General features: G+C 32.2%; 4 protein-coding genes and 3 long non-coding RNA genes across 13 annotated transcripts in view; 4 read left to right on the top strand and 3 right to left on the bottom strand.

Moving 5' to 3' along the window:
- Positions 1–5,188, bottom strand: part of LOC139500809 (TAR DNA-binding protein 43-like) — an 11,898-nt gene extending 6,710 nt beyond the window's left edge. The window contains exons 1-3 of the mRNA XM_071289676.1: positions 4,796–5,188; positions 2,442–2,638; positions 476–616 (exon numbers count right to left, since the gene is read on the bottom strand). Of these exons, the coding sequence (XP_071145777.1) occupies positions 476–616; positions 2,442–2,638; positions 4,796–5,033 (576 nt within the window). The 5' untranslated portion in view covers positions 5,034–5,188. The remainder of the gene's footprint in view (positions 1–475; positions 617–2,441; positions 2,639–4,795) is intronic.
- A 1,834-nt stretch (positions 5,189–7,022) lies between these two features.
- LOC139500369 (uncharacterized) lies at positions 7,023–7,430 on the bottom strand. Its single transcript, XM_071289112.1, has one exon. The coding sequence runs from the start codon at positions 7,428–7,430 to the stop codon at positions 7,023–7,025; it is 408 nt and encodes a 135-aa protein (XP_071145213.1).
- Positions 7,431–16,910: 9,480 nt separating this feature from the next.
- Positions 16,911–52,805, top strand: LOC139500792 (uncharacterized). Of its 6 annotated transcripts, none has more exons than XM_071289655.1 (3): positions 16,911–17,022; positions 50,609–50,950; positions 52,000–52,805. In XM_071289655.1, exons 2-3 carry the CDS (start codon positions 50,633–50,635, stop codon positions 52,699–52,701), a joined length of 1,020 nt encoding a protein of 339 aa, XP_071145756.1. In that variant the 5' UTR covers positions 16,911–17,022; positions 50,609–50,632; the 3' UTR covers positions 52,702–52,805. The 6 variants fall into 6 exon arrangements, with proteins under 6 accessions (XP_071145756.1, XP_071145751.1, XP_071145757.1 ...); XM_071289650.1 differs by lacking the exon at positions 16,911–17,022 and adding an exon at positions 34,585–34,686; XM_071289656.1 differs by lacking the exon at positions 16,911–17,022 and adding an exon at positions 43,089–43,149.
- A 21,805-nt stretch (positions 52,806–74,610) lies between these two features.
- Positions 74,611–103,314, top strand: LOC139500791 (lysophospholipid acyltransferase 5-like). Of its 2 annotated transcripts, XM_071289648.1 has the most exons (14): positions 74,613–74,762; positions 80,148–80,255; positions 82,215–82,321; positions 83,839–83,964; positions 85,780–85,887; positions 88,061–88,134; positions 92,900–93,008; positions 95,444–95,530; positions 95,983–96,149; positions 96,522–96,669; positions 97,646–97,804; positions 98,741–98,856; positions 99,463–100,386; positions 102,244–103,314. In XM_071289648.1, the coding sequence occupies exons 1-13, from the start codon at positions 74,645–74,647 to the stop codon at positions 99,491–99,493; spliced, it is 1,458 nt and encodes a 485-aa protein (XP_071145749.1). In that variant the 5' UTR covers positions 74,613–74,644; the 3' UTR covers positions 99,494–100,386; positions 102,244–103,314. The 2 variants fall into 2 exon arrangements, with proteins under 2 accessions (XP_071145750.1, XP_071145749.1); XM_071289649.1 differs by lacking the exon at positions 102,244–103,314 and having other exon boundaries at positions 74,611–74,762; positions 99,466–99,625.
- A 1,739-nt stretch (positions 103,315–105,053) lies between these two features.
- LOC139500794 (uncharacterized) lies at positions 105,054–105,783 on the top strand. Its single transcript, XR_011658363.1, has 2 exons — positions 105,054–105,186; positions 105,739–105,783. It is a non-coding gene; the product is annotated as an uncharacterized lncRNA (long non-coding RNA).
- Positions 105,784–125,658: 19,875 nt separating this feature from the next.
- LOC139500729 (uncharacterized) lies at positions 125,659–129,300 on the top strand. The gene is made up of 2 exons (XR_011658341.1): positions 125,659–125,861; positions 128,711–129,300. It is a non-coding gene; the product is annotated as an uncharacterized lncRNA (long non-coding RNA).
- Positions 129,301–139,027: 9,727 nt separating this feature from the next.
- On the bottom strand, positions 139,028–143,536 carry LOC139502057 (uncharacterized). Its single transcript, XR_011658721.1, has 3 exons — positions 143,173–143,536; positions 140,924–141,100; positions 139,028–139,204 (listed from the first exon to the last, which is right to left on the bottom strand). It is a non-coding gene; the product is annotated as an uncharacterized lncRNA (long non-coding RNA).
- Between the last annotated feature and the right edge of the window lie 643 nt (positions 143,537–144,179).

Here is a 144,179-nt window from a genome sequence, read left to right on the forward strand (position 1 = left end):
TTGAATTCTTAGTTTGGATTTTGTTACAGATGGTTACTTAGATATAGTTATCAAGTTATCAAACAAAACCAACTGAAATAGACGTGACCAATTTCAATAGAATTAATATTTGTTGATTAAATATATCTTGATTAAAACACCAGTATTTAGATATACATTTCCACATATTTAACTCACAGCATGCCATTATTAAACTTTATCATTCCTAGAAATAAGCACAGAACCATCACACCAGTGTAAGTGCATGTATGTGTTACCTTGGAGTTTGGTATTCTAACATCACACCAGTGTCAGTGCATGTATGTGTTACCTTACAGTTTGGTATTCTAACATCACACCAGTGTCAGTGCATGTATGTGTTACCTTAGAGTTTGGTATTCTACATGTAACATCACACCAGTGTCAGTGCATGTATGTGTTACCTTAGAGTTTGGTATTCTAACATCACACCAGTGTCAGTGCATGTATGTGTTACCTTAGAGTTTGGTATTCTAACATCACACCATCTTCCATCAATCATGTGCCTCTGTGTCATACATTTAACTTGGGATTCATAGTCGCCAAACCGAATGAAACCAAAACCTTTAGATAGTCCACTTTTAGGATCTTTCTTCACCTGAATTGAAAATAAAATATAGATAGATTAATACAATGAATTGTAAAATATATAATGAATTTTGATTTCTGTTTTAGGGGGAAGCTTACACATTATTTGCATCTGTTATGTTCCACATACACATAAATGTCTAAATATTTTGGAAATTTAAGTACCGTTATACAGTGTAAGTTTTTTGCTGTCTGCCGCCTGAAGAGGAATATATGACAGATTTCTAATGCTTTAAAAACACAGAAAGATCAAGAGTTATCTCCCTTGTTACAATAACTCTATTATCTCCCTTGTTCAAAGAAGCTTTATCATTGTGGAAATGAACTCAACTGCATCAAACTTTTTGACATAACCAAAAAGATGTTTTACTAGACAAGTCAATAATGGTATTCATGTGTACATACTATGATACATGTACTACAAAACTTAACTTTCACGGAATAACTTGTTCATGCTTTTTAATGTTTTGATATCATAAACACAAGTATAATCTCTCATTATGCTCATACCGGTAATAATATAATTAAATAATAAAATCTATACAGAACATGTTATTTATCAAATATAGTAAAGTTTGTCCTACTAGCATGTAAATATACAAGGAACGGAACGAAAAACAAAGCTCTCCAAGCGTTTCTGTTGTTTTATACAATGTAGCTAGTGTACAATTTTTAATATTTTCAGACAATAAACATACATGTACATGACATACAATGTATATATCTGTATATTATTTTATCCTGAATTAAGGTAGCACAATACAAAGATTTTTTTACTTCCAATCACTAACCTTTGAAATGCTGTAACTTTCTTATGAATGCATAGAAAATAATAAAAGAGGTATACATAGATAGATAAAAGATTAATCTTTTAAATGAATGCAATATTTTTATTATGCAATCATTATGTCATCAATTATTATGTAATTAGTGGCAAAATCTGGGTAAGTTCACTTGAATGAATTTAGCTCTATCATCTCTTTAACTATACAGAAAATTTTAACGAAATCTTAATCAACACATCATGGGCTTCAAAAGGGTGTCTCAGATTGTCTCTATGGTATTCCATTCTCTCATAAATCTCTAATTAGTGTAAACATCCTAACCACATAAATGAAGATAATGTTTAAGTAGGTGTAAAATTTGTTCTATACATTCTATCTGAAATCTGAGACACCCTTTTGTAGATAATGGCCATAGGAACAACATATAATAAAATCAACCCTCTAGGGATACCTATGCAGAAGCTAATTTCATTTGAAAGTGGAAATTTGGTGAAAAATATTTAAGACACAGTTAACATTATAATTGGTTACATAATTGTTGCATGATACTAACATTGCATTAATTTGAAAGAGTAATCTGTTAGCTATCCAAAACTACCACTTTTATAAATTTTCAAGCATTATTAAGAAAGTTACAGCATTTTGAAACTTGGGAGTTGGAGTTATAAAATCTTTGTATTGTGCTACCTTAAACTTTTACACTTGATTATTTTAGAAGATCTACAAATGTATACATTTGTTAGTATGCAAAGTGAAACCTGCAGATTGGTTTAATTTGTAATTTCATATTTGCGACATGTACATGTACAAATATAAGGATTAAATGCTTGAGATCAGCTGTGTTTGTTCTCGATGCTGTCATCAATTGGTCCTTTAATTTACGATTCATTTAACAAAAAATGTTCTCCATCACATCATTCATTCACTTGCTAGACACAAAAAGCTGCAATCATACATGTAATATACATTAAGATAATTGTTTATAATTGACAGGAAAACCTAACTAGTATTCTGTTCTGAATATAAGTTTTAAACACTTAATGTACAAACCTGGACCATTAACAGTTCCCCAAAATTTGAAAAATATTTTCTCAGGTCTTCTTCTGTACTTTTCCATGGTAATCCTAGGACAATAAGGTCACTGCATCTCTTTTTGTCATACATTTTCTTCCTGTTAATGACAGCATTGTCTGCATTGATTGGTTCCTGGTCCACAGCTGTTGCATGAGGTTTCTTTTTGTTTTCAGCTGAAAATACATGAAAATATTTACTTGCAATTTTACCTTGAAACATTACCCCTACAGATATCTATGAAAAGTGTTGCAGTTACTATTTGCATACATTGTACATAGAGCATAATAATCCCGGCCATGTCACAGAGAATTGACATGGCAGAAAAATACAGTAACCTCTGAGTCTCTGCATTGATCTCAGTCATGTCAAACACTTCAAAGTTCAATCTTTTTAAAACTTTATATCGGTTTAGTTGGCCTGTAGTCAGAGATCATTTTTAAAGACCCAAATGCAACTTAACAAGCCTAGGCTGCTGGGCCAGTGGTTAGGTGTAAAGACTGTGGAGACATCTTAGTTTTTCAGGAAAATGCAAAATTTGAACAGTGATTAGATTTTTACAAATAACAAGACTTTTGTATAATAATAAAATGAGGATCAATGCTTTTATCACCTTACACATGTTAAAATATGACAAAACTATAAGCTACATTGTTTTTGTAACATATTCGAAACATATACACTGAAATGTTGTTTATATAAATCATGTTAATATACATGTGTATCATATTCTTTAAATCTTTTTCTACTATAATCATATCTCTAATTATCTGGTAATAACATGTACATGTATATATGTACTTCGAGATTCCGCCAGTGTAGACGCACCCCTTGAATGACTACAAGGGTACAGCGGATCCATGTACACTCCCTAAGGATTAATGGAGATGTGTCCTTTTAGATTACATTATTAACCCACCACCAGAACAATCTCCACCCCAACACCACCCAAGGGAGCTTGTAGGTCACCTAAAAGTCTGTTATTATGGTGGAGGAAGCTGAAGTATTTGGAGAGAACCACAGGGCTTCTCTGCAGCAACAGACAACCTGAAGAGATTTCAGAAGATTGATCTCCAGGTCAAGCTGGGAACAACTTTGACCTACCGAGGCCCCCCCCCCCCAAGTATCCAATCTAGTTTAAACTCCGGTCTGGAATGGATACCAGAGATGTGTGTGGGAGGGTAAAAATCACCCTACTAATGTACTGAAAATTCAACATCTCGAACCCACAAAACAGTATTAAAATTTATTATACATTTGTTATGTACATTGTACATGTAGTATATAATAATAATTATAAAATATAATCTATAATAACTAGTGGCAGTCAACATGGTCAAGACACATTTCTGATATAATAATCTGCAGTCTAATGGGGGTCTCATTGGGGGGTTCCGATCCCGGATCCCGCTTACTGTTTTGTCAGATTCCCGTATCCCGCTTACACTATGTACATAAGCAATTCTCATTTTTTTGTCATTTCCCGTGTCCCGCAAGACCTAATTTCCCGTTTTCACGCCACAATTATTTGACTTTCACGTGTCACGCTTACAAAAAATCGGCAATCCCGGGTCACGCTTAGACCCCAATGAGACCCACTCTAATATCCACCTTCATACCTGAATATAAATTATTAAAATATAAATGTATACATGGTATGCACCAGTGACCTTGTGTGTATTGAAAGCAACTTTTGCAGTGTTTAAATAATGATGAATAAACTGTCAAGAAATTATGATGTAAAAGTGTACACTTCTAAGAAGCAGCTACATGTACATGTTAACACTAAATATCTGCCTTTAACCTAAATTAAATACAGATATTTCAACATTTACATGAGTGTGTAACTTTTTACTTCTTAAATTACTTTTTTAAGTGTCTTCAATATGTTCATGATGTTATGTTGTCATGTTATGATTTTAAAGCTTAACTAAAATAAGGGATTCTGGAGTCACCTTTATACTAAGTTAGCTCAGGAAGTATTCATATCAAAATATTGAATAAATAAATAGACCAGAAACAAAAATCCCACAGAGATATAGACTGAAATATTTAAAAGCAAAACGTCAACAATACGGTTATCTCCCTTAGCTGTCAAACACAAAGTTTTCAACGACCTTCAATATTTTATTAAAAGTAGCATATAAATTGATACTGTAGCCAAAAATACCTATGCAGTTATGTACAATAATGATTACTGCATCATACTGCATACTTAACTAATCAAAATTCTGTGAAAAATTCGAAAAATTAAATGATTTTGTCGAAGCGTCTGCTTGATGTTCGGAGGCCAACTGGGTTCCAGTTTGTAAACAATATTTGAAAACACTTACATTTAGGAAACACGGCAACATAAATCCGGTTTGCCCATTCCGTATCAGGTGGATATAATCTCCCGTCTGAAAGTCTTATGCCTCGCATAGCACCGGTATCGGGATTTCTGTATTTTAAACCACAGGCACCAGGAAACTGAGCTGACAGGGTAGACAGCAAGAGAGTTCCGTCGTCTTCGCTCGGGACTTCCATAGGCTCTTCGCCCTCCTCCTCTGCGACTTGAATATACTGACTCATTTCCCTTATAAATTAGACACACTTTCGGAGCATTGAGAATCAAAAATGTCTCTAATTTTGGGGTAACCCACTGTGGTCCCGAACTGAAGGTGCGCGGCGTACCAAGATGGCGTCTTCTGTTGACAATTTAAGCGATACTAGCGCCATCTTTTAGTGACCTAAAAAATTTAATTTTCATTTTAGAGTTGTCGTTCTTTTATCTTCAATCGGTTGTCGCTGGAATCTTTTAGAAATTTTTCTATAGTTCTATCTAAAGATTCCTTCTCAATCTGTGACTTTCAGATCTTTTAATGAATACTTGATTAGTGCAGATGTTGACAATTTGTGGTTAACATTTTTAATAACATAAAAGATATTGACAGTAATGCTTTGTTCTTGCAAATCAGTGAATAGGGGGAGGGTATGGCATAAACATGCGCATATCCAATACAAATTCTTTTGGTTTGCGTCCTGTTTTAATTTCTTATTGGACAGTCGATTTTAATTTTTCTTGCATATAAGTCTTTTCATTGAGATATAAGTTATTTGCTATTTAATTAGTACTTAATTGATTTTACAGAGTTTAAATGTAAAACCTCATTGAACTCTTTATGATACTAGATTACATTAGGGTACTCAAATTGCACCTTATTTTGACATTTTTGCACCTACATTTTTTTATTTAAAGTCCACAAAAAAGTTTCCAATCTGATTTTTTATTATTATTATTATTTGGTAGACATATCCTTATTTACTTTATATTACACCAGTCACCATTTTAATAACATGTTTAAATTTTGAATCTATATATATATATATATATACAACTCGTCTAAACATCAACCCAACAATGTTAGATCTGTAAATTTGCTTTCGCAAATTTTTGGTTCTTCCCTCGCCGGGATTCGAACCCATGCTACTGTGATATCGTGACACCAAATCGCCTGCACTGCAGCCGTCCCGCTAGACCACACGACCACCTGGGCTCTCAAAAAAAAGAGCTTTCGGTGGGCATGTGTTACCTTTCCACGTCAGTTTTAATCTAGCGGCGTACTACAGTACATGATATATATATATCAGTCTAAAGATTTGCACAACCGTACTGATATAAGATGTTATAATACGAAAATGTTGTTATTAAATCGTGCTGACAAATATTTCGGCTCAACAAATGGCCTTCTTCAAGTGTCACAAGTTTTAACAATACTGATACATAATGTATAAGGTGTAAAAATAATATATATATATGATCTGGGAACAGTATATCTATATGTTCCTGATATGATATATTGAACTCGAGATATTGAATCGTAGCAAAACTAGTTTGAATCGACCTACAACATAAGCGATCAATGATTCTGTGACGAAGATCTAGAGTACCTAAATTGCATCCATGCTTAAATTCACACCAATTAAAATCGAATAAAAGATGTTTTGTCATTTTTCTTCATATATTTAGAACAATTTGACATTAGTCCAGGCTTAATATTTATTTTTCTGGAAATAGATGCTTGGAAAATATTGTATTTGCTCATTCTTAAAAGATGACTTTGTGAACATCGCATTTTCCAGTAAATGCTTCATCTGTTGATACTGTAGTGTACATATATACTGTGAACATTTTGTGTATATTTACATATACATGTATGTAAAAATGTATGTACCTATGGTTAAAGACGTGTACATGCATAATGTCAAATCATAAAAAATACAAACTGTTTCTCTCAAAGAAAACTTGTTATGAAAACATTGAAACTCTGGCTAGAAATATGTGTTATGAGATGCACTTGCTGCGCACAAAAAGGATTAAAAAAAACTTGATCACAAGTACAGTATAAGTAAATTTTTTAAAATAAAATAGTTCCTTACTTATAGTATATCATCTTAATATTTTATGACTTCTGCTTCTGCTTCTGCTTCTGTCAGATAATGGCCACATTTAACGAACTGATTATACTGCCATGGTTTGGTGCGCATATTAGACCACCCCTCCCCCAAAAATTTTGAAATTTAATTCAGCTTTGTCATCGAGGCTTTAAAGGCCTCGACTGACGGAGCTGATACGACCCCAGGGGGAAGAGCGTTCCAATCCCGGATGGTTCTTCGGAAGAATGAGTGTTTCCTATAATCACATGATGCTGCTGGTACTTGGAAGGATTTGTCATGCATGTTTCGTGATAGTCTTTTCAGTGGTATTAGACGACCTTCCTTTGATATGGCCACTTTGTTGTTTTCTATTTTGAATAGCATTGTGAGTCTCGCTTCTTTCCTTCTTTGTTCAAGTGATGTCCATTTGAGATGTTGTAGCATCAGATTAACGCTGGAGTGGTTATGATGTTTGTTGGATACGTAGCGAGCTGCTCTTCTTTGTACCATCTCAAGTCTGTCAGTCTCTGTCTTGAGATATATGGATCCCATACCGGACTGGCATATTCTACAATTGGACGTACCAATGTTTTATATGCATTCTCCTTCACTGTAGTTGATCCTATATTTAAATTTCTTTTTAGGAAACCAATTGTTCGCGCCTCCGTTGAAATTCTGCAAACACCCCATAGAGCAAATTACATGGATGATTAATTTTGACCATTTGGTATATGGCCATGTTCTTAGCGACACGTACATGAAGGTTATACATTAATTTCTTGAATGAAATCAAATCTTTAGCTACTAATGACTGCCGTAGGGGGTCGACCGGAATTTTTAGCGAGGATTTCTTGGCATGATTTGCCTTGTTTCAAATGTTATTCACATGTTCATTCCATCTGAGATCGGATGTAAACATGGTAAATGTGCAGCCTAGGTATTTTGCACTACTGACTGACTCAATAATTTGACCATGTAGGCTGTATGAAGTTGCAATTGTGTTGTTTTTCCTGCTGATGGTAAGTACATTGCATTTGTCAGGGTGGAATGACATTTTCCATTTTGATTCCCATGTTCCAAGTTTGTCCAGATCTAGCTGTAAATCATGTGCATCTTTGTCTGATGATATCGTGAGGTATGCTATTGTGTTTTCTGCAAATAGTCGGACTGTAGATTTAATTCCATCTGCCATGTCGTTAATGTAGACCAGGAATAATGAAGGCCCAAGTACTGAGCCTTGGGGTACTCCTGACTCTACATCAATACGAGATGAACTTTCTCCATCCACAACTACTGTCTACTTGGGTTCTATTAGACAGGAAACTAGTGATCCACTTATTTACATTTCCTCGGATACCATAGTGTTCCAGCTAATGCATCAGGAGACTGTGACCAACCTTATCAAAGGCTTTCGAAAAGTCCATAATGAGAACATCCGTTTGCTTTCATGCGCTCATGTTTTTTGTGATGTCATCCACAAATTCAATCAGCTTGGTTTCGCATGATCTTTTGCTACGAAATCCGTGTTGTAATGGATAAAGAATGTTGTGGATATCTGCATGTTTCATAATATGACTAGTTATTATGTGTTCCATGAGTTTATAGCAGATGCATGTCAGAGATATTGGTCGATAATTCTCTGCCTTGTATCTCTCTCCTTTCTTGAAGACTGGACTTACGTTGGCGTTCTTCCAGTCAGATGGTACCTCCCCAGTATTAAAGTGATGTTGTAAAGATGATAGTTAGAATTTGGGCTATCTCGGTTGCAAGTTCTTTTAGTATTCTTGGTTTTAGATTGTCTGGTCCTGAAGCTTTATTTGGATAAATAAATTATGACTTATAAGTATTTAAAAATATATCTTCTCTTTTTAAAAATTGCAAGATATCAGTTATAATTTCAAAAATAATGATAAGATCTCCATATAGTAAATCAAACTGGGAAGAAAATTTATGTATATATTATAGCTTTAATTTTTTCCAAACCCCAACCATTTTACATAAATCTTATAAAATGACATTTTCATTATAGATCCTGATATATGTATAGCACTCTTAACTAATAATTATAAGTAAGTTTAATACGAGACCATTTTAATTCTTATTTGTAAATATATGCAGTTGTTACTTAACGTTTTCTTACACCCCAGCACATATGAATTTAATATATTTTTTTTAAACTTTATGATGACAACCCTATGAATTAATTATGATATTTATTATTTAGTGATTATTATAACCAAATTCAGTCATCTGTATATAATTAAATGTTTCCTTATGTTTTAAGGTGTACATAGTTGCTAAAACTATACCTTTTGGGTAGTGCTCCACAATTAATGAAGGAATATACAAGCAACTGAACTGAACTGAACTGTTAGACAAATGTAGGATTTCCGCAGCTATTTTTTGTTGACTAGGTGCAATAAGTGTACTCGATGCACTTGAGTACTTTGACGTTAGACCAGTAGTGTCATATAGATATAAATTTGTAAATATAAAAAAAGAAGATGTGGTATGATTGCCAATGAGAACCTAGCTTTAGCCACGATCGCACTACGATCTCTAAAAAATGCAAATTTTGACGATCGTAGTGCGATAATGTAGATCGCAGTAAGGTCGTGTTACGGTCATGGTGAGGTCTTTATCCTCTTTATGATCGTGATGATCGTGGCCAACTTTGAACATGTTCAAAACAATCGTGGTGAAATCGGGTTGTAGTAGAAGCGTAGCGAGAGCGCAGTAAGGTGGTAGTAAGATCGCAATGGTCGCTGTACCATCGTGATGGGAGCGTAGCGAAAGCGCGATTCTAATCAGAGAGATGATTGCGCTACGATCTCACAGCGATGTGACGACGACCTCAATACGACCATCAAGTTCTCCCCGCGACCCAACAACGCTTCTACTACTACGACTATACCACGCATATACTACTACTACGACTATACCACGTATATACTACGCTGTTCAAGACCATAGTACGGTTTTAGCACGCTCATGCCGTCCTCATCCGCAATGCTCGTCTTACGACCTGACTACGTTCATACTACGAACGTTTCCAGTTCTAGCCATGCTCATAGTCATTTTCACTTAAACTATATAACAGCTATCCATGTTTTGTTTGTCTGTTATGTAATTTGGACCTTATGTCTCTAATTTTCAACAGCTCATTCAATCATTCTTGACACATCTGTATCATTCCCACTAATGTTCAATACAATATCGTCATTTGATCTTGAATGATGGATCAGCAATACGTTGTGATTCAGGTCTCGATTGGTTGATCCGACATCTCTATTGGATCATGGTTCGTATGAGAGGCCCCTTTGACTCCACCACTACCCCTACCACCACGCCCACTACTCCTTGTAGATGTTGGTGGCATGCTCGTGTGGTTTTCAATAATTTTACGTATTAATGACAATTGGAAGGAATGGAACAGTATTTATATGGAACATATTGCTAATAGCGTAGTTGGATCGCGGTATGAACGTGGTAAGATCGTAGAATGATCGTGGTAAGAGCGTAATATAATCGCAGAAGAAGCGTGGTAAGATCATGTTATAATCGGATAAATCGTGGTATGGTCGCTGTGAGAACGTGATGAGCGTAGTAAGATCGTGATAATCGTAGTGAGGTCGCAGAATGAACATGGTTAGAACATGTAGAACGGGGTATAATCGTATCGGGCTCGTTGAAGAAGCGTAATGAGGACGAAGTAGCATCGTGAAAACAACGAAAATCTACATTTTCATGCCGCTCATACCGCGACCTCACTACGATCTGAATTTATTTTTGATCGCGGTGAACGTGGTGCGATCGTGGTTTAGTGTGACTGGGACATAATTAAGAGGAACAAAAAAGGAAAACAACGCGAATTGATACAAAATAATGGGCATGCAAGATTTAACATAGAAGTACATCTGTCTGCACGTTGAAAGATGAATAAAATTCATGGAGACATTTTTTTCTTCTTCATATTTTGTAAATAAAGCTAAAAAAAATAGTTAAAAGACAAAATTTGAAATAAATATCCTCGCTATTCCTGGGAAAACTTTGAAATACTGAATTTTTGCATTTTTTTTTTAAATTTGACCTTTTGGTGACCTTTCTGCACTTTAACTTTAAGTAAATTTGAGAGGTCAACAATAGCATAATCATAACAGAGTTGGGGTAATTGTAATTGTAATCATTAATCAGCTGTTATTGATTACAATTTTTCAAGTAATCATTGTAATCATTAATCAGCCCTAAATCTGATTACATGTAATTTAATTTAATCAATTACTTTTCAAAATACCCTGTAATCCTGATTACTTTTTGATTACATTCTGATTACAATGCAAAAAATCTAAAACTGTGTTTGATAAATTAACCTTGTAGGTATTCAAATTAAATGATTATTTAACATGTTGAAATAGTTTTGTCTTCTTTAAGCATGTTAATTGATTTGTATAATTCAGTAAAAACTAAGCTCTCGCAGTGTTGAAAAGTCATCATTAGCCTTAGCAGAAACATATATGTCTCTGACCCTAATACAAGATATTGTACATATATTCACAATTTAAAGATGTACATAAATACATTTGATAGTTATTGTTATATTCAAGTGATATTTTTCATTAACCCTGAATTATAATCTTTTGTAAATATTGTGATTTTTGTCAACTTTGAATTGACAGGTAGGAGATCAATTAAGGTTTGTTTTTATTGCAATTATCAACTCTATTGTGTATAGCTGTAGGGCAATATATATGATAAAAGATAATTATACATTTGGAAATTTATCTAATTAGCACAAACCAAATTAAAATGTTGTTTAAAATAAATAGAGTAAGTAAGTAAGTAAGTAAGTAAGTAAGTAAATTATTTATTATAGTGACATGTGTAAATATGTACAGATTATAAATATACAATATATGATAAATATTAATACACCCGGCCCAATGGACCTGTAAGTCACCTCAAATGAAATTAAGTAATTTTAAAACAATATATCACGTTCTTCAAAATAACAAATTATAATTCATGAAATTATCTTTTTGTTGACGAAAGTTAACCTTTAATTAATTTTAAAATAAAAATATATAGATATTAAGCTATTTGTAAACAAAATTTCGTCTATTAGAATATGCCTGTACAATGTATTTGGCTAGTTTTCGAGTATGGCTAATATTTAAAAAAATAAGTTTTTCATTAATGTTCATAGAAACAAAGGAAGTCGTTAACAAAAGTTCACCAAAAACATGTTCTCGTATATCAGAATAGAATGTACAGTCTAGTAAAAAATGAGTTTCAGTTTCTGACACGTCTGCAGTGCAAAATTTGCAAAGTCTTTCTTCTGGTCTTTCACCTATATATCTATACATCTATAATAGATGTTAGTATGTATTTGGACTGGACATGAAAAATGCAATGATTTTTAGTACTCATAATTTGTTTACAATTTGACTAAATAATCATATTAAAATTTTGACTTGGTAGCTTTATTTCATCTATATTTTAACTTCCATAAACTCATCTTGAAATACATATAAAGTCTGGAAGAGGAAAGTAAACAAACAGCTAACTCTTTATAAACCTTTATTTAATTTAAGTCGACATAATTCAGAGATCAATGATGATAAAGTGTAATTAGTCATAACCAATATGACCAGTGACACAATTTTCGTGTATATATGTCAGTGTATGTAGTGAACTTTTGAGATTTATTAAATAGATGAAATTTTAAGTTATAATTCATTAACCTCATTCAAAATGTTTTTTTAATTCATTGTAATCAGATGTAATCATGATTACTTTGCAAATGTAATCATTAATTTAATCGGATACTTACAGAAATGATGTAATCATTGATTTAATTTAATCGTACAAATGACAAAGTAATTGTAATTTAATCAATTACATTGAAAGTAATCGGACCCATCTCTGAATCATAAGTACCATATTGGTTCATAATTTTGATAAAATCGTACTAGAATGCCTACAAAATGTTCATTTAATGGATATAAGAGACCTATTTTATCAAACATAGCGTATTTTTAACCTTTTATCTATTTCTATTTTTAGTAACAGCCCTGCCTTCATAATGTAAATCCTTGAACTTTTTGTTTTTTTTTCCTTCTGAAATCATTACATGACTAAACATTCCTTGTAACAGAATATGAAGAAGATCGTGTAACCTTGGTTCTGGATGACTTTGCATGGATTTATCTATGACAGGCACTTCATAATCTATACTATTAAACGAGAAGACCTTATTTTGTGTATCGCTTCTCTTCCTTCCACAATAAATTAATCACCATAACTCTGTGTTCTATAGGTAACATGTATAGTCGCATTTGTCATTCATTCTTATGATTATTCAGATTGAGTTATTTTGGGAGAAAAACGACAAAATAGGTTTCCGGATATTGACGGTTTCCGTCATCAGACTGACTTTTAGTCATGGAAAAGACTTTAAGAACATACACAAAAACAACCAATCGTACATACAGATTACAAAAATGAAAAATAAATAAGCCAATCAGAGCGTTCTCCATATCATGGTTTTAAGGTCGCAAGAAACACAACTATTATACCTCTTTAGAGACAATTATTTTTCGCGTTTATCCACATGTAAACTGCGATTATACTACTATAGTATTTAGAGACTCTCTGTATTTTGTCTACTGTTTTCTTTTAGATATTTATTATCTAAGGGGTCATACCAGTTGCTTAATTATATATTGAATAAGGGGCAGCAACCATTTGATTTTCTGGGGGGGGGGGGGGGGGGGCGGGGGACAGCTATGGAATTTTTTTTTCGGACAAAACAATTTTTTTCTCAGGGTCAAAAACAGATTATTTTTTTCTCCAAAAACTAGAAACAAACGTTTTTTTCCAAAAAATATCCATACCCCCCCCCCCCCCCCCCCCGAAAATCAAATGGTTGCTGCCTAAGTTAAACATGTGTGACACAAGAATGTGTTCATAGTATACGGATGCAACATCGGCACTATCATTTTCTATGTTCAGTGGACCGTGAAAGATCATATCATAGGAAACATATTTACTAAGTTTCGAGTTGATTGGACTTCAACTTCATCAAAAACTACTTCGACAAAACTTTAACCTGAAAAGGGACAGCCGGACGGACGGACGAACGAACGAACGGACGCACAGACTAGAAAACATAATGCCCATAAATGGGGCATACAAAATTATTGTTGAAAGTGAAAGTAGTAATTTGGCCAAAATGAAAATAGGGTAGAGATTAGAGGGAGGCGGGACTTTTTCGGGACATCGGGATCGGGATTTCGGGATTGATCCTTACGGGATCCGGGAATATTTTTCCGAATTTCCGGATGCCGGGATATGAATTTCGTTAAAATACGCACCGCGGGGTTTCATGTTTTTAAGCCCGGGATCTTGGGATCAGGGCCCCTCCGACCACCCCTCAAATTAGCCTTAGTCATGTATGCAAGATTCAAATCCTACCATTGGCATGTTGATATGGCTCTCAAAAGGAGAAGCACTGATAAATTGTCCTAGAAGCATATTTTAATACAATAATAATGGTCTATAAGCAGTTTCATTTATTTCATGTTTGAAGCGGTGCAAATTTTTAATTTAATTTGACTTTTACCAAAAAATGCATTGTAGCAAAGGGGAGGAATAATTGTGGTATAAGGCCAGAAACACGAAAATAATTGAATTAAACAGAAAGGGAACAAATAACGGACTTTTGAAAAAAGGACGGAGGGCTTTTAATATCTTATATGAAATTCTCCAGACATCATATCGTTTACAAAAATTCATTCTACAACAGTTTACAAGCTATATATGCCCGCGATTTCGCGGGTGTGTTCTAGTATTATTTAAATTAATAAATAATTATAATCTACCTTATTTACCAGAGTTAACCTCTGAAAGAATGCGCGCAAATGTAATAAAAAGCTGTGCGCAAACATGCTAATTTTTTTTCTCGCAAAATGTAATGGTAATGTGCGCAAGTGCAATGCACCGGTTTCACTGTAAACGATAGAGAAAACGAAACTTTTATGGATGGTACAATTAAATTTTGACCGAAATTCTTTAATTAGCTCCCTTAATTACTCGTGGTCAAAATTGGAAATTACCAATATGTTCCTCTTGTGGTTATTTTGTTGCATTAATAGTCCGAGGAACTGTACCATCATAGTTTATCTAAGGTAGTTTCAATTTATGAAGACCGAAATTTGATTTGTAAACCACCCGCTGTTACACCTGTTGAATTTTAGAAAGAGTCATGGTTGTTATAAGGATTTCACTTCCATCAACTCTCATGGAGTGGTGTCGTTTACAACTGACAAAAGTATGATTAGAAAAGGTTGATACTTTTAGCTGTGTATAAATGTATAAATGTTTTGTGTTTTTTGTGAGTTTTTTTTATATTTTAACTAATTTATATTTGTTACGTTGAGGAAGTGCAAATGTCCGTTTGAAAAACCACAAATGTCCTTTTTTAAAAGTGCCAATGTCCTTTGCATTTAAGCGCAAATATCTATTTAAAAAGTATAGATGCCCTGTCAAAAAGCGCTAACGTCACGCGCCGGATCAGACTTAATAATCAGAAAACAATAATTATATTTCTTTTACAAATTGATATACCTGCAGCTAGTTGAAGCGTGCAGTTATTTTAATAAAAATGGGCATTAATGCTTAATTTTTTTCTCTCACTTTTTTGTTTAATTTAACACTTTTCCTTCAAAGGTATCAAATTAACTTAAACACGTGTATTGATAATCCAAGATAAAAGGACCTGCATGAGCTTTTTGCTTTTTTTGTGTAAGAGATGTTACCTCCAATAATAAGGAGTATCATAAAAATATACCAATATACCATTATTTATACTCGATTGCTTGATCAGTCTGTTCTCAATTATAGCTATATATACGTCATTGTACCAACTTAGTGGGGAAAATTACCAATCATCGTACCTCGCAATCGATTGTTGACGATGCCCAGCTTGAAGTGTAATTTAATTTAGACAAATCAGGTTCTATTCTCAATCCTAAATTTCTATAAGAAATAAAAAAAAAATGAAGGACTGAAAATAGGACTGATATTGCTATAAGGCTCCAACAAAAGAGAACCGGAATGAGTCATACAAATCCAATATTTGCTATTCCATTTAAAAATATAAATTACCATATGATTAGATGATAAGTTGAACGTTATCGTAGCATTTAATTTAGGTCTTTCACAATCCTTTTCACGATCTTCAAAAAGCGGTACACGATCTTTCACGATCAAAAAATCAGTTTTTGTAAATAATTCCATTTTTGTGCCAAATTTCTGATTATACTTACAAAAATAATTGTAAGATCCATTTGAATCACTGAAATGGAATGACATTTAACAAAGAAAAGTTGTTTCGTCATTCAAATTATGAAAAAAATCTTCCTGTTTTACATATTTTATGTCATTGAAATGTCGATGAGCAATCTGCCTTTTATAGTTTTGTAATAACGGTTTTATTTTTAAACCTTGATTTTTCTCAGATACTGATTATATTATGTTGAACCATTTTGACAGACAGTTTTATTTTTTTTTGTAAATTTGTCCGTATTATTCATTATATTAGATTATTAATTGACCTTGCGTCTTCTCGATAAGATTGAATTCACGATCAGATACAAGAGCTTTCACGATCCAATTGTAATACTGGACTACCGTTATGTATTCTTTCACGATCTTTTTTCTCGATAAACCGAACGTCATCTTATTGTTATGGTTTTGCCTGTATGATTTGTATGCTAATACATGTACCTAGTAATTAGTTTATATCAGATACGGTCGTCTCATTATGTTACATGTATTGGAGTTTTACCTGTATTTGCATGAAACGTGCTAATTATGAATTGACCAATACTTTTAGATAGATAAATAAATATGACGACACAATTTTGTCATGGAAACTGCAGTTGTGATTCCGAATTTTTATTTATTAATGAGGTGAGTGTTGAAGCAGATGTTACTTAACCAATGATAGTTGTGTGTTGTAAATGATTTAACTCTATGTAACCAATATCAGATTTGTTACTGATGTTACTATATCAACCAATGACCGTTCTAGGAAATAATTGATGTAACTATATCAACCACTGCTCGCTACATCACGTGTGAGGTAAGCATAGTATTTTTTATATTATTTGCGTTTTGCTTGTTGCCTCTAGTAGCTTTATTGTGTTCTTTAGTATCTTTTAACGTATCTCTATCCGGTGTTGTAAGATGTTACTTACCGTGAACATGTAAATACATTTTCATCACTCATTCGTAAATTTTACGGACGCCATCACGAGTTATTAGTTGACCGGAATATCCGTTTCACAGTTGATATCAGATATGTTCATAATGTCGTAAATACAATCCCATTTCCTTTTCACTGATATGGCCTACCGAATTAGACAATTTACCGGCTTTGTAATCACATGAACAACACGACGGATGCCACATGCGAAGTAGGATCTGTTTACCCTTCCGGAGCACCTGATATCAGTCATCCCCAGTTATAGGTGGGGTTCGTGTTGCTTAGTCTTTAAAATTTTTCTATGCTGTACGTGTCTTGTTTTTCTGTTTGTCATCATTCCGAGTGTTCAAAAGATACATATAGTATCTGTATTCTACATCATCGGCCTGCTTTGTGGTACATAAATGATAGTAAGCATTCAAAAATTCCACATGTGAATGTATTAGCCTGTTAAGCTACTTAAATTATAGTAATTTAGTCATTTATTTATTCCAAAATATTGTTTGTTCATAGTTCTAGCGTTACTGATATGTAATTGGGTTACCTTTCTTGTACTTTAGAACGTCATTCAGCTGTTCTTTCAGTATCCACTAAAACATGTTACATGTTAATAAATTCGTTTTACACTATTCTAGTAGATCGAAACGAAAAATATAATCACACAATCTGCAAGACTGTATTGTATATCCCCCCCCCCCCCCCCTTTCCGATATTATTTCACTCATATTAACATATACATCTATTGGTAAAGGATTAAAACAATTCTGATGTTGCATTACATACAGATTTCATAGGAATCGTCACAGCATTATAGCATATATCATTGCGATCTCAGTATTTATTACGCATATAATAGGAGAGATCTGACTCCTACTTACCGTTGTTCATATCACGTAGATCGATTAAGAGACAAAATCATTGCAATAATAAACAGAGACAAAAGCACATGATACACCCGTCGTCTTGTGTGTGAAGTTTTATGCAATAATCATAAATAGTTTCTGAGATACGGCGCGACATGTGACCCCCCCCTTTTTTTTTTAACAAAAAACTCAATAACTCTAACATTACATTTTGAACCATCACCAAAAAGTGTACAGATCTTTAGATTAATATAACTAAGAAGTGTGTAAAGTTTTTAGCAATAATCATAAACTGTTTGTCGGATACGGCGCAACGTGTGACCCCTCCTTTTTTTTAAACAAATTAAAAAACTCAATAATACTAAAATAAAAATTTGAATCATCATCAAAAAGTATACAGATCTTTTAATATAAATAAGAAGTGTGTAACGTTTTAAGCAATACTAATAAATCGTTTTTTATATATAGCGAGACATGCGAAAAAAACCATCATAAGAAACAACTATGTTAAGTTTCATGAAATTTGGATAAGTTGTTCTCAAGTCACGGTGCGACATGTTTCCACCGGACAGACGGACAGACAGACAGACGACAGCCGGACGCCAGACATTTGTGTATACCATATACGTCCCGGCTTAATTTTGACAGTTGTATACAAACTGAGGGAATGACATGACCGCTGAATGGAACGAGCCAATTGGGTAATCATATCCTGCTATATACACACTTTTGTGGTTGCCTTTTGTTGATGTGGTTCATAAGTGTTTCTCGTATCTTGTTTTTTTTTGCATAGATCAGACTGTTGTATTTCCTGTTTGAATTGGTCATTTTTGGGAACTTTTATAGCTTGCTGTTTGGTGTGAGCCAAGGCTTCATGTTGAACACCGTACTTTGACCTATAATGGTTTACTTTTACAAAATATATATAACTTGGATTCCATTGGAGAGTTGTCTTATTGGCACGCATACCTCATCGTCTTATATCGTGTACATAATTGTATTGAAATATGGATAATTATCTCTATACCTTTGTAATTTAGTTTGTGAGAATAAAGAAATATATAATGAAATTATCGTCCACTTATTAATAATTGAACAAGAAAAAAATCGAATAAAACCAACATCACGAGACAGATTGTGTACTGTGTCACCAAAACATGGTTAGAATAATGATATTGTGTACTGTGTCACCAAAACATGGTTAGAATAATGATATTGTGTATTGTGTCACCAAAACATGGTTAGAATAATGATATTGTGTACTGTATCACCAAAACATGGTCATACAACAACTCTGAAATAATAGAATTTGTGTGTGTGTTTTCTTCTAGCTATTATTAAGGGGGAAATTTATATAAAAATAAGGAGATGTGGTATTATTGCTACTAATGAGACAAGTATCCACCAAATAATATGAGGCAGGCATTACCTGTAAATGGGGACGAAGTCTGTATGAATTATTTTTTTGTAACTTAATTATTTGTCAAAAAAAAAAGAAACGGAAATACCGTAACGTTTCCGATTTTGGTTCTGTTGTTAGGGATTTTAGTTGTGACGTTATTTAAATTATGACGTCATATGCAATGTAAACAAAGAAACGCTATCATTAGGTAACGTTTTTTCATATCAAGGAATTATTAAAAATAAAATTGGTATTACACGTTCCTTCCTATTTTATACTAGACTGATAAATATATATTTTACTCAAAGTTCCATACAAACGAGACCGGAAAAAGGAAGTATATTGTACATTTCTGCGCAGGTCCGGGATTTCAAAACATGACATAAAAAAAATTGAACGATTTTGAGTTCATTAGTACAATGAAAAATTCGGGAAATTTTCCCGAATTTTTTTTTTTTATTGAATTTTCTACTGTTATTGGGGACTTCGTCCCCATAATATGAGGCAGGCATTACCTGTAAATGGTTCGAAGTCTGTATGAATTATATTTTTGCAACTTAAATATTTGTTTAAAAAAAAAGAAACGGAAATACCGTAACGTTTCCGATTTTAGTTCTGTCGTTAGGGATTTAGTTGTGACGTTATTTAAATTATGACATCATATGCAATGTAAACAAAGAAACGCTATCATCCGTTAACGTTTTTTCATATCAAGGAATTATTAAAAATGAAATTGGTATTGCGCGTTCCTTCCTATTTTATACTAGACTGATAAATATATATTTTACTCAAAGTTTCATACAAACGAGACCGGAAAAGGGAAGTACATTGTACATTTCTGCGCAGGTCCGGGATTTCAAAACACGACAAAAAAAATTTGAACGATTTTGAGTTCATTAGTACAATGAAAAATTCGGGAAATTTTCCCGTATTTTTTTTTTATTGAATTTTCTACTGTTATTGGGGACTCCGTCCCCATATAAATGAAGTGGATGTAAGCAATTAAAGGCAACCGTACGACATTCAAAAAAAAAAGAAAACATGATGAGAAAAATCCATAAAAAGCCCCGACATTCAAAAAATATGTTTGCAGATTGTTTAAGCCAGTCTGAAGATAACATTTTTATGTTTTTTAATTCTCCGTTTCATTAAAGTGTTAACAATTAAAAATGACCTTTTCTGGCTGTAATTTCAATGGTTTGTTAAGAACATTTAAAAATATAATAACTAAAAATTTTGGTTTTAACTCGTGTATGTTCTCAAGAAATTTTACCTTTAGATGGGTACAAATGTGATTTAAACTGTATCTGAATCAAAAAATTGCAAGGGTGTATTGGCAGTATTTGCTAGTAGAGAAATGTACGTCTTTTTGCAATAATTGTGACAAACAAATTTTTGAACAACTATATACACTTATGTCGCAATTATAGTACTTCAGGGGAGATAAATAAAATGATATGCTATGAGTTCGATTTTACGATCTTTTATGAGGCATGGTCTTTCATTTTTGTATGATTCTATAATAGTTTAGGTCATTCTTCTTTATATTCTTTTTATTTTTTGTTCATTGGTCTCTATTGCTAATATTATAGCACCCCATCTTTCTCTAGTCTTTATATTTTTTGGGGCTTATTGTTCTCTATTCTTAATAGGCGGTTCGGGGGGGGCTAGGTTTTCCCCCTTATGGAAAGTTCTGGATCCGCCACTGTTTTTTACCTTTTTGGTCCATTTATTTGCAGTATTGGTATTTAATTCTATTTTTAAAGTTGGTGTTACATAGGATGATGTATATCCATGAACTTGGTATTCATCCAATTAAAAAGTGCAGAAGTTCCGGAAATAAAGCACAAATTACGTACTAATATGATAAACATAATATTGAGATGTACATAGAATCAAAGTCACGAATAATTCTAAGAAATAAAGTCATTTAATCGTTTAAAATTGTGTCTGTTCTGTAGGTTTTTAGAAAACTTTTGAAAAAAACTATTCGACATGCAGATTTTTTATAACATAAACACGTTTCATAGCACTTAAGGTGTTAAATGTATTGGGCTATAATATAAAAATTATAGAATTTGTTCATACTTTGCCAAAACGTAATATATTTTGTGTATGTTCATAAATATAAATAAAAATAATGGGTCATCGAGCATTTTCTCAAGCTACAGGTTGTGACAAAATGACAAATTTTGTATGGGACTAAACATCATTTTATGTGATTAGAAGCTAAACTAAATGATAGAATTAAAAAAAAAAAAGAAAACATGATGAGAAAAATCCATAAAAAGCCCCGAGATTCAAAAAAATATGTTTGCAGATTGTTTAAGCCAGTCTGAAGATAACATTTTTATGTTTTTTAATTCTCCGTTTCATCTGTATTAAAGTGTTAACAATTAAAAATGACCTTTTCTGGCTGTAATTTCAATGGTTTGTTAAGAACATTTAAAAATATAATAACTAAAAATTTTGGTTTTAACTCGTGTATGTTCTCAAGAAATTTTACCTTTAGATGGGTACAAATGTGATTTAAACTGTATCTGAATCAAATAATAGCAAGGGTGTATTGGCAGTATTTGCTAGTAGAGAAATGTACGTCTTTTTGCAATAATTGTGACAAACAAATTTTTGAACAACTATATACACTTATGTCGTAATTATAGTACTTCAGGGGAGATAAATAAAATGATATGCTATGAGTTCGATTTTACGATCTTTTATGAGGCTCTGAAAGGTGCATGGTCTTTCATTTTTGTATGATTCTATAATAGTTTAGGTCATTCTTCTTTATATTCTTTTGATTTTTTGTCCATTGGTCTCTATTGCTAATATTATAGCACCCCATCTTTCTCTAGTCTTTATATTTTTTGGGGCTTATTGTTCTCTATTCTTAATAGGCGGTTCGGGGGGGGGGGGGGCCTAGGTTTCCCGCCCCCCTTTTCGTTGGAAAAATTTGGTTGATAGGGAATCACTGGCGCGCCCCCCTCAGGTCAGTCAGCGGGTCCCCCCTTATGGAAAGTTCTGGATCCGCCACTGTTTTTTACCTTTTTGGTCCATTTATTTGCAGTATTGGTAATTAATTCTATTTTTAAAGTTGGTGATACATAAGATGATGTATATCCATGAACTTGGTATTCATCCAATTAAAAAGTGCAGAAGTTCCGGAAATAAAGCACAAATTACGTACTAATATGATAAACATAATATTTAGCTGTACATAGAATCAAAGTCACGAATAATTCTAAAAAATAAAGTCATTTAATCGTTTAAAATTGTGTCTGTTCTGTAGGTTTTTAGAAAACTTTTGAAAAAACTATTCGACATGCAGATTTTTTATAACATAAACACGTTTCATAGCACTTAAGGTGTTAAATGTATTGGGCTATAATATAAAACTTTTAGAATTTGTTCATATTTTGCCAAAACGTAATATATTTTGTGTATGTTCATAAATATAATTAAAAATAATGGGTCATCGAGCATTTTCTTAAGCTACAGGTTGTGACCAAATGACACATTTTGTATGGGACAAAACATCATTTTATGTGATAAGAAGCTAAACTAAATGATAGAATTGTTAAAGAAAACACACGAGAAGATAGCTTTTAGAATATACTGTGAGAACATATAGGGTCATTGTACGTTTTTTCTGTCTTCAATATACAATTGATGTGTTTGAGCTTTTGATATTGCCATTTGATTAGTGACTTTCCTTTTTAAATTTTAGGTATTTTTGTGAATTTACTCTGTACCAAGTCAAGAAAGAATATGGCAGTTATTATCAAATAGTTCGTTTCTATGTATGTTATTTTTTTTGTTGCACTTCAGTTTTTCCTGTTGTTCCTTTTGGTTTGGTTTGTGACTCGGATTTGAACACCGGTGTACTATACTGCTGCCTTTTTTTTTTTAACAAAATCCCTCTTGTTTGGGGAAAGCATGGATTCATTTTAAGCCATACGTTGTTCTCTCTGTATATGTTCATTTGGACCATACGCGTATGTTCATGGCAATATGCGTATGGTCATGGCCGTATGTGTATATTATAGACCACGCGCGTATGACAATGCACGTTAAAAAGGTGTCATTTAAGTTAAGAGCATCTAATAAGGAAATATTTGCCTTTTCAATCACATGGTTAGCATTATTTCATAATTGATGAAATACAACGAGTTTTCCTAACAAGTAAGTAAAATTGTAAGTAAATTATTTATTTTAGTGACATGTGTAAATATGTACAGTTTATAAACATATAGTATAAAAATGATAAATATTAATACACCCGGCCCAATGGACCTTTAAGTCACCCCAAATAAAATTAAATAATTATCATAAAACCATTATATCACGTTCTTGGAAAAACAAATTATTCAAGAAATTGATCCGTCTTCGCAGTAGTACGAAACCCAAGATGTCGACTTGTGAAAATAATAATATGTAAGGGATTATCATTCTCTTTCAAACATAGAATATTTTAAAGTGTTCATGGCTCAAATGGTCTCTTGATTGGTTCAAGTTGTATTCAAAAATAAGATTCATTGGCAGTGTAAAAGAGGGACGAAAGATACCAGAGTCAAACTCATAGATAGAAAATAATGACAACGCCATAGCTAAAAATGAAAAAAAAGACAAACAGGCAAATAATAGTACAGAAGACTATTCATAGAAAACTAAAGACTCTGCAACACGAACCCCACCAAAAACTGGGGGTGATCTCAGGTGCACCGGAGCTAAATGTTTATAATAAGTACATGACTTAATTTTCCAGCATTTCATTAATGGGTTGGTTTAAGTGACGTAAGGACTTTTTTTAAAATTTGGTAACTATTAAAAAAAAGTGTTTTATAGGTATAAGGTGACACAAAACTACAAAAAAAGCGTAGGAATTGTATGTTTTCTAATTTTTAGTATGAATATTAATGATGTAATATTGTAGCGAGGAATTATCCTTTTTTAGTTACAATTCAGATGAATAAATGCATTTGAGTTACTTATGATTTTATTTTACACGACAGCCAATATTTTGGTTCCTACTTCTGAAATCAAATACTCTTTCGTTATATCAGAGATTGATTATTATTAAATGTAAGTTTTAGATATATTGAAATCTTAAATCAAATTTCTGTTGCATAATTATAGTGTAGTAAAGATAAAGATTTAGATGATTTTCTTATTTCAAAACTTTAATTTTGTGGTAATTTGAAGTTATTAATATTTCCACAATTACCATTAAAGTTACAAATTTTACAGCACAAGTAAACTCCAAATTTAGATTTGTTGGTTTGTTACACAATTCAACATTCAGTCAGTTTCAATCACTGTGATAAATCTTTTCAATCACATAAATGTGCTTTGGGGCAGTTGTAACTCATTTATACAAACTCTTTTTTTTTTAACTGTAAATATTAAATAGACCCACATAATAGGATAATCCCTTACTAAGAACATGATTTATAATCATTCTTTATAATTAAGAGACATCAAATCCTACAATTTCATTGGTCGAGAGCACTTTGATATATTCTAACTTTAATTAGAATATAGCAAAGTGCTCTCGACCAATGACATTGTAGAATTTGGTGTCTCTTACTTGTGAAGAATGAATGTGCTCCACGAAACCTCTTTCTAAATTATTAACATCTATTTTATCAGCAATCAAAGACAGGCTTCAAAGTTATTGTGAAACTGCCTATTCTAGAGGTGGCGTGAATCAGATGTGGATACTTAAACATTCCAAAGATCTTTTAGAGTACATACAATATAACTCTCTTTCATCGTGTAATAGTATTAAAACATTTGACTTTTCTACAATTACACAAGTATTCCACATTCCAAACTAAAAGACAAAATTGAAAGAGTTGGTATTTCTTTGTTTCATAAAAAAGAATGGCTAGCGAAGATACAAGTATCTTGTCTTAGGGAGGGATAAATCCTACTTTGTAAAGGATCACTCTGATTAAAAAAAAAATTCTCTGAAACTGACATAATCAAGATGCTTGATTTCTTGATTGACAACATATTTGTTACGTTTGGAGGACTATCGGCATTCCAATGGAAACGAATTGTGCCCCTCTTCTTGCCGACTTGTTTCTTTATTATTATGATGGCTGACTTCACACAGGAACTTCTTAGGAATAAAGATAAGATGTTAGCAATATTCTTTAACTCTACTTTCCGCTATAAAGATGATGTTCTTTCACTAAATAATTCAAATTTTGGTGACTATGTTGAACTCATCTATCCCATCGAACTAGAGATAAATGATACTACAGATACAGTTAAGTCGGCCTCATATCTTGACTTACATCTAAAAATTGACAATGAGGGTCGGTTGAAAACACAACTTTACGACAAAAGAGATGATTTCAGCTTTCCAATTGTAAACTTTCCATTTCTAAGTAGCAACATTCAAGCAGCACCTGCATATGGCGTATATATCTCCCAATTGATACGATATTCCCCTGCTTGCATTTCCTATCATGATTTTCTTGATAGAGGGTTGCTGCTCACAAGGAAGCTATTAAATGGTGAAGTTGAAATCATCCCTTCATAAATTTTACGGACGCCATCACGAGATGGTTGACCGTTTCACAAATGATATCGGATATGTTCCTTACGTCGTAACTACAATCCCCTTCCCTTTCATGAATATGACCTACCGAATTAGACTATTTACCGGATTTGTTATCACATAAGCAACACGCAGGGTACCACATGTGGAGCAGGATCTGCTTACCCTTCCGGAGCACCTGAGATCACCCCTAGTTTTTTGTGGGGTTCGTATTGCTTATTCTTTAGTTTTCTATGTTGTGTCATGTGTGCTATTGTTTGTCTGTTTGTCTTTTTCATTTTTAGCCATTGCCTCGTATGTATGTATGTATGTACTGGTAAATGCTTCCGATATCCGAAGAACCCCTCGAAAGCTGCGTGGCATCCACGTACACTCCCTGCCGGGATTAATGGAGATGTGTCACTAACGTATAAATAAGGACAATTCAATCCCCACCCAACACAAAGGAAGTGCTAGGACACCGGGAAGTCTGTTATTATGGTGGAGGAAGCCGAAGTACTCGGAGAGAACCACCGGGCCACTGGGTGGAAAATGACAAACCAGAGAGATATCAGAAGATTGATCTCCAGTTGGCCCAGGGGACAACTTTAACCAATCGAGGACCCAAAGTACCCATTATAGTTTAAATTCCGGTCTTGGTACCAGAGATGTGTGTGAGAGGGTGAAAATTACCCTTCTGATGTACTGATAATTTTAACACCCCGAGTGAGAATCGAACTCGGGACCTTCAGCACTGTAGCCATCGGTCTTAACCACTTAACCACGAACTAAAACTAAATCGTTGTCAGTTTATTTTCTATTTATGAGTTTGACTGTCCCTCTGGTATCTTTCGTCCCTCTTTTACAATATTCTAAACTTGTTAGAGAATGATAATCCCTTTCTTCATGATAAGTACTCGCTATCGCTCGTACTTAACCACGAAGAAAGGGATTATCATTCTCTTACATATACGAAAAATTTGAATGAGCTTTAAAACAAAAGACTAATTGCTTTACTAAAATGAACTTTGGTCATTGAAACTCTCTTTTTTATGTGATCTTCTTCAATATAATGATCAAACTTCATTATGCCTATATATATTATATATAAGGCTGTTTTTGTATTGATAGAAGTAATTCTAGCTTGCTGTTTTGTGGTCATTTTTATAAATTTCATTTTAAAGTCATATGAAACGAGTGAGTGGTGAAAAATAATGTTTTTCCAATTCTTGAACCAATGCATGTATATATCACAAACTAAGTCCTCTGTGCACGATTTTATCATTATTTACGCAAATATATCGTATAATCGTCAATTTTTTTTCTCTGTCTGTTATGATTTAACAAATATGGCTGCTCATTAAATGCCGTGTTTTGAAGCCGAAGTTTACCGATTGTCACCTTATAGTAAATAAATAACAAAAAGCATGGGTATTGAGCACGTGCTTAACATGTACAATCAGATAATTGTTTATTTTAATGACATATTCATGCGTATTGCGATCACCGGATTTTTACGAGGAGGGTCACGCTCAGGTCACTATGCATACGGAAAATATGTCGGCGAATTGCTTCCTGGAAGCAAGCAATTAAAAATAAGTAAACTTCTTCTAAATGTGGACATTTAAAGAATTTTCCTCAGAAACAAGTATATGTACAAAAGTTTTATAATGAAAACTATCCATTTAGTTATAAAAAACAGATGCATATTTTTTTTTAATTTGAGGTTTCATATGACTTTAACAAAAATTTAAATTTTTCGAAAAAACTAATGTTTTCTTATCCAAGGCATAGATTATCTTACCTGTATTTGGCACAATTTTTTGGAATTTTGGATCCTCAATGCTCTTCAAACTTTGTACTTGTTTGTCTTATATAAATATTTTGATATGAGCGTCACTGATAAGTCTTATGTAGACGAAACGCGCATCTGGCGTACTAAATTATAATCCTGGTACCTTTGATAACTATTTTCACCACTGGGTCAATGCCACTGCTGGTCGACGTTTCGTACCCGATGGTATCACCAGCCCAGTATTCAGCACTTCGTTGTTGACATGAATATCATTATGTGGTCATTTTTATAAATTTCCTGTTAATAAAAATTTTAATTTTTCGAAAAACTAAGGATTTATTTATCCCAGGCATAGATTACCTTAGCTGTATTTGGCACAATTTTTAGAATTTTGGATCCTCAATGCTCTTCAAACTTTGTACTTGTTTTCCTTTTATAACTATTTTGATATGAGCGTCACTGACGAGTCTTATGTAGACGAACGCGCGTCTGGCGTACTAAATTATAATCCTGGTACCTTTGAAAACTATTCGATCCAAATTGCCCAAAATTCCTGAGGATGTAGCGAACAATTTGTAAATGCACACAGATAATAAACAGTGAATAGGGAGATAACTCTTACAAAGTAAATGGTTCGGCTTATCAGGGTGAAATTTAAAAGCACATAAACTATACGATACAATATGAGAAATATCTAAGCGACATATTGCGAAACAAACAATTTTTGGCGGAAGAAAAAAAATAAAAATATTAATAATAATTAAAAACCAATTGTTCAGAGAACAATTGAAAGTCTTTCCAAATCAAAGAAAGTTTGATAAGAAGATAGTTTCTTCATACTGATGCGATAAATAATGGACAGGTTTAATTATACTTTTGAGTGAAATAAGGGAGATAATAAGCTACTGGCGGTGAAATGAATGTCACTTCCTGGTCTCATATGATAGCTTCTTTCACACTGATTCCAAAAATATATAGTTTCTATATACTTTTGTATTTAGAATGGGAGATAATTGGCCACTTCCGGTTTGTTGGAAGTCACTTTTAGTCTAATCAGTTTATGTTTCTATATGATAAAATATATGGATTATGAGTACTTTTATAAGAGAAAATTGCAAAAAAGGCTACTTCCGGTTTTCTCAAGGTCACTTCCGGTAGTCATTTTTCAAGGTCATATGTCACCTAACCTTTGTACAAGTTCAAATAGCTTTATGATGAACTTAGTTGAAGTAATAATCAAATAACCTCATATCTAGACATTTCAGGGGCACTAACTCCTATAAGATGCCATTAAATTGTATCAGACTAAATGTAGCATATATTTATTACAATAAAGCAGACATTTTGCACCTGCTTTTTTATGTGTATCTTTCAAAGCGTCGGAGAAATGGAAAAACAAGCAAAAGTCACAATTGAGAACTTGACCTTGACCTTTGACCTTGCCCTCCTTTTCTAAGTTAGTACCTAGGGGCCTCAAATAAAAATATCCCAGGCTTATACGGTTAACAGTTGATGAGTTGAAAACACATACCGACAAATTTATTTTGTAAGGGTAGATAACTCCTATAAAATTTCATCGATTCGCTTCGATCCAAATTAACCAAAAATTCCTGAGGATGTAACGAACAATTTGTAAAAGAAATTTAGTTGATATCATTTTTTTTTACAAAGAAGATGCAATCACTTGATAAACAGTGAATAGGGAGATAACTCTTACAAAGAAAATGGTTAGGCTTAGCAGGGTGAAATTTAAAAGCGCATAAACTATACGATACAATACGAGAAATATCTAAGCGACATATTGCGAAACAAAAATTTCAGAAGTTGGTTGGAAAAAAAAATAATCAGAAGAAATACAATAAGTCTTTCCACAGAAAAATGGAAAGACTTAATAATAATAATCAGAACAAATACAATAATAATTTTTCAATAAATCAATAAATCAGTTAGGATTCTAAAAAGAATACAACTTTCAATTCTATGATGACTCAGTTGATTGGTGTGTTCACGTTTCCCCAATATTTGATATTTTTGTATGCAGATTATAATTTATTTCTTCTTGAAGAAATGTGATTTTTATGCAATACGATTTAGTGAAATTTAGTTGTAACTTTAATCATATTAACATCGAATCAAGCTTATATTAACTTATAATGAATTGACGGATTGAAAGTTGAGAAAAAAAGTCAAAGTTAGAAGAAGAAACAACCTTCATCAAGTAGCTATCATTTACAAACAACAGCGATTTAAAACGAAACAATTTTTGTATTATTTTAAAATTATAAAAAAGTCAGACTTGTTAGACAAAAACACTACATTATCTTGAAATAATGCACAGAAATAGGCTTTTGGGTCATTCACTAGTATCATGTTATAATAAATTCTGCATAGAGACTTTGAAGTGAAGTATAAATTATATAATACAAATAAACGAAAAGCATTGAACTGACCAAACAAATATGCACAGGACCTACAGAGAGACACTTTTATAGGATGATAAAACACATTCAGCACTTAACAATCTAAAAAAGCAAACACAACAATCATGATTCATAAAATGACATTTTATAAGAAAATTATTAAGAACAATACAAATACCCACTACAGTCGAATTTGCATTTGGGGGAGGAAGGTAGCTTTGGTCGGTAAGTTCACCTTAAAGTTATCATTCCTTCGATGTTGACTGTCTCTTGTTTATTTTTGGATGTTGATCGTTGAGTTCAACCGGCTGCTACTGGTATCCAGTTTATTTCTGTGATGGATTGAGTTGTTGAAAGATTTCTACAGGTCGTAGCTGTTTGGTTGCGCATGCATTGGTAACGTGATTCTTAAGTTTGCTGTGCCATCTCGCTCTCTACGTGATTGTCGATATGTTGCTCTAGATGGTCTTTTACTGACGGCTGTTTCCTTCTATCCAGTATTCGGTGATATTGTCGGCGAATTTCGAAGATGTCGTGTCGATGGTAAACTATATAGCGTCTTCAAGCGAATTAATATTACTAGGTCAGGTGTAGCAAGGGGAGGAAGAGTCCCAGTTTCTATTTATTTCTACAAATCATTTAGGTCATACTAGTACATAATCAGCCTCTCAATATGATATTGGTGAATGCTCGTTGGGCGGAATTGCTGGTTCAAAAGTTGGCGAGGGATATTTGCGGTGCTAGTTAAAGTTCATGTCATAGACAAATAGGAAATTGAATAAACGGTTTCAATTAATGATCTGTGATTTAATTAATTATTTAAATTTATAAATTTGTACTAAAATAGTATTGATCAAGTGACACATTTTTCCTAACTATTAATCACAATCTTCGTCCTCATTATATACTTTATTCTTCAAGTGGTAGATTGACAAAAGACAGCATGCATATATCATCGCTTTTCAATTATGTTAATCTTTCATAAATCAAAGGCTCTGTGTATGAAGTTCTGGGAAGACTTTATGCATGGTTCGGTGAATCTTGAACAAATTTTCAACTCAACTTGCAGTTTCCGCTAGTCGGGAAGTAGTCCAAAGTTTGGCTAAATGTTTTGGAATCTTGGAAATCTTTTTAAATCGTTGTCCTCACGCATTCACTCTTCTTTTTGAAGTTTTTCATTCATGTTAATATAGCACTATTCATACGGTTTTCCAATGACATTTGGTTGGGAATCTGCCCATCAACATGAGGTTATTCAAAAAATTCAAAAGTGAATATTTTGATAAAATGTTAATTATATGTGTTATGAATCAATATTGTTATCTACAGGTACATGTATCTCTAAAAAAACTGATAAATTGCATAAATGAGTTGTTTTCGGTTAGTAATTCGGCCATCATTTCGCAATTTTTTATAGGAACAAAATCCTTTGCGTTAGTTTAATGCCATCATGTTGTCGCCGTCGTCGGCCGTGTCGGTTCAGAAGACGTCCGCAGACACATTTGATTTCCGGACAATTACTTTAGTTTAAGAAAATGGATCTCTATAACATTTCACTAGGTTTATAACCTTACAAGGAATGTTGCGATTGATTTTGGAGGTTATGGTACCAATAGGTCAGGAATAAGGGGGTAAAAAACATGCATTTTTGTAGTTTCTGGACAATAACTTGTGAGTTAGTGTATAGATCTCTCTGAAATTGTACCACAAGGTTCAATATCACGAAGGATTTTTGAGTTTTGGGGTAATTACTCAAGAAGAGCAAGAAATCTTCAATTGAACAGTATTGTGCAATAGCACATTGTAGCGTAAAAGCACAGTATTGTGCAACAGCACAGTATTGCGCAATAGATAAAGGAATCAGATGTTCACCGGTGTTCAAATGGCATAAATCGATTGAGAGAAAACAAATCCGGAATACAAACCAAAAACCAAGGGAAACACATCAAACATTGTCAAATGCTCAATTTTATAAAACTAAAATCACACATATGTTTTTCAATAGCACAGTATTGCACATTAACAAGAAATATTCAATTGAAAATTGATACAAATCTTTTATCAATTTCAATCGGATTAATTTAAGTATTTAATTTTGGGGGTTCTTACTTTGTATTACTATTTTGGATATTGGGCCCCATTTTGAAATTGGTCTACAATGATGTCAAAAAGGTCCAAAATTATACTTTCTTAATTTGATTTCAACAAAAACTAAATAAATGCGACTTATGTTATTGTGCATTTAGATATTTTCATTTTGGTCCCGTTTCAAATTTTGTTGTTAGATGTTGTTAGATTTCGGATATCAGATCGTTCTAGGTAAATTAAATGTCTCATTACAAATTTCAAGGTCATTGAACACATTTATTTTGTGTAAAAAACCTGCTTTATGTCATAAATTTGACCCCAATCCAAATTCAGACAGTATCAAGCTTAAATATTGTGTCCAAACTTGTTCCCGACTGTTCAGTGTTCGACCTCTACGGTCGTATCGGGCTGCTCTCAGCGAAGCATTTTATTATTCCACTAGTAAGGATAGTCTCTCGAGATTGGTCATATATTCACACATATCTTACCGTGTCCGTTTAGGCATAGATATATTAGTCATTATATCTATGGTTTAGGGAAGCTTTTGATATTATTGACAATAAATTCTGAAAGTTTCAAGACACCTTATGTCTTTCGGTGTTATCCTAATCCAAAGCCCACATCTGTAAAGTACAATTAATCTTAGAATTTTCTATTGTCATTCTATATAAGAATCATATAAAACTTATATTATACATCATATGCATGTTCCATTATACAGCTTCCTAGTACATGCAACACGTACTATGTGAACATCTTTTGTTGAGAACTTGTTAAATAAACTAGATTTATTTAGATGTAGAAAAAACTTTGAATCAATTGATTTACATGTTTGGACATTGTTTCAGTATACGGGTATTTATTTACAAAGTTAATCATCTGCGTATAAAGGCAATATTTTACATTAGAAAACTTTTATTGACTGTCTGAGGAAATTGATATTGCAGTAAAATATGGGCGCTTTGTATGATAAGTCAGACAATTTCAGTGCTGAATTATATTGTTTTTTAATCACTACCGGTTAAGTTCAATATTAAATTACAAATCATCTTGTTTCTGTAAAAAAAAAGCTACAGATAACTCTCCAGTTTTAGTAGGAAAAGGAATGTTTCCTATTACTATTCATGCTTTAAAAGCTACAGTTGGATTTTGGTGGTATATGTAAAATTATTTTGTTTTTCTGTGTTTATATACATTTCAGATTATTTTTAAAAGTGATTGAGATTATAACGCAATACTGACTGCTGTTGTTTTATTCGTTTGATGTGTTTGAGCTAATGATTTTGCCATTTGATAAGGGTTTTCCGAGTTGAATTTTTCCTTGAAGTTTTGTTTACATTTTTCTTGTACTACAAAACCTATCATATTATCAATGATTATACAGCTGTACTTTCAGTATCCACTTTTGCAAGAATTGTTCAACAAATTTCTGGTGGATTCAAAAGTACACAAGAACATCTTTATGTATAATTGTTTGTTTAATATTCATAGATTATCGTTGATTATCTCAACGAGATTGATTTTCTCGCTTAAGCCGGTACGGCGAAAGCAAGAAAAGCAACCGAGTTGAGATGACCAACGATAATCTGTTTATCGCTATTTTACCTAAGATGACGTTGACAATTTCATGTCAATTTCATACGCAGCGCAACGTGCCTCCTTAGTTTCTAGCGATAATTTTCATCTCAAGTGAGTAGTATGATATGAAAAATTATCACAACAAAAAACAAAAGGTCAAAGGAAAAAATGCACAAAATAGCGATAATACACGTTATAAAAATATCCTATACTATTTTATGGTGTGCTCATAAGGCACCTGCTATTGAGAGGATACAATTAGATAAAATCATCACAGATACCAGTATTACCAGCGTTTTGTAAATACAAATTTTAATCCTGGTATCTGTGATGAGTTAATTTACAACCACTGGGTCGATGCCTCTGCTGGTGGAGTTTTAATTCTCCGAGGGTATCACCAGCCCAGTAGTCAGCACTTATGCACTGACATGAATTATCATTGATATGGCCATATTTATAAGTTAAATGTTTACAAAACTTTTTAATTTTTGAAATACCAAGGCTTTCTACTTAGGAATAGATTATCTTAGCCTATTTTGCAAAACTTTTCGTCTTGATATTTGTCTTATTTTATCATTGTGAAACATGTGCAATGTATATTATAACATTTGTATAAAAACCTGTAGACAAGTATGTGAAATTTTAATAAAATAAATTATTTTTATATTTAAGATAAAAATGATGATATACAAACTGATTTCCTTCCTTATATACGTACAATATGTATTCACCCACTTAATAAGTACAGAAAGTACACACGCATTAATATAATAGATTTCTTACTGCGATGTGTGCACAATTTAAGTCGACCAAAATAAAACGGGAGAACATTAGAAGATTCTATAAAGGTAAAATAACTTTTGATAATCATATTTTGAACTTGTGCATCTGTAGTGCACCATTTCTACCCACAAACTAATTTAACAGACTTTTTGAGTTTACAAAATGTTCAGGTGTATGAATAAATACTTTTAAATAAAGAGTTTAAAAATTCAGTAAAAATTTATAAAAAATCGTTATAAAACTAGTATATATGTTCCGGCCCATAAAAGAATTTGGACCATACGCGTATGGTCATGACCATATGAGTATATACTCAAATGGTCCTACCATACGCTTATGGTCCGACCGTACGCGTATGGTCGGGGTAATTAACACTCTGTTACAGTTTACTTTTAATACTTATAGTATGACCGTTCATTAAAAAGACGCTATCATATAGGTAATTTTATTATTATATTATAATAATTACAGTCTATCTCTATCTATAAGAGATTAATAAGGAAAAAAAGGGGTGTGTGTGTTCCAACTATATGTCCCAATTCAAATGCATTGATCATAAAAAAAAGAGGGGTTCCAACACCCAGAACCCTCCCCCTGGATCCGCCACTGGGTTAAGAGCACTGTCTGTCTGAAATTTTGAACTAAAATGACTACATTTAATTTTATACAATCAGAGTGTACTTATTTAAAAATAAATTGTACTGAAATCAACTTATTATGAAGACAAAATCTGGTACGAAGGGCAAATGACACCACAATAATATTATGATGTGATGATGTGAGTAGTGTCACTTGATGTATTATCATACAAATCTGAAAATATTTTCAAAATGATGTTCTACATAGTAATATTTTTTTTAGTACCTAAATAAAACAATGAGGAAAATTTACTCCAGCACAATCTAATGACAAATCACTTAATAAACCAATTAATGTTCAAGTACTATAATCTAAAAAACAAATCACTTATGCAAACAATTGAGATATCAAGTTAGTAGACAACCAGGCTCACAGCCTTTTGTGAAATTTTGCACACAAAATGGGCATGTATATATATATGTGCCTATGAATAAAATGTATATATATTTAACTTCTATACTTCCAATCATGAGGTACAGATAATTAAATAATGTATATAAATAAGTACAAATGTATAAACTGCAGGTCATTATTGCAAACAATATTGAATAAATCAATTTTAAAATGCCTTTTTTTGAAATATGTTTTTTTTGTTGCAGGAATATGAAATTAACAGCAGGTCATCAAATTCGTTTTTGTAGTATTATAATAAAAATATTAGCTAAATAAAAATTAGAAGTTTCACATACTAGTAGTTAATTTTACTTACTTGTCAAAACTATAATAAACACATTTTATACCGATTGTCATTACCAATTTGTTATTACGAGTGAATGGCAATATGTCGACTTAAAAAAATAAATTCCAAAAATTTCATACTGAATTGTTACACAAGAAGTCACTCGAAAGTAACATAGTTTATTCCAGGTGAATTTGGTGTATTGCAGTCATGTTACGATTTTTGAGATCTAGAGCTTCTTAAAAACACCGTTGACATATCGGAATGGCCCAAGACCTCGGTATCACTGTACACAGCTACAAAAAGGCTAGCTTTTCACTCGCAAACAAAAGGTGTAAATGAAAAGGATCGTGCACAACCAAGACTTGCAAATGCAAAAAGCTATGATACCGTGTAGAAGTAAATATCACCCCAAGGCTACATGTAAGAATGTAATTAGAAATGAAAACTAATATGGCATCAATATTCAATTTTTACGTAGTATTTGAAATATAACCAACATTTATTTTTAGATAAAGTTTTTGTATTATTGAAACTTTTATAATGTAATTTAAAAAAATACCTATATGGTCCAAATACTCATATGGTCCGGCACGTTAATAACCTAACGATTATTACGGTCTGACTATACGCGTATGGTCGGACCATATGAGTATACGCATATGGTCATGACCATACGCGTATCGTCCAAATACTCATATGGTCCGGAACATATATAAATATATAAAAAAAAGAGGATGGGAAATTATCGCAAATTAGACAACTCTCCAAAAGAGACTAAACGACACAGAAATTAACAACTGTACGCTTTTAACAATGACAAAACCCATAATGCATATTCAGCTATAAAAAGACACAAAAAACAGTTCAAACTAGAATACTTACGGCCTAAGAAATGTACATTAAAGGAACGAAAAACAAATATTGAACATAGCAACAAACGAAAACCACTGAATTACAGACTCCTGACTTGGGACAGGCACATACATACAGAATGTGGCGGGATTAAACATGTTAGCGGGACCCCACCCTCCCCAAACATAGGACAATGGTACTCATCCACTAAAAAGTAGTACCTTAACCTATTTATATTAACAAATTTCAAAAGAAATAAACAAAGTGGTATAACACTTCAATTATGATCATAATATTTTAAGTGATTGAAGACTTCGTGTTTTTGAAACTTCTCCTATGCTTTACAAAGAAGCTTTTATATTTTATTCCACGGACAAACTAAGTTTAAAGGAGGAAATTAAGAAACCATGATTGGAAATGTGAAAATAAGAACAGAAATCGAAACAGCTTAGTTTGATTAAAATGTTTTGTGCAACACCTTCGGATCAAACTGAGAGAAAATATAGCAGAAAACGAGTTTGATAATAAAGTTTTTTTAAAATCTATTTTACAGGGCAAAAAAAGTTAAATCATGAAGAATTAAAAAAAAAACATAAATGTATATACTTTAAAACCCAACAGATATATTGATCAAGAACTTTTCGAATAGTTTCAACACTATAAATTATTATTTATTAAATCTTTGACCAATCTAACTCTAATTAAGTTCATAATAACAAAACATCTGAGGATCTGTTAAGTACCAAAGGTGCTAATAGTGTTACAAATCTATGTTCATTTATAGCAATGCATTTAAACTTGTTTAACCAAAATGTATCGAAATACACTTTTTGTTCGCAAACTATGTTTTATAAAACAATTCACGGCTCATTTCATCACGTTCCAAAACGTATATGGAGGTCTCGTTTATGTGGAATTAAACAAAGGGCTAACAGAATCGTGTTGAAGTAAAACATGTTATGTCATTCCTTGTTATATCAGTATATACACAAGGCCGTTAGTTTTCTCGTTTCAATTGTTTTATTGTTTTACATTGTCATTCCGGGGCCTTGTATAGCTGACTATGCGGTATGGGCTTTGCTCATTGTTGAAGGCCGTAAGGTGACCTATAGTTGTTAATATCTGTGTCATTTTGGTCTCTTGTGAAGAGTTGTCTCATTGGCAATCATACTACATCTTCTTTTTTATATATTAGTAATCATATTAATTTTGGTAGCTAATGTGATGCATCTAACCTCAATGACAAACATATATCATATGCCAACTATATATTCAGATGGCTTATGATAATACATATATGGCTCAGTGTGTAAAATGAAATTTGACTTTTATTCTACACAAAAATACTGTAAGTCGGTAAGGATTTAAAAAATAAAAACATTAATTCAATAAATAGATTGTTAATTTGACGAAAGAAAATAAACATTTTGGAACTTAATTTAAGTCTCAGAGAATTTTTTTCTAACAGTTAATCATCTGTGTTGAAAGTATTAAAGTCGATGTTTTGCGTTAGAATATCTTTAATTATTCTGCGATAAACAGAAAGGGTATCCACATTTGGGACTGTTTAAAAGTTGTCAAACCTGGTACTTGCTATGATAAGGTTGAGAAACAATTCGAATCTTGTATATTGATTGCTAATGTCAAGTTCCAAATTTGAAATTGTGCCAATTGTCGTGTTATGTTATAAAAGCTACAGTTTACATTGCAGTTTTAGAAAATTTGAAACTGATATGTTTCCAATGGCTATATGTACTCAGTCGGATTTTTTTTTTATCTGTATTCTAATATTTAACATTTATACATAAAATATATACATACTACACATAATATATATACATACTACATATAATATATACATACTACACATAATATATATACATACTACACAAGAAAAATCATAAAACAATGGTAAAACAATGTATTATGTTATATATCGTCTACACAATATTTAAATATTGAATGCAATGACACGTTCTGCAGTTTCTTGCGCAAATAATTACATTTGATGTATGTTTCATTATAATACGTTATTCTGATTGGCTAACTGCACAGCACGTGCTATTCCTGAAACAATTGTATTAGACAATAACATTTATCATTCATGATGACACGAGGTCCCACAATAAAGTGCACAGGTAAATTAAATGAAAACTTGATAAAAATCGTGTTTTCATGATTCTAGCTAAAAAATGTAATTATAAGTATTGAATGCTTCTTTTTGTAACTTTATAGGGTTGTAAAAGCGTTGACAGTGCGCACATTTTTTGTATGAAGCGCTTCCGCGCTTCATACAAAATGTACTTCGGTCAACGCTTTTACACCCCAATAAATTTACAAAAATCAGCATTCAATTCTTAAGTAAATTGTCCTTTTAAATAGTGTTTTTTTTCAAAAACATTTCATATGTATCTAATACTACACATTAAATAGTTCTACAGGTAAGTTATATACTGTTTTAAAGAAATAAGTCTGATAATATAATCAATATTACTAACTGTTCATATGTTTTAGTTAATTACTTCTTCTGAAGTAACAATGTCTCGATTTAGTTCAAATAAAATTAATAAAACTAACATTTCCACCTTTGAATGGTCTAATTGAACCAAAAATAAATATCACTTCATTCATTTTATTAAAATCAACAATATCAAATAAAATCAATAACTTTTGTTGCACAGACGTATCAAATTGATTCAAATAAACTTTAAAATTCTTGATTTACTTATCTAATGATAATACTTCCGTAAGAAAATATAGCTTAATGGATTTACACAATATAAATATCAAATAGATAATATTTTATTTTATCATATGTTTAGTAGTAAATACAGTAGTTTTGCATATGTGATAAATAGCTTGCTGGTTAATCCATATCGCGCAACTTTGATGCGCACCCTTTATCGCATACCCTTTATCACACCCCTACCCTTTATCGCATACCCTTTATCACACCCCTACCCTTTATCACACCCCTACTTTTTTTTTTTTTTTTTTTTTTTTTTTACATAAAGTCAGTTTTGGTTTTTTTTTTTTTTTGGCTTAAGAAAAATTTTCCTCAAAATAGGTAAATTTTTTGAATGACGTCATTGTTTGGTATGTGACGTCACGAACGTCGAGTTTTCATATTGTATGTGACGTCACGAACGTCAAGTTTTCATATTTTTTGGCACACTAAATGCAACTATGAAAAATACAAAACACACAAATTAATACAATAATAAACAAAATATTTTTAAAACAACAGCACGCAAATTGTAAGGTAACTCAGGTGCTTCGGATAAGTAATTGAGCAGTTCTTTTGAGGCCTTTGAAACAAGACATAAGTAGAACTGAAGGTAACCCAGTGCTATGGATCAGAAAACAGTTCATATAATATTATACTCTTCTGTTGAAATATATGATAATAAAATATTATCTATTTGATATTTATATTGTGTAAATCCATTAAGCTATATTTTCTTACGGAAGTATTGTTTTCTGATCCATAGCACTGGGTTACCTTCAGTTCTACTTATGTCTTGTTTCAAAGGCCTCAAAAGAACTGCTCAATTACTTATCCGAAGCACCTGAGTTACCTTACAATTTGCGTGCTGTTGTTTTAAAAATATTTTGTTTATTATTGTATTAATTTGTGTGTTTTGTATTTTTCATAGTTGCATTTAGTGTGCCAAAAAATATGAAAACTTGACGTTCGTGACGTCACATACAATATGAAAACTCGACGTTCGTGACGTCACATACCAAACAATGACGTCATTCAAAAAATTTACCTATTTTGAGGAAAATTTTTCTTAAGCCAAAAAAAAAAACAACCAAAACTGACTTTATGTAAAAAAAAAAAAAAAAAAAAAAAAAAAGTAGGGGTGTGATAAAGGGTAGGGGTGTGATAAAGGGTATGCGATAAAGGGTGCGCATCAAAGTTGCGCGATATGGATTAACCAGCAAGCTATTTATCACATATGCAAAACTACTGTATTTACTACTAAACATATGATAAAAAGTGTATAATACATGGCAAAATCCGTATCACATGCCGTATCACCCTCGACCAATATCATCCCTCGGGCCTTAAGGCCCTTGGGCTGATATTGATGTCTCGGGATGATACGACATATGATACGGATTTTGCCATGTATTATTCTCTATTTATACACAAATTATACAAATCAATGAAAGGATTAAGCGGAGTATAAAATTGAGAAAGGAAATGATATAAACATAAAAAATAAAAACAAAAAGCATTTGAATAATTAACCATTACGTGCTTTTTCTGCTTAGCTCTTTGACATTTCTTACAGATAATAGTTGCACTCCTCTAATAGAAAACGTTAACTATTTCAAACTTATTTAACTTGAAAACGAGTTCATGGACCCCTCTCTTTTAAAATGCCATTTGGTTTGATTACGTAAGAAGAATAAGTGTGCCAATCCATAGGCGGATTTAGGGGGGGGGGCCAGGGGGCCCGGGCCCCCCCTTTTTGGGAAAAAATTTGGTTGCTTATATAGGAAATCACTGAAGCGTGACTGGAGCGGGCCCCCTCTTAGGTCAGTCAGTGGGCCCCCACTTATGAAAATTTCTGGATCCGCCACTGGCTCAGTCTATCTATAGTAATCAGCCGACACAATGTATTTTAAAAAAATCGGCATATTCAAGTAATATCGCAAATGCAGTATTTTTTTTAAGCGCAAATGAAATCAAACCTTTTGACGCAAATTTAATGAGAAATATGCGCAAACTCCATGTATGTGCGCATTTCCTGTTGTGTTATTGGAAATCAGGTCAATAGAATAATACTAGCTATAATAAATGATAATCCTATTCAGAAATCAATCGAAAAGATACATAGAGCTAATAGAACATCGGGGGTCACATTGTTATCCTGGGATTGGAAACCCCCTTTTTTAAATTTGCTGGATCTGCCCCTGGACAACAGACGCCCAAGTGGAAGACGCAGAACACAAGTCAACGCTTATTACGACGTATCACTGCAATACTTGATCACGTAGAATAATGCTATACAGTGTTTTCTTTGTATATATTTAATTTTCATTGTAAAAATTTTGAAAAGTTAAGCACAAGTGTCAAATTTAATTGGCTTTTTATTCAAGAAAACATAGAGGTATTGAAAAGTATTTCAATTTATATTAATACATGTTTTGAACTGAGAAAACTATCAATATAGTTTTATTTAAGACGTTTAGAATATTTGCCTGTTAATAATAGATATAATTGTCATGCATTTTTTTTTCTAATATGTGTGTGGCTCTGATCTGGCTGTGGTTTAACATCTAAGAATTGAGATGTTTATATTCATATCTATATATGATTTATATTAACATTATTGTGTCAATTATTAAAATCATTGTAATAAATTACTTTGCTCTTCTGGGGACGAAAAAATATCTTATCTTATTAAGAATATTGTACTTATTAAACTGTGAAAATGTATAACCTCCCCCGATATTTCATATAAACTTTTATTCAAACATAACATAAATAATTGTATTTTCGTATGTAGATATTAAATATCATCTTTGTTGAATCTTTTTTAGCTTACAATTTTTTCTTATAGTTGTTAGTATTGTCTTGTGTATATCTTTGTTACAATCCAATATTGGTTTCATTTGATTTAAAAATCGACGAATGTTAATATAAAGCTTGAACGACTGTTAGAAAATGGACCTTATTTGAAATGAATTAAATGGAAATTGGCAATACCTTTGTGTACAAGTAAGAAAAAAACACATTTAAAACGTATCACCTAGCTGCTATTTAACAAACTGTATGATGAACGAAAAGATAACTACATTTGGCCGTTTCAGAATCTAATGCATTCTGGGTTATATTTTCAAAAGCGTACACCAAAACGTTGTGATTGGTTAAAAACGTTCCAAACAATTAAAATTCAACCAATGTGGTAACGTTATTTTCATTTTGGTGTACGAACAATGAGATTACCCATAGTCCTTCAAATTCTGAAAAGGCGAATTAATCAGTTTTATTTTATAAGTATAACAAGCGACTAAATCAATATCAATTAATTTACTCGGCAAAGCTCCCTATATACTAACAATCATAACTTCAGTTATAACACTTGACTTTGACATAACTGGAAGATCAGATTTATTAAATTAAATGCAAGTGTCCTTAACTAATCACAATGCAATTATATACATAGATATGATAGTAAATGTAGTTTCCGTTATCATGGGTCAAACGATAAAGCTAAATATTAGCCAACGGTAATCATCTTAAACTAACACATTGACCTTTTATGTAGATAGGGCATTTTATTTTTTTTAGACTCGTGTTTAGGAGGTTACGAACCTACGGATACATGTAAACAATGAGGTTTGTGTTCGTTTAGCTCTTATATTGCATTACATGAATACAGTAGGGGCTATGTATGTGTATTTCCATTGTACAAGATGTATTTGGGTCGTTATAAAAAAAAACATGCAAAACTATGTTATTTTAGTCTTAAGGTGGTTCCTAACACTACAGGGAGATAACTGTGTATAGTCAGCTTAATGTTTTAATTACGTTGTGTTGTAAAAGGAATATTAAGCTTCTCAATGATCAAAATTGGTGTTTGTCAAATTGCTATATAACCAGTGTAATTTTTCTGACAAAACAGTTGGTTCAAAATTTTTGAAATTTTTTTATTTATGTTAAAGGTCTTTGACCAAATTTCATGAAAATTAAACGAGCCAAATTAATTTTAGTGAAAGTGTTGGGTACCACCTTAAACAAAAATCCCAGACATGAAAATATATCAATATAACACTTGTATATGTTAGATATGAATGTTTTGTGATACATTTATGTACAGTTTACAGTATGTAATTTTATAAAACATCCTTAAAATTTTCTCAACGCCTTGGATATAGCCAGAATTAACTGTTATTTTTTAATATAATACCTTTCAGACATGAAATTGGACTATTATTCATATAATTTGTTATAAGAATTTATCACTTTTTCTTGCATTTTGATACATACAAACAGTTTTTAATGACTCATTTTCTAAGTCACTGGTGTAACTTAAAGACAATTGGTTGGGTAAGTGTTATCTTTCTCAAGATTTCAGCATTTAACCCCTAGCAATATTACCTGTAAGCATGTTATGCAAATGAAAATAATAAATCTATGTTGAAAATTTAGTGCAAATTCTTAAAAGTAAGTACAAACTACATCGTAAATGGAAATAGTGTCTATGGTGTGCCCTTATAAAAATCATTTTCCGAAAGATTTCCTGAACTTTGATTTATGAAAAGATATTGATCACAGAAACATGCATCAGGAAGCACATATAAAATAGGGAAATTGAACACTTATTTTGTAACTAAATAACAAAAATACACATAAAAATCAATGGTGTTACTGTCAATGGCGAGACCACTTTAATAAAATAACACCACTGACCAGTTTAGTAACACCACTGAATATAATATGACAATCTGTATTTTTTATGTTTCTTTCACGTTTAACAAGCGAAACATGATATTAATTATGAAATATTATACTTATTAAACAATGTTTGAACAATATAATGTATTACATATACAATGTTTTCACAAATTGGTGTATGCTGGTAACACCAATGACACTATTTAGTAACACTATTGACAATTTTAGTTATTGATGTTATGTTATATAATTTGGGATTTTTTAGCATAAGAATCATTTTTTTCTTCTTTTTCTTTTGCTCAGTGTTCTTTGTTTTGTGTTCCTTACTTAAGAAAAGAAAGGAGTAGGTTCAGTAAGACCCCTTTTTGGCCCCAAAATATAGCAGTTTTACAAAATTGTTAAAATGTAAACCTTTAGTTATTTATTGGACAGTAGAATGCTTCTGCTACATAAATATGGGCTGTTTTTGACAATACAATGCACATATATCCGGTACTAGCATCATTAAGTCATGCTAAATTACTGAAATCCTCATAATTCTAGCATTTTAGTTAAATTTTAGACGGTTTTCGTGTAAAACAAAATTGGCCGCATTCGTGTTCATCCTTAATATTGAAATGTAAGTTGTATTTTATGATAATACATAACATATATAAAGGTTCAGGATGAACACGGATGCGGCCACTTTCATTTTTACCAAAAACCATCTGAAAAGTGACATTTTTCGGCATATTAGGTAGATTTTTCATATTTTAGCTTGAATCGGATCGTTTTTAATGACTAAATCTGTTAAAATCTTTCACATAAACTAATTAATTCAAATAAAATAGACACTTAAGTGTTTAAAAAGTGGTCAAAATCTTTCGTCAGATGAACCTGAAATTTGAGGCCAAAATCGGTCCTTACCGGACCTACTACTTTGAAATGTGTTGTCAATGGTGATACTTTTGTGTCATTGGAGTTCCTTAAGGGTCAGTGGTGTTACTATATAAAAATTCAATATTTTTTTTATTTTTTTTAAAGAAATGAAAGTGTGTTTTAGGTCGTATACGAAGGATTATACATTATCTAATCATTCAATCTTACACAATTTACATATATTCAATTTAGGTGTATTTTCAAATAATTACAACGGCCATAATTTTGACAGCCAACTTTTTACGACAACTTATTCTGAAATTTAAATAAAATATCTATAAAATAATGTCAATAAGTAGTAATTTCAATCGTAACAACAAATTGGAACAGTTGTTTGATATTCAACAATATTCATCATTAACTAAATTCATGATTAATATTGGTAACACCATTGACATGGTTCTATCAGAGGATGACCTTAATTTGTTAAAATTAAAGGAACTCTTCATTTTTACCATTGCATATTTCTGAAAATAGTTGCTACCATAATATAGAATAGGAGGACATATTTAAATTTTTTAAACAATGACATCATTTATCCTCATCAAAATTTGCATGTTTTTTTGTGTTTTTATAATAACCCATTTCTGAGTGATACTTATATAAATTAAAAACACAAATCAACAACTTGTTTAAACATTTGAGTATTGAACAATACAAATTCTGCATATATATGTGAACAGACATTTTCTTTGCAAAAATGTATAATAGTTTCAACGAACAAAATCATTCTTTCATTATATATTCAGTATTACTTTCAAACTTTTATACGTGATAATTATTTGATAACTGGTGTTGATTGATGAAAGGTTAGCATTACAGCGGTGCTTTGCTTTTGAGCCAATGCAGAGGCGGATATAGGGTGGTGGCCCTGGGCCCAGCCCCCCTTTTTTTGGGGAAAATTTGGTTGCTTATATAGGGAATCATTGAAGCGTGACTGGAGCGGGCCCCCTCTTAGGTCAGTCAGTGGGCCCACATTTATGTAAATTTCTGGATCCGCCATTGCAATGATCATTTCATTTGTGCCAACCACCATATTTCATTTCAGCTAAACTTTGACATGTTAATTACGTTAATAAAACAGATGTACATAATAAATGTATGCATAAAAGTAACTTTGAAACACCGTTTTTATTTGCAGAAGTAGACAAATTAATCCTAAATCCTTACAACATGAACATCCGGTCTCTTTATCAGTAAAGCAGGATAATCTTTGATTCGACTTCCGACTTGTCTACACCTTGGATGTGTTTATAATTTAATTTTATAATGGGTTTTCTGTCAATCTCAGTTTAGTGGCGGATTCAGAGGGAGGGTTCCAGGGGTTGGAACCCCCCTTTTTATCCTGAGTTGGGACCCCCCCCCCCCCCCCTTCTCTTCAAACTGGCTTGATCTGCCACTGCAGTTTGATATTGGCTTTGTAAGGTGGTTTTATGTTTGTACATCTATACTCAATTCCAAAGATCAATATTGCAAAAAAAAAAAGGAGCTTATTTTAAATTTTAAAAACTGTTCAAAGCAAAAAAAAAGCCATTTGCCAATGTAATAAAAAAAAATAACTAATCGCTGTATTTGAATATCAAAAATAAGACAACTTGTGACCGAACGCCGCTATGGATTAAACTCGTGCGCACGAGTTTAATCCATAGCGGCGTTCGGTCACGCGTTGTCTTATTTTTGATATTCAAATACGGCGATTAGTTATACTATAAAACTCTTTTTGTTGATCGCTGGAAGTATTTTAAATATAAAATTTGTCTACAAATTGAAAATAATGTAATACAATTAAGTTTTTAACTAATATTGAAAAAAAAATGTTTCATTATTTGATTTTTTATAACATTTTAATAGTTTAATATTGTATTAGTATTTTCGTCATTGAGTTTATGCGATATTTGTTGTTTTTACTTCGTTATAGGACATGGTAGCCTTTAGGACTATCCTAAGACACCTATTTATATATCCTAACTTTAGGACATGTCTTACTTTAGGAGACTTTTGTTAACCGAATTTAGGACTAAGACGTGTCCTAAGACCATCCTAAGACATGTCCTAGTCCTAGGACAGCTTCGTTGACACGGCCCCAGGATTTACAGGGTCTCCTTTACATTTATCTAAGAATTGAATGCTTCTTTTTGTAACTTCATTGGCGTGTAAAAGCGTTGAACGAAGTACATTTTGTATGATGCGCGGAAGCGCTTTATTCTAAAAATGTGCGCACGGTCAACGCTTTTACAACCCTATGCAGTTACAAAAAGAAGCATTCAATACTTATAACTTCTTAATGAAATTCTTATTATACAATCTTTATTGAGTACATAAAACTTTCGTGTACTCTTTACTGCACATTGTTAAATTCAGCAGTTTTAACTCTCCAGTTATAACTTTGTGCTCTATGATACAATTTACGTTTCTCAAAACATTTTCTATTGAACTATGGTTTCCTAATTTTTATTTTTTTAAAGAATTATCTCCCTTTCTAGTGACTTATTTCCCAATACCAAAGCACATTTTGAGGCAGCTTGTAAAATTAAAGAAGTATTGAATTAACAACAATATTATCTATCAGACCAGTATCCATTTTTCAAGTTTAACAACTGTTACAATTTAATAACTAACAGCTTCATCAATGCAATCATTAAATTTCTGATATTTGTCATTGTCCTATTGACATTTGAAACGTCAATATCAACATTTATATTTCAAAAAAAGGCATATCTTTACATGACATTTCAATATAAATTGCATTGTGCACATCACTAAGCATTGGATCATAAGGAATAATTTAAAAATCTAAAATATTTGTAAACAATTCAGGAGACATAATACAATAGTCAACAACAGTGGATTCTTTACAAGTAAGTAAGTGCCCCAATATTTTTATCATTGAACAATCTGCCATTTGCAATCAATAAATTTAAATCTTTGTATAAGAGACGACATCAAAAGTTCAATGATCGATAAAAAAAACCCACTTAATTCACATAGTTTTTTCACTGACCCCCTCCTCTTAATTCGGGGGAAAATGATTGACCAATAAGGAAATATGTAAAATCGATTTTGGATAAACAAAACTTGCAGCAATTTTAACACCCCACCCCACCCCAACCCCACTCCACCCAAACTATTTGAATTAAGTTTTTTTTTATCCATCATTGATCTTTTGATGTCGTCCCTAACAATAATAATATATTTCCATAATTATCTACAGTTTTACCCAGACTAAAACGTTTTATTGAAATACCTAGTGCATTTAACATGTTTAAGTCGATAAAGTCAAAATTTTCCTTGTCAAGTTGTACTGATTCACTATTAAACATAGTGATTCATTTCAACAAAGTCATCTTTCTTTCCGGGATGCGCTTTAAAGTCACCAAGTAGGCCGACCTTGCAGTTTTTGTCGAAAATGCATACTTTAAAAGTTCAGTTTCTATAACATCGAAAATGTCAATAGAGCTATATTCATTGTCTCAGGTGATATGTAACATGCACCAAATAAAACAGGTTCATATAAATTATTATTAACAATTAAACCACAATGTATTTTCACTAGAACATTCAAGAACTTCAATATTTGAATATAAAATCTCTTTAACAAATACCACTATACCACCAGATTTATGCTTTGCACCTTTTCTATTTAAAGATGGCAATTTAACAAAATTAAACAAACACTTTACAATGGTGCACCTGGTAAATAGTTATCATGACAAAGGTACCAGGCTTATAATTAAAATACGTCAGACGTATGTTTTGACTTCATAAGACTCATCAGTGACGCTCATATCAAAATAGTTGTTTGTCAAATAAGTACAAGTGACTCGGGTTTGTTAGAGGAATTGCTATGAACTCACTAAATTTCCCAGGGGAGGTGTTATTTCTTCTGCAAGTCTAGTAATCATGATGTATACAATGTTTATTTAACATTTTTCTTCATGTTTCCTGTAAAATGGCGCAAAGGTTTTTTTTTTGTTTTTTTTAGCGCAAATGAAAAATAAGCTTGTGGCGCAAATTAAATACTGTATTTAAATATTTTTTACCGCAAATGCAATGTATGTGCCTATTTCCTGTTATTGTTAATAAGAACAATAGGATAATAATAACTATAAGTAAAGGATTATCACATTAAGAAAGAAGCTTGTAAATTGCTTCTAGTCAATAAAGAAAGGGAATTTTATGAATTTTAAATGTTGTAATTATACTAAGTCCTCAAGGGTTAACTTATCTCCTTTTGATCAATAATTTATTTCCTGGTCAGTGTATGACTTCATTTCGACCATTATAGTGAAGACTAGCTAGTCTCATGGATGTGAGGAACAATTACTTCTTATATGACTGGAAAAATTCTAGTACAAATTGAAAACGTTCATAATTGTGAGTATGACTGAAAAATAAAAAAATAATTTAGTTTATTTATTTATTTATGAACCCAAATGATATACACCTTTATATAATTCAATTGTTAATACACATGCAAATGATGTTATCAACTAAAATTGAATTTTTCAAATAAGTAAAAAAATAGTATCTGCCTTATATAAATTTCTTATATATCAGTTAATGGTGCGGAATGCTTGAAAAAAGTATTCTTACTATTCTTCTTTTCATTGCCCGATGTGCCAAAAGCATATAACAAAGAGGAAAAAACTAACCAGAGTTGAGAAAACCTATAAGCTAAATCTTTATGATAGATATCAATCATCAGTTTCTGGAGTAAGGATCTTATCTATATTCTTAATCTTTAAGTCCTTTGTTATTCTTAAAGTTGCATGCCCATATATTGATTCATATAAATTATATAAAAGTCTGAAAATTGTACCCAACATTATTTTTGTCCCTCAACGGGATTCGAACTCGCACCTTTGATACACTACGTACAGCACACATATATTGTAGCACCCTATAAATAATTTATATTAATGTTATTATAATGTGTTTATAGATAACATACGTACACAACATTTATATGTTTGAATGTGCTTCAGGGCTGTGCTAACTTATTCATGTATAGAGAAATCCTTTGTTCAGAACAGGATAATCAATACTAAAAAATGTTTCATATTCTTTACAATTATGAAACCAATAATTTTATTATTCTAAACAAAACGAAATTAAAAAATATAAATTAATGTTGATAAGAAATTAATGAAGAAATTCAAATATGATGCAGAAAACGTCTTTTGATACGGTAGATTTTGAATTGATATATCATGTTATGGAGTGGTATTTGCCTTAAAAATACCAATGAAGGGACTGTGTTTCTAGAGTCGCAAGTCGAGGTAAATTTGGTTATAAATTGTTATGTCAGACATTTTTGATACGCAATACCCATCAGCCCTCATCTTGTCTATGCAACAAACAACCACCAATTGACTAATGAGAACTGAAATAGCATGAACAATCTCGGATGACGGGTTAGTATTTGAATACATAATTGTTTTATTTGATGCTGACCAAAATATGCTTGTTTTTCCTATTTCAGAAAGGTTTCTAAGCCCACTTCAACATGAGGAGGATAAACTTGACGATAGTGTCCATGCTAGTTACAATTGTGATCCTCTTAGTATATCTGTCTCTGTTTACCCAAAACTATATTACAACTGGAGATGACAACCTGATATTCAAATCAGAACACAATATTAAAAGTAGTAAATCATCATCAATTAATCTACCAAAGGACTACACAAACAAGTTTCCAGAGATCATAGATCTGATCAGAAAAATGAATGTATCTCCTCTACTGGTTACCCTTATAAACAGAGCTTACCTACCTTTTGCTTTCAGTTGGTTATGTAATACAGAGCAAATGGGTATTCATAAACAGGTATTATTATTATCTAGATTTAAACTCTAACAGAAAGATTATTAGCATGGTTAGTGTGGTCGTTTTAAAGAAGTAATTTTGAAAACTATTCGCGCGCTCTCTCTCTCTGTTTGTGAACTGTAAATATAAAAGTCAGAATATGTGGTATGATTGCCAATGAGACAACTCTCCAATAGTGATCAAATTACTCAGAAGTTAACAACTATATAGCTCACTTGACGGCTTTCAACAATACCGCATAGTCAGAATGAACGATAATCAAATATGATACATTATAACAAACGTACAATTCGAAAGCTAAACATTAAGCATTATGATTTATGAACCCGTTTTCCAAATTCAATAAAGGATCGTAAAGGACCTTTGAAACGCGTATGTAGATTTTAGTTTTCATAAAACTGATATTCAACAGAAAACATAAAAACTTTTCAATATGAAAATAAGAAGATGTGGTTTAATTGCCAATGAAACAACTCTCCACCAGAGACCAAATAACATAGAAGGTAATAACTATTATGTAGGTCCCCGTACGGCATAGACGGAAATAACTATTATGTAGGTCCCCGTACGGCATAGAAGGATGTACTTAGGTGAGGTTTTGGACTTCGTGTCAAATGTTCGGACTCCTTGGTGTTTTTCCATACAATACAATGTAAATTATTTTGCCCCATAACACCCATTTATGATTTTTATATAAGACTTAATAGCTCTTGAAAGGTCATTAACCAAAATTTTAGAAGATTCTTGATTTTTTTTCTTCTGTTTCCAATTATTACCAATGCAAATATAAGGTAAACGTCCGAGTCAGCCTTTTCCCGCCATATTTTAAATCTCAAATATCTCGAAAAGGAGGTCCATGACCTATCAATATGTTTCGTTTATTTTTTTCCTTAACAAATGCTCTACCGGCTTATACTAATAGTATCAATTTTAAATTCTTGATTTATTAATTTTCACATTACCTCACTCAAGTACATCCTTAACAATAAATTATTAACCTATACTAGTACCTAAGCCTTAATGAATAGTATTTCAAATTTACATTTCAGGTTTTATTCATTACAACAGATGAAGAATCCAAAGACCAGCTAAATAAATTATGGCCAAAAATAAACGTGGTAGCCATTTCTGGAATGTCAGCAGTGTCGACCGACCAATCTTATAGTCATGCTGGATATATACGTCTTATGATACGTAGGACACAAATATTACTAGATATTTTACAGAATAATATACCAATATTTTTGTTTGAGGTAGATTGTTTATGGATAAGAAACCCTGTTCCGTCATTGGTCAAAAATGAAGGATATGACATTTTAGTAAATCCGGTTTCAAATCGACCAGGTGTGGTTGCTGGTGGTTTCATATATATGTTTCCTACTAATGCAACAAAATTCTTATGGACTGAGTTAAATGCCAAGTTGCTTACATTTGAGAAAAAAATATCAAATTTATCCCCTGAAAAGGGCATACCTGAAAGTGAGAATGATCAAATGTATTTATCAGATCTTGTAAAAAGACGAGTTAGTGGGTTGAAACCTAAATACTTACCGTTAGATCAATATGCAGATGGCAAATGGTATTCATTTCCAGAAAACACAAGAGCAACATTAGATCCTTACGTGATCAACAATAACTGGGTTATTGGTAATAAAAATAAGATTTCAAGAGCAAAATCATGGGGACATTGGTTTATTCTATCGGATAATACTTGTGATGGTGAACAGGTTAAAAAGATTGTAAAACTTTGATAAATGCTCCTAAGTACTTATGAAACAGGAAGTTGTTTAATCAATATGTCTCTCACTTATGGAAATCAGGAGTTGTTTAAGAAAAATGTATCTTACTTAAGAAACCGGAAGTTGTTTAATCAAATACTAATCGTTGGTGAATTGCTTAGATTAAAGAAGGTGGATAACTCGATAAACTACAATCAAAATAAATTAAAAAAAAACAACATCCATTTGAGATTGACGTGAGGTCGGTCTTTAATGTAGCCTGGCATCCCGGCCCAATCTAGCTGCGCGTCGCAAGGGCCAGGAAGGGAAAAAATACCACGTGATCGATTCAGTGCCAGTTGACTTTGAATCTAAAGTGAGGCTGAATAAATATTTGCATAAATTTTGATGTTTGATGGAAACCAGCAATTTCAAACCAATGATTAAGAAACATTGCTTCTGATTCAATTAATTTTGCTCTCAGATTGACCAGTCCCCATTGTCAGTAATATAATAAAAATAAATATATATTAAACAGAAATACAATACCAAAGGTAGATTTACTAATAAGTCTAGGAAAGATGGATAGCGCATTCTCAATAGAAAGGAGTAGGTCCGGTAAGGACCGATTTTGGCCTCAAATTTCAGGTTCATCTGACATAAGATTTTGAACACTTTTTAAACACTTAAGTGTCTATTTCAATGGAATCAATTAGTTTATGTGAAAGATTTTAACTGATTTAGTCATTAAAAACGATCTGATTCAAGCTCAAATATGAAAAATCTACAAAATATGCCGGAAAATGTCACTTTTTAGATGGTTTTTGTCAAAAATGAAAGTGGTCGCATCCGTGTTCATCCTCAACCTTTATATATGTTATGTATCATCATCAAATACAACTTACATTTCAATATTGAGGATGAACACGAATACGGCCACTTTTGTTTTACACGAAAACAGTCTAAAATTTAACTAAAATGATAGAATAGTGAAGATTTCAGTAATTTAGCATGACTTTATGGTGCTAGTTCCCGATATTTGTGCATTGTATTGTCAAAAACAGGCCATATTTATGTAGTACAACCATTCTACTGTCCAATAAATAACTAATAGTTTAAATTCTAACAATTTTGTAAAACTGCTTTATTTTGGGGCCAAAAACGGGTCTTACTGAACCTACTCCTTTAAAACAAAGCCAAAAACAATTCACAAAGTATTAAACAGAAATCTATGATTTAAGCAACACGAACCATACTACGGCTTGCGCTTAACACAGAATCGCATTTATGTATACGACACTTCTCTTTGAATGTCTTAAACCTTGAAGAAGAAGGGGGAACAAGAATGTGTCCTCAGTACACGGATGCCCCATCCGCATTATCATGTTCTATGTTCAGTGGACCGTGAAAATGGGGTACAATCTCTAATTTGGCATTACAATTAGAAAGATCATATCATAAGGAATATGTTTAATAAGTTTCAAGTTGATTGGACTTCAACTTCATCAAAACTACCTCGACTAAAAACTTAAACCTGAAGCGGGACAGACGGACGAACGGAAGAACGGACGGACGAACGGACGAACGAACGAACGAACGAACAGACGGACCCACAAACCAGAAAACATAATGCCCATAAATGGAGCATACTAAATGGATTAATATCAAAACTTATCCCGCATGCAGCTGTGGCTATCCAGCCGAAGATTGTAATAAATTTTTTTTTCGAATTTCCTACTTTTTGCCTGTTTTATACCCTTTAACTTCCCTCATCGCATAGAGTTAAAAAGACAGAGGTTGCGTATTTAATCTTCCCAAATAAGTAACAGTTTGATAATGATAAGACAATAATAATAAATGTTGATGAGGTTAAATAATTGAACGTGACAGCGTATTTGTACATGGAGCTGGCATATCAGTTAACTGCTAGTAGTCTGTTGTTATTTATGTATTCTTGTCATTTTGTTCATTTTCTTTGGTTACATTTTCTGACATCAGACTCGGACTTCTCTTGAACTGAATCTTAATATGCGTATTGTTATGCGTTTACTTTTCTACATTGGTTAGAGGTATAGGGGGAGGGTTGAGATCTCACAAACATGTTTAACCCCGCCGCATTTTTGCGCCTGTCCCAAGTCAGGAGCCTCTGGCCTTTGTTAGTCTTGTATTATTTTTATTTTATTTTCTTGTGTACAATTTGGAAATTAGTATGGCTTTCATTATCACTGGACTAGTATATATTTGTTGAGGGGCCAGCTGAAGGACGACTCCGGTTGCGGGAATTTCTCGCTATATTTAAGACCTGTTGGTGACCCTCTGCTGTTGTTTTTTTTTTTGGTCAGGTTGTTGTCTCTTTGACACATTCCCCATTTTCATTCTCAATTTTATTATCCCTATCGAATGAAAAGAATCATATCATTTAAACTAGTATAATTCCAAAACTACCTTAAAACTGTAAGAGTCAAGTAAGGAAGCCGGAGTTACTGGAAACAAGTGATGTCAGGAAAATGAGTGATGGCAGGAAAATGAGTGATGGCAGGAAAATGAGTAATGGTAGGGAAAATGAGTGATGGTAGGGAAAATGAGTGACTCATTCTATGCTTTTTTTCATTTATGCCCTCTGCGGAAACTGTCCTTAGCTTTCTTATACAAAATCATTCCCGATCAAGTATTTCGGCCTTTGATCAACCCTCATTGTGGTCTATGAGTGTGATGGTAAGGTTTTTGAGATCAGCTTTGGCGTGCTCAGGTTATCACAAATGACGACTTACGGGGAGGTCGGACTTGCCGGTGTAGTCTTTGTTGTATACCTCCTTCAGTGTCGATGTGGCATGCAGTATGTTGACGAGACAGAGCAGCCATTCAACAAACGCATGAATGGTCATCGAAGAGACTACACCTGCAAGCCCGACCCCAGTTTTATGAAACTCGTACACAATCCATTAAACCCCACTTGAAACGCGTACAGAGTTAAAATTTGAGAACTGTTTCATTATTCTTTCTAGAGTTATTGCAGAAGTTTTATAGCGGGGGCATTTGTGTTCTCGTTCACATTCTGCATGATATTATTTGTTTTCTCTCGTAATTTTTTGTTTGTGTGTTGTACATACATTTCTGTACAGACAGTTAACATGCAAAAACAAGGAAAAAAGTTGCTTTCTTCAAATAAAGAAAAGCAATATCGCTGACTGGTAAACAAACATGTGTTGCTTATTTTTGAAATAATTGAATGTTAAAAGAATAAATTAATCATGTTTAAACACCTTTTTTGAAAATATGTATAATTGTATGTATATTCTTGACCAAGTCAATAAAAAGCACTATTTGACTTCAGTTGTAAATAGATGATTGTGTACAGCTACCATTTGAAATAACCTTTTAAGGGTTGATTTTTATATATATTACTTTGGGTGAACATAATTGGTATATTTTCGTGTTTGATATACATTAGTCTAAATCCTATTACAATTCCTAGTTTCTGCAACCCGGACGTCTAAAGAGAATTTCACAGCCAAATCACAATATAAATTTCAGTATTGCGCTATAATCTGGATGTATTTATTTTTATCTATTCATATCTTCATATTTTGTTTGTTGGATGCCTTCAATTACTCGTATACGCATTTCTCTGTACTCATGGTCGAGGTGGCATAGATAAATTGAAGTCCCAAATGCCAGGTTAAGTGTAACTCTATGGTATGCGAAACATACGATGTTTTCGTATTTTGTTCGTGTGCTTAACACACCAGCCTGTTAGGACATCTTATATACTGACAAATATTTCGGTCTCATATAAAACATCTCAAAGCTTAAGGATTTCTTTGAGTTACTCTAATCCACCAAAATTTTCTACAGAACATTCATATATAGTTTTGAAGATTTTGCTTTTCAGAAGTTTTATAAATACCTGATCATGAACATGCTCTCAAAAGACAAGTGTGACAAAACAAGACAAGATAATTTTATTCTTTAAAACCACTGTGTATACATTGTTACAAAGAATAAAATAAAAATACATAGCATACAAAATAAATAAAAAGTGTGAAGCTATTCTCAAAAGAACCAATATACATAAAAAGATAGGTTTGGTAAATATAGATTCCACCAGTGCATCGAGTGTAATACGATATTTATCTACTCGTGACAGTTAAATTTTCAAATTTAAAACGCGAGGCTCGCCGAGCGTTTTAAATATTTAAAATTTAACTGTCGAGAGTGGATAAATATCGTATTGCACGAGATTTGGTGGTGGAATCTGTTTCTCTAATAATTTTTAGACGATATGCGGACACTCTTATTCCTTCTTTTCGAACGACCTGCGAAAAGATGTGTTCTTTCTATGCGACGTCATCAGGCATGGTCGCCTTTTTTCATGACGTCACAATAGGAATTTCAGAGGAAAACAAGAAAATTTTACGTCATAATCGAATTTTGACCAATGAACATCTGAGATCAAATGAACCACACGTTGATTAAATAAATATAATCAACGGGTCTGGAAAAGGATAAATCGAGTAAGAATTAGAAAAAGGTAAATACACAATTATTTATTATAGATACTATTATGCTGAAATGTATAAGTCTAGTCTACAAAAGACTCATCAATGCATGACACTTGAACAAAAAAGTGAAAAAAAGGCCAAAGAAAGTACGAAAATTGAGAGATTTGAGGGCCCAAAAATCTGAAGGGTTTTTCCATATATAGTAATATAGTCTTGGGGGTAGGCTGGTTCTCTCCCTTACAACATTATATTATCAGAGCAAAACAGATACAAGACAGGGAACCGGTCAATCACAGGAAAAGGAGTGTAGAAAATCCCTAGTTTTTCAAAAATTTGGAAGTTTTTATAAAAGCAAAGTCACTCAATCATATAAAAAAAAGAGAAACAATTAAAATTAGAGGTCAAAAACATTAATGGTGAGACTGCTTCAAAACCACATTTCAGGCGCTTTATTTTTGGAGAAATCTGAATTTGTTGTTCAGAAATGCGAACAATCACATTCCAATATTGAAATTAATACTTATGCAGCACAAAAAAAAATATATATTGAAAACAAACACACTGAAATTCTGGATAAGAACATGCATTTGCGTCATCAAGTTTATTTTTCTATCCTAAAATCCTATTCTGCATTCGGATTTCTAACTTTCTACCTCGAGAAGTTTGGCTTCGGGTCCATTTTCATTTAATCCGGAATCCATTATTCATTTTTCAATATTCAAATTTCCCCTGATTCTAGACATGTCGATCGTGCCGCAATGACCATTAGAGGGATTATGGTTGCCAAAATACGAGTGAAAATTAAGAAATTACCAATTTTGAATAATGGAATGGACTGCTGCAACCCTTTAGCCCTTAATTATAGATATGCCTTATACCTCGTTCGAAAGCTTATCAATAAAGGAACAAAGGGTACATAATCAATATGTTCCAACGCCTATTAGAGGAGTATAAATGAAGGACCTAAAAAACGAAATACGCGTGAACATTAAGATATAGCTTATTTTGGAATGGATTGCTGCAACCCTTCCGCCCATAATTAACAGATATATATTATACCTCATTCGAAAGCGTACCAAAAGAGAGGAACCAAAGGTTTATAGTCAATATGTTCCGCAACGCCTATTAGAGGAGTAACGGAAGACCAAAATGTCAAAATACGCGTGAACATTGAGAAATAGCTCATTTTGAATAATGGAATGGACTGCTGCGACCGCCAGCCCCTAATTACAGAAAACTGTATACACCATTTGAAAGCGTATAGATAAAGTAATAAAATGGTTATAAACAATATGTGCCGCAATGACCATTAGAGTACGTTGTTTACATGTTTGATGAAATCATCCTGATTTTGTTGGGATTCAATCCATTTCATGTAAACATCATCGATGAAACGGAACTAAGACTGAAGGTTTGATAAAGAAATTATTTGTTTTTCTAATTTGCTCATGAAAATATTGGTATAAGACGGTTCCAGTTTCATATTGTATCTCTTTAGATCCGTACATAAATATTGAACAAAAGTAGCTGTGTAAGAATTTCATTTTGTGACTTCCCAGCCTTGTGTTTTTTAATTAAAGAATTAACTGTACGGGATACCTCTACAAACGTAGAGACGATTTTTATAAATTTCTTTTGAATAATTCCAAGTATCTAGAAACACAAAAACCTTAAAGCAGATAAATAGGTCACATTGTATAATGGAAATAATGTCGTCGTTTCCGACCTTACTTAGCGACATCGCCACAAAGTAATATAAGAAGAAACATGCCTTTTTGGTGCAGGACCTGTATTATCGCTATTATCGCGTCAAAATAAATATTCCAAAAATATTTGTCAATCAATGTTCAATTATTTCTAACGCTTTTATATTTATAAAGGCATTTCTCTGTGAAGTTATCATGCTTAAAATACTTGTCCCTAGACCTCACGGATTCAATAACCACGAAATCAATCGATCTATTCCCTGGTGTTTGGAAAGGTAGAATACATTTCAAACTTAACATTTTTTCCTGCAAATGTAATGATTATGCGCATAAATGTAATGATAATGCGCGCAAATGAAAAGATAATCCGCGCAAATGTAATGCACCGTTCGTAATTGGTTTGTAAAACATATTTCCTTCTGATCACGTTCATCTCCCCAAAACTACACATTTGTATTTTGAAACAGGTGTATTGGTACATTGTATATGTTCCGGACCATCTGAATATTTGGACCATACGCGTATGGTCATGACCATATGCGTATACTCATATGGTCCGACCGTACCGTATGGTCGGACCATGAGTATAATACTCGTTTGGTTATTAACGGGCCGGGCCATATGAGTATTTAGACCATTTAGGTATTTTTTCAAATTACATTATAAACGTTTCAATAATACAAAAACTTTATCTAAAAAAACAATGATGATTTCATGACAGTTTGTTAATTTTATAATTCAAAAATTACGTAAAAATTAAATATTGATGCCATAGTTAGTTTTCATCGCTAGTTACATTCTTGCATGTAGGCTTGGTGTGACATTTACTGCCACACGATATCATGGCTTTTTTGCATTTGCGAGTCTTGGTAGTGCACGATCCTTTTCAGTTGTACCTTTTGTTTGCGAGTGAAAAGCTAGCCTTTTTGCAGCTGCGTACAGTGATACCGAGGTCTTTGGCCATTCTGATCTCTACGATGTTTTTTAGAAGCTCTTACTATATATCTCAAATATCGCAAAATGACTGCAATACACCATATTAAAATTATGTTACTTTCCAGTAACTTCTTGTGTAACAGTTCATAAAGAAATTTTGGGAATTTAATTATTTAAGTCGACATATCGCCATTCATCCGTAATAACAAATCGGCAATGGTCATCGGTAATGGTCATCTGTAATGACCATCGGTATAAAATGTGTTTATTATAGTTTTGACAAGTAAGTAAAATAAACTTTGTGAAGCTTGTAATCTTTTTTTAGCTAATCTTTTTATCATAATATTATAATAAAATTACCTATATGATAGCGTCTTTTTAATGAACGGTCATACCATATGAAGAGTTTAGAGGTATTAAAAGTAAGCTGTAACAGAATGTTAATTACCCCGACCATACGAATACGGTCGGACCATACGCGTATGGTCGGACCATATGAGTATATATCCATATGGTCATGACCATACGCGTATGGTCCAAATACTCATATGGTCCGGAACATATATATGTTCATCGAATACGATTTTGCATCTATTCCCTCAATAATTCACTTTTAATATATACATAAATCTGCCAAATTTCATGCTTGTAGCAGGATGTGCACAATTCGTCTGAAATATGATTGTAGCCTCCGGACTATCGGGTCTGTAAACTACCAGGAAAATCTCACCGCATGAATCTGAAAATCCTACTCAATAGTTGTTTTGTCCACTATTTGATTGGCCTATTCAATTCATATAAAAGACCGTTGAGTTTCATTGGTTGGCATTTAATTTTTATTAATTATGTATATTACAAATCATAAACATAGCTTCGCTTTTCGTGCATTGAATACGTTAATTCGTGAAAGAAGGCGATATGTCCTTGTGGTTTCCATATAGATAATATCGGTGATATTTTATCGATATCGATATGCACCTTGTTGCACCGTTAAAGTCCACAATTCCTCTAAAGTCAACACCACCGCTAAAGTCCACAACAAATGTCCGCTAAAGTCCACAACGCCGCTTAAGTCCACAAACTTTCCGCTATAGTCCACAATATGACCTCCGGTAAAGTCCACAAGAAAACGCCGTTTAAGTCCACAATAACAAGTTCCGCTAAAGTCCACAAAAAAGCACCGTTAAAGTCCACACATTTTTTTTTTATTATCTAAAACATCAATTCGATTTTTTTTTATCCCGTTAGTTAAGATAATTGATGCAAGCTATACTTTATTGTGGTTTTAACATGGGTAGGCATTATATTCGTGAATATTTTGCCCGAGCGATAGTGAGATGTTACTGCATTCTTCAAGTACTGTTTTTTTTATGCCCCATTTAGTATGCCCCATTTATGGGCATTATGTTTTCTGTTCTGTGCACCCGTCTGTTCGTCCGTTCGTCCGTCCGTCTGTCCCGCTTCAGGTTAAAGTTTTTGGCCGAGGTAGTTTTTGATGAAGTTGAAGTCCAATCAACTTCAAACTTAGTACACATGTTCCCTATGATATGATCTTTATAATTTGGATGCCAAATTAGAGATTTATCCCCATTTTCATGGTCCACTGAACATAGAAAATGATAGTGCGGATTGGGCATCCGTGTACTGGGGACACATTCTTGAATCTTTTCGTATTCTTTGCATATAATCCCTTTTTGACGTAACTGATGTACAAAGCAAATGTGCCTCCTAATCTATAACATTTAAACGGCATTCATTCGGACAACAATCTTGATAATATTATTAAACAAAACAAAACTAAGTATATGAATACTACGGAGCCCCGCTAGGGACATGCAAAGAAAAAAAAATATATTGTGCGCACAACTTAATATATTGTGCGCACAACTTAATTATATTGTGCGCACAAAATAATATATTGTGCGCACAAAATAATATATTGTGCGCACAACTTAAATATATTGTGCGCACAACTTAAATATATTGTGCGCACAATTTAAATATATTGTCCGCACAATTTAGATATATTGTCCGCACAATTTAAATAATATTGTGCGCACAATATAAACATATTGTGCGCACAATATGATATGGTGTGTGCCCAAAATTAGGAAAACAGTTTTCACTTGACTATGAACTCATTTTATTGATCACTCAACAAGGTTAAATGTTCGTGGTTTAGACGAAATCTCAGATACTAAATGCAATAGTTCTTCTATATTTGGTTGTATGAAAAAAATTTAATGTCTAAATGTCAACTTGACAGGTGTCATCTGACCTTGACCTCATTTTCAGGGTAAAGTGGTCCGGCAAAGTATTTTTTTTTGATGTGTTTTGGTGTATTTCTCGGATACAATAAGCATTTCATAGCTAGATATATTTGATGTACGGAATGTTTGCTCATTGTTGAAGACCGTACGATGACCTATGGTTGTTAATGTCTGTGTCATTTTGGTCTTTTGTGGAAAGTTGTCTCATTGGCAATCATACCACATCGTCTTTTTTATATTGTATGGTGTAATTGTCTATCTTGCAATAATAGTAATCTGACCTTGATTTTATATTTATGGTTCGTGTTATTTGATTCGACTTGTTTGGTCTATTTTCAGATACTATAAGGAATAAGTGAACTTTATTTGTTTTGTAGAATGATTTTAATGTATATTTAGACAATATACGTATAGTGTCTTGAAATATGAAATTTATTTGTATGAGGCTTAGAAACGGGAAAATGCGAGGTTCTACCGACACTATATGTATATTGTTTTTATACTGAAATCGATAAAAAAAATTAAAAAAAATAAAAATATGAAACAAATATTATTAAAAAAAAAGTGTTTGGAATTTCCCCCTTGGGGTACCATTTTGGGATATTTCCCTATGAGCGTAGTCTAGGCGGTAAGCATTGACAATTTAAGGAATTAGAAAGGGAAAATGAATTTAATTAATAACATTTGATAAACATGGTATAAAAATTGCCAATTTGAAGACAACAGGTTTAAATTCATAAAAGTTTGACCATTGTTACTACACATTGTCATGGTTGTGACGTGACGTTGTAAGTAGGCGGGGCTTATAGGTGAGTTGAGGTCATTGACGTATAAAGCTAACGTTTATACGTATAGCTTTATCTGTATAGTAAAATAGCTGATTGCAGTATAAATATATATTTTTCTGACCTTGACTTTATTTTCATGGTTTATTGGTCAATTTTAAATATCTCAGGATTGGTCTATTTTTTAGATACGATAATAAAGGTATAGTTTAACTGTATTTAATGTACAAAATAATTCTAAGGCGCGTATGTTTTATAAGGTTTGTTTCTCAGATACATTTGGTTTTTCAATACAGCAAGAAAATCTCGCACCCAAAGGCGCGCTTCAGCTGGCCCATAAACAAAAATATGTACTAGTTCAGCGATAATGGACGTCATACTAAAGTATACTTTTAAAAGTGTTTCTCGTTTCTCGTTAAGTGTTTCTCGTTTCTTGTTTTTTATATAGATTAGGGCGATTAGGCCGTTGGTTTTCCGGTTTGAATGGTTTTACACTAGTAATTTTGGGGACCCTTTATAGCTTACTGTTTGTTGTGAGCCTAAGCTACGTGTTAAAGACCGTACCTTGACCTATAATGGTTTATTTTTATAAATTGAGACTTGGATGGAGAGTTGTCTCATTGGCACTCATACCACATCTTCCTTTATCTATCCAAAATATATAAAAGAAACTAAAATTAAAATTCATAGAAGACCAACACAAAGGCCAGAGGCTCCTGACCTTGGACGGACAGAAAATTGCGGCGGAGTTAAACATGTTTTGTGAGATCTCATCCCTCCTTTTGTACCTCTAGCCAATGCAGATAGAAAAAAACCAGCAATACCGATAGTAAAACTCATTTTAAAAGAAGTTTGTGTCCGATGTCAGAATAGGTAACAAATGAAACTTAACAAAATGACAATGATACATAAATTAACAAAAGGACTACTAGCAGTTACTGAAATGCCAGCTCCACACCTCAATTAAACTGATTGAAAGATTATGACTGTCTTAATTATTTGAATATCAAGCACAATCCCTCCCGTTACGGGTTGCGTATCATACCATCATAAAATATATGAGAAGAATAAAACCCGTATTTGTATGAGCTATGGTGTATATGTATTATGTTGTCTCATTGGTACTCGCATCGATCGCGATCAATCGGGCCACAAGTTTTTGAATAAATGTATTTTTGAACAAAAATAGATACTATCAGTGACCTCTTGCCCTCTCTTCTTTTAATCAGAATGAATCTATAACTTGGCCTGAAACATTTGTACACAACTCTTAAAAAAATTCTAAATCATAATTAGCATACTGTTCTATGTCGGAAACTTGTTATTCAGTGGTAGTCGTTTATTGGTGTGGTTCATATATGTTTATCGTTTTGTTACAGTCATTTTGGGCCTTTTATAGTTTGCTGTTAGGTGTGAGCCAACGCTCCGTAAAGAAGACCGTACTATAACCAATAATTGATAACTTTTAATAAATTATGATTTGGATGGAGAGCTGTCTCATTGGCACTTATATTGCATCTTTTGATTTATATATATGTACTCAGTTTTATCTCTATTTGATCACAACTTCATGGTGAATTTCTTAGACTGAACACACCGTCACATTTCAATAACGAACAGTACATTTTGGGTCAAAACCGTATTTAATCATGAACAAACATAGTCATCTTTAATGATAAAAAGCTTGTGTACGTGTATTCAGTTTTCAGTGGATTTGACTTACTCTACACTTTTACAATGATATGTTTAGAGAAACCACATTATTCATTTAAGTTGATGACACTAAAACTTCATCATAAACTATAATCAAATCTTTTACCATAAACAGAGACGGACGGATGAACGGACGTAAAAACTTAAATATAATAGCCATCTCTACAGTATCGTCGACGGAGCATAACAAAATCAAAGTCGTGAATTGAGGAACATGTCAGTCTTGTGTCAATAAAAACAAAATATTGAGATTTTCAGAAATAAAGTATAATGCATAAGTGTAATTAGTAGTTGCATATTTGTTACAAGACAGTCTACATAGGTTTGATAGTGTCCTCGCTCTATTGCCAAGTATGTTTCAAACCGTACCAATAAACTCTGATATAAAGTAGAGGCTTCCGACGATTTTGTTGGTAAACCAAGTTTCAGACGAACTAAACGTAATTTATTTAGTATTCATGTCAGGAGTCGATTCAAATGCACTGATGATTTTTTGCTAGAGTATTTCCATGTAATCTAGCCCAATTTCAAAAGGAAACCTTATGCATTTATCCATTCTTTCACTTTAAAAAGGAGACATGTGTAAGGTCAAACAATTTAACGCACACTATATTATGTTGTGCGCACAACATATTTAATTGTGCGCACAATATGTTTAAGTTGTGCGCACAATATATTTAAGTTCTGCGCACAATATATTTAAATTGTGCGCACAATATATTATTTTGTGCGCACCATATATTTAAGTTGTGCGCACAATATATTATTTTGTGCGCACAATATAATTAAGTTGTGCGCACAATATATTAAGTTGTTCGCACAATATATTATTTTGTGCGCACAATATATTATTTTGTGCGCACAATATATTTAAGTTGTGCGCACAATATATTATTTTGTGCGCACAATATAATTAAGTTGTGCGCACAATATAATTAAGTTGTGCGCACAATATATTAAGTTGTTCGCACAATATAATTAAGTTGTGCGCACAATATATTAAGTTGTTCGCACAATATATTATTTTGTGCGCACAATATATTATTTTGTGCGCACAATATATTATTTTGTGCGCACCATATATTTAAGTATGTGACGTCACAACCAAACCTACGGCAAGCGACGCTGTCAAAAATGGCCGCACCGGGAAATCAGCCAATTTGGTTCCGTGTGTTTCCACCAGAGGCAGAGCAGGACACGCCATTTCACGGAGCTGCATCTGGACCAATCAGGATGCCAGCTAGAGATTCACCTCCTATTCTCTACTTTTATCTACTCTTTTCAGTGGATCTGATAAAAGAATTTGTGAAGCAAACAAACAGGTACAAATTTCGAAAGATTTTATTCAGAGATTTTTTTCTTATTACTCAGTTTTCAGCGATTTCTAGTTTCGGAACCAACGGAAATGTTTTTTGCCGGAAAGACGATCGATTATTTTTAATTATTGAAAGTAAAAAAAAACAGAAACACACAAAAGGACGAGTCAAACAAAAACACAATAAAGGACGAGTCAATGAAAACAAAAGTTTTTCACGGGAAAAACGAGTGATAATATTCCAATAAATTGAATAAAATATGTTTTTGGATGGGTTTCACTTATATGACAATTAACATAGAATAATTTTGCCAGCTAAAATTATTCTTTTATTAAAGATTCTTTCCGACGGACATAAAACTTGGCAAGGGGAAAGACGGCTTACATTAGGATTATTTCCTCCGGGCATACATGTAAGTTAGGCTTATAAGCGTGCTTTTTTCTCATTCTTTTTTAAATTTAATTGAACATAAACTCTCAATTACAATCATTATAATTTTCAGATATGCTTCAGACCTGTATGACAGAACAAGACTCCAGACTGGTAGATTTTCCAGGAAATGTCAGTGGAGAAAAGAAGGAAAGCTAACAATTTCCGAGTTCAAGGCTTTTTTAGGCGTCCTTTTCAATATGGGATTAAATAGGAAAAGCTCTATAAAAGAATATTGGAATCGAAAAAACATGTCTCAATCTACTCCATGGTTTAGAATGACTTTTGCCCGCAATCGTTTTCAAAATGTTTTGAAATTCTTGCATATTGTAGACTGTAAAAAGATCCCGGCAAGAAATAACCAAAACTACAATCCGGCTTCAAGAGTTAAACCATTAATTGACTTCGTGAATAGAAAATTCCTGTACTACTATAGACCAAGACGGGAGTTGTCAGTTGACGAGACGTTGGTCGGAACAAAAGGTAAAACGGCAATGTTGCAATACATTCCGAGCAAAAGATCCCGCTTCGGAATAAAATTCTGGGTTCTCGCGGAAGCTGTTACAGGATACGTTTTACAAATGCACATTTATCTCGGCAAAACTTTTGAACCCGCTCTCCCTGCTGGTACGTTACAAGGAACAAACGTGGTAATTATATTGTTACAATCTGCTGATCTGCTTAATAAATGGTATCATGTTTTTACGGACAATTTCTTCTCATCCTTAAATCTTGCAAGAGCACTCCTTGTTCAGAGAACCCACCTTACAGGCACTTTACGAAAAAATCGACCCATGCCTAACATGATTAAGAACGCTAATCCCGATCCCGGACAGACAACTTATGCAAGACAGGGAAACATACTGTTGTGCTCCTTCCGAGACCAGAATCGACGTAAGCAGGTAAAGCCAGTGTCTACGTTTTATAGCGCTATCCAAGCAATGAATGCAAAACCACTTATCGTTAACGCGTACAACAACTTCATGGGCGGTGTAGACCTTTCGGATCAAATGATGGCATTTTATAACGATCACAGAAAACAAACCAAAGTCTGGAAAAAAATCATATTACACATGTTTCACAGAATACTGCTTAATTCTTATATCCTGTATTATCAACACACATCTCATAACCCAATATTAACAAGATTTGAATTCGTCAAACAAGTAATTGAAGGACTCACTGAGGAACATCTATCAAATAGACAGCAGAATCCTGGACAACGACAAAAAATACGAAAGGTAACGGAAAGGAAAGAAAAAGACTGTACTGTGTGTTCCGACAGGAAAAACGGCAGACGAAGAAGAGCAAGGACCGAGTGTTCACGTTGCGCGAAGGGACTGCACAAGTTGTGTGTTCATAGACACGAATGTTAATAATGGAATTATGACTTTCTTATAATTTTTTTGTGAATTATGATAAAAAATATTCTTGTAAAAACATAAATGAATTAAAAGCTGTATTTTTATTTTCTAATGACAAGGTTTTGTCTTTCTTTAACTTATGGAACGACCATTTAAAACTCGGAGGAAGGAGAGCATGTTTTTTTTCGGAAATAAATAATTTGATTCGATCTACTTGAATAAAATAAAAATCTGGCATTTAAGGGAAGAAAACAAGCTGAAAGGAAATATTCAACATAAATTATAATGCCAAACTATGAGGAAAATGTTGCATCACGTAAAAAAAAAAAATTGATCAGAGATTTTGTTTTAGCTTAAAGGATGATCCCTTTGAGACGGACAATTTAACTTGCAAAAAGGGGGCATGGATTTTTCGTAGAAAAACAAGGCAAGAAAAAAATATTTGAGAGAGAAATTTTGCGATAAAATATAATTTGTTGCTTCGTCTTTCAAACATAATAGTTTGAGACAAGAAAAAAACACCCTTTTTTATAAGTTAAATTGTTCATCTCTTTCAAACTCAAAACGATGAAGAAGTACACAATCTAAAACGAAGAAAGTACAAAAACAAACAAATGCATAGTTTTCGAACTGTCAGATATCTGTTTGCATGTTTAAATCGTCAACAAGTCAGCTCTATCTATCCGTCTTCTTGTCTGAAAAATGCCTCTCCGCAGAACAAATTAATCCCATTGACGTCTATGACGTTGTATAATAATTACGTCTATGACGTTCTCTCGAAAAAACAACTTTATGTAGGGCCGATTCTTGGCACTCAAAGGGAGTAATCACAAATATTCCTGGCACTCAAGGGGTAATTTTGCTATGTTATCTTATATTTCATTCCCTTGAAATTTGAAAGCTTATGAGGGGAAAAAAGTTCCGTAAGATTGTGTTATGGTTTATTGTTGTTTTGTCCTTGTTTTTCTCCAGTTTATCTGTTGGTTTGTTTTGTGTGTTTTTTAAGGGAAGGATAATTTTCTGATCTAATCTTATTAAAATTCTTTTTTTTTTTGGTTTTACATGAACTAGGTTTTTTTAAGGGTTGAACCTTTTTGTGTGTATTCGTTGTTCATCTGTGTTTTGATATTTGTGTTTATTGTTTTGTTTATTTGTGTATTGTTTGTTTATTGTTTTGTGTTTTGTTTTTAATGTTTATTTTGAGTTTTGTTTACTTTGTTTATTGTTTTTTTTTGGTTTATTATTGCTTTTTTAATTATTATGTTTTTTTATTCATTGTTTTGTTTATTTGTTTATTGTTTTGTTGTTGTTTATTTTGTGTTTACTTTACTTTGTTTATTGTTTTCTTTTTGCTTTATTGTTGTTTTGATTTTATTGTTTGTGTTTGTTTTTCATTGTTTTGTTTATTGTTTATTGTTTTTTTGTTTTCGATTTTTGTTTTTAATGTTTATTTTGTGTTTTGTTTACTTTGTTTATTGTTTTATTTTTGGTTTATTGGTGTTTTGTTTTTGTTTTTGTTTTATTGTTTTGTTTTTATTGTTTATTGTTTATATTTTTTGTATTCATTGTATTGTTTTTGGTTTTTTATTTTAAGATTTAACTACTTTTCATTGTTTTTTATTTATCATTTGTAATTTTATTTGTTATTTTGTTTGTGTTTTTTTGTTGTTATTCTTAGGTTTAAAGGGGGAGGGGTTTTGGGGTTTACATTTTATTTGAAAAGATAAGACAACAGTGCACAATAAAATCTTTATTCAAAAACGCACATCGCAATTTGGGACTGGTCAGTTGGTTAGGTACTATATTTTTTTACGTGCAACGTATTCCATGTCTCAATTGGTTAGGTACTATGCTTTGAATCACGTGCAACGTCTTGTCTTAAGGCTGTCGACGGCGGGAATGACTCCCACAAGCAGCCGTTGCTACGTTTTATTTTCAAGACGCGGACGTGATAGAGAGCGCCCTGGAGACATAAAAACAAACATGGCTGACAAAGGACATTGTGTTTTCTGTCTTTTTCTTTCATGTTTAAAAGAACAATGAACAAGAACAGAATCTTTAAATAAGGAATCGAATAATAAGTTCAAGTCCGAATTTTCGGACTCTTGTGTAATTTTCTGGATTTGTAGCAGTTTTTGTCCTATATTTGTTGAAATTGATTTGTAGACGCCCTTTACGATCAAATCGTAAGTTTTTTTTCTGGAATATATATAAATCAGTGTAAGGGTCTGGATGGAGTTCTTCATATCTGTATTCTTTAATTTTGTATATTTTATTTCTCTCTGCTCTTTGATGATGTTGTGGTATTGTGTTGTTTTCCCGTCGTTTTTGTTGTTGCTATTTCTCTATTAGTTTGTTTTGTTGTTTTTAGAGAAAGGGGTAATTTTGCTATGTTATCTTATATTTCATTCCTTTGGAAAGCTTATGAGGGAAAAAAAGTTCCGTAAGATTGTGTTATGGTTTATTGTTGTTTTGTCCTTGTTTTTCCCCAGTTTATCTGTTGGTTTGTTTTGTGTGTTTTTTAAGGGAAGGATAATTTTCTGATCTAATCTTATTAAAATTCTTTGTTCTTTGTTTTTTTCATAAATTAGGTTTTTTTTTAAGGGTTGAACCTTTTTTTGTGTATTCGTTGTTCATTTGTGTTTTGATATTTGTGTTCATTGTTTTGTTTATTTGTATATTGTTTGTTTATTTGTGTTTTGTTTTTAATGTTTATTTTGCGTTTTGTTTACTTTGTTTATTGTTTTCTTTTTGGTTTATTATTGCTTTTTTAATTATTATGTTTTTTTATTCATTGTTTTGTTTATTTGTTTATTGTTTTGTTGTTTATTTACTGTTTGTTTATTTTTTGTTGTTTATTTACTGTTTGTTTATTGTTTTGTTGTTGGTTTTTTTTTATGTTTATTTCGTGTTTACTTTACTTTGTTTATTGTTTTCTTTTTGCTTTATTGTTGTTTTGATTTTATTGTTTGTGTTTGTTTTGATTTTATTGTTTGTTTGTTTTTCATTGTTTTGTTTATTTGTTTATTGTTTTTTTGTGTTTCGATTTTTGTTTTTAATGGTTTTTTTGTGTTTTGTTTACTTTGTTTATTGTTTTATTTTTGGTTTATTGGTGTTTTGTTTTTGTTTTTGTTTTTGTTTTATTGTTTTATTGTTTTATTGTTTGTGTTTGTTTTTCATTGTTTGTTTATTTGTTTAATGTTTTTTTGTTTTCGATTTTTGTTTTTAATGTTTATTTTGTGTTTTGTTTACTTTGTTTATTGTTTTATTTTTGGTTTATTGGTTTATTGGTGTTTTGTTTTTGTTTTATTGTTTTATTGTTTTGTTTTTATTGTTTATTGTTTATATTTTTGTATTCATTGTATTGTTTTTGGTTTTTTATTTTAAGTTTTAATTACTTTTCATAGTTTTTTATTTATCATTTGTAATTTTATTTGTTATTTTGTTTGTGTTTTTTTGTTGTTATTCTTAGGTTTAAAGGGGGAGGGGTTTTGGGGTTTACATTTTATTTGAAAAGATAAGACAACAGTGCACAATAAAATCTTTATTCAAAAACGCACATCGCAATTTGGGACTGGTCAGTTGGTTAGGTACTATATTTTTTACGTGCAACGTATTCCATGTCTCAATTGGTTAGGTACTATGCTTTGAATCACGTGCAACGTCTTGTCTTAAGGCTGTCGATGGCGGGAATGACTCTCACAAGCAGCCGTTGCTACGTTTTATTTTCAAGACGCGGACGTGATAGAGAGCGCCCTGGAGACATAAAAACAAACATGGCTGACAAAGGACATTGTGTTTTCTGTCTTTTTCTTTCATGTTTAAAAGAACAATGAACAAGAACAGAATCTTTAAATAAGGAATCGAATAATAAGTTCAAGTCCGAATTTTCGGACTCTTTTGTAATTTTCTGGATTTGTAGCAGTTTTTGTCCTATATTTGTTGGAATTGATTTGTAGACGCCCTTTACTATCAAATCGTAAGTTTTTTTTCTGGAATATATATAAATAAGTGTAAGGGTCTGGATGGAGTTCTTCATATCTGTATTCTTTAATTTTGTATATTTTATTTCTCTCTGCTCTTTGATGATGTTGTGGTATTGTGTTGTTTTCCCGTCGTTTTTGTTGTTGCTATTTCTCTATTAGTTTGTTTTGTTGTTTTTAGAGAAAGGGGTAATTTTGCTATGTTATCTTATATTTCATTCCCTTGGAAAGCTTATGAGGGAAAAAAAGTTCCGTAAGATTGTGTTATGGTTTATTGTTGTTTTGTCCTTGTTTTTCCCCAGTTTATCTGTTGGTTTGTTTTGTGTTTTTTTGAAAGGAAGGATAATTTTCTGATCTAATCTTATTAAAATTCTTTGTTCTTTGTTTTTTTATGAATTAATTTTTTTCAAGGGTTGAACCTTTTTTGTGTATTCGTTGTTCATTTGTGTTTTGTTATTTGTGTTTATTTTTTTGTTTTTTTTTTGTTTATTTGTTTCTTATTGTTTGCTTCTTATTTATTTAGTTTCTCTTGGTTTGTATGTTTAAGTTATCGATATCGACGATATCAACGATATTCTCTAGTCAATATCGACAAATTATGTTCCAAATGTCTATCTTCTACATCCTCATATGTTCATGTATAAATGATAAACGAAAAGCAAATATGGCAGAGAACAACTGACTACAAACACCGAAACAGAGAGATTTAGCGTATAGTCAGGCACTTTGAGGATGTTGCAGGGTTTAACCATGGAAGTATTATTGCTTATTGATACATTGTTGCTTATTGATACCATGTTTGGTATAATTGTATATTATTGCATTATTATAATAAAGCACCTTTCGCCAAACACTATTAGTTGTCAATTATTATAATACTTCCATGGTTTAACATACTTATGAGCGTTCATCCTTGATTTAAATGTAGGACGCGGTGGTGTAGCATAATTAAATACATACAAGTCGGATAAAACAGATGAACAATGTTTGAATTATCAAATCGTCAACTTCAAGATTAACAACAAAAAGACAAAATAGAGAAAATTACGGTCTCAAATACGTGCTGTCATTTGTCAACGTATAAAGATCTATAAAGTTACAGGATAAAATCGAATATACATGTACATGAAACAATGTCATTATGAAAATAGTACTACTTGAATTACTGTCATTATGAAAATACTTGAATTACTCGTGGATTGAGATTAATGGTCTTTGACCCATGGAGCTAGCAGTACTTTATTGTATTATAGACTAGATCTTTATTGTATTATAGACTAGATCTTTATTGTATTACAGACTAGATCTTTATTATATTATAGACTAGATCTTTATTGTATTACAGACTAGATCTTTATTGTATTACAGACTAGATCTTTATTGTATTATAGACTAGATCTTTATTGTATTATAGACTAGATCTTTATTGTATTATAGACTAGATCTTTATTGTATTATAGACTAGATCTTTATTGTATTATAGACTAGATCTTTATTGTATTATAGACTAGATCTTTATTGTATTATAGACTAGATCTTTATTGTATTATAGACTAGATCTTTATTGTATTATAGACTAGACCTTTATTGTATTATAGACTAGATCTTTATTGTATTATAGACTAGATCTTTATTGTAAGTTTTGTTTGGTGCTTTTTTTTTCAAGTATGGTTTAAGTCTTGAATCACGTTTCCACAGTTGCAAATATATATCCTCCAAAATCTGCTTCAGCTCTTCATTTTTTTGAGTCGTCAAAAAAGTAAAATCACAAAAATACTGAACTCCGAGAACCAGACAAAACTTAAAACGGAAAGTCATTAATCAAAAAAATGGCAAAATTAAAGGCTCAAACACATCAAACGAATGGATAACAACTGTCATATTCTTGTCTTTCCTCGAACATAGCGTGTATTTCAAGTTTTTTTTTTATATAACCTGTCTTAAGTCAGGAACCTGGTGTTCAGTGGTTGTCGTTTGTTGATGCAGTTCATAAGTGTTTCTCTTTTCTCGTTTCTCATTTTTATATAGTTTTTGGTTGTGATGCAAATATGTGAGAATCTAGGTTTCACTAAAAAGAACATATCGTAATACATACTGCCGCAAGAAAATTCTTGGGTCTTTTAAATCTGATAAATTAATGAAACAGTGTTTAAATTTGGAAAATCGAACGACGAAGAGACAAATAACGCCGCATTGACATGGTAAGAGTCTACTGCTATAGATGCATCACCCATCATGGGCAGATCTACTTCAGTCTGTTAAAAGCTAGAAGTCAAATGATACAAACTAATCATGATAATGAACTTTGAATCATATGGGAACTTATGAAAAAGAAGATATGCATGTGGGGCGAGTGTGATTATTGCGAAACCCAATGTGGTGGAAAAAATAAGGTAATAAAAGAGCTAAATGTGACTGGCATGATGCAGGTGTCTCCAAATGTGTTCCAAGTGCTAAAATCAGTTTTCAATTGGTTTTTAACAATTTTCATTCCATAAAACAATTTCAGGCAGTTGCCTTTCAATTTTTTTCCAGTCAAAACACAGTCAATTGTGGACATTTAAAATTTCTACGTAAATTTGAATCTTTAATTCAATAAACGTAGTATTTTTTGTTTCAGGGTCATCATCTGCATTTCTGAAGTATTGGTATTTTACAGCACAAAACTTTTTATTATTATTATTGTTACATTTTCACGTAACCTTAGCTAGTGCCTTTGTAAAATGCCTTGACAAAATTAGTACTATGTAAAATTAAGAAAAATGCCTATAACATATATAATTTTAAAATATATATATATCATTAAATTATATATATATAAATATACACTAACACATAGGCAGACATACATAATATAAATATCTTATTGTTTCAATCCCGGATCTGTCACGTGTCCGGATTCAGCAAATGTTTTACAGTTAGTTTTTGCTGGTATTGGGAGTCCATTGAGCGATATTAATAAAAGAAAACAAATGTTAGAAAACCAGTCAAAATTCAGCATGGCGGTCGTCGAAAAGTTCATCCAGGATATTGCAGACAATTTAGGGGCTTCAGAAATGGCCATAAGGTTTCTGTTGTCTTTGTTTGCAGGTAACATTCAAAACAACAATATGGAGTGCTTTGTTTGTAAAGTTCACTTTGTAATGTTATAAATTACTATTTAAGATGAGATATAAGATAAAAATAGATTTTTGGACCTGTCCAGAAGACTTTGTAACAGCCTGACATCTGCGTAATAAGAACACCTTACTGCTTAGGACAAATTTTATTCCACCTGGAATACATGCCATTGACCCTTTTCATGACACTTGATGATTAATTTAATCCTAATCCTGATCCTGATTCTAAGGTCAATATATGTGTTGATTTGTGTTTTCTTGTTTCTCTTAGTCATGTCACACTGTACATAGGTTATTTTTTAGTAACAGAGTCATTTTAGTATGTATGCTATGCTTATCAAGTCTCCTTTCATTAGGAGCACCACCATGAGTTATGGTACATACATGTATGATTTACAATTAAAGGAGTACATTAAACACACTTAGAATGTTATGGAATCCATAAAATTTACTTATGACTTGTTGTTACATGCATCTACATTTTATTTATATGCAGACCTGCCAACTTTTGAAAATCTCCATGGGGGATTTAGTGCGCGACCAGATTTTTAAGGGACAATTTTTGCGGCGTTTCTGTGTGCACTGTATTTTACTCTTAAAATAGTCTCATGTCTCTTCTTTTTTCTTTTGGTATACTGATAATGATCTTATAAGCCTTGATTTCTTTTATTTGCATGATTCTTGTACTTATTTTAAAATTGACAAAATAACTTAAGAATAGAGAAAAATGGCATTAAAAAATAAAGGATACTTAGTGAAAACCCCCCTTTTCCCCCTCCAAAAACCTTCTTATCTTTGGACCATGCCTCAAAAGACCTAAACCTATATGTCCTAAAGTTAGAAGGATAAATACAGATTTTGATTAAGTCTATCAGTATTAATGAGAAAATGGATAAAAGTTGAGTTATCTTTCTTTGTGTTCGGAGGTGCTCCTACCGGCGGAGGTTTATTCACAGTAGAAGAATACAAAATGGCGTCGATTTTAAATCAACAGACACATGTCTGATTTCAAAAATTAAATGGATTTCAAGATAAACGATGTTTTTTTAATAGTTCAATACAGTTCTCATCTTTAAGTTAATTACGATTTCGTTATGGAACTACGGTAAACGTTGCAAATTGTGCTCGTATGATAAACTGATTAAAAATGAAAGGCCAACTGACCGACCGACTTTCTGTTTACAAATAATAATATTAATTAATTTTGAGGATTGTTATGACCCATCAGGTAATCCGATTACTTGCAACAACAAATAATGACACCTGTTGTGACCGTTGATTAGCGTAGTATTGTAAACTTGTCATAATATGTCCCCAGGTAAAATTATAGATTATCAGAAAAACTTCAAAATCGGAAACCAAATAATTTTTTCGGGTATATTTTGTGAAAATCGGGATTTTGACTTGTTTTAGAATCCCGATATCGGGATTCGGGTTGAGGGATGAAAATCGGGATGATACCGCAAAAATCGGGATAGTTGGCAGGTCTGTATATGTTGTTATAATAATAATATTGTCTGTATTTGGATGAAGGCGCCTCTATTATAAATATTGAATAGACTATTATCAAATTACCAACTTTTGGCTCCGGTTTATTTTATTTTTCGACAAGTTACCTACGACATCCTGGTACTCAGTCAATTAAGAGCAATGTAAAGAAGAAACATCAAACATTTAATTGGTGTGATTTGAGGGGAGATTTTACTATTTTCCAATGAGTTTGTTGTGTAAAGAAAATATGAAGCAGTTAATTTCCCCCAAGAATTGTACCGATTAAATGTTTGATGTTACTTCTTTACGTTGCTCTTAGTCTTAATTGACCGAGTACCTGCAGGATGTCGTAGGTAACCTGCAGGGGTTAAGAATTTTTTTTATAGCTCACTAGCCCAGGGCTTATTGGTAGCAGGATTTTACTAGCCCTGTTGGAAGAACTACTAGCCCAAAAAAACTGACCTGCTAGCCCTAATATGCCTTACAAATTCAGAGTTTGCTGCAATAACAATGAATTCTATAAACTTTACAATTTTTATCCATTGTACATGTAGAATTTTGCAAATTGAATACCCAAAACTTGTGTCAGTAAAATAATTATTCCATTAGCAGATATATTCAATTAATCGATAATTGAATAGTCACTGAATATTCTGATATAATGAGTTGACCAAATCCGGAGATGATACAAGTCTTGACCACTGCTATACATGGGTAAAAATAAGGATTGGAGGTACATTATCACGTTTGTGTAAAAGAATTATCATCTGGTTGATTATGTAATGCTCATATATTTATTTTCAGTTTTAAAATTCTATTTATTAAAATAAATTAAATGACCTCAAATATTTATGTGAATACATGTACATTATAAATATCACCATCCATACATGTAGTTTGGGTCTTTTATAATAATTATTGTTTTATAAACGAAGTACAGTAATGTCCATATTTAGATTTATCACAGGTAAGCAAATTGTGGGCTATATTAAATAGATTACAACCTGTGCAAGTGAGTCTCTAAACTGAAATTGTATTTGTTATAAATTTTATTTCCTTAAAAATCGAATTCATTTGGATATCAATGAAGATAATTAGGATTGATGAAATATTATTGCATCAAGTTTAAAAGTTTTTTGAAGACTGTTAATGTTTAGGTCTGACATGGTTCTGGAGGCTTCTTCACATTAGTAAACAAAAATAAAAAAACAAAATGGCATCCATTACATTTATATTACAATACATGTAAATTAATCAGAAGGAGGTACAATCAGGTTGCATTTAAGCAATGTACAATATCACCCCCTGTACTGATACATCGATATTGAAAGTATGGGATCCACCCAAAGTTATTTGTTCTATTTTAAAACTTGTACAAAATCAGTTCAAATTCTGGGAATCCCTGATGACGTAGTTGAATCTGATTGGCTAAGATAGAAAAGTGATGAGGGGACAGTGAGTGAAGTTTCCCCTTTCTATTTTAGAAACGCCAAGAATTTTTTGTTACTAGTCTGTCAGGCATATTGGGTTACACGTTTTGGTTGCCCGAGGTCTAAATGTTGTAGTCCCGGGCGTCGGGCTAGTGGATTTCTTGACCCCTGACCTGTCGAGAAATAATAAAAACCGGAGTCAAAAGTCGGTAATTTGAAAATAGTCTATTGGATTGAAAAGGCACACATATTATAATGTATACCTACCTAGTCCTGAGCCTGACCATGACAGGATTTACTACCAGAATGTTACATTCAACTTCCCCAAACCATGAATAAATACTGTACATTGCAATATAACTTCACACATTCATGCCATGGTAGAGGAAAGCCGAAAATACTACGACAAAGGATCTCAGAAAGAAATTTCTATCTTTCCTTCATAGAAGTTTGATATTCGATAGATCCCCTAACATACAACATACATGTATATATTTACTGCCACTTGCATGTTATATTTTTTTTCAGGTTATCCACTATATTCTGTTAGATGGTTAGAGAAGTATTATCAGATTATTACATGGCATTTTTCATATCGCAAGTATTATCAGCCCTAGGTTCAATATCAGCCCAAGAGCCGCATGGTTCGAGGGCCGATATTGACTGAGGGCTGATAATGCATGAGAAATGAAAATTGACATGTTATGATCTTTTTATCATATGCTTCAAGTTGAATATTTTACACATGGATTTTATATACATGATATACATGTATAATATTGTTAAAAAAATATTATGATAAAATGTAATGTGTAATTTAATTAATTACTTTAGTAAAGTAATTGTAATTTAATTAATTACATTTCAAAAACTATGTAATGTGTAATTAGTGTAATTGATCATTTTTGCAATGTAATGTGTAATTTAATTAATTACATTCCAATGAAATTGACCCCAAGTCTGCCTTCAACAATGGAGAAAAATAACAATGATCCTTTTACGTGGTTCCAAAATAGAAGTTCAAAAATTGAAAAGTTCACTGACGTCGGACCCCAGATTTAGTACATTCGATATGAAATCTTTCTATCCTAAGCCTCAACAGAGAACAAAAATACATGTATATTAATATGCCTGGCTAATCGACAAAATAAATAATTCAACAATTTACAAAATGAACACTGTTTGGAAAAGTTAACTTTTTTTAAAGAAACTTTCTAAATTATGTTTGAAACTTTCAAAAAATGTGTTTATTTAATTATTTTATTTTATTATTTTTTTTTGTACACAATATACTTTCCAGTATCCAAATAATTGTTTTGTACACTATTTGTAATGTTTTTCACTAAAAATGTAGCATTGAAGTGTATTTTCCGGAATTTGACGAGTATTACCAGAATGCCATTTGATAACATTACGGAAAGGCATGTGAAAACAATCTAAGCATGTGATGAACTTTACATATCAGCCCACTAAGCACCCATTCAAAAAATATGGAGTTTATGTTAATTCAATGTTATTATCATGCAGTAAAAATCACATGTTATTTAGTCTAAGTATATGATAATATAATATATTCCATGGCCGGATCACCAAACATACAACATACATGTATATGTTCCAGACCATACGAGTATTTGGACTGTACGCGTACGGTCCGGACCGTATACGTATACTCCTACGGTCCGACCATACGCGTACGGTCGGACCGTATGAGTTTACTCGTACGGTCCAGCTGACCATACATGTTTTGGTATCATATGGGTTAAATTAAAAAAAAAAACAATAACCAAAAATTTGTAGCTTTAGTTCTTCAAGATGCAATTTTTACATCAGATGGGAGAGTGAATAAGCGTACAATTGAAATTAAATGTTTGTTTAATTCTATATCTCCATTTTGTACTCTCGCTCCAGTTGTCACTAACTACCACAAGGAATGTTATGTTTTTTTTATTAATTTACATTTACATGTTTGCGGTCCATTCATGTTCCTTTGCATATGCATTTTTTTTTTAAGTTCACAAATATTATAAAACAATTGTCCTTGTACGTTTTGTTTACATCCGTTAACCTCAATGTCAATGAGCATACTGGCTTTTAATTAATTACTGACATGCTAATTACAGGAGATTAACAGATTAAACTAGCGTGACCTTTTTAAAAAGTTAGAATATTAAGTTTTCATTTCAATATCAATTGAACTTTTTATATTAATTTGAGATATAAGATTTTTTTATCTGTTATTTACATTTGTATCTGATAAACTTGACCATCTTCTTATTATTAGTTGGACTGTACACACACGGTCCGTCCGTATGCGTATTTTTAAAAAGTACGCATACGGTCCAGACTGTACGCGTATTGTCCAAATACTCATACGGTCTGGAACATATATATTTTACTGTAAATGACTGTCACATGTTTGTTTATTTTTTTAGGTTATCCGCTAGCTTTCCTTTATAGAAGTTTCATATTTGGTAGATCACCTAACATACAACATATATATTTTACGATCTGTGGAATTTCTCTTTGTTACTTTAACTATGGTATGTATATAAAAAGTATGTTAAGTATGAACTAGATAACAAATCTATACAATTAATTTTTGGTCATTTCATATGTTTTAAAATGCAAGCATTTACTTAAAGCTCAAATGTTAAACACTCGGATGGAGGCGATTATGTAGGGACAGATAAAAACATATCTGCTTCCATTTTCAAAAATACAACTTACTGGCAAAAGGGGAACAACTCTATCTTACGCACAGAAACATAATCCGACCAAACATACTGGTATATACATTTGTAACAGCTTCCAAAAAATATTTGAGCCAGCCGGACATTTTATATCTTATCCCGATTTTAATCCCTAAGACTAAGTCACAAAAAAATGATAGTATTCAAATGGCCATCCCAATGATTGACATTAGATTAAAAAAAAAACGATATTAAACTTTACTTTGATATGAATTTGATGTTCTGATGTAAACTATTAAATTGACAGTGCATCATTCAAAGTGTGCACATCAGCCTGCTCATATCTGCCTTAGACTCTTTATTTGTGCAAAATGATGTTGTCAAAAAATTTACTTTCGTTTTTAAACCGGATGTTGAATTGACAATGGTAAAACATGGACCATATACGGATAAGTAAAATCCGTGTACGTTTACAAAACACGACTGAGTGAAAAAGCTCTTTCCACGCTATTTCTTCAACAAAATACTTCAAATGAACTTTAGATACAGGTTTTGAATGACAATTTTAGCATTTTGGAAGAAATATAGGATGCATAATTAAATTTCCCACTTGTGCACATGCGCGCACATGTTCTAGTTCATACAACGTAGTTCTGACGATTTTTCATTTAAAACCTTTTTAAATTTTTCATCAAATCTTGTTTATAAACATATTTCTTATAATTTTAATCTTTTGGACTAAATCAATTAGAACCCCTGAAATGTAAAAAAATAATTGTGAATAGACCGATCAATTTATACGATGTCCGGTACTGAAAATAGTTTACCTTTCACCTGAACAGGTTGATTGCAGGGTTCACCGATTTCAGCTGACCAACAACTAATTAGCCTTGATTAAAATTAGAAAGTATTGAAGTATGGGTTGTTTTGATAGTAATTTTAATCATCATGTCACTTTTATGACCGGAAATGTGTGGATGTTAAAGGCAAAAGTTTGGGTCAAAAAGGTCGTGAATTATGTAAAATTAAAAATGACCGAAAAAGTCTTGATAACTAAAAAGTAGAAGACCGTTTCATGCTTTTCCCAGCCAGACTTTTACCGGACATTATACAATTGTCCGGAATATATGACCGTTTTGGAAGCCTTGGTATACATCATGGTATATAAGTTAACACAAAATCACCTTTTAAGAATTAAAGGACAATAAGTAAGAGGGAACAATATATAAACTACATGGTCATACACAGGTGAATAACATAAAATAGCACATTATTGTTTAAAGTGGCGTTAAATACCAACCTCTAAACCAATCAACATATGGACTGACAAGTGTCCAATATTTCAAAAAAAAATTCATGAATTTGATATCTTTGTGTATTACCAGATTACAGGCCTTGTTGCTATTCTTATAGTTATTGTTAGAATGTAGACAATCAACAAAAATATTACATGTACCATTTTGCTGTTTCGTGTTTACTATTGATACATGAACATTGAACTTTATATTTAAGAAATATTTCTCAGCACTTGAATTTATATTGATTTATCTTGTTATTTCCCTTAACTTTAAGGCTGAGTTTTTTTACCTCAAGCAATAGTAATCATGTAATACAGTCCTTGGTAATGTGTTTTTCTTCAGATGCCTTTGATTTATGAAACAAAGCATATATGCCTCCAGGTGCAGTATTTCTTCTTGCCGTGTTGAAGACCCATTGGTGGCCTTCATCTGTTTTTTCTGCCCTTTTGTATGGTTGTGGTCTCTTTGAAACATTCCCAATTTCAACTCTCAATTTTATTGTCTATTTCAGGAACAGATGTAGTACATTCCATGATCAATATAGCTGTCACATACATTTTACTTCTTGTATGTCCTGGTTCAAAGTTTTCAATATTATTTGGATTTATATTTAATTCAGTAAGTATCATAAACATAGACTTATCCCTAATAATATACATTGTATAAGTATTAAGTAAGATACGGAGGGAGGTTAATATTTTTCTCAGTAGATTGGAAGATCATTTTATGGATCATATTTTGAAATTGTTCTTCAGAAGTACATTTATAACTACATACATACACATGATACTTGACATACATGACATATATTATTTATCTTCTTTTAATTTTAATTTTTTTTAATCTTTATTTGTTTTAGTGTACTCATCAGGCTCATGATGATCCCATTATTTCAAAATAAACAGGTTGAACATAAATTATACTTTATTTATGAAAGTTGTTTATAGGTTAGTAATTGGTATTTCTATTTAATATATGGATATTTTTTTGGTATGATATTGATATTTAATGTTTCACTTTAGATATTATTCCCCTTATAGCAATGTTTTCATCATCTCATTATACATGTACTAAGATGCTGTTCAAAGTGTACTGAAAACAGTACCAATATTTACTTTCTGAATTTAACAGTAATGTACTGCAAGTCTTATATACTTATTAATTATATCCTACACTGTATGAATATAGTAAATTCGGAAATTATTGTGAGGTTTTTATTATTGCGAAAAATGCAACAAAGTTTCAAACGCGATAATTTAAGATCGCATTTTGAAATATTTTATATGACTTTAACAGGGTTTTTCTCAAAATCATAAAAATTAAAATTGCATTTAAGTCTTAACTGACAAAATCACAGTAATAAATGCACGCAATAATTTCTGAATTTACATTACTTAGCATATTACTATACAACAATTAGTTATGAACATGAGTAAACCAGATCTCTCATTAAGGTATAAATATATTTTTCTTGTCATTTCCAGTAATAATTTAAAGTTAAAATAATGTGAAACTTGTCAAGTCTTTTTGTCATACCATAATTATGGGACTTTAACCGTAAGAAATTTAAAGCTGTTTTGTTACATGCCTCATACTAGCTCTAGTATGTTTGATCAGACACTTTTATGTCTTAGGATATCCTCATGCAAGAGCCATTTTAGTAGTTTTATTCTCACAATAATATATACAAATTTACATGTACAATATGGTTGTATCATGCTCTTTTAGCACAGCTGTTTATTAACTATCTTGAAAATGTTATATCTTAGTTATACATGTTCTTTTCTTACATGCCAGTATAGATTTTGTCATACTGTAGTGTTTATATAAATAGAACAAACAATGTATGGTTGAGTTTGGTCATCCATATCTGTCCAAATATTTTCAGTAAATTATTTTGAGACAACCATTACTGCTGAGAACCTTAATCAAGTTAATGTACAGGTATCGTTTTTGTTAGCTTATCTCAAAGTGTGCAATTTTATGTTTTCATTAAATTAACTTTTGATAAAAATAGATTATGTCTGTACTACTTAGTTATATTTACTCTATTATGAGATTAAGAAAGCACTGATTATCATTTAACCTTTAGTTCTATTATTTGTAGTTATGACACATTTCATTTTGATTTGTAGTTGTATTTAGTGATAGCATATTATAAATGTACGGATCAGACATTGACCTGGACTACACCACAATGTGTTATTTGTCTACGATTGACCGCTGTTGTTTTTGATGTCTACGATGGTCAAAAGAGTAAGGTAAGAACAATCAACAGTTATGCTGTAAAATAACTGTATCCTTGTGGCTTCAGACACTCCCCCCCCCCCTCCCCTGAAAAAAAAAAAAAATGAATTTAAAATTTTTAATTTAAGTGGGATCCAAATTCGACTATTGTTTTAAAAAAAAACCAGGCTTATACTATTGTAGAATTATAATTTGATATGAAAATTGATCAGGATGAACGTTCTAAAACATTTAAATCTTTTACCATTAATATTCTTCAACAATGTGTGCAACAATTCTATTTGTGTCAAATTAAATTATGTGATAAAGAATTTTCAGTTTTATTACAAATATATTATAAAAATTAAAAAAATATTATAGCTGACTATGCGGTATGGGCTTTTCTATTTGTTGAAGGCTATATGGTGACCTACAGTTGTTAATTTCTGTGTCATTTTGGTCTTGTGTAAAAATTGTCTCATTGGCAATCATACCACATCTTCTTTTTTTATAGATAAAAGAAATATTTGAAATTAAAGTTGATAATAAGGCTAGGATTCATGGTTTGATTGTTTATGTGATAATATAGTCATACCGGTAATTTATATAAAATGTCGGCAAAGTTGTCTTATATTTGACTTACCATATATATAGAGCACAAATTTTGAATGCACCATAATCCATAATATAATATCTTCAGACTGCCATTTAGTATGTATGTCCTACCAATACTACATTGTTAACTACTTTATCAGCTGGACTAAACACAATACGCTTCTTATAGCTTAGTAGAATTTCTAGTCAATGATACTTTTTTTTTAATTTGAAAAATCTTCACTGCTTATACATTCAGATATTTATTTAAGTAAGTTTTTGTTTTTGTTTGTAGATTTCTTCTATTTTCACCAATTTTTACTACAATTAGATGATTATAATTACTTTGTGACACTCCATTTTTTTTTTAATGAAGACAATATAATTGTCCTTTTTTCATGACAGATTAGTGTTCTTATTTTAAATCTTTTAAATTTTTTTTGTGAATATTTAACATAGAAAAATGTGTCAATATTTTCATGGGAAGAAGTATTTTTTGTCTTTAACTGATTTAGAATCCCATAATTCAAATATAGAAAAAAAACCAAGTGACCAAACACTTTAATTGACAAGTTATCAGTGTTGTTCGATTGCCATCAACTATTTTCAATATTTGAATACATGGATTTGTTATCCTTTAAATAACATTGACCAGGGGCTTGTATTAATTCAAATAAAGTAGAAAATAAAAGGAATTATATTTTTTTCTACACATTCTAAATTAGTTTTGATGCAACATCATCAACAGCGTCTTTCATACACCCAATACTGTATGGTGTCAGAGGAGAGAAATAATCTGATTTATTTCACGTTAGTTTCATCAAGGGAAATTGGTCGACACTATTGATAAGTCAAATAGTTTAATCGAATGATTGCAATTTAAAAAAAATAATTAAAGTACTATGTACTTATTTTATATTGAAAAGGATAACTGAAGTATAATAAAATGTGAGCAGCATCGAATAGTAATGGACCTTATGCAAATAAATATCAATACCTCTATTTACTTATTTCAAGTTGGAAAAAAATATCCATGCAAAGTCTGTAACTGTTTTGAAAACTTATCCAATATAATGAACCTAGAAAGCTGGTCCAAATTCCTCTTTAATTTCGTATCAGATTGTTACACAGTTAATCAAAGACATGTATAATCACACTAACATACATGTATATGCACACTAACATTAGGCCGATTTCTATCCGACACAGCTCATGTATTCAGTAACCTATCATTTAGTGTTTTGTTAACATTACAGGAAAAACTGTCCGAAGATCAGAAAGAATCAGCCATATCTGAAGTGCCTTCGTTACTGGCTATCTGTGGACAGACATACTACTTTGGTACATTTTTAGCTGGACCACAGGTAAATACTTTAGCACCCAATGTACTGTATATTCAGAAAGTATTGTGATGTTTTAAACATTGCCAAAAATGCAACAGGATTATAATGGCAATAATTGAACTCCATTTTGATTTTTTTTTAAATGAATAAAACAGGATTTTTCTCAATATTTCAAAAATTCAAATCACATTATAGTCTTATATGACAAAAATTATAAGAATAAATGCAAGCAATAATTTCTGAATTTACAGTATTTTCAAAATTAGCTGTATATAAACTATACTTCTATACTTGTCTAGAAAATGAATCTATTATCTGTTCTAAATAAAATTGAGAATGGAAATGGGGAATGTGTCAGAGAGACAACAACCCGACCAAATAAAAAACAACAGCAGAGGGTCACCAACAGGTCTTCAATGTAGCGAGAAATTTTCGCACCTGAAGGCGTCCTTCAGCTGGCCCCTAAACAAATATATACTAGTCCAGTGATAATGAACGCCATACTAATTTCCAAATTGTACACAAGAAACTAAAATTAAAATAACACAAGACTAACAAAGGCCAGAGGCTCCTGACTTGGGACAGGCACAAAAATGCGGCGGGGTTAAACATGTTTGTGAGATCTCAACCCTCCCCTATACCTCTAACCAATGTAGAAAAGTAAACGCATAACAATACGCACATTAGAATTCAGTTCAAGAGAAGTCCGAGTCTGATGTCAGAAGATGTAACCAAAGAAAATAAACAAAATGACAATAATACATAAATAACAACAGACTACTAGCAGTTAACTGACATGCCAGCTCCAGACTTCAATTAAACTGACTGAAAGATTATGATTTCATCATATGAACATCAGGCACAATCCTTCCCGTTACAGAGATGCAAACAGTTTTTTTTTCCTGTCAGACAATGGGGCCTACAGGGTACCAAGTTTTGCCAGACCCATCAAATTTCTGCCAGACCCATATTTTCACTCAAAAATCAAATAGGTGACTGGTTTGGTCTTTTACCGGGTTTCGACCCACTTACAAATTTTATCAGCCATGACATATTTCCTGAACTTATCAACTATGCTTAATAGACCTCCTTCCTAGAGAGCGAATTTCTAAAACAAAAAACATGACGGAAATACGGAGAATTGTTCGGGGCGAGATGGACAAGGTACGAAAGACTATTACTGGGCGGAAATACTGGTTCCCGGAGTTAGAAAATGCGGGGGAACAGGACATTTACTTTTATTAAAGATGATCGCAATTTTATAAACAAAATACACTGCCAGGGCCGACGGGGATTTCAGTTTTGGCGGACCCAAGCGGACTTAAATATTGCCGGCCATCAGGTCCTGCACAGCTACGAGTTTTGCCGGACTTGCATAAATTCTGCCCCTTAGGTCCGACGGGTCCGACGATTAGTTGCATCTCTGCCGTTAGGGGTTTAGTATCATACCATCATAACATATATATGAGAAGAACATAACCCGTGTCATGCCAACAACTGTTTTTAGAATAAATGTGTTTAGTTCCGATGCAAAGACCTTATCAGTGACTCAATATTTACGCCAAAATATGCAATCTTTAATGACTTGACATCAGTATCGTAATTATATCCCTTCTTAACAAGTCTATTCAAAGGTTTTGTAAGTTTCTGAGGTGAATACTGACACCTTTGTGCTTTATAAAGAATATTTCCATAAAGAATTGGATGTGAAATACCTGAACGTATTAGAAGTCTGCATGTTAAACATGAATGGTTTCATTGTTTGATCAGTTTATACAATTAGAAGTTATCTTCCTTTGTACATTGAGTCAAAATTACAATCATTGATAAAGTTCCAACACTAATAACACAAAGTAAAGTTTGATTTTTAGTTCTCATTAAGGCCATAAAAAAAGAATAGGTTTGTTTGCCCAAATCCTACCTACCCAGAAAAAAGCTGCCTACTCAAATTCTTTTATTGTCCTGATTTGAAGAAGTTTTTTTTTTAATCAGATAGTCTTGAAGACTAATAAACATCCAATGCTTCAATTTCTTTAAAAAAAAAAAAAAAAAAAAAAAATGCCTACCTTCCTACCCACTTTCTCAACCTTGAGTAGGGTTAAGGCAAACCAAAATATTTTTGATTGTGGCCTAAAATGAGCTGTACATATAAATGTAAAGTGAGCTGTTTTATATCTTCTTTATTGTTTTTTAGTTTAACATAAAGAGATACCTACAGTTTGTAAATGGAGAATTTGATGATCCACAACATAAAGGACCTTCCAGGAGGTAAGTTAATGGCAATATCAATTTATATTCAGGATGAGAACATGATACTGTCAGTGTTTTCCCTAGGCTATTCATGCATTGCTACACATAAAATTTCGGCCGCCATGCACTTATCATACCCCCTATGCATCCCGCTATGTGTGAAATTTTTATTATCTTATAATATGAAGTGACAAGTGACAAAACTCTACAGGTGTTTCAAACTCACTGGACTGATAATTGATCATAATTAGATGCAACGCTCTGATTTTACAACCAAGTTGATTAGATAGAACAACATTCAAGACTTTAATTGCATAATAGAAATCGGGAGTTCAAATTGTTTTAGTGATAAATATTATAGCCTGATACAGCTTCCAAATATCCCTCCGTGAAAAAATAAAAAGTAAACCTTTTGCAGTATAAATATAACGTTTTGAAATCATAAGTCTGATATCGAAATATTTATATCAAACGCAGTTTATGTTGTACATTTGTTACAGAGAATACGGATCATTGGGTTGAAACATGATGTAACTTTGACCTCCGTAACAGAGTTCAAAAAATTTATGGGTCACTGAATATTCACAATTCAGATCGTTTTTATTTTGATGTCAAAAATTATTTTATTTTCCAAACTGATCTTTCAAACTAGTTTTAATCCAGAAGAAAGTAAAAACATTAATTGCTTGACTGTACCTTATGTTGAATATCGATATCCAAATTAAATTAATTAAAGCTGTAATCCATGATCACAAATTGAAGGCTTTGTTTACAATAGCTAAAAGCCATGTGCTTTTTGGCAGGGAAAATTCGGGAAACTCTTTCAGTTACATTTCATAGACAGTAAGGATTTCATTTGGAAATCATTTTGATTTATAACTGCTAAGATTTATTCATAAAAAATTAATAATTACTTGGGGTGAAACTGATAATACTTTTTAATAAAATAATTTACATCTAGGGGTATGGAAAGGGGGGCTGTTTTTTTTTAATTATGTTACAAATATATAAAGTTAACCAGTCTGAAAATGCATGGTTAAATGGATTTTAATTCTGAAAAACTCGTGTGTTTTTTTAATTCCTTTATTATTTCCATCATAATAAGAAACAAGCTACATGTATAAGGTATTTTAAACATATATTTTTGGCTTTTATATAAGAACATTCCAGACTATTAATAAGTATGAACCTGTAGTAAAAACAAACCTGGTAGAGCCTAAAAAAATTCTACAGGGCCCTTGAAAAAACTTTTGGATCCAGGCTGGCCTTGGGAGAAAATGTTAAGTATTGTTCCTGACTGTATTGTAGATTTATGTGAAGTTTTTAAACTGACATGCACAATTCATTTCACAATAATTCTACAAAACAACGCTGCGCTCCGCGCTGCAAATTTACCTTAGACCCACCATGCATCAAGAATTTTCAAGGGAAGACACTGACTGTAAATTCAGAAATTATTGCTTTCATTTATTATTGTGATTTTGTCATTTTAGGCTAAAATGTTGTTTTAATTTTTGCGATTGTGAGAAAAATCCTGTTAAATTCACATGATTCATATAAAGGATTTCAAAATGTGAGTTTGAATAAATGCGATTATAACCCTGTTGCATTTTTCGCAATTATAAAAACATTGCAATTATTTCTGAATTTACAGTAATGTGATATGAATATGGACACTCTATTGTACCACAATGACACATTGCATTAATCGGAAGTAAAATGTCATAACATTTTATGATGTGAATCACCCAAAAGTTTTGAAGTTGCACATAGGAAGTAGAGCACATTAGGAATCCTTATGTAGTTTATTATCCCCTGAGCTTTTGGCTAAGATGCCAAAGAACAGATGTTTGAAATATGTAATCGCCGAAAATCTGTAAAGACAAGTAGTTTAGATTTCCGTAATGGCAAAAGTCGTAGAAATATTGTTTGTCGTTAATACGTAGTCAAGTTCAACTACGTCAGAAATAAGTTAATCTGTTCATGCTGTTGGCGGCAATTTTAAATTAGAAGAAGAAAATTTCTTGTATCTTTTCAATTTGGAGGCAGGGGTTCAAATTAACGGTGGCCTGAGGTCTGCAAATTTTCACTTTTGCAGTCGGCCTTTCGACTTGGTTACTAGCTATGCCCGACATGCCCAATTTGAAAGGAAATAAGAAAATAACTTTGCAAACCTTTTTACCAAAGTCTCTTAATAAACGATCTCAAAACTTATTTTCATCATTATTATTCATGACAGCGATGTTCATTTTGTTCAACAGCTAATTTTATACAGAAAATTGACGACAAATCATGTGTAAATTCAAGTAAAATCGTATCTGACAAAAACAACATTAGAAATCAAAATGGATGACAATTACAATATCGGATTTGATTCCGGACGCGGATAAGGGTAATTCCGTTTTTTGACGATCATCTTAAAAAACCTGCAGACAGGTGACAAAATACATCCATGCATTGTAAATAAATATAAACACTAGAACTGAAAGCCAAAAGATATATATAATAAAAGAATGAAAAAGCAGAAAATATTTTGTACAGAAACTCAAAATTACTTTTTGACAAATTTTAATGTCAAAATCCAATACAATGTGAAAGCTGGGAACAGTATATCTAACAATATATATGTTCCTGGTGAAGTATAAATTTTCTTTACCAGTGATAAATGTTGGTAATGCATGTAAGTTGCCTTTAAAGTGTAAACATATTACTGCAATTTCAATGGGTATTTTTTTTCTAAATATTGATGGGTCAGTTAAAATAGCTGGAAGTTTCTTACTTTATTTTCACAAATAGTGCAACTAGATTACAAGATACCTGAATGTAAGCAAGTCATATGATATATAGGTGGATTCCTTTGGGCCACTCAACCCCCTCCTGTTTGATAACTTTGAAACGGATGAGATCCCCAACCTCAACCATATACATTCATATATGGGACTATATAACTAATCAAATGAAATATAGGGGAAGTCCCTAGGGTCAACCCACCCCCTCCTATTTCAGAACTTGTAAACAGTTGAGATCTACACCCCAAAACTATATTTATTCATGTATGGTACCATTAAATAAATCAAATGAATTATAGGGGGAGTCCCTAGGGTAATTGTACACCCTCTTGTTTGGGAACTTGGAAACTTGAGATCCTCACCCCTTAACCATATATACTCATGTATGGGACAAACAACAAATGGAAGTTTTTAACGACCTTGACTGGCTATACAGCCCTTGCACGGTCGGCCCTGGCTTGCGCCTTTTTGGGCATTAAATAATTTGTTTTTTACCATGTGTAATGGGACTATATAACAAATGAAATAAGATATAGGTGGAGTCCCTGCGGTCACCCCACCCCTCCTGTTTGAGAACTTGGAAACAGTTGAGATCCCCTCCTCTAAATTAAATGAAATATAGGAGGAGTCCCTGCGGTCACCCACCCCTCCTGTTTGAGAACTTGGAAACAGTCGAGATCCCCACCTTTGAATTAAACCATATACATTCATGTATGGGACAAAAGAACTAATCAAATGAAATATAGGTAGAGTCATTAGGGTCACCCTAGCCCATCCTACTTAATAACTTGGAAACAGATGAGATACCCACCCCTCAACCATATATATTCATGTATTGGACAATATAACAAATCAAATGAAATATAGGGGGTTTCTGGTCACCCGACCCCCTCCTGTTTGAAAACTTGATAACGGTCGAGATCCCCACCCTGAAACCATATATAGTCATGTATGGGACAATATGAAAAATCAATTGAAATATAGGAGTAGTCTCTAGGGTCACCTATTATTTCTGGTCCTATAAAATTTTTAAAGATTAACATATCTTTCAAGCCCAAGAATGTTTGAACAACTGTTTCATGTGTTTTATAATTACCTGTCATTGTATTGCAAACTTAGACATCATGGACTTGGGATGAAGGTAGGGTCATTTACATTTACTATGGGCAGGTCAGTCAGACCTCACCTTTGATCCCTGTAGTAGTAAACATTTGTCTGATTTGTGTCTCATAACTTATGAACTGTAGAACACAAACTAAGTTTTCTTTCCAAGGAAGCAAGTTCATTCATACTTTTACAAGCTCGTACTAAACATGCTAAAGTGAACCTGAACTACTAACAGTCAATTAATACCAACGTTAACTATCAACTAGACGAACTGAAATCATTGCGAACTTGTATCACTGCAGACTCCTGACTATGAAAAAAATATAATTGATAAATGTGTTGCTTTTGAAAACCTTGATAAAATATGAATTATTTTCCTTAATGATTAATTCATTAAATGAACTTAAATGTACAATATATGAATGTTTAATGTTTGTTTTTTTAAATCTTTAAAAAATAATTGAAGCAACATAGTTTTCATAGTTATGTTTGCCTTGGTTTTTGATTAACTGCCTACAGCGCTTACAGTGCTTTGATTGATTATGTGATTACGTGTCTGTTTTATAGTGATTATTTGATTACCAGACCAAATATTTCATGATAATCTACGACTATTTTTGATTATTTGATTATCTTAATTAAACAAAATAATTAATGATCATGTGATTATATTGGCAAAAAACCTGGAATTGTGTGATTACATGGACACACCCATGAGGAGCCTCACCTTCTAGTCTCTTTGTTGTAACTTCTCATTTTAAACCTCAATTTAAAGGTCACATCACTTAGTAGGTTAGTTTTCTTAGGTGACTACCTTTATATACAAATGTGACTGTATTTACAATAAAATTCCACCTCGTAATATTGTAATGTATGTGTATTTCCAGTGTTGGACCAGGACTTACACGGATGAGTATTGGTATACTATACATAGCTATGTACCAGATTGGTGGACTGCTGTTTAATGAGGAACATATGTTATCTGACGATTTCATGGTAATTACAATCTATTTTTTTTTTCTTGGTGACATATCAATTACTATTGTAGATATTTATATCTCATTAGAAAATGATTTACTTAAAACAATTTAGCCTTAAAGCTGTTTGTGGTGAAATTACTCATAAATGCTGCATGCTTAACAGAGAAGCAGAAATTTCCAAATTTTAGTTCTTTGGTTTGACCTGGCATCAACCTCTTGCACTAGAGTAGAGCATGAGACAAGCATGGTGCATGAAAAAAAACTGTGATTTTGAAGTAGTTTGAGCCGTTCATAAAAAAGATAAATTGTGGTTTGAAAAATTAAGTAGTTGCCAAGAAATGACACACATAAATATTTTTAGAAATTTATACAAGTCTACTGGCATGACTGAAGTTTTCAAAATGAGACAATAAAAAGTGCTTGTTGTGCTTCTTGACACATTCGTCAGAAATTTTTTTATGATGGAAGAATTATATACAAATAGAAAGAAAACTGAACATTGATTTGTGTCATTTGCTGTTATTAATATTACAACACAATATTATTTGACAGCAGAAGTTATGTTTATTTTAGTGATTAATATTTATAAAAATGTTGTTACTAAAAGACCCAATAAAAATAATGAAAGAGTACATTTATACTTATTAAGTCTCCCAAACAAAGTTTGGAGACTTATTGTTTTTGGTCAGTTCTTATTATTTTTATTATTCTTCCTCTTCCTCTTCCTCTTCCTCTTCTTCTTCCGCCACTTTAAAAATGAACTTGTCCGCAGCGGTTCTCCTAAACGGCTTGTCAGATTTACTTAGGATTTTACAATATGTTAGTCTAATATGTCTAGGTGAGCCATCAATGTTTCGTTTGTGCATTGGGGTCTATTAAGGGGTATTTTTGGGGGTAGAAAGGAGGGAGGGGTTTACTATAGAACCCTAAGGGATTTTATTTTCTAAAATTTTCAAATGAATATAACTTAAAAACTGTAAGTGATAGATACATGCAGTCTTCAGAAATGATTATAGGACAATAAAACAAATCACATGAAATGTAGGGGGAGTCCCTGGGGGGTCATCCCCACCCCCTTCAATTTGAGAATATGCTTTTATCTTGTAAACGGTCCAGATCCCCACCCCTAAACCATATATATTCTTGAATGGGATGATAAAACAAATCAAATGAAATTAAAGGGAAGTCCCCGGGGGTCATCCCCACCCTGTTCAATTTGAGAATGTGCTATTATCTTGTAAACAGTCCAGATCCCCACCCCTAAACCATATATATTCTTGTAGGGGACAATAAAACAAATGAAATGAAATAAAAGTGATGTCCCTAGGGGCTCACCCCACCCCCTCTTGTTTGAAAACTTGTAAACGGTCAACATCCCCACCCCTAAACCATATATATTCTTGTATGGGACAATAAAACTAATCAAATGAAATTAAATGGAAGTTCCTGGGGGTCACCCCCACCCCGTTCAATTTGAGAATGTACTATTATCTTGTAAACGGTCCAGATCCCCACCCCTAAACCATATATATTCTTGTAGGGGACAATAAAACAAATGAAATGAAATAAAAGGGAAGTCCCGAGGGAGTCACCCCACCCCCTCTTGTTTGAAAACTTTGTAAACAGTCAACATCCCCACCCCTAAACCATATATATACTTGTATGGGACAATAAAGCTAATCAAATGAAATTAAAGGGAAGTTCCTGGGGGTTGCCCCCACCCCGTTCAATTTGAGAATGTGCTATTATCTTGTAAACGGTCAACATCCCCACCCCTAAACCATATATATTCTTGTATGGGACAATAAAACTAATCAAATGAAATTAAATGGAAGTTCCTGGGGGTCACCCCCACCCCGTTCAATTTGAGAATGTACTATTATCTTGTAAACGGTCCAGATCCCCACTCCTAAACCATATATATTCTTGTAGGGGACAATAAAACAAATGAAATGAAATAAAAGGGAAGTCCCGAGGGAGTCACCCCACCCCCTCTTGTTTGAAAACTTTGTAAACAGTCAACATCCCCACCCCTAAACCATATATATACTTGTATGGGACAATAAAGCTAATCAAATGAAATTAAAGGGAAGTTCCTGGGGGTTGCCCCCCACCCCGTTCAATTTGAGAATGTGCTATTATCTTGTAAATGGTCCAGATCCCGACCCCTAAACCACATATATTCTTGTATGGGACAATAAAACAAATCAAATGAAATGTAGGTAAAGTCTCTGGGGGTTACCACCACCCCCACCTGTTTGAATACTTGTAAATGGTGGAGATCCCCACCCGTAAGCCATATATATTCTTGTATTGGACAAAAAAATCAAATCAAATGAACATGGGACCATATAAATGGCGAGTTATGGGAGCTTTGTTTGGGAGACTTCGTAACAGCATCCTGTTACAATTACTTCTTGTTTTAAATGTTCTTGTTTTATTTAATTTCAGAACCATTATTTTCTAACCAGATGTGCTTATGTGTTGTTTTATGGAAGAATCTTGTTTTGTCAGTACATAGGATGCTGGCTGATAGCAGTAAGTAAAATTAAATACTAATTAAAAGAATATCTAAATAGGCAGTTCAAGAATCCTAATTAGATAGCAATTCTGCTATAAATACCAGATAAAAAAACAAAGTTCTTCTTTAACTTGTATACACGGTATAAGAAGAAATCCTTCAAGAATACATATGTACCAGCATTATAATTTAAAATACAAGGTTTACATTTATCTTCAATAAGATTTATTATTGGCTCTCAAATTAAAACAGTTGGACACACAAGCAAAACTATAGCATTTCGTCAATTCTCCAGTGTTTCACCACCAATAGTATTTAAAGCATTGTTACAGAGAATTGCATTTTTGATCTTTGATCTTTGTGAAGAAGACTAATCATGAGCATTAAGCTACTAATTCATCTTTCTACAGTCATATTGTTTTCATGAAAGATATTCTGCACTGAATACTGACTACTATTCTATATACAGGAAGGAGTATGCATTCTTAATGGTCTGTCTTACAATGGAAAAGATGAAAATGGAAACATATTATGGGATGGAATACAGAATGTGAAACCGTACCCATTAGAAACAGCCACTTCATTCCATGGTTTAATATCTGCCTTTAACATTAACACCAATCTTTGGATGGCAAAGTAAGTGTATATGTATAAGGGCTATTCCAGAAAAAACAAGTTAGTAGGGGGAAGAAAGCCATTGATTAATTTGTAGGTTGGTCAAGGGTAAAAAATAAAAATTATCAATGTTATACAGATGTTGGCCCTTAATTTTGATGTGTTGGTGGTACCCATGTATTTCATATGTGTGTTCTGCCACTAAGAGACACTTTTTCCAGAACAGCCCTAAAGTTAAAATTAGGAAATTGGTACACAGGATTTTTTTTTCACATAAATATTTAATAAGAACAGGAGTATGCAATAAGTTAGTTTCAAAAAAATGCATCACTTATAAGTATATAGACATTACTATATAGTGTAAAGTTAACATGCTTTGTTGTATATATTTAGATATCTTTTCAAACGACTGAGATTTATGGGCAGCAAACTATTATCCCAGTCAGTAACCTTATTTTATCTGGCATTATGGCATGGTCTAAAAACTGGATATTACATGAACTTTTTCCTGGAGTTTTTTATGGTCAACACTGAGAATCAGGTGAGTGACATTTATTAGGCTCTTTTAACCATTCTGAGATTCCTTTAAGGGGTGGAAGGAGCTTTTTAAGGGATGTAGTGATTAGGCCTCTATTTTTGTAGGGATTCCAGGTTGGTCCTTTATTATCTAGGGATTTACCCATGTCAGGTCATAAATATTAATTGGTGATTATTTTGGGGGAATTCAGGATAACACCCCTTCCCACTGCCCCTCTTCCTTATTAATTAGGTTTTTTTTATATACAAATGTATACACTGGATCTCTAGTACTAGATCAAGTTTATTATGAATATTATGTATCTCTCCTAGAAAGTGTCACAAATTCTGATGTGATCAAGTACATAAATTAGGAAGTTCCACTGCCTTATTTAATGTTTAAATCCCTTATTAGTTAATATTACAAGTTATTAATCATAGATTTTATCGGACCACAGATGAATTACCACATTGTGATTGGTTAAATGCCGTCACATGGTGAGCCCCTATGAGACGGTATGGGGTTAGTAAGTTTCATATGGGGTTCATGACGCATTAATGGCGATGTCATCTATTAATGTTGTTGTGTTTCATTGTTTATTTTTCAACAAAACGCCGCAGAAAAAGTCCAGCGTCCGATAAATTTGTTATACGGTTAACTACTGACCCCTACGGATCCATAGAAGGTGAATAAAATTCATAGGGGACTCAGCCTCCAGCCTCTACCTCTTATGGATTTTACTAACCCTCTATGGATCCTTATGGGGTCAGTAGCGAACCATATAACTTATAGTATGTATTTGTTATTTCTACAATAGGGGAAGTAATTTCTATCTTGAGGTCCATGTGAGGTGAAAGCAAATATCAATTAATTTATATTCAGATTAATGCCACTGATGATAATTGACATATACTAAATGACTCGTAAGATTTTAAAAAAGATGTTCTTTATTTTTTGTCAATGTTTATATCTATATGTACAAAGTTTGTATTCATTGAAGATGACTGCCTTATCTAAGAAAGTGCCGGCCATACAGAAATTGTCTTCCATGCCAAGCTTGCAGCCATTTGTTTGGGTTGTGAAGAAGACATTTATTACTTTCTCATTAAGTTATGCCTTAGTTAGTTTTGGATTGTTAGAATGGAACAAATATTTTAAGGTAAAGTTTATCCTAGACACCTTACTTTAAATACTTTGATGACTTAATATATCATTTGTGAATGGGGAATAAACAGAAATCAGTATATAACTACTGTGGATTCATTAATATTCGTTGGATACCAATTTTCATGGATTTCGTGGGTACAGGAGAACCACGAATTTAAATGTTCAACGAAATACTGATTTTCTACAGGAATGTATGCAGAATTTGTTAAAACAATGAATTTACATATCCACGAATATGCAAGTTTTCATCAATCCACGAAAATTGGTACGCACGGAAATAAATGAATCCACAGTATTTATTAGCAACACATTCATCTATTCATCCCGGGTATCAATTTTCATTGATTAAGGTAACACTGCATTTTCATGGATATTTTATTTCTTGGTTTTTGCCAAAGTCTGTGTACAAGCTTTTTGGACATTTGTTTTTTGTTGAACATTTGAATTAGTGGTCAGTTTACAGTCTCCATCAATAGATAACTGTCTATACAATATTTCAAGCTCTGAACTGTATCAGTAGCCTTCCAACACTTAGGTTGTGAGCTCGTACACCTTATGTGCAAGATGCATTAGACTGTATCGTAATTGAGTAGAATTGTTAGTTTTCCTACAGAAGGCCGTTGTTATCTCCTGGCTCTAGAGCTTTCTTCACCAATAAAAATTGGAGGCATATAAATAAGCAATTATCAGTCAATCAGACAGAGTATAAGAAGTCATTTCAGTGGATATTCTATGAGGAGTAAATATAAACAAATACCATGCAATAACCATTTTAATGTATGATTAAATGATTCAGAAACAAGATCACTATGGTTTTCCACATCACATTACCTCAAGGGATATCACATTTTATTTATTTTGTAAATATCATGAAATATTTCACAAAATATATATTATTAATCTCATGCTTGATAATTTTTTCTTACAGGTTTATGGATCCATATATTACATAGGTCATGTGATATTTATGTTAGTACCATTAGTGGTTTATTTGTTTGCTAAAGTTCCTATTTCAGTCTATACATCACATAGAAGAAACCAGAGGTATGTTAAGAATATTAGCTAATTCAAAATCAAATATTGGAAACATTCATAATTCAAATGATTATTGTAACGCCATAGAAATTGCATTCATTTGTTAATGTGGTTGTTGCTCAAAGGGATAACATATAAGATTAGATGGGATTTCTATGAAATAAATGCTGCATTTATATGATGAGTTGGAAATTTAAGGGGGGAGGGGGCACTGAAGAAAAACAAACAATGTTTCAGTATTTTGATTTTTTGTCTTAAGGGAGTCTAAAATAAAAATGATAGAATTTGTTTATACTTAGCCAAAACATAGTATCTATCGATATATGTTGAAAAATATACTAAAATATCAATAGAAAATTAAAGATAGGGTCACCATACGTTTTTTCCCCGGCTAAAATACAAAATAGAAAAATTCAATGTAGATTCCTAAGAAAATGCATTAAGAAAATGATCTGTTTTAGAGTTACCTCCCCTTAAAATGCCAATTTAAAAACAACCTAAAATAAATCTACTCTTGTTTATTCCCGTGCTTTAAATTAAATGGTTTTTATTATTTATCAGTTTCAGATTTAATTGATATATGTAGACTAAAAAATGTTCTTTTTCTTTTTTTAGCAGAGAATTAAAAGAAGAGAAAGTGGACTGATTGATACCTTCAACTTTGCTAAATTGAATTTGCAAGTCTCGATAACTCAAATTAAGTAACCCACCATATCACTTCAGTTTGTGGTAAAGTTTATGTTGCAATATGTATTTTATGATTGACTAGTTGTTACTGCTTATACTAATTAAAGTTCACATTTTCCAATATTTTGAATTCTTTTGATTTTGTTGTCAGTAAGAATAACCCTGAATAACTTTAATTTGAAGCATATTTTTGTGTTCTATCCTGTATATTGATTTTATCATGTGATTTTTATGTTATATGTATATTTATTAAACTGTTGAATTTAATTTAATTTGAATTAGATTTATTTATTACCATAATATGTTTACAATAGAAGAGAAAACATTATTTACAATGGACAGAGATTTTTCTATGGATTAATTGTAACACCAATTTTTTGTTTTGTTTTTTTTAATCAATAAGGTTATTTTTCTTACACACATTTTGAATTTGACTATTATTGTTTATTAGATTTCTTCCCCTTTTCTCTATGCTGACATTGAAAGCTTGTGATATGGAAGAAAGGTAGCCTTCTGATGTGCCAGATATTAATGATAACTAGAATAGAGATGTTTAACCTTTAATTAGTTAATATATTAATTCATAAATGAAGGTTGTAGGTTTATAAATTTAACTTTAAAAATGTATGGTAGATAACTAGTCCACTTTTATCATCTGGAACTCAGATGATCAAAAGTCACATTTACTGTGGTCCGAAACACAAAAACTATAAACTTTTACACAATTTTAGGTTAAATTGGAATAGGACAGTTTCTAAATTGATCATAGTAGGGGTATGCAAGCAATCAAATTAATTAATAGCAAGTAGTTGCTTTTTTTATACGACCGCAATATTTGAAAATTTTTTCGTCGTATATTGCTATCACGTTGGCGTCGTCGTCTGCGTCGTCCGAATACTTTTAGTTTTCGCACTCTAACTTTAGTAAAAGTGAATGGAAATCTATGAAATTTTAACACAAGGTTTATGACCACAAAAGGAAGGTTGGTATTGATTATGGGAGTTTTGGTCCCAACATTTTAGAAATTAGGGCACCAAAAAGGGCCCAAATAAGCATTTTCTTGGTTTTCGCACTATAACTTTAGTTTAAGTTAATAGAAATCTATGAAATTTTGACACAAGGTTTATGACCACAAAAGAACGGTTGGGATTGATTTTGGGAGTTTTGGTTTCAACAGTTTAGGAATTAGGGGGCCAAAAAAGGGCCCAAATAAGCATTATTCTTGGTTTTCGCACAATAACTTCAGTTTAAGTAAATAGAAATCAATGAAATTTAAACACAATGTTAATGACTACAAAAGGAAGGTTGGTATTGATTTTGGGAGTTTAGGTCCCAACAGTTTAGGAATTAGGGGCCAAAAAGGGACCCAAATAAGCATTTTTCTTGGTTTTCGCACCATAACGTTAGTATAAGTAAATAGAAATCTATGAAATTTAAACACAAGGTTTATGACCATAAAAGGAAGGTTGGTATTGATTTTGGGAGTTTTGGTCCCAACAGAATAAGGGGCCCAAAGGGTCCAAAATTAAACTTTGTTTGATTTCATCAAAATTGAATAATTGGGGTTCTTTGATATGCCGAATCTAACTGTCATGACTGTGTATGTAGATTCTTAACTTTTGGTCCCGTTTTCAAATTGGTCTACATTAAGGTCCAAAGGGTCCAAAATTAAACTTAGTTTGATTTTGACAAAAAATGAATCAGTTAGGTTCTTTGATATGCTGAATCTAAAAATGTACTTAGATTCTTGATTATTGGCCCAGTTTTCAAGTTGGTCCAAATCGGGGTCCAAAATTAAACTTTGTTTGATTTCATCAAAAATTGAATAAATGGGGTTCTTTGATATACCAAATCTAACTGTGTATGTAGATTCTTCATTTTTGGTCCTGTTTTCAAATTGGTCTACACTAAAGTCCAAAGGGTCCAAAATTAAACTTAGTCTGATTTTAACAAAAATTGAAATTTTGGGGTTCTTTGATATGCTGAATCCAAAAATGTACTTAGATTTTTTATTATGGGCCAAGTTTTCAAGTTGGTCCAAATCAGGATCTAAAATTATTATATTAAGTATTGTGCAATAGCAAGAAATATCTAATTGCACAATATTGTGAAATAGCAAATTTTTTTTTAATTAGAGTTATCTTTCTTTGTCCAGAATAGTAAGCAAGAAATATCTAATTGCAAAATATTGTGCAATAGCAAGATTTGTTTTTAATTGGAGTTATCTTTCTTTGTCCAGAATCAACTTAAATCTTTGTTATATACAATATACAATGTATATTCACTTTTTACTACCAACTGATAAATTAAAATAATCTTTATCATTCAGTGATAACAAGCAGTTTTTTTACATCTTAATATTTTATGATGTATTTAAATGAGTAGTTATTGTTGCAAACTCCATTAGAAATTTTAATTGAGATTAGTTTTGGAATAAGGGAAAGGGGGATGTGATTAAAAAAATTGGGTTCAATTTTTCTCATTTGAAATTTCATAAATAAAAAAGAAAATTTCTTCAAACATTTTTTTGAGAGGATTAATATTCAACAGCATAGTGAATTGCTCTAAGAGAAAACAAAAATTTTAAGTTCATTAGAACACATTCATTCTGTGTCAGAAACCTATGCTGTGTCAACTATTTAATCACAATCCAAATTTAGAGCTGAATCCAGCTTGAATGTTGTGTCCATACTTGCTCCAACCGTTCAGGGTTCAACCTCTGCGGTCGTATAAAGCTACGCCCTGCGGAGCATCTGGTTATTTAACAATGTCTTATGAATCAATAGTAAAATAAAATTTTATTGAATGGGTGGCCTGTGATTTAAACTAGTGCCTCTGCTGTCCTTTCATGTATTCTGGAACTGGCTTTAATGGAAATTTTCATGGTCTGAAACAAGATTAATAGTCTCAAGGCTAATACAACATTATATTTTTGTATGATACCTCAATTACTTTATCTCATGGATGAATTCATTATCAATTGTATTTTTAATCAATTTATCTAAGACATGTAGTTTGGTACTAAGATAAAAAGATTTGAAATCTTAATTTAATAGTTGAAACAAAGAGATGATCAACCAAAAAGGACCTTAAGTACACCCAAATTTGGACAAGGAAACCTTTGTATGAGGGAGATAGTTAATGTATATGATTTGGATACATATGAAACATGATTGCTTTGTAGTGCTATAGAAATGCACTCGACTTCAATTTTTCAGAAAATTAAAAAATATAAAGATTATTTTGGCATTAATGTATAGTAAGGTTTTGCATTTCTTAAGGCATATATAAAATTTTGAATAAAATATGAAGGCATTAATTTGAATAAATGTCAATTGTTTCTGATAGAACATTTATATACATGGAGTGAAAGTGTGAAATTATGGAGTACTGAAATCAATAAATTGTTGACATTATTATTGTGCCTTCCAACGTGTGCCTGCTAAGGAGATTGTTAAAGTGATATGTGTATGCAAGTTAAATGTGTAAAAGTAATGCTGCTTTTCCCCATAGGCATTGAATTTTATTTAAGACTGAGAAAGATGGTTGAAAATAAATCAAGTTACATGTATGTTAAATTGTCACACACAACAAACGTTTCCCCATTTCAGAATTTAATTCATTAATATGTTCAAAAGAGTACATCAAAACTTTGTGATTGGCTAACAAGATCCTCATCAAAACTTTGTGATTGGCTAACAAGATCCTCATCAAAACTTTGTGATTGGCTAACAAGATCCTCATCAAAACTTTGTGATTGGCTAACAAGATCCTCATCAAAACTTTGTGATTGGCTAACAAGATCCTCATCAAAACTTTGTGATTGGCTAACAAGATCCTCATCAAAACTTTGTGATTGGCTAACAAGATCCTCATCAAAACTTTGTGATTGGCTAACAAGATCCTCATCAAAACTTTGTGATTGGCTAACAAGATCCTAATCAATGAAAAATCAGCCAATGACTTGACAAATCCTACCCCAAAAAAAAGGGGTTGGGTGGAGTTCATATTGAAAATTAAAAAAAATAATACCCTGAGGGGAGAAATATTATACTTCACTTGCAACATGAGGAAAATGTGTATGTATTATATTGTGATTGTATATGCAATATTTTGTATCCTAAATGTCTTGTGTATATAAAGTTTTATTGTTGAAATTTTGCAGTTATACTATTTATTTGCTGTTCACATTGTATGGACAGCATTGATGTTTTGTGGGTTATTATTGTTGCATTGTTGAAAAGTGCTGTGGTATTTTATATTTGTTATATAATGATTAGACTTGAAGACCAAACATTCTTATAAGTTATACCCAAAACTTTTAAATTTTTATGTATAAGTATTTTTGACCTATGATTCTTTATTTTTATTAATTGAGACTTGGATTGAGGGTTGTCTCATTGTCATTGGTACATGTATTGCATCTACATGTTGCATTTGTTGACTAAGGTCTAAAATTTTCACTTAACAGAAAAGGAAACAACAATGTTTGGAATATGAAATGTACAAAATGGTACACAATAATTTGTGCAGAAAAAACACCTTTTATAGATTTTAAATATATATATTTCATGATGTGCTTGTACAAAGGGGTGTTTGGTCTTTAATTTAATTCAGTCTTTTAAAATTTCAGGTAATGTTATTGTTTGATTAAAAGCTATATTTGCTTTTGGTTTACTGTGGATTAATTTATTTTTGTGTGCATCAAATCTCTTGGATTGAGAATTAAAACAAAAAGTAGAACTTCATCTTTTAGCTTTAATCTGTGGTATAAACAATTTCTGCAAGTGTTTAGGAAATTTGTGTTTTCTTAAAAAGATAAATGAGTACAGAAAAAAATAATCCTGAATCCATAGTATAAGTTAGTGACTTGTTTTGTTCTGTATATTTTAAGGTGGTACCCAACACCTTGACTAAAAATAATTTGGCTCGTTTAATTTTCATAAAATTTTGACAACATATTTACTTTGACCCTTTGAAAAAAATATAAAAATTTCAAAAAACTTGAACCAATCACTTTCTTGGAAAAAATTGGTTGGTTATATAGCAGTTTGACAAACACTAATTTTGATCATTGAGAAGCTTAATATATCCTTAACTATACAACGTAATTAAAACGTTAAGCTGATTTTACAGAGTTATCTCCCTGTAGTGTTAGGTACCACCTTAAAGGACCAGACAGGGTATAACTATTGTCATCATAATTCTCTATCAACATTGATTATGTTTCTTTTAAACTTTATTTAAAATATATAAAAGACTCACATTTTATATATATCTTCAAATGTTGAATTGAAAAATAGATGAACTGTAATAATGATAACAATTTGTAATGATAAGTTTTGTATCATCCATTTTAACCTAAATGTTGTTGGGACTTGTAATTGAGTTTCTCAGGACACTGTCTTAATTCACATTCGTTTCTTCCATTGATCTCACAATAATATAAAGTTAATGCTTAATGCTTTTCATATTGGCATACCTATTTATTAAAAGAATAGTTAACGGCCTATGTTACTAAAATATATAAAGCACCAAATGAAAAAATTATATGAAATTATCATGATTATACCTTTATATCGAACAAGTACAAAATGTGCAGCATCTGGAAAAAATAGAATTAGACCAAAACCAAAGTGAATTATTAACTAGGTTTTGGTCATATTGGTTCAATATTTATTGCATTCTGTATTATCTGTGTTTCTTATATTTAAGCCAATCTGCCTAAGAATCAGGTCGATGTGAAAACATGTAAACAATAATCCACTCGTAAGGTCAAAATGTATAATGGTGCACACATATAAACAAACCTTTTCTTTTCCTGTCCCGGTATTTCAAGATATAATTTGTTTGAAATATACTAGAAATTATCAATGAGGTCGAGTTAACTCCATAATTGGTTATCTTTTTAAAAAGTTATCTAGAAAGTTCTTAGATTACCAGACACCCAGAAAGATCTACCAATTCTAAGTCAGTGCAAGGGTAATGGTTAGGTCAGCTTGTTTTTTTTTGCCATGTTTTGGAATCTTATAAATTGCCTGATTCTTACAAATACTGGCCCTAAAGTTTAACCACATATATAGCCATACTGTTGTGTCTAATCATAACTTGTATTGAACACTTTGAAATTTCAATATTGATCAGTTTCAACATCTTGCATACATGTTCTGAATCGAAACAACACTATGGCTGTAGGTAATTTAGATTTCATTGGACCCTTTTCGAAATTTTTGGGCATTATTTCCTTTTTAGCTCACCTGGCCCGAAGGGCCAAGTGAGCTTTTCCCATCACTTGGCGTCCGTCGTCCGGCGTCCGTCGTCCGTCGTCCGTCGTCCGTCGTCGTCGTCGTCGTCCGTCGTCGTTAACTTTTACAAAAATCTTCTCCTCTGAAACTACTGGGCCAAATTAAACCAAACTTGGCCACAATCATTATTGGGGTATCTAGTTTAAAAAATGTGTGGCGTGACCCGGTCAACCAACCAAGATGGCCGCCATGGCTAAAAATAGAACATAGGGGTAAAATGCAGTTTTTGGCTTATAACTCAAAAACCAAAGCATTTAGAGCAAATCTGACATGGGGTAAAATTGTTTATCAGGTCAAGATCTTTCTGCTCTGAAATTTTCAGATGAATTCGACAACCCGTTGTTGGGTTGCTGCCCCTGAATTGGTAATTTTAGGGATTTTTTGCTGTTTTTGGTTATTATCTTGAATATTATTATAGATAGAGATAAACTGTAAACAGCAATAATGTTCAGCAAAGTTAGATTTACAAATAAGTCAAAATGACCAAAATGGTCAGTTGACCCCTTCAGAAGTTATGGACCGTTATAGTTAATTTTTAACCGTTTTTCGTAAATCTTAGAAATCTTTTACAAAAATCTTCTCCTCTGAAACTACTGGGCCAAATTAATCCAAGCTTGGCCACAATCATCTTTAGGATATGTAGTTTAAAAAATGTGTGGCGTGACCCGACCAACCAACCAAGATGGCTGCCACGGCTAAAAATAGGACATAGGGGTAAAATGCTGTTTTTGGCTTATAACTCAAAAACCAAAGCATTTAGAGCAAATCTGACATGGGGTAAAATTGTTTATCAGGTCAATTTCTTTCTGCCCTCAAATTTTCAGATGAATCCGACAACCCGTTGTTGGGTTGCTGCCCCTGAATTGGTAATTTTAGGGAATTTTTGCTGTTTTTGATTATTATCTTGAATATTATTATAGATAGAGATAAACTGTAAACAGCAATAATGTTCAGCAAAGTTAGATTTACAAATAGGTCAAAATGACCAAAATGGTCAGTTGACCCCTTTAGGAGTTATGGACCTTTATAGTCAATTTTTAACCGTTTTTCGTAAATCTTAGAAATCTTTTACCAAAATTTTCTCCTCTGAAACTACTGGGACAAATTAATCCAAGCTTGGCTACAATCATCTTTAGGGTATCTAGTTTAAAAAATGTGTCCGGTGACCCGGCCATCCAACCAAAATGGCTGCCACGGCTAAAAATAGGACATAGGGGTAAAATGCAGTTTTTGGCTTATAACTCAAAAACCAAAGCATTTAGAGCAAATCTGACATGGAGTAAAATTGTTTATCAGGTCAATTTCCTTCTGCCCTCAAATTTTCAGATGAATCCGACAACCCGTTGTTGGGTTGCTGCCCCTGAATTGGTAATTTTAGGGAATTTTTGCTGTTTTTGGTTATTATCTTGAATATTATTATAGATAGAGATAAACTGTAAACAGCAATAATGTTCAGCAAAGTTAGATTTACAAATAGGTCAACATGACCAAAGTGGTCAATTGACCCCTATAGGAGTTATTGACCTTTATAGTCAATTTTTAACCATTTTTCGTAAATCTTAGAAATCTTTTACAAAAATCTTCTCCTCTGTTACTACTGGGCCAAATTAATCCAAACTTGGCCACAATCATCTTTGGGGTATCTAATTGAAAAAAATGTGTCCGGTGACCCGGCCATCCAACCAAAATGGCTGCCACGGCTAAAAATAGAACATAGGGGTAAAATGCAGTTTTTGGCTTATAACTCAAAAGCCGAAGCATTTAGAGAAAATCTGACATGGGTTAAATTGTCTATCAGGTATCTTTCTGCCCTCAAATTTTTTAGTTAATTTTTAGCATTTTTCATAAATTTTTGTAAATTTTTAGAAAATATTTTCCACTGTAATTACTGGCCCAAGTTCATTATAGATTGAGATAATTGTAGCAACAAGAGTTCAGTATAGTAAGATCTACAAACACATCACCATCACCAAAACACAGTTATGTCATGAATTTATCTGTGTCCATTGTTTAATATGCACATAGACCAAGGTGAGCGACACAGGCTCTTGAGAGCCTCTAGTTAAATTTTATGACACGGTTGGACTTAATATTGCAAAAATATTTCTTAGTGCTGACAACAGGAAAATTATACTCGATACCTGTTATGTCATATTAGTCTTTGTAAAAGTAATTTTAACTAATTAATCAAACTATGTAGATATATAGACTAATTTATTGCATTCCAGATTTCTGTATTTTACATATATTGTAATATACTAGCATATAACATTGCAGGTGCTTGAAAAAACATGTAAAACTTTTAATTGTATCATTATGTGGTAACTGCTCAAAACTTATTTTGATTGTACCATTATTGTTTTAATTTTATAGTTGATTAAATTCACTTACTATCAATAAAAAGTTTTTTTTTTATTATTGATGAGGGCATCATCAGCTTACTAATTGCCAAGTGAGCTTTCTCAATTCTTGGAGTCTTTGGTATTCGGTTGTTGTAGACTGTTAACTTTAAGAATTTTTTTCTCTTTTGAAACTTGTGGCCACAATCATCATTTGCTATATAGTTATAAAAACTAATGGCAAAACATTGGCAAAAATTGAAAAAAGAATTACCATAGCTACATGAGCACAACATAATTACTGAATTTTACGTAGCCACACCAAAAGGATATAACCAAATAAAGACTAAACAGTAAAGGTTAATTATATGCTAAGACAAATAAAAAGAACATTAAGAACGTCTTTACCGAGAATCTGCATTTCAAGACCATGTATTATTGTGATGTTGATGCGGAATATTTATCAACAAGGTCTTGGTATCTTCAGATGAACTTTTTAAGAAAAGGAAAGAGACGTTATTTGTCACCAACGTTCTGCCCATACACGGGTGATGTTTTTCTTAATTTTGAGTACAATCAGCAAGCTTTGAGTACCTAACGAGTCGGGAAATGTATATCCCGTATGCAGGCAAATTTGGTATATTAGTGCTGAGATGGGGAAATTGATCAATTCAAATTCACTGAATATATTCTAGTCTATAATGTTGAAAAGACACACCAAGGTGTGGGACACATGCTGTTAAGAGCAAATAGTTCAATATTTTCCCTGTATTTTAATGAAAAATGAAAAAAGATTTGTTAATGTAAGTCAACATTACACATATACACTGACCGTAGTAGTTGCAGGCGAGTCGCAGTGTTTACTGTTTCCTGTAATACCACTGTCTTATGTTGGGGGCAAGGTTGAGAGTCACTCAGATATTTTACCCCTTAGCATTTTTATATAAATAAACACGTAAATAAATGTGTCTAGGAAAAAGGTAATAACAAATATCAATATAATGACATTTTTAGTTAAGTGACAATTTAATGCTTTACTAGAAATTACAAGTTTCTGTCTCACAGAGCTGATTATCATAATAACTTTTCATCAAGATAAAAAATATATCTGTCTTTGGAAATGGTCTTAAAAACTCATCTATAAAAGAAGGTATTACATTCTTATATGTTAAGTGTTATAACAACATTTACTAAGAAAATTAATGACAGTATTAAAAAAAATAAGGTAATTATTCTTTCTAAGTGTTAACAAATTAGTCTAGAACAATAACTACATGAATGACAAATTATACCTATAAATTTGTACAAATATAGTATCATGAGTTGATGGTTAAAGATTCTGTATAGGTTTGTTGTTTTATGCTCCCATTGAATTAAAAGGTTTGCAATAACTAGGTGTTATTTTTTACATGTGGCTTTTTTCGTTGAAATCAAAGTAATTGAAAAGGTTTCTTCAAGTAGTTTTTAGCTCACCTGGCCTAAAAGGCCAAGTTAGCTTTTCTCATCACTTGGCGTCCGTCGTCCGTCGTCGTCGTTAACTTTTACAAAAATCTTCTCCTCTGAAACTACTGGGCCAAATTAAACCAAACTTGGCCACAATCATCATTGGGGTATCTAGTTTAAAAAATGTGTCCGGTGACCCGGCCAACCATCCAAGATGGCCGCCATGGCTAAAAATAGAACATAGGGGTAAAATGCAGTTTTTGGCTTATAACTCAAAAACCAAAGCATTTAAAGCAAATCTGACAGGGTAGAATAGTTAAACAGGTGAAGATCTATCTGCCCTGAAATTTTCAGATGAATTGGATAACCAGTTGTTGGGTTGCTGCCCCTGAATTAGTAATTTTAAGGAAATTTTGCTGTTTTTGGTTATTATCTTGAATAATATTATAGATAGAGATAAACAGTAAACAGCAATAATGTTCAGCAAAGTAAGATTTACAAATAAGTCAACATGACTGAAATGGTCAGTTGATCCCTTTAGGAGTTATTGCCCTTTATAGTCAATTTTTAACCATTTTCGTAAATCTTAGTAATATTTTACAAAAATCTTCTCCTCTGAAACTACTCGGCCAAATTAATCCAAACTTGGCTACAATCATCTTTTGGGTTAGTAGTTTGAAAAATGTGTCCGGTGAACTGGCCATCAAACCAAGATGGCCACCATGGCTAAAAATAGAACATGGGGTAAAATGCAGTTTTTGGCTTATAACTCAAAACCCAAAGCATTTAGAGCGAATTTGACTGAGTGAAATGGTTTATCAGTTCAAGATCTATCTGCCCTGAAATTTTCAGATGAATCGGATAACCCGTTGTTGGGTTGCTGCCCCTGAACTAGTAATTTTAAGGAAATTTTGCTCTTTTTGGTTATTATCTTGAATATTATTATAGATAGAGATAAACTATAAACAGCAATAATGTTCAGCAAAGTAAGATTTACAAATAAGTCAACATGACTGAAATGGTCAGTTGACCCCTTTAGGAGTTATTGCCCTTTATAGTCAATTTTTAACCATTTTCGTAAATCTTAGTAATCTTTTACAAAAATCTTCTCCTCTGAAACTACTTGGCCAAATTAATCCAAACTTGGCCACAATCATCTTTTGGGTTAGTAGTTTGAAAAATGTGTCCGGTGACCCGGCCATCCAACCAAGATGGCCGTCATGGCTAAAAATAGAACATGGGGTAAAATGCAGTTTTTGGCTTATAACTCAAAACCCAAAGCATTTAGAGCAAATCTGACTGAGTAAAATGGTTTATCAGGTCAACATTTATCTGCTCTGAAATTTTTAGATTAATCAGATAATCGGTTGTTAGGTTGCTGCCCCTGACTTAGTAATTTTGAGGAAATTTTGCTGTTTTTTTGTTATTATCTTGAATATTATTATAGATAGAGATAAACTGTAAACAGCAATAATGTACAGCAAAGTAAGAACTAAAAATAAGTCAGTACGACCAAAATAGTCAATTGACCCCCTAAGGAGTTATTGCCCTTCATAGTCAATTTTTAACAATTTTCTTAAAATTTGAAGATTTTCAATAACATTTTCCACAGAAAGTACTGTTAGAGATAGAGATAATTGTAAGCAGCAAGAATGTTTAGTAAAGTAAGATCTACAAACACATCACCATCACCAAAACACACTTTTGTCATGAATCCATCTGTGTCCATTGTTTAATATTCACATAGACCAAGGTGAGCGACACAGGCTCTTTAGAGCCTCTAGTTTCACTTGTTTAAATTATGTCTGTGGCTTTAATGGCTTACAGTTTTGGGGTTTGGGACACACATCACGGTCCTATAAAATACCAATTTTTCTGATAAGCTTGTAAATGTGCTCAAACAGACAATGGTTTACAAGTACATTTTCCAATTAAAAATACATCATTAAATTTTTATTGATTTTTTTTTAGCTTGAGGTTTGGCTAGCCAGAAAACCAGATTCAATTCACCACTGTTTTTTTTCAAATGTCCTGTACCAAGTCAACACTATGGCAGTTATTAAATATTCCGTTTCTATGTATGGTGGCGTTTGTTTTTGTTGCAGTTCCGTTTTTGCAAACCCAAACCACAAAATAACGATAATCGCATTAACCGACCAAACCAAACCACAAAATGACGACAATCGCATTACACGACCAAATCAAACCGAAAAATAACGAGAATATCATTACTCGACCAATTCTAACCACAAATGATGACAGCATCATTACCCGACTAAATCAAACCACAAATAAGACAAGGACAGCAATTACAGTAAAAGCTATTCTTATATAACAACTCATCAGTTGTTCCCAGATAATGTGTTCCTGTTATCATTATGGTCGAATACCCCAAAAATGGTATAACAAAGAAATTGTGTGGAATTTTTTAAGATATCCGAAGAAAATTCCATATCACATTACTTATTAGTATATAATATTCGTTTGTATGTTTACCTAGGGTCTGTTTTATTCCAGTATTTCGTAGGCATGACCCGGAAACGTCATAGAGCATATGCAGTACGTGTGAATTTGTCGGTTCTTCAAGAAGCTAATGGATAGAAACTATATAAGTGTGAAAACAAAGCTTAATACAGACTAAATGCTTTAATAGTATTAACACTGGTATGATTTAACGTTGAATATGTCATAATCACCGGAGGCAAGTAATTGCTGGGGATGAAATATGCCGAGTGTCACAAACATTATCATGTTTGTAAAGAAGCCAGGATGTTATGCTTGGGTACATAAATCTCCAAATTCCCTTTTAACTAGATATATGAATATCTTTTGACATTTGCACACCTTTAGTGACATATAATCCAACACCATCTAAATCATATATAAAAGAAATAAAAACTTTGCGTTATCATTTTACTGTTAACATTGCTTTGAAAGGAACCATATTTAATAATCAAATTATGCAAAATTCCGGCTATTACATTCTGTCACTATTAGTATTTGGAATAGTTTTGCAGTATATTCAAGGTAATTATAATTATGACACATTGTGTTCAACGAAAGCATTTCATTAATTTAATTATTTTAAAATAAATTATATATTTTAAGTGATAGATATCACATTTGCTGTTGCATGACATTATTTTATGCCGAAACAGGCTTCAATATGACGTCATGTAGACACTGGTTGAAAGTTGCTCGACTTAATGAAAACATTATAGAATACTAACACGTGTTGTAAATATATATAAAAAAAATAAGTAAATAATTCTGTTTAGTCACGAAATTAAACTTATTAGGATTACAGCCATCACAAGCTAAAAAGGTTCATAGTTTTAGAGTGTCTGATACAATCTCTATATGCCGAAGAAGGCATTATCCGTTTTTTTTAATATACATAATTCTATGATAAAAAAAAATCGAATTAGTGAGATTTTGTATGCAACAAGAGCATTCATGTTATGACGGAAGCCATAAATGGATAAATAAAAATAAAATTAATTATCCTGGTTTCTCAATCAGCGATCTCAGATTATCGCTACTGTTTCTTTTTAAAATCTTTTAATGTGTCTGTTAAATTGCTCGCGTATATCATCCCATTTTGTGTCAAGACCTCATGCTTTCCGACGATTTCAAAGCAAAAAAATATTCAAATATTAGTCAATAAACATTGTGCGTCGATCGTCCCAGACACACTTTTAAATTACTTCAACTAAACTTGAAAATGACTTGAAAATACATCAGCTTAGATTTTAGATTGGTCAAACATGTGTGATAACTGTTTTGTAACCACAAATGTGAAGACTTAAAAGTTGGTATCGATCTTTGGTGATCTATGCATACATAAATCATTCAAAAATGTGTCAAACCTAAAAAAAAATAAAAAAATATTTAGGTGTGTAATTAATTTCATACATTTATAAGTAAACACGGTGTCAACTTTTACTTGATAAATCAATAAAAAAAAAATCCTATGGTAAATTTGGGAATTTTTGTCTTTCGTTATTTGCTAATGTGCTATGTCTTTTGATTGTGCCATTTTTGAATGGAGACTCCGTGTTGAATTCTTCCTTGGATTTTTGTTATTTTACTTTTTGCAATGTCAAATGAAATACCTTATAAAAGTTTTTTAAGTCATTAATTCAAAATGCAGCTTCACATGTTCTAGTTAAATGTTAAGTGTTATCAAAACACAAGAGCTTACAAATTTTCTAATTTTTTTTTACCTTTCATCTTTACAGATCAAAATCTTTTTCCAAATAATATATCCGTACAGAGGGGGAAAGCATTAAACCATGACCTTTATCTGTTCATTCTAAGCTACTGCCACTACTTCGTTTACACGAAACTTTGCTATATTGTAGTATTACTATCATATCTTATACAGAAGAACTAACTTATCAAGATCGACTTGTAGATATATCAAAGGGACAATAAGTAATTATAAATGCATTTATATGGCAAAACATTAAACACTGTAGTCCGTACTATTTGACATTGTCATAAAGGTGCGAGGTTTGGCTAGCCACAAAACCAGGTTCATCCCTCCATTATTTTCTTAAAATGTCCTGTACCAAGTCAAGAAAATGACCATTGTTATATTATAGTTCGTTTCTGTGTGTGTTATATTTCAGTGTTGTGTTTCCGTTTTGTCGTTGTTCTCTTAACCTCAGTTTTAGTTTGTAACCCGGATTTTTTTTTCTCAATCGATTTGTTAATTTTGAACAGCGGTGTACTACTGTTGCCTTTATTTATAACTAAGCATGATTAAATTCGAAGATAGTGAGTAATATTGATGTTAAAAGTTTACCTCTTAACTACTTGAGGAAGAAAATAATTACAAACATGAACAAAATTCAAGTGGACTAAGATGCCAAATTTGCATCCAAACAATTTTCAAACAAAAAATGTATTGCATGTCCAGGAATTAAAAATGACAAATGTTTTGTACAATTTCAGTTGATGCATTTTTCATGTACCCAACGCAGACAACAAGAAGCAGCGCAACAGGTTCGCAATGTCAGATGGCTACAAGTTTCGCATGTAAATGCATGATACACTGTGATGAAATGATTCCTATTGGGGTGTGCAGGATTGGATATGGCTTCAGATCAAAACGAGGATACCGATGCTGCCCTATGGCTGTGTTGTTCATGTTCTGTTTATAGACTTGATTTTATTATTGACCACATGACAAAATAAGAAATTTACACATGAATTACATCTACCTCACAATTTGCACACTTTATGAAAGATCTAGACCAACTGTTATCTGCTACTTCAAAATCCAAGACGGAGGATGACACCAGAGTAACCTTAAGTTCTGCTGACTTTAATTTTATCGTGATTTTCCCAATATTTTTATTTTATAGTTGTTGTTCCTGTTATGTTACCGATACTTTCATGTCACTGATTTGAAAAGATACACTGTTACTATTGTGGCTGTCAGTTTAGAGCAAGTAAACCAAGGACCAAATGAAATACAATTTTCCAAAAGCTATTATGATAAGATTGGATAAGCATGTTTCAACATATCTTAGTCACAAAAATAAAAAAGGGGCTATTATATAACTATCATATTTATTTTTAAAATAAACCAATACTTTCGATAAAACATTGTACATTTTTAAGAGTTTACATTGATTTTGTGTTTATTGTAATATTGTGCATTAAAGAATAAAACATATCTTAAGTAAACTTAAATTATAGATTGTATATACTATAATGCCTAATTGACAAACTAGTCCGGCTTAATTTAAGATAAACGACTCTTTTCCGGAGCACCCGAGATTACCCAAGTTTTTAGTGGGGTTCGTGTTGTTTTGTGTTTTATAGTTTGTCTGTTTGTCGTTTTCTTTTTTAGCCATGGGGTTGTCAGTTTATTTTCTATCTTTGAGTTTGACTGTCCCTTTGATATCTTTCGCCCCTCCTTTGTAATATTCATATTTTATCAGAAGTGACCGGTTATCAGACATCATAATCATAAGATTGGATAAGGTCCTTTATGCATTTATGTGACATTTAAAAGAGTGTTCACCAAGTTAAATTTCTAAACATCATACATGACAGAAAATGGTATATATCCTTAGGGGAAAATCTTGTATTGGTTATCCAAGTCATATGTTTTGATGTAATTTAAAGTTGTTTTGCCGTGAATTTCACAGCACCATTTGAATATTGGTGCATATGAATGTGCATATATATGTAGACTTCTAGAACTCGATGGTTCTCCATACCGCAAAGGTCACGCTGCTGAACGATGGATTTGCGCTAAATTGCGTTATTGGTCACGATAAAGTGCAATTTTGGCATTGTGACGTTATCTTGTAAATAGCCACGCCGACCTGCGATGGAGGTAACGCTAATGTACGATTGCATAAATAATATTTCAAATGTCAATGAAGAACTCAACTAGTTTGATTTGATTTGTTTTTTGGTGTTCTAATGCCACTTTTAAGCACTGCATTTGGGCTAATTCGTGGCGGCCAGTTTTTATTGATGACTGACAATTCGTGGCAGCCAGTTTTTATTGATAACTGACAATCCTGATCAATTAAGATTGGTGTCGAGTGCACTCGAACGAGCGGGTTCTAACTCGCAACCTCAGTGTTTACTGGCTAGTGATTACAGTAGTTACTACTTAGAATGTTAGAACACTCGGCCAGAGAGGGCCCTCTCAATTTGTCACCAGTACCTTTTCGGTATTTAAAAAAAACCCTTAAGGTTTAAATTGTTTTATGTATTTTACTCATGTTGAATTGTAGTCGAATGTTCAGTCCCAAATATAAGGTTGTTCTGCACAAAGTAAATATCTAAACAATAAAAAGTCGTTCATACGATCATTCAAAATACTAAATATAAAAAAAATTGATGTGGTATATTAGATTGCCAATGATACAACTCTCCACATGACACCAAATGAAGCGGAAATGAACAGCTATAGGCATGATAGGTGTAGGTTATTTTACTTTAAAACAAGTACTACATTGCAATGACTGAAATACGTGGAAGTTTTTTGAAATACAAATACTATTCGATAAGTCAAAACAAAACAAAAATAAGTGAAAAATATAAACGATTTCTTTAAATGAGAACAAAGAACAAAGAACAAAATATTTAATGTTTGGTATATGTAAACTAGCTTATACAACAAAAACATTGTTCTTTTTGTATGTGGACATTTGTAGACATTTAAACTAGCCATCACGCGTCTTCTAAGACTTCTGCACATCAACGATAGAACCATCACATTTCGGCGTAGAACAAAGCACATCATCATGACCATCGCACTTCAGTGTCCCCATCGCACCTCCGAGTCCTACATATATATCTGTATAATATGGCTAAGTACGTCTAAAAAAGTGAAACCTCTACAACAGATCCATCTATTAGATCACCAGTGAAGGTGATGCACGACTGATTACACATATTATATTCATAATTCCTCTTCATATCAGCACAACAAACCTGCAAATATATCATGTACTGTTTTTACTAGAATCTACTGACGGGGAAAGGTTACACTAGGTCAACGAAAACGAAATACTTTAGTTAAGTCTAGGTGGCCAAGTGGCGCTGATATTCAAAGTAATTGTATAGAGATAGATATGTACTACGTTTATAAGATAACAAAGTTAATTCTAAGAGGGATTGTATAGAGATAGATATGTACTACGTTTATAAGATAACAAAGTTAATTCTATGTGTCTTGCCGAATTTCCGGCTTCTTTCATAATTTTGTTTTTGCGAAGAATTTATACAACTTTTCATACACAATGAGTATGAGTAATCAGAGCTGGATCAACTTACCCTTCCGGAGCACCTGAGATCACCCCTAGTTTTTGGTGGGGTTCGTGTTGTTTGTTCTTTAGTTTTCTATGTTGTGTCATGTGTACTATTGTTTTTCTGTTTGTCTTTTTCATTTTTAGCCATGGCGTTGTCAGTTTGTTTTAGATTTATGAGTTTGACTGTCCTGTTTGGTATCTTTCGTCCCTCTTCTATTAGAATTTATTCGGTCGGAAGAAAAACATGAATTATTCATCATAATTTTGTTTAATGGTTACGTAAATCACAATTCAGTCATAACAACAACATTATATGGTTTCATTTGTCATACTTACTTAATATTTCAGACTAATTTGCTAAAGTATTAAATTTGTCACTTTGCTTATAACATTGATGAGAACGTGTAATCTAAGTTTTCGAATTCAAGTACAAACTGCAAGTACTTTCAATAGGAACCTAGTTATAGTGTGCATATTTGCAATTTTTTAAATGGAAACGTAGTATTGAAGGGTGCTTTTATACACTTTTATTCGATATAATAAAGGCAACAGTTCAATATTTTCAAATTATACTATTTCATATTAGGGGATATTGGCAGCAGTTATTCCTTCATCTTAAAAGTTATTGACATTCCAATTGTAAGTTCATTTTAATGAATGGAATAAATTTGAAAATCAAACACAGTCATTAAAACACTGAAGCGAAAGTGGGTATGCTGTGTGTGTTGCTGTTCTTTTTTACTCCCCGTTAGATAAAGCTCAAGCATACAAAGAAATATATAGCTTGCATGAATAATTTCACGAATAACCGCTAGAAAAAAATCTGTTTAATTCTTTTAATTCTCCAACCAAACATTTGCCAATTTTATTTACATGTTTTCTCGTATTAAGCTACCGTATAATCCAAAGCTGACATTTCGTAACTAAGGAGCCGCCATGTTGACTTGCTGAAATCAGTAATATGCGAATAATGCAATACAATAGAAAATTAAACAAAACCTACATCAAAAATCAATTTAAATACAATATTATACGAATTTGGATGGCTCACGTAACAGACAACTTTCAACTCTAGCGTTTTCATTTGTATGACGTCATGCTTTGAAATGACTTAAATGCGCCAAAATCAGTAATAGACTTTTGCGGAATTTCAGTTTATTTTTATTTTGTTGATTTCTTCGAGCTCTTGTGCATTACTTCTTTGTATTATGCATCCGGATAAGAATACAAGTTATTTTTTTCTTTTTTTAATTGCAATTTTTAAAACAATAAAATCGGCAAAGGGTTTGCAAATAGCTTCCAATACATGTGGATTTACGTGGGAAGTGTATTGTAACAGCCATTACTATGTATATCTCTGAGTCTGCGCTAAGTATAGATATATCGTGAATTTTATCACTGTGTTGTTCATAAAGCAAAAGAAGCACGTCATATTAAAATCCATATTTTAGTAATTGCTTGCCTGAGTTATTAATCATTGTGCAATGAAAATTTGCTAAAGCGGAAGATATATTTTATAATTTGATCTTTTCTTCAATATTGACGACTTTAAAGTAGGATATTTTACAGATGCGACGAATTTAAATGTCCACTTCACAACACTTACATACCCTCTGCCTTATCGTATGGCATTTATGTATCTCAATTCGTGTTCGTTCAAACAACACGTACTTCATCATCAGGAGTGTATTTTTTACCCTTAAAATTCAAAACAGGAGTTCGCGTTGCTTATTCTTAAGTTTTCTATTTTGTATGTACTATTGCTTGTCTGTTTGTCATTTTCATTTTTAGCCATGGCGTTGTCAGTTTATTTTCGATTTATGAGTTTGACTGTCCCTTTGGTATCTTTTGTTCCTCTTTTATGAGCGAAAACGACTGAAATTTTCAACCTCACAAATTGGTTGATCAATATATATTTTGACTCCCTTGCTACATGTTTTCGATATCACATAAATCTGTTACCGATGTTGTGTAATATTCCTGATAGTTAGATTTTAAATGAGTGGATTCACATCGAGGTTGTTGTATGCATATATGAGAAGGCGTGTTCCCTGTTAACACATAAGCTCTTTCAAAGTTCATTTGATTCACCCAGTGTTTGTTTGAAACCTTTGGTTTTTTTTGGAAAATGAATGTACCAAGTCAGAAATATGATAAATGTTTTTATTCGTTCCGTTAGTTTAATGTTTGATCTTGTCAGTTGATATGGACCCTCCTGTTTTTTAGTTTACCTTTTTTTCGGTATTTTTCGTTTATACTTTTTCAAATGTGACTACTCCATAGTTCGATAGAGATGTATTTTTGTCTCCGGGTTCGCCGGCTTCCTCCAAAATAAAATACCGCCCCGAAAAAGCGCAATAGTGTTAAGAAAAGAGGGATGAAATATACCAGAGGTACATTCAAAGCGGCGTTTAACACCAAATAAATTAATAAAATCCACAGTCTATAAAAATCATTTAAATAAAAGTTATGGCATACGTATTTTCAGAAAGTGATAGTAGTAACTCACCGTTTTTCTTTCTCATAGTAGAGTTGATAAAAGTTTAGAAGGGTTTATAACATCATAAATAATCATGTTTATAAGGCATTGCAGTAAGTCAAAACTCGAAAAAAAAAACATGAATTTATCTCTGTCATTCTAACAGAGACTATTGAATAGACCCTTTTAAAATAAACAAACATTTGTAAAAGAAGCAACGATCTTAGAGAAATCCTTAAACCTCCAAACAAAGGCATATGTCTTTCTTAAAACTCGGCTAGTTGTTAAGTGTTAATAACCTTAAGAGCATTGAACAGGGTTGATCGAAATTGTTTAACAATTTGACTATGCCTTTGGGTTTTGTGTAATGTCTTCATACATTGATTTATAAACAACATAAATTTGCTTATGCCTGGAAGAGGTAAAAGACTGTCGTGGCAACAGACTAATGGCTAGAACATAAAAAGGCAATTAAGCGACCAAAACATTACAAAAAATGTCAGTGACCGATCGTACACCGGCTTTAGTGTTGTCCAAGTGACGTTACTATATCATTTTGTTTTATGAAGTAGTGGTTAATAATTTGGATGCAGTCTTAATCAGTGATATAGACCATTTGCCATTCTGAGTGAAGATCTACCGTGATGCAGGTGTGAAAATGAGCGTAAAAAAGTAAAATAACAAAAATACTGAACTCCAAGGAAAATTCAATTCGAAAGTCAAATGATAAAATCAAAAGCTCAAGCACATCACACGAATGGACGATAACTGTTATATATCTGACTTGGTACATGCATAGACATATCAACGATATAAGGATTAGGCTTAGAAGCGGGGAAATGCGAGGCTCTGCATTTTCCCCGTTTCGGGCCGAATTTTCAAATGTTGTTTAATGTGTTAATGTTATGATTTGATTTAGAAATTGGGAAACCTCTCCTTTTTATAAAAGAGCCTCATATCATGCAGGCGGCAAAATATATAATACAATGAAATGTACATTACCTGTTGAAATTCGCAATTAATTGTAAACGAATTTGTTTGAGAATGAACTTAAATATCAACAATAAGCATGAAACATAATGATTTATAGGTTGCAAACCAAAGATATTAACAAGTCAAATGTGATTTTCTTCTGAAAATTGCAAAAGAAATAAGTTTGAGTCGTTGATTACATCGGAAACAAGAACAGGTTGAATAGATCGTATGAATAATTAATTATATTTCGGCAATTTCTATTTAAATATTCATGAGGAAAAGTGATATCAGGTCAGTGACTGTATATGACATAGAAATATACGTCAACGCATTTTGACTGCTCAAACAGAACGATTGCAGTATAAATTATTTTATGTAGAAAAGGGTAGATTAAATATGAATTCATAGCTAGCTAAACATCTCACTTAAATGCCAGTCGCACATAATTTCATTATATTGACAACAACGTGTGAGCAAAACAAACAGACACAAAAGGCACAAATGCTAAAAATAGAGGTACAACAGTCAACATTGTGTTTTGCAAGTTTGATTGAAGCATTTTGCCTTTCGCAACAGATTGAACTATTTGTATATAATTCAGTTAGTTTTCTTTATAACGTATTTCATTGTGGTCTGCTATGTTCCTTAATTTATTTAACAGATAAAGATTACAGAGGGAAACTACAATTGTTTTCATAACTCCAATCTATTGCACCTTCACAACCATAAGTGGCAGTTTAGAGTTTAACGTATGTATAGCTGCACTTATTAGTTATTTCAAACTTTCTCCTGTGACCCGAAAGAGTATGTGCGATTTAAAACCAAATGACACAAGAACTGAATTAAGATTAAAATGAACAATTTTGCATATCTTTTTCATCAAGCTAATTAAGCATGTTTCATTGTGAGTTGTATAGTCATAGTATAAGTGAAAATCTAAATTTACCTTTAAACAATTTATCGGACACTATATGTATGAGAAAAGGTTCGTCTAGAATTCATTCGGTCGGAAGGAAAATATAACTCAGTCATCTTCAAATGAAATACTGACGTTTAGTATCTTCCTTTACTTCAGACATCACAAGAAAAAAACATATTATTTCATTTGTCATAATTATTTAATAACTCTTGCTAATTTGCGAAAACATCAGATTGTCACTTCGTTTATACGGCGATAAAAGTAGTAGAAATTATGTTATAAATCGTTTAACGTGTTGTGTTTAGGAAAAGGATAAATATTAAATAAAGATGGGTGAACAAACGAATGATATGAAGATGATGATGATACAAAATCCCTATTTTATACTAAAATGTGATAATTTACCAATCAAATCGGTCTCCCGCATATTCAAATGTGATATACAGTCACTAGTATATATTTGTTTAGGGGCCAGCTGAAGGACGCCTCCGGGTGCGGGAATTTCTCGCTACATTGAAGACCTGTTGGTGACCCTCTGCTATTGTTTTTTATTTGGTCGGGTTGTTGTCTCTTTGACACATTCCCCATTTCCATTCTCAATTTTACTGACTATTCCAAATTGATTTTTATCACTAAACGTTTTATTTTGAACAGTTATTGTGATGAAAATAACTGTTCTTTGTCTCATCCTAAATTCCCCTCCCCCTTTGGTACGAAACCAGATAGAAATGCTCGGCAGAGACTCGCAATCTATCTGTTTCTAAGCTTTGTTCAAATAAATTTTGATATTTGAAAACAAAAATAAACAACGAAAGGAGAGATTTGAGCTTCCCTATTTTGAACGTTCTATTTCTATATAGCAACATTCCAGCAGTGTCTGCATACGGAGTATATATCTTCCATTTGATACGATATTTCAGGGCTTGTATTTCTTATCATAATTTCCTTAAAAGAGGGTTGTTGCCCACAAGGAAGCTATTTAACCAAGAGTTCCACCCGGTCAATTTGAAGCCATCCCTTCATAAGTTTTACAGACTTCATCACGAGTTGGTTGACCGTCAAAGCCGTTTCACAGATGATAACGAATATGTTCCGAATGTCGTCACTACAATCCCGTATTCTTTTTCTAGTCAATCAATTACTTATTGTTTAACACAGAGGTATATAAAGAAAATCAACTATTGTAAAAAATAAAATAAAACAATATATATATTAATTGATTTCACATCAGCCTCACAACTCATTTTCCTGTCCAAACTGCATGACAATCTTCAATGATTACTATTTTCATACTTAGTATAAAATCTTCCCGACGTCATATTTTATTATTTGACCTCAACTACGACAAAAAAACTAATTTAGCTGATGCTTTTAAAATTAAACATGTTAATACAACATATGTCGTTCTGATAAAACATTTTATGGTATGTTATGATATATGAATATATTGTTATGGCTCTAACCGATTTGAACATTTAATTTTAATTTTAAACTGTTTATTTCTGAAAGCAAACACAACAAAAGATAAATCAAGAAATTAATAATTAATCGTTAAATTTGCACGTGCAATAGCTTTTTTGAAAAAAAATCTGGATGCTGCAAGTGAGGCATGGGTAATATCCGAAATAACAAGTAATTGTTCTCTTCTTGTCTCCTTGTAAATACGTTGTCCTTTTTGGTTTAGAGCTCTTTATCGGTCTATTTGATAAACGTGGGATTTTCAAATATTTTGGCATCACCGGAGAGACATTGAAAGTCGAAATTATGCATCTGGTGTAACAAAGGTTATACAGTTTATTAGATCAGGTAACACAATTATCATATGATTATACCAAAGATCCAATTTACAACCTGTAACTGAAGTTAACATTTTACATAATGCCATGTGTTATATCATGTCTATGATGTCTTGATCAGCTGTACTGTCCTTTGACACATCGAGTCTGGTCGAATACAGCTAACCATGAATCAATAAATAAAGGCAACAGTAGTGTACCGCTGTTCGTAAATCGATGGACAAAAAACTTAATCGGGGTAACAAACTAAAACTGAGGGAAACGCATTAAATATAAGGAGAACAACGACACAACATTAAAATGTAACACACACAGAAACGGACTTAGCATTAGACAAATCCGATGAGAATAACAAATATAACATCAAAACCAAATACATGAATTTGGGATAGAAAAGTACCGTGACACGTCTTATAGTAAGGCGAATTCACACTCAAATATAAGAGAAAACCTTTAAAAAATGTAACACACACAGAAACGAACTATAATATAACAACGTCCATATTCCTGACTTGGTACAGGACAATTTTTTTTAAAAGAAAAAAATAACAGGGCCAATATAGAAACATCATGTTCATAACACTATAATATAGACAGATTAATATAAAAGAGGGACGAAAGATACAAGAGGGACAGTCAAACTCATAAATCGAAAATAAACGGACAACGTCTGGCTTAAACCTATAGTTTGGTGAATGAAACAGAAATGTTGTGAGTACGGGATCACAACACTATTTAAATCAGTTGATTAAAAGAATTCACCATTCTTACTCCCGTACTTCTTTAGAGAAAAATATACCTCTAAATGATGATTTTGATAGGTAAGAAATGCGTTTGACCTGAGTGCGTTAGATAATTGTACTATGCTTGGTCCGTTTCGGTGTGTGTTAGTTACATTGTAGTGTTGTGTCATTGTTCTCCTCTTATATTTATGCGTTTCCTTCAGTTTTAGTTTGTTACCCCGATTTTGTTTTTTGTCCATGGATTTATGAGTTTGAACAGCGGTATACTACTGTTGCCTTTATTTATGTACTAAACCGCCTAGTTCGATCTAAACGCAATCAAAAATGTCTGAAAAAAGGTTTATTATCAAAAATGTCAAGGTATATTCTAATTTTGATCGTACTGATCACATATTTTGACTTGAGTACTGTTCACTATTTTTCAATAATCATGTTATCATTGTTGTGCACATTTATTCACAGATCAATGACCTTTTATCATTGTGTGGTCAAGAATATATGTCCTGAAGATATGGATGCAGTAAAGTTTACCAATAATTAGAAAAAACTGTAATCGGCCGAATATATCTTGCATATTCACGATGAGTTAATAAAACGAAATATATTACAATCCACGTCTTTTTTTCCCTGCTCAAACTGCATTACAATTTAAATGATATAAACTATTTTCACACTCGGTATCAAATCTTTCAGACGTCATTTTTTATAACCTGACCTGCTCAACAACATGAAAATAGAATTAGCAAAAGCTTTAAAAATAAAACATGTTTATAAAACACATGTTTTTCTCATAAAAAAAGTAATGATATATTATGATATATGAATTAACTGTTGGGGTTTAAACAGGTTTAATTATTAAAGGTTTTTTGTTTGACTGTTTATTTGTAAAAACCACAACGAAAGATAAATAATGAAATTATGCAATCGCTCAATTTGCAGTATAATAATAGTTCTTTTGTTTTTTGTTTTTTTTTTCAATTTGGAGGCTTCGGTTATAAATGGCAGATGCAGTGCAGGAAATAACAGATGAAGAAAGTATTGTCCATGTTTTGCTGAAAAAGAAAATAATGTATACTAATGATATCAACATCACGAACATAGTTGAAAGGTGAATAGCTGCCACATATCTTTACATCATTCAAAGAAACTACCATTATGATTTAACGTAAGATGTATCAAAATTACCACAGGCAAATAATAACAAGGATGAAAAATACTGTCTGTCACTAAAATTAACATTATACGTAATGACAGTTGTGGTATCATGTTTGGGTATATTAATCTTTGATGTTTAAATTCTATTTTTATTAGATTCATGTCTAAATTTGTATATTAAAAAACCTTTCGTGACATCTAACCCATTTTCCTCGGGAAAAAAATTCCATTATAAAACTCACTGCATCTTGTCCAAATATCATACTTCTAAGCATCACTTTGAACATTGATTATCTCTCAACTAGATCTATTTCTCAAAGATATGGAAAATCATGCATTTGTGATATGTTTAATTTTGATATTTGGAATAGGGCTTCAAAATTTTCGAGGTAAATATTATACTCTATGTTAGTTATATCGATTTACCTATTTCATCATAGACTAATATCAATTTATTAATGTGAAATTCAGAAATAAAATGTGCATGATGTACGCTCTATACCAAACATTTGGAAAGACACACATACAAAAACTTTTGAAAGCAGAAAATCTAGACGGACATAGATAAAGCCCCAAAATTACCGTCTTATAACTATTTTATCTGAAGAAGTGAACATTGCAACTGTAGCTGTATCTTTTGGAATCTTGGTCTTTTATATGTTAAGTGCACTCTTTTGTAAAGAAAAGACAGTACCAGAAATAAACATTTATAGCAACAAATTAGTTGATAGTGAATGCTTTTAAAATTATTGTATATTGAATAATGTTCTCTACCTCTTCGAATTAATTTAAATGAAAAAGAAGTGTGGCCTTTGACTGAATCCTGTACTCAAGTCGTGTTGTTATCTCTTAGACACATTCACCATTTCCATTCTCCATTCCAATTAATTGACCACATCATTTGTTTTACTGTATTTTTTTTCGCTCTTCGTCGAATTTATAAGACCCATTTCCGTTTGCTTAAACAGCATGGAAATTCTACTTTTTATTTTACATGTCTTGAGATCAACCATCTAGTTGACAAAATAACCAATACTTTTTTAGTTCGTGAACTCGAATATCATTTACAGATTTATCTTTCTCAGTTACGAGTAAACCTTTACATTCGAAGCCATGTATGTATTAATACGTAAAGCTGTCAGACATCATATGAAACTAAGGAACCTAAGACCAACATTCAATTTTATCTAAGATCAACATTCATTGAATGAGGTAGTGTTTTATTTTATAAAACAAATGAAATTTTATCAACGGGGAAAATGTCATAAATCAAGTTGCTACTGCAGGATTAATTACTGAGCTGTTGACAACCTTGTTGACTCAACAGAAGTCGTATCGAGCCAGTTCTAGAAAATGCAAAAAAAATCCACACAAAATTGATTTCGTGCGTCTTCATCTTTTTTCCTGATTAACCTTCATTAGGATTTCGCAAACCTAAATATTTGAAAGTCAGTGATGTTTGAAAACGAAGAAATTTGAGTAGCTTCACTTATATAAATTTCATCAATTTAGGGACAATTTCAATTAAAACTGTGCACGATTGCAAAAAAAAAAAAACTTCACATATCTGTCATATTTGTATAACGCAAATTGGATTGTTATCAATTAGGCTGTTGGTTTTGCCAATTGCATTGTTTCATGTTTGTTATGTTTGTGCATTTTATATCCGACTATACGGTATGGTTTGTTTTTCATTGTTGTAGGCCGCACGGTTGCTTAAATTTCACATCATTTTAACTTAATGGGACTGTTGTCTAATTGGCAATCACAGCACTTATCCTTATTTTCATATTAGGACATATCGTATCGTTAATGTTTATTTGTACATACACTTCGTTTTCAAATAAATGTGTGCAGGTCTTTATGTAACATTATAAAAATGCATTAGTCACAGTGAAACAGACGCCATTGGAAATGACAAAAAAAGAAGAAAAGACAAGCAAGTCAACACAACACAACACTACAAAGAAAATTGGAGGCAAATCAACAAGAAAATAACAAGGGTGTTCAGAAAGGGTATTCAGAAAATGCATTGTAATATAGCCACAACACATTAGACAATCACCAATCAATTGAATATTCTGTAGTATTTAGGATAACATCGTTTTTTTTCTATGGTGCGTGTTGTTCAATCGTGTTTATTTTAGTGTATTTGTAGACAACCTCTTTGACTCATGTTTTTCGCTATTTTTAACATTGACTAATGAGTTAATTTGGTATCTTCGTGGTATTTTGTTTTTTAATATATGTTGTTGGATTCATTGATACTGACAATATTGTCAATAAAAACACGTTGAAAATTGACAGGCTCACATGAAATTGCTGTCCAAATCAATATCAAATGATAAACAACGAAAATGTTTAATCATGATATGCAGTGTCAAGCCGTACTGCAATGCATGCATTTTCTAATTAGTTAGAATGTAACCCTAAAGGCATAGACATACAATATGTAGTCAATCTCATTAGCTTGTTAATGTGTTACTATGTATGTAATTGTCAATCTATATTTAGATGACTGGCATGTTTAGTGGTAACCAGTGGCAAGGAACTTGGAGCAATGCAAATATAGATGCACTTGATAACAAATTTTATGATTTATCTTACCATACGTTAAGTACAAAAAAATATGCAGTATTGTATAACATTATATTCTGAATTTTCGATTGACTTTCACAATCTCATTTGAATAGTAAAACTCGAAACCAATGACCTGAAAGGAAGACATTGGACAATAACAACATAGTATTGATTTGTAGGTTCACAATGGTAACCGAGAGGTTTTGTTCACAGTGTTTATTTCATTCTTTTTACTCTAAGCTGACTTTGACCTATAATGTTTACTTTCACAAATTGGGACTTGGATGGAGAGTTGCCTCATCGGCACTCATATCACATATTCTTTTATATATTTGATCGCGCACATAAAGTTTCCTGTAATTCGCCGTTTTAGAATTTAAAGGACTATGGGTAATCTCATTGTTTGTACACAAAAAAATTAAAATAACGTTACGTCATTGGCTCAATTTCCATCGTTTAGAACGTTTTCAACCAATTTCAACGTTTTGGTGTACGCTTTTGGAAATATTACCCACAATGCATTAGATTCTGAAACGGCGAATTATAATGCAAAAGAAAGTATCAATTATCATTTGAAGACAATGAATATTCAATTTATGTTATTCTTTTAAAATGATCTTCTGAAATCTATATCACATATTATTCATATCTTATTCAGCTGATGCACAGTACACATCACCAAGGCATATGATGGGAAACAGAAAGATAAGTCAGGATTGCATGATTGCAAAACAAATAATGTGTAAATGTATGAGAGACTGTGATGAAATGATGCCTATTGGAACGTGTAAGACCGGATTTTTCTTCATGTCTCGACCGGGATTCCGATGCTGCCCGACATCTATATTGTTTATATGTAACATTATCTAAAGTGGACACATTCCTAATTACAGATAACAGTGCCAATCTATGGACCATGACAAAAACATCAAAGCACACATTGTTCTATTTATTGCTGCAACAATGATGCTTTGTTGAATTTATGTACAACATGAACATACATGTGTGATTAAATAACATTTTCAACATCCTCATCTCAAAACTCATATCATGTAACGTTAATGTTTTTACTGTATGTTGTTCTTGTAATTGGTTTTTATGTTATATTTTTCTGACAGCCGATGTAATGTTCTATTGTTTAGTTAAGTAAAAGAAAATATGTTTTTCATAATTTTATTTTAGTTACATGTATAAAATATCTTGCGTTTGATCTTGAAAATTAATAATTAAAAAAGATGTCAATTTTCAGTTCATTTATGAAAATCAAGGAAAACCAATGAATTTTGTTCGTCAGTGACAAATACAAGAAACAGTTATATTATGTTGTATCAACATGAAAAGCCATTACATATTTAAATATCTTTAAAACAAATTTAAGCGCGGCATGACACGAACGTTTTTTTTTCACATTTAATAAGTCTTTTTTTTTCTCACTTGAAGCAAACCTATAAAGTGATATATGTTATTTTAATTTGAGGAAGCAAATTTTTCGTCTAATTTGTAGTTGTAGGCTGTACAAAATAATAACAATTGAAAGTTTCTTCCTCGCGTTGCTAGTAGCACCGGTACCGGTATTATAGAATAAGATTTACATAAAATAATTAGTTAGTCCAAATGAGTTGCTCATATTAGACAAAATCAACAATAATATTGAAAATGCTCATTAAAATGAGTAAGCTGTTGTTATTTATATAGATTCTACCACTGCATCGTGGGTTATACGATATTTATCCACTCGAGACAGTTAAATTTTCAAATTTAAAACACAAGGCGAGCGTTTTAAATATTAAAAAATTAACTGTCGAGAGTTGATAAATATCGTATTACACGAGATTTGGTGGTGAAATCTGTTTCTTAAATGATTTTCAAACAATACGCAGGCAAACTTATTCCTTCTTTGCGACTGATCTTCAAAAAGATGTGCACTTTCTATGTGACGTCATCAGGCATGGTCGCCTTTTTTCATGCCGTCAGAGGAAAACAAGAAAATTCGACGTCATAATCGGATTTTAACCAATAAAGAACTGATATCAAACGAACCACACGTTGATTAAATTTGTTTATACAATGGATGCAGAAAGGGATAAATTGACGAAGAATTAGAGAAATACTACATAAAGGTTATTAGTTTTGTTTTAGCACATAACCTTTTATACACTTCGTTTGATCGCAAGGTAAAAAAGATAGAGCAAACAATATTCTGCTTCAAAAATTTGAATGCAAAACACACACGTTACTGAAACTTTGCTAAATATTCCAAATCGTACGTTTCTTTTACTGTAAATCTAGACTGTTTGTCTGATCCTGTAGAAGACACTTTTGTGACCGCAAGCAGAAAAAATATAGATATGAAAGAAAAAGACAAACATATTTTTACAGTTTACGTATGCTGTTTCTATGAAATGACTTCTACTTCATTTTGTCTCTGGTAGAGAGTTATCCTTATTGACAATTATAACAGATCTTCTTTGTTTTTTATTGAAAGAGTTATAGCTGAAATTTATATTATAAAGATGCAGCGTTGCGGATGTTATGATCCTCAAAGATGTTACATGATAGTGTTGTATAAGAATCGAACCATTTCTTTGTTGACAAGTCGAAATAAAAGCGTCATATAAGGATTGAATTGCAAACATCATTATGACGTCCTTTGCTCTTCACATTTATCTTAATAATAAAATTGAGCGAATAACACCTCAGTGTACCAAACCTAAAAATCATCTTATAATGATTGATTTTTCAAAAGAAAAAAATAATATCACTTACACAGTGTGGATACTATTCTGTACGCTATCCGAAAGTCGCGATTTTCGAAGCGAGAACTTTTTGGATCACATTTTAAATTTGATGGGTATACTGAATTAAACGGTAAGTTGATCATCTGTACATTGCTTAATGATTAATTCAGCCGACATCGATATTATCAAATGGTTTAGAATTAAATTCCGCACACTCATTAATCGTATCTTTGCCTTAATCAAGAGATTTTCAAGTGCATCACTAAGAAAAATCAGTCGGCGAACCTAAAAACGATCTTTTTACCCTCTTAGTGTACAAATAAACGTAAAAACCAGACTTAATTAACCAAATGAAGTATATATCAAGTGTTGGTAAAAGTTTCAACCAGATCTTTGAAGCAAGAAATAAGAAAATTACACTTGTTTGAATTTCTCACTGTACGATAAGTCTCGCTTGTATATTTTGAAACTGTATGATCAGTCTTTATGTCACTGTATTCTAGTGGTGATTTCAAAGTTATTTACGATATATTAGAAGGTGACATTTTTCTAAATAACACAAATATATTTCAATACATTCACATCCTGAAAACTTATTAAACATTTTTTAGCTTAATAGGGTGTACTAGACTTACTACATTAAGTATAAGGATGTTTAAATGTTGCTAAAATAAGAGAAAGGTTTGATGTATACTAGTATATAAGTTTCAGAAATGTCCTCCGTTATACTTAAAATTGTACAAACACACAGATTTAGTTGTTATATAAAAATGCATGTATTTACACACATTCGAGGCCGTACTGTAGCTTATAATTGATCACAGTTCCTTCACTTTGTTTAAGATGTAGAGCTGTCTCTTTGACACTCAATTGTACACCACCTTGTCAAGCGGGGGGTTATAGTGATAAAGAAGTCCGTCTGTCCGTTCGTCCGTTGGACCGGTACAATATGTTTCGCCGGTTTTGTAAGCGCATCTCCTCAAAAACCACTTTATATACATTGGGGGTTCCGGCCATTTTTAAATGGAGAGGGGGTCCAATCTAGGAGAAAAGGGGATTTCAAATATATGTTCCCATACAAATGCATTGATAGTTAAAAAAGGGTTTCAAACTGCCGGATCCCCTTTTTTGAATCCGTCACTGATATAACTATTATTTAATCTTATTCGGATTTCTTATCATAAATGATAATGACTGTATTGTGCACCGTCTATTTCGAATTTTAGTAAAAATCTTTTATGGAGTTACTTTATATAAGATACGGACTTGAACATTGCATTATATTGGGGCACCCATCAGGTATTTCCAACACCTCCTAAACCAATCATTAAAGTTTTCTGAAATTGCTCCATTTCACTCGATTAATGCATTATGGACCTTCTATTTCTGTAAACTTACCAAAATTATATCAAATGAATTAACCCCCTACGCAAAGCTGTCTTTATCCATTTTTTGTTATTTTAAAAGAGACTAGCTTGATTTATGTTATTATCAATTGGTCAACGTAGGACGGTGTAAATAATCTTTAAAACTGTAATAGCTATAAACAGATAACTGTAACGATACACTATTACGAAGTCCACAAGCGAATCATGTATTACGTTTTAGGCATTTGATTTTAAATAAGACTGATGGAACAAAAATACAATTATTTTGCCATCTAAAAAATTCATCAGAAATACATTTGTATTGTCTGATGAAAGTAATTACACGTTTTAGTTCCCTGGATAGTTCATAATATCACATATACACGTATATACCTTCAAATTGCTGTTGTTTTTTCTTCAAAATCACGACTGGTCATACAGTAAAAAAATCTGAAATCGCTTCTAGAATACAGTCAGTTCTAGACTGATCGTACAGTAATTTATTTTGGGATCCTCGAGGAAAACATATCTTTTTATGGGAAATACGAATATTCTACTTAAATACGAAAAGAATATTGAAACAGTATATATTTAACTGTAAACTGATGCAAATATTTGCAATAAAAGATTATTTGCTTTGTACTACGAGAGTTAAATTGTGCATCGATTTCACTTTTTTCTACCAAGTTGATGTGATGCACACGTATATTTTATATTCTAATGCATGTTTTTGTTATAGTAACTCATATTTATGATGCTATATATACCTTGAAGATGTTCAAAGCACTTTGTAAATATAGGAGTAAACAAATGATGAGAAAAGTTACCGTAGGCAAAACCGTCCTGTTAGCCAGTTGGAAATCATCGCTTCGAAAATCGCGACTTCCGGATAGCGTACAGAATAGTATCTACACTGTGACTTACGTATCGCAAAATATTTTTTTTTTACCCCAGTTATATGTTTCGCTAACCGCTCAAAAGGAAATAAGCTGCTGAGAGTTTTTGTTATTTTTATTTCATCCTTCGGAAAAATTTGATAAATGCTGAACACACTCTTATAAATACAAGCAGACTATATCTTGTTCATACTATTCAAAGAGTGGCGGACGATACTAGAACAATAAATCAACTCATAAGTCGAAAACAACACCATTGAATAAATAAAAAACCCACGATAAGACTAATACAACATAACAAAGAAAACTTAAGATAAGCAATGTGAATACCAACATCCAATCAAAAATTTGCTCATGCACCCGTCATGCTGCTTACATGGGTTCACATACGATGATAACCCTAACAAATGATGTCAAATCCATAGGTGGTGAGACCGGATGCCGAATTTCCTATGGATTTTATTCACCCTTTATGGTCCGTAGGGTGTCAATAGTTAACCGTACAACGAATTTATCGCACGCTGGACTTTTTCTGCTGCGTTTTGTTGAAAAATAAATTCAATGCAAATCTTTATAGCCATAAAATTACATATTTATAGTGTGTGAAACAACATAACAAAATGAAAATAAAAAAATAACAACAAGATCATTAATATACACAATAAAAGTAAATATTTTAAGAGTCCCCTGTCCTCAGTTCAATAGACTGCTTTAAAAAGAATCCTAGCTTATTTACCTGAATGTGTGAATTTGGGTTGAGTATATATGTTATTTTATCTATGTCATTTAAATTTATAAAGTGGATATTCTCATTTATCAAAAAATCAAAATAATCTTTTTTAATATTATGGTTTCTATTACAATATAAAAAGAAATGAATTTCATCTTCAATTTGTTTACAGTTTTTGCATAATCTTTCTTCTCTTGGTATTTTAAGGTATCTTCCCTTTTCTATTAATAAATTATCGCACTTAATCTAAATTTTGTTATCAGTTTTCTGAATTTCAGTTTTGAGCAAGTTAAATATTTTTCTTCTGTATTATTTATTTTTACATGATAATAAATAGTGAGTATGCTGTTATCCTTTATATCTGATAGTTTATCATTTACTAGTTTTTCATAAAAATGCTTCAATTTTAATTTTATTTGTTCTCTTATATTTTTAGTTATCTTTTGTGAGGAATATGTTTTCAAAGTGTCCAAATCCATACCAGTTTCTTCTACTATATGTTTTACATATGAGAACCAAGAAGAAATTCCTGCAGAGTCTAAGTTTTGAGACAAAATAAAGGATTCTTTTAAAAGAGAAAAATAAACAATGTAACACAACAACAGTAAAAGATGACGTCACCATTAACAGAAGACGTGACGTCATGAACCCCTTATGAAATTTACTACCAACCTATGGTTCCTTAGGGGGTCACCACGTGACAGCGTTAAACCACAAGACGTGATAATTTACCTGCATTGCGATAACTGGTGATGGCTTCTGTAAACCTTTGAAATGAATTACTGCAACTTTGCAACTAGGAAACCTTGGCTTCGTCTCAAGCAGAAACCCTCAAAAAATTATAATATGAAACTCAAGAGCTGAAATATCGTATCAACTTGGTGATATAGATTCAATACGTATTTTCTAAATACCGTGAATGTAGTTTGGTATTTTCTTTAGGTAGAATGATAAAGTGTGTATTCTTATTTGTTTTCAATATGTTTCAATTAAGCGTCGGAGCGAGTTCTAAAAGCAGAGAGACTATATATACTAATTCCACCTTATGTAATAATGCTGTATTTTGATTGGATGAAAATCATGGTATTTTTCATTAATTTCTATATATTGAGATTTTTTTTTCTCTGCCGGGGTATTTGCCATTAGGGAATTCCATATGCCGGGGTATTTGCTAGCAAATACCATGGCAGATGGGAAAAACCCTAGCAAATACCATGGCAGATGGGGAATACCATGTCTAAAAATAACTCAATGAATTATTTCTATTCTAATATGACAAATTCATGGTCATTCTAAAGATATGGTTCCAGATAAAATATTTAGGATAAAAAGCATCATTATTGAATTTGGACCGAATGAAGTAAAAATTACTGGAATGACGTCAAAAATAAAACTCAACGGAAACGAATTGTCAACCGGTCACATAAAACTGGAATCCACTTGTATTACGCTTCACTGAAACTGATGAACAAAGTGTAGTAGTCAGCCGAGAACCAGCTTATTATCATAAAAAGGGAGATATATATACAGTCAGTGACTGTACATAAAAGAAATGATTATACGGTCAATGCAATTTGATTGCGCAAATAGCACAGCTGCAGTGTATACAAAAATTATACATTCAAGTCGAAATTTCATATGATACCTGATATAATAAACTTTCTGAGGTGGAACATTCGGTGGAATTAAACAATTATATCATGCTTACACGGGGTATTTGCCAAAAATACCGGTTTCGAAGTAATCAAATTTCCCTCGCCTAACGGCTCTGGAAATTTGTACCTCTCAACCGGTATTTTTGGCAAATACCCCTTGGAAGCATGATATATTTGTATATAAATAGGGGCAATACAAAATCTTAACATCAATAAAACCAGACAACACCATGTCAAAATAAAAGACTGTAAAAGGACAAGTAACAAAAACAAATAACAAAAACACAGACACATACAGATTTAGAAAACGAATTCAAATTGGATTGGAACTCTTGTGCTATGTAAGGGTAACTGATTTTGCTCCACAGTTGACACTCGTCTACCTTGGTAATCATGAAAATATAAATCTACTGAAAGATAACAGTTAGTACAAATTTCAAAGGTGTGTTTCGAAGTGGTTCATTGATGTGTAACTTTGATTCAACGTAGTGTTGACAGAGCCTAACGACAATTGCTGTTTATGTTAACCACAATACCTGCATTCAGTTTAGGCCTTGAAGTCATAAAATTTTAGAGTCAGATTTTTTGTGCTCATGCTCCAAAATCAACCAATCAAAAGTTGGATTTTTCTGCTCCGAGCACTGAGCAAAGTTGTATGACCTAAACCCCTGGACTTACTGGCACAAGGCTTAAATTGTTCTTTTTTTTCTTTTTCGTTTGTGCTAGACGGTCAAATAATAATTCATGACAACACAAAAGTGCTGATAACCTCCGAGAGGAAACCTCCAAAGATAGTGGCATCGACCAAGAGGTTGTAAATATATTTATTATATATATCAGTATTAACATTTTGTACATCTTGTTCCTTGAATTCTAAGTTGTATAATGGTCTATGGTCTGCACAATACCAGTGTTTTACACCAGTGTTTAATCAAGATTATCTCTCTTTATCAAAAAACAAATCTAAACAAAGTCTTGTGCTTGTTTAGTTACTGGTATAGTAACCGCTATAACATTTAACAGAAAGACGCAGTCAGTTCCGCTGTAGATTTAATCGAAATAAGAATAATATTAATAGCAAAAGTATTACTAAGGGTTAGATTCATCTAACAACCAAACGAAAAACACGAACTTTCGAAAAATAAATACTGATTTTCGAAAGATAAACAATCGAGTCGTTTCTAGAAGCTTTCGTCATTTTCAATGTATAATCGGAATTGATCTACATATAAACATTATTTTGCAATAATTACGAAATAAATGATGTAGATGCTTTGGCTTAAACACAAAAATCTAGAATTAAAGACGATAGAAACCGTTTGAATATGTATGTTTATGCAGAGTATTTTCTAATAAAGTCACTCTGCACCAAATTAAATTTCACTGGACGTAGAACATCGTAAAAACATTATCGCAGTGGTATATTTATTTTAAAAACATATAACGAAAAATATAGATTCAAACACATTGAATTTGAAACTCTGATATACTTTTTATTTCGCACACATACACACAAGGATCATTGTTAATGCACTCAATATCGAACCATTCGTCATTTATGTAAATCTCTAAACACGTTTGGTCTAAGTGGTCTGGTTCAATATAGTACCAGTTGAAATATGTCAATGTCGTCCCATCATCTAATGTCCAGATATTGTAAACTTTCTCTTCACCAGCAATGCAAATTCGGGAATAAGGTCGTTCAGCTGAAAAATAATAAAATAATCTATATTATGATTTGTCTTACAATACTCATGCTATAACTTGGTAATAATATTGTTGATGTTTTAGTGAACATATGCATGTATTTTATATCCAAATAGCTCTAGGACTGCGATAAAACGCTGATGCCCAAGGCGCATTTTCTGAACGCAAGTGTAGTCTATGTCAAATATTTGAACCAAAAGTTCAATGGCTGAAGAAAGCTTATATCGGCCAGCTTTGTTAGTCTTCTATTAAATACAACTGGTTTTACAATCTAGGCATATCTAAAAAAAAAAAAAAGGCTTTGCGAATCTTTAAGAACCAATCATTTCAATCGCATTCCTTTTAATTTTAATTTTGATTTTAGTCGTGATTGTTGAAAATATACCACATTGGAATAGAGTAAATGAACTCATCATAGATACCAGGATAACATTTTGTATTTACGCCCGACGCGCGTTTCATCTACAAAAGACTCATCAGTGTCGCTCGAATCCAAAATTGTTAAAAAGGCCAAATAAAGTACGAAGTTGAAGTTCATTGAGGATCAAAATTCCTAAAAGTTTTGCTAATTACAGCTAAGGTAATATATTCCTGCGGTAGAAAAGCCTTAATATTTCAAAAAATCAAAAGTTTTGTAAACAGTTAATTTTTAAATATGACCACAGCAATGATAATTCATGTCAGCTCAGAAGTGCTGACTACAGGGTTGGTGATACCCTCGGGGAATTAAATCTTAGTGACATCGACCCAGTGGTTGTAATTATTCAATCAATTCATATTCACTAACAGGGCACAGCGTGTTGGGAATCTACAATCGACTATTGCAGGAGTACAGATAATATGTGGTTTGATTTGGTTTACGACACCATTTTTTTTTTTTAGATTTATGAGTTTGACTGTCCCTTTGGTATCTTTCGTCCTTCTTTTATTAGGATAACCTTCACATAAACATGCATAATATGACTGTCATAAATAAATGTTCTAAAAGAAAGAACGAATATTTGGAACAAATGTTACAGTCTTTACAGAACAAATTAGTATGACATGACGTATCAATGTAATATACAAACTCGAAAAGTCGAAAACAAATTGAAAATTTAATGGCAAAAAAATCCCATAAAAACAAAAAGGACAATAGTACACAAAACATAACATAGAAAACTATAGACTCAGCAACATGAACCCGCTGAAAAACGCAGGTGGTCTCGGTTGCTCCTGAAGTGAAAACATTTCTTATTCCACATATGACACCCGTCGCTCAGCTAGAAACCGTCGATAAGTTTTATATATAGTTTTTTATTTACGCATATCAGTCAATTCCGCTGTCATTTAAATCGAAATAAGAAAAAAAAAATTGATGTCAAAAGTATTATAAAGGGTAAACATTTATCTAACAACCAAACAAAAAACACGAACTATTGTAACACGAAAACTGACTTGATAAATGATCAAGTCATTTCAAAAAGGTTACGTCAAACTTCAATGTAAAATATGAATTAATCTTCCTTTTACATTTTTTTTGCAATGATCAGAAGACCAATGATATAGATGCTTTGGCTATAAAGGCAACAGTAGTATACCGCTGTTCAAAACTCATAAATCTATGGGGTAACAAACTATAACTGAGGGAAACGCATTAAACACAGAAATCTGAAACTAAAGACGATAAAAAAATTGAATATGCATGTTTATGTATAGTGTTTTTCAATAAGGTCACTATGAACAAAATTAAATTTTACTGGGCGAAGAATATTGAAAAACATTAACAGTGGTATTTTTACTTTAAAAGACATATATAATTAAATATGAATACCTAAAAATTAATTTGAAACTCCTATATACTTTTTTATTTCGCACACATACACACATGGGTCATTGTTAATACACTGAATGTCGAACCATTCGTCGTTTATGTAAATTTCTAAACACTTTTGGTCTAAGTGGTCTGGTTCATCATAGTACCAGTTGAAATATGTCAATGACGTCCCGTCATCTAATGTCCAGGTATTGTAAACTTTCTCTTCACCAGCAATGCAAATTCGGGAATAAGGTCGTTCAGCTGAAAAATGATAAAATAATTTATATTATGATTTGTCTTCAATACGCATGCTCTAACTTGGTAATAATATTGTTGATGTTTTAGTGAACAAATGCATGTATTTTGTATCCAAATAGCTCTAGGACTGCGATAAAAGGCTGTTGCCCAAGGCAAGTGTGGTCTGTGTCAAATATTTGAACTAAAATGGCTGGAGAACGCTTATATCGAGCAGCTTTGTTAGTCTTCTAATAAATACAACTGGTTTTACAATCTAGCCATATCTAAAATAAAGTCTTTTGTGAATCCTTAAGGTGGTACCCAACACTTGTACTAAAATTAATTTGGCTCGTTTAATTTTTATAAAATTTGTCAAAGTACTTACTTTGACCCTTTAACAAAACTATAAAAAATTCAAAAAATTTTGAACCAACCGTTTTGTCAGAAAAATTACACTGGTTATATAGCAGTTTGACAAACACCAATTTTTATCATTAAGAAGCTTTATATTCCCTTTACAACACTACGTAATCAAAACGTTTAGCTGACTTTACAGAGTTATCTCCCTGTAGTGTTAGGTACCACCTTAAGAACCAATCATTACGACACCATTATTGGGATATCCTTCACATAAACACAATAAAACTGTGATACATATACGTCCCATCATAATATAAGTTACAAGAGGAAGAAATACTATAATATTACTTTATGTTGAACAAATGTTACAGTCTTTACAGAACAAATTAGTATGACATGACGTATCAATGTAATATTTAAACTTGAAAAGTCGAAAACAAATTGAAAATGTCATGGCAAAAAAACAAAAAGGACAATAGTACATAAAACACAACATAGAAAAACTAAAGACCGAGCAACATGAACCCGCTGAAAATCGCAGATGGGCTCATTTGCTCCTGAAGTGAAAACAATTCTTACTCCACATATGACACCCGTCGCTCAGCTAGAAACCGTCGATAAGTTTTATATACTCGGTTGTTACATTCGCGAAAAAGAGGACGGGATCGGTAATATCTTCAATTTCAGGTTCGATTTGAGAGATGCGCTAAACACAATCACCAGGAAAAAAGTATTTGGTGAGAGGATTAAGATGTTCGTTGTTAGTATGGGGTTTAAAGGTTGAAAGGGTTGAAAGAGACTATTATAGTTTGTATTTAAGCATTCATCTATCCTGAGTATTTTTTTCATTTATTTGTACTGCACTCATTTTAGCAGTATTGTTAACTTTGTCATATAAGCTGGAGAGTTGGATAGCAATAAGGTTTAAAACATTATTTTATTTTCTTAAACTTAAACTGTCCTGTACCATGTAAGGAATATGGCAGTTGTTGTCAAATATATATGTACGTAGGCGTTTGTGTAGCAGTTTAGTGTTGATGTTGTTCTGTCGTTTTCATCATCGGTTTTGGTTTGTGATCCGTATTTGTTCAAATCGAGTTATTGCTATTAAACCGCTGTATACTATTATATCCTTTATTCACGGTACCTAAGGGATAACGTTAGCTCCTTTTAATTTTTCATAAGGACCTGTTTGGAGCATTATATAGATAAGACAAGAAGTCGAACACATGTGTTTCTTTATTAAAAGAAAACATATCCCCAAACGATTTACTCCTCCAGAAAACAAGATACGCGTATCTTCGTTTGCTATTCTTTTTTATTCTTGAATAATCAAAATGAACATAGAAAGTAGTGGATGACATTATTGATGTATGTCCATACCAAGAAATAGTTCAAAATATGATTGCTTCTGTTGAGATTCCACGGCAGCCAATGACGCTCCTTCGTTTTTACAGTCCTGTTTTATGATTCCGTATTTCGCTCTTCTAATCGTGTTTGAAGTGTAGCAAAAGTCTAATGGTCTGTATAGTAATGCGCCAATTGGACAGCGTCCATCCCCTGCAATAGACAAAATCAGTTTGAAATAGATATGTAAGTACATCAAAGGTTAATGTATAATCAGTTTAATCTGTAATATCTCTTTCTGGCATACATGATTCAATGATAGCACTATTAGTTTATCACTTATCATATGCGACAATATCTGTAAAAAGTAAAATAACAAATATATCGAACACCAATGGAAATTCAAAACGGAAAGTCCTTTATTAAATTGCATAATCAAGAACCAAACAAGCAAACGCCATATTCCGGACTTGGTACAGGCATTTCTTTATGTAGGAAAATGGTGGATAAAACTTTTTTTATAAAATAAAAAAAAAAATTAACGATACTTATGGTTTTATCTAAAGACAAAAAATGACGGAAATAAACTCATCATACATACCCGGATTGAAATTTGTAATTTACGCCAGACGCACGTTTCGTCTACAAAACACTCATCAATGACTCTCGAATCAAAAAATGTTAAAAGGCCGAATAAAGTACGAAGTTGACGAGCAATGAGGACCAAAAATTCCTAAAAATTTGCCAAATACAGCTTAGGTAATCTATTCCTGAGGTAGAAAAGCCTTGATATTTACAAAATATTGTTAACAGTTTTCTTATAATATGAACATATCAATGATAACTCCAGTCAACACTTGAATTCGTATGAATTACGATTTTAAGCGTCCAGAGGATGAATGTCTCCTCATATACCGCATAGCCCGCTATGCAAATCAACACCCAGTAAAATTGTGACAATCTAGAATAGGACACAACCGATAAATGTACGGTTTAGACGACTATTCTGGTACTTGAAGATCTAAGACCTTCAAAACATGCCTCTTGTTAGTGGCGAAACAGACACATTGTATTGGTCTACTTATTTAAAATGGTGATCGTAAAGATAAAACTAATGCACTGTACCTTATCCTTACTATGTGTAGGATCATTTTTTTTACATGAGAAGTCCGTATAGTGTTTACATGTATGCGTGTAACATATGGGTCAAATCAATTATTGAAATGGTTTTTCCGCTAGTGACTCCCTACTTTCACATCCAAATGTTGACATTTTTTTATTTATTTTAATAACTGAACATTACAGCACATCATACGACTCTAGGAAACAGAAAGTCCTCTTACCAATGGCAAAATTAAAAGCTGTAACCAATCAAACGAATGGATAATAAACTGTCATTTACCTGACTTGGTACAAGCATTTTCTGATGAAAAAAATTCATAATTAGATATAGGAAGATGTGGTGTGAGTGCCAATGAGACAACTCTCCATCCAAATAACAATGTAAAAAAAAGTAAACCAGTATAGGTCAATGTACAGCCTTCAACAAGGAGCCTTGGCTCACATCGAACAAGAAGCTATAAAGGGCCCCAAAATTACTAGTGTAAAACCATGCAAACGGGAAAACAAACGGTCTTATCTATATAAAATAAAAAAAACGAGAAACGAGATACACGTATAAATTACATAAACAAACGACAACTACTGTACATCAGATTCTTGACTTAGGACAGGTGCAAACATTTGCAGCGCGATTAAATGTTTTAATGGATCCAAACCTTCCTGTTTTCTGAAACAATAGCATAACATCACAACATTGAAAAACACACGATAAAATATCAATTGGCAGGCTTAACTCAATCAAAAAACGTACATTAATACACTATAAACGAATAAATTTGATCTGCGATATCTGAATGCAAATGAAAACCTGGTTTTATAGCTAGTTAATCCTCTCACTTGTATGCCAGTCGCATAAAATTCCATTGTCTTGACACCGATGTGTGAACAAAACAGACTGATATGATAGGTAAAAATGTCAAAAATAGGGACACAGCAGTAAAGATTGTGCCACAATTTTAATCAGTATATGTAAACAATCATGTATGTAACAAAACGCACAAAAATACAAATAGAAAAATACTGACTTAATTAGCGTATTATTATTTTAAAATTCTGATTGTAAAAATGTTTGACTGCAGTAACAATATATTGTATTTTATTTTTGCTAAATTGTAGTACATTTCTCATTAATTCTTTTTTTAAATTCAAAAATAATTATTTACCATCATTGATGACATAATGAGTCCATCCAATACCAGATTGTGTAGATGTGTATTTAAAATCCTTTAAATGCAATAAACAATGTTTTGTAAAATCGTTGTAGAAAAAGGTTACACAATGGTTGTTTAGTATACAAATGGCAAAACATCCTATTTTTGAAGACACATAATCGGTCTGAACTGCTCCAGTTAACTGAAATCTTCCACTTTGCTCTGGCTTAATCAGAGCTTGAAATCTTTTGCTTTGCTGTAATGATAGGCAACTATATACCAAGTAAATGTAAAAAACTGCCGAAACATGTAAGCATTTAGACATTAAAATCATTGTAATAAGCATTCAGACCCGGGTTGACATTGAAAATTTATCTCAGTACTTCTATTTATAGAGAAAATGAAATATAATTATAATAAGATACAACTACGTAGGTAGGATTATATCACTAATTGAATATAATGTATGATAGACTGTTAAAAGGTTGTTTTTCCGAATGCGCATACGCTAATTCTTACTTTAGATCGAGGCTGAAAATATACGATCCTTAAAAGACAACAATAATCAATCTTCTTTTAAACTACTTTTTCAAATGAATCGAGTTTAAAAGAATGGAGTGAATGGAGTTAAAAAGATTAACAGCTTTAGATTAAGCACATTCATCAAGTTTTAATTTACTTTAAAGCAGTATTATTCATTGTTGTTTTACTTTCTTTTCAAAAGCAGAATATGAGGTATGATTGCCAATGAGAAATCTATGCATCCAAGTTCATAAAGTGGATGTTAAAAGTTAACCAAAAAAACGAACTTCAAGGAAAATTCACACCGTAAAGTCCCTTGTCAATGACAAAATTAAAAGCTATAACACATCAAACGAACGAAAAACAACTGTCATATTCTTGACTTTGTACAGGAGTTTTTTGTACTAGAACACACCCGCGAAATCGCGAGGAAGGAGAGCGTATGTAAACTGTAAAAAAAAATCTACTGTAGAAATTCAGGAGCGGTATCGAAAGTC

Source organism: Mytilus edulis, chromosome 13, assembly GCF_963676685.1.
Source record: "Mytilus edulis chromosome 13, xbMytEdul2.2, whole genome shotgun sequence".
NCBI classification, from domain to species: domain Eukaryota; kingdom Metazoa; phylum Mollusca; class Bivalvia; order Mytilida; family Mytilidae; genus Mytilus; species Mytilus edulis.

What these genes read in the sequence shown, in the direction of transcription:
- LOC139500369 (XM_071289112.1), bottom strand. Translation starts at nt 7,430, where the DNA reads ATGGGATCCATATATCTCAAGACAGAGACTGACAGACTTGAGATGGTA.
- LOC139500792 (XM_071289655.1), top strand. Translation starts at nt 50,633, where the DNA reads ATGAGGAGGATAAACTTGACGATAGTGTCCATGCTAGTTACAATTGTG. An exon ending in AAATGGGTATTCATAAACAG is followed by an intron (nt 50,951 to 51,999) that starts GTATTATTATTA and finishes TTTACATTTCAG; the next exon opens with GTTTTATTCATTACAACAGA.
- LOC139500791 (XM_071289648.1), top strand. Translation starts at nt 74,645, where the DNA reads ATGTTAGAAAACCAGTCAAAATTCAGCATGGCGGTCGTCGAAAAGTTC. An exon ending in CATTTTTAGCTGGACCACAG is followed by an intron (nt 85,888 to 88,060) that starts GTAAATACTTTA and finishes ATTGTTTTTTAG; the next exon opens with TTTAACATAAAGAGATACCT. An exon ending in ACCAATCTTTGGATGGCAAA is followed by an intron (nt 96,150 to 96,521) that starts GTAAGTGTATAT and finishes GTATATATTTAG; the next exon opens with ATATCTTTTCAAACGACTGA.